The sequence below is a fragment of the Lissotriton helveticus genome, chromosome 12, assembly GCF_964261635.1.
Source record: "Lissotriton helveticus chromosome 12, aLisHel1.1, whole genome shotgun sequence".
Taxonomy (NCBI): Eukaryota; Metazoa; Chordata; class Amphibia; order Caudata; family Salamandridae; genus Lissotriton; species Lissotriton helveticus.
Genome location: NC_136073.1, coordinates 746926140 through 747059555, shown reverse-complemented (window position 1 = coordinate 747059555; position 133416 = coordinate 746926140). Strand labels below are relative to the sequence as shown.

General features: G+C 45.1%; 2 protein-coding genes and 1 long non-coding RNA gene across 3 annotated transcripts; all 3 read left to right on the top strand.

The window, feature by feature from the left end:
- Nucleotides 1–25739: 25739 nt before the first annotated feature.
- Nucleotides 25740–86426, top strand: LOC144798419 (V-type proton ATPase catalytic subunit A-like). The gene is made up of 15 exons (XM_078669290.1): nucleotides 25740–26101; nucleotides 46807–46899; nucleotides 47922–48050; nucleotides 53506–53720; nucleotides 55328–55465; nucleotides 56280–56431; nucleotides 64745–64907; nucleotides 73426–73534; nucleotides 77424–77546; nucleotides 77987–78101; nucleotides 78651–78714; nucleotides 80568–80771; nucleotides 83877–83971; nucleotides 85478–85649; nucleotides 86221–86426. The coding sequence occupies exons 2-15, from the start codon at nucleotides 46818–46820 to the stop codon at nucleotides 86311–86313; spliced, it is 1854 nt and encodes a 617-aa protein (XP_078525416.1). The 5' UTR covers nucleotides 25740–26101; nucleotides 46807–46817; the 3' UTR covers nucleotides 86314–86426.
- On the top strand, nucleotides 39073–39949 carry LOC144797640 (dehydrodolichyl diphosphate synthase complex subunit Nus1-like). Its single transcript, XM_078668342.1, is given in 1 exon segment — nucleotides 39073–39949. A coding segment is annotated over 1 exon segment (837 nt). The 5' UTR covers nucleotides 39073–39112.
- Nucleotides 86427–102138: 15712 nt separating the features above from the next.
- LOC144797649 (uncharacterized) lies at nucleotides 102139–111490 on the top strand. The gene is made up of 3 exons (XR_013603432.1): nucleotides 102139–102235; nucleotides 110703–110874; nucleotides 111412–111490. It is a non-coding gene; the product is annotated as an uncharacterized LOC144797649 (long non-coding RNA).
- The last annotated feature ends 21926 nt before the right edge of the window (nucleotides 111491–133416 follow it).

Here is a 133416-nt window from a genome sequence, read left to right as displayed (position 1 = left end):
AAGCACACGCACACACACAACCACACAACCACTAGGTTGTGCTCCTTTCGGAGCGACAGTTCACGCTTTATAAATACAGAATAACAATAACAATAACAACCACACAGACAACCACACACACACAACCACACACACACACAACCACACACACACAACCACACACACAAACACACAACCACACACACAACCACACACACAAACACACACATACACACACACAACCACACACAACCACATACACACAAGCACACCCACAACCACACAAACACACAATCACACACACAACCACAAACACAACCACACACACCACACACACAACCACACAAACAACCACACATACAACCACAAACACAACCAGACACAACCACACACACACACAACCACAATCACAAACAACCACACACACACAACCACACACACAACCACACATATAACTACACATACAACCACACATACAACCACACACACACAACCACACACAACCACACACACAACCACAACCACACACAACCACACATACAACCACACACAACCATAAAACACACACACACAACCACACACAACCACACACAAACACAACCACAATCACACACACAACCACTCACACAACCACACATACAACCACACACACATCCACACACACACAACCACACACACAACCACACATACACATACACAACCACACACAAACACAACCACACACACAACCACACACACAACCACACCCAACCATACACAACCACACACAATCACACCCAACTACACACACAACCACACCCACAACAACACCCAACCACACAACCACGCACACAAAAACAAACATAACCACACACAACCACACACACATAAACACACACAACCACACACACATAAACACACACAAACACACACAACCACACACACAACCACGCAAACACACACACAACCACACACACAACCACACACAACCACACACACACAACCACAAGCACACACACACAATCACACACACACACACACAACCACAAATACCCAACCACACACACACAACCACACACCCAACCACACACATGACCACACTAACAACCACACACACAGCCACACACAAACACACACATACACACACAACCAGACACACACACAACCAGACACACACACAACCACACACACAACCACAACTAATCACATACACACAAGCACACACACAAGCACACACACATACACAACCACAAACACAACACACACAACCACACACACAACCACAACCACACACACAACCACAGGCACAACCACACATACAACCACACACACACAACCACATACACACACACAACCAGACACACACACAACCACACACACACACAACCACAACTAATCACATACACACAAGCACACACACAACCAAACACACACACAACCACACACAACCACACACACAATCACAACCGCACACAACTACAACCACACACACAACCACAAACATAACCACACCCACACATAACCACCCACACACAGAACCACACACAACCAAACACACACACACCCACACACAACCCCACACACAACCACACATACAACCACACACACAACCACACAAACAACCACAAACATAACCACACCCACACATAACCACCCACACACAGAACCACACACAACCAAACACACACACACACACACACCCACACACAACCCCACACACAACCACTCATACAACCACACACAACCACACAAACAACCACACATACAACCACACACACACACAACCACACACACACACACAACCACACAACCACACACAACCACACACAAACACAACCACAATCACACACACAACCACTCACACAACCACACATACAACCACACACACCACCACACACACGCAACCACACATACACAACCACACACAACCACAAACACAACCACACACACAACCACACACACATAACCACACACAACCATATACAACCACACACACAACCACACACACACAACCGCACACACAACCACACCCAACTACACACACAACCACACCCACAACTACACCCACAAACACACACAACCACACACACAAAAACAAACATAACCACACACAACCACACACACATAAACACACACAACCACACACACATAAACACACACAACCACACACAACCACACAGACACACACAACCACACCCACAACCACACCCAATCACACACACACAACCACAAGCACACACACAATCACACACACAACCACACTCACAACCACACACAACCACAAACACACACAGCCACGCACACACAACCACACACCCAACCACACACACGACCACACTAGCAACCACATACACAGCTTTACACAAACACACACACAACAACACACAAAACCACAACCACACACACAACCACTGACACAACCACACATACAACCACACACACACACACACCAGACACGCACACAACCACACACACACACAACTACAACTAATCACATACACACAAGCACACACACAACCACACACACACAACCACAAACACAACACACACAACCACACACACAACCACACACACACAACCACACACAATCACAACCGCACACAACTACAACGACACACACAACCACAAACATAACCACACACACAACCACACACACACACAACCACACACAACCAAACACACACAACCCCACACACAATCACATACACCACACACACAACCACACACACAACCACACATACAACCACACACACACACAACCACACACACATACAGACAGACCCAACCACACACACACACACAACCACAATCACACACAACCTCACACACACACAACTACACACACAACCACAACCACACACACAACCACAACCACACATACAACCACACATACAACTACACACACACACAACCACACACAACCACACACACAACCACAACCACACACGCAACCACACACACACACACAACCACACCCAACCACACCCAACCACACACACAACCACACACACACACAACCACACACACAACCACACACAACTGCACACACAACCACACACAACCACACCCACAACCACACCCAGCCACACACACAACCACACGACCACAAACATAACCACACACAACCACACACACACATAAACACACACAACCACACACACAACCACAACCACACACACAACCACACACAACCACACACACACAACCACAACCACACACACAACCTCAAAGACAACACACACAACCACACACACATCTACACACACAACCACACACACACAACCACACAGACAACCACAAAGACAGCACACACAACCACACACACAACCACACAACCACACACACAAACCCACACACACAACACACACACAACCACACACACAACCACACACACAACCACACACACTCACACACACAACCACACACAACCACACAACCAGAACCACACACAACCACACATACAACCACACAACCAGAACCACACACACAACCGCACACAACCACACTCACACACAACTACACACATTCAACCACACATACAACCACACACACACAACCACACACACAAAACCACACCCAACCACACACACACAATCACACGCACACACAACCACACACACACAACCACATACAACCACACAACCACACACACAACCACAAACACAACACACACATTCACACACACACGCACAACCACCCACAACCACACACACAACCACACACACAACCACACACACAACCAACTCTAAACTATCCTTATTGGTTTGGTGGAACTTAATTTGTGATGAACATAGAATAGCTTCTGTTTCTTCTTCTTTGATATCTCAAAAGATTAAATCTGATTTATTATGGTTACCTTTTACCACTTTTTTATCCTGACACTTATCCTTGTCCTAATACTTATGACTATCTTCATGTATCCTTTCTTATTTTTCTCTTTCTGCTCTTATCCTTCCTTCCCTCTCTCTTCTTTCTCCCCTTTTATATAAAAAAAACATGTTATCTAATATATATATATTTACTATTGAAGTATTTTATTGTTCTTGTTTCTGTCTTCTTAATACTAGAATGGTATGCTACTTTCCTGATGTTATGAAGAGATTTTGTGTTTAAATGAATTTGTTAACTTTGTAATCTGCTTACTTCGGGCATCTCTTTTAACCAATGCATTGTTTTATTACATTGTCTGCATTCTCAATAAAACATATTTAACAGAAAATTCCAGTAGCCTTAATTTTTGATCCCCCTTCTAACTTATCCTTAAGTCCTAATGCTAGGGAGTCATAGATACTGGACATTTTCCCAATGAAGTTCTCAGCCAATAGTTCACACCGCTCCTTAGAAGCAAATGGACCAACATCAACTGGATTCGGTTTTAGAAAGGAGGCCACATATTATAGAATTCTTTCACGGAGTTTGATGATAGAGTAATCCTATTAGCAAATTCATTTAGCCAAGCTCTCTGAATGGCATGCTGATATTTTTTAAGGAGGCTTTATGAAACTATTTACAGGCCATGTCATAATTATTTCTCCACTTCCTTTCTTAACATTACATTGTTTTTTTGGTTGCTAAGAAAATCAGCCCATTTTTTCCCTCTGGCTCGTTTTTTTACAACTTTTTATTGGGACAACTTCACTCAGTGCTTCCTTAACCCAGTGTTTCAGTTCTACATAGGATGAGGAGACATCGTTTAGATCAGTTATAGAAGGAGCTGACTAACGTAGAGACCGTTCCCAGCTGGCTACAGCCAATTTTGACTATTGATGAGGCTTTATAGGGATACTAACCATAGGAATTAGTTCGACTTGCTTTGGAATAGAAAACTAATTAATTTAATGGTCCGTCTAAACTGTTTGGAGAGGAGACTCCACTACGATGTTCACTAGGTTGGGAAAAATTGGGTCCAAAATATGGCCCTTGTTGTGTGTGGGGATAGTGACTAACTGTGATAATTGAATCGCAGATAAATCTTGTAGTAGCCTAGATGCCTGTGAACAGGTTGATTGCTCCAGATGAATGTTAAGGTCCCCTGATAAGCTATCATTCGCTGACTGGAGACTGTAAATTGCCAATATGTCTGGGATAATCCCCCCAAATTCTGAAGCCGAGGCCGGTGGGTGGTGAATTGCGGGTAAAGGTGTGGGAAAGTTTGATAGAAAATAGCAAACTGTCACAGCCAGAAATTATACTGGGGTACATTTGCATTCTGTATTTTGTTTCGTTATAATCGCCACCCCCCATTCCAAATCCCCAAGATATCGCACCTGGTGATCTTCTATCCTGGAGGCAAAGCATTTGCAATATCAGGCTCACAGCCCTCCTAGAGGCATGTTTCTGTTAGAAAAAATACATCTGGTTGAGTACCCTCTCGCAGAATAAACATATCCTTATGCTTTTTAAGAGATCTACAGTTTCCTAGATACATATGTCATCTGTTAAAATGTTTTATTTCCTCTGAAGTCTTGCTGTTTCCCTGGCTACAACTATATCCATATTAAATGCAAAGTTTCACTAAGGGCGCTTACATAGTGGGTTGGCTGGGCTAATGGAGTGGTAACAATATGTCTTCAATGATTTATTAGGACTACTTAACTCTTCAGAAGTAAAAACAAGCATTTGCAATGCAATAGGTCTCACATCAATGAGAGTTTGAGCTATTGACATTGTAAATGACAATGCCTTTTATTTATGTGTGTTTTTAAAACAGATAAATAAAAGGCATTGTCATTTACAGGAGCAGAGACAGCAGCAGGAACTTGACACTATCAGATGGACAGCAGTGATAGCATCAGATGGAGAGGTGCAACAGTATCAGCAGTGACAGGATCAGCAGAAGGAAGGTGTGAGCATCAGAAGCACTGGGGTGACAGCATCAGATGAGAGTAATGACAGGAACAGATGGAGAACAGTGACAGCATCTGCAGAAAGACAGTGACAGCAACAGATGCACACGGGTAACCCCATCAAGGAGAGTGTGATGATGATATACAAAGGAGGGCGATGAAAGTATTAGATGAAGAGCGGTGATGACAGCAGTGACAGCAACTACAGGAGAGCAATGACAGCAGCAGGAGAGCAGTGACAGCAGCAGAGCAGTGACAGCAGTGTCAACAGGAGAGCAGTGACAACTATGTCAGCATGTGAGCAGTGACCGCAGCAGGAGAGCAGTGACATCAGCAGGAGAGCAGTGATAGCAGCAGCAAAGGAGCAGTGACAACAGTCAGCCAAGCGATCGCAATTACAGCAGCGTGAGATGAGAAGTGACAGCAGTAGCAAAGCAGTGACAGCTGCAGCAAGAGAGCAGTGACAGTGGCAGTAGAGGACCAGTGATAACCACAGTAGGAGGGCAGTGACAGCAGAAGCAGGAGAGAAGTGAGCAGCAGCAAAGCAGTGACAGCAGCATAAGGAGTGCAGTGACAGCGGCAGTCGAAGAACAGTGATAACAGCAGTAGGAGGGCAGCGCCAGCAGAGTCACAAGTAGAGCAGTGAAAGAATCAGCAGAATAGCAGTGACAGTGGAGTCAGCATGTGAGTAGTGACTGCAGCATAAGCAGGTGAGCAGGGACAGCAGCGGCAGGAGAACAGTGATAGCAGAAGGAGAGTACTGAGAGCTGCAGCAGCAGTAGAAGCATTGACAGTAGAAGGAGTGACAGCAGCAGGAGAGCAGTGACAGCAGCGTGAGGAGAGAAGAGACAGCAGCAGCAGGAGAGAATTGACAGCAGTGTGAGGACAGCAGTGACAGCAGCACAAGAGCAGTGACAATGGCAGGTGAGCATTGACAGCAGTGTGAGGACACCAGTGACAGCAGAGTCACTATGAGAGCAGTGACAGCAGTATAAGGAGAGCAGTGACAGTAGCAGCAAGAGAGCAGTGACAGCAGTGTGAGGACACCAGGGACAGCAGCAGCAGAGCAGTGACAGCAATGTGAGGACGGTAGAAAAGGGGGTGGTGATGGACAGAGCATCTGAAACAATCAAACACTCACACCCAGTCAAAAGATCTGGGTTTGATCCATCACCGTTCTTTAGCCCACTCTGCCACCCCAGTTCAGACATGGCTTTATGCAAATCAGTCTGACCCTGTGCCTCATGGGAACAGTCCAGCCCGAACTGCCAAGCCATGCCTTCCCTGGACCGGAAACAAGCTTCCGAGGACCGGTTTCTGGCATTACAGCCGTCTTCAGCCAGGCTTGCTTGAATCCAGTGGCAAAGTGAGCAAGGGACTGACGTCTGAGTGAGCATACCCTGCCACACTTATGGCGGCCAAAGCGGTACAAAAGGGGGTGGTGATGGACGGAGTGTCAGCAGAGTCACTAGGAGAGCAGTGATAGCTGTGTAAGGAGAGAATTGACAACAGTGTGTGGACACCAGTGACAGCAGCAGCAGAGCAGTGACAGCAATGTGAGGACAGCAGTAACTGCAACTGCAACAGTGGAGCAGTGACAACAGCATGAGGAGAGCAGTGACAGTAGCAGCAGGAGAGAATTGACAACAGTGTGAGGACAGCAGTGACTGCAACAGTGGAGCAGTGACAGTAGCAGCAGCAGAGCAGTGACAGCTGTGTGAGGACAGCAGTGACTGCAGCAGCAGAGCAGTGACAGTGGCAGCAGGACAGCAGTGTGAGGAGACCAGTGTCAGCAGAGTCACTAGGAGAGCAGTGACAGAAGCAGCAGGAGAGCAGTGCTAACAGCAGTAGGAGGGCAGTGACCGCAGAGTCACCATCAGAGCAGTGACAGCATCCGACAACGAGCAGTGACAGTGGAGTCAGTGTGTGAGCAGTGACAGCAGTGTGAGGAGAGCAGTTACAGCACCAGGAGAGCAGTGACAGCAGCAGAGCAGTGACAGCAGTAGAGCAGTGACAGCAGTGTGAGGAGAGAAGTGACAGCAGCAGAACAGTGACAGCAGCAGAGCAGTGACAGCATTGTGAGGAGAGCAGTGACTGCAGTAGCAGGAGAGCAGTGGCAGCATAGTCACCAGGAGAACAGTGACAGCAGCAGCAGGAGAGCAGTGGCAGCAGTGTGAGGACAGCAGTGATAGCAGTAGTGGAACAGTGACAGCAGCAAGAGGAGAGCACTGACAGCGGCAGCAAAAGACCAGTGATAACAGCATTAGGAGAGCAGTGACGGCAGAGTCACCAGTACAGCAGTGACAGCAGCAGCAGCAGGAGAGTATTTACATCAGCTGGAGAGCAGTGACAGCAGTGTGAGTAGAGCAGTGACAGCAGCAGGGGAGCAGTGACAGCAGTGTGAGTAGAGCAGTGACAGCAGCAGGGGAGCAGTGACAGCAACGGTATGAGAGCAGTGACAGCAGCAGGGGAGCAGTGACAGCAGTGTGAGTAGAGCAGTGACAGCAGCAGGGGAGCAGTGACAGCAACGGTAGGAGAGCAGTGACAGCAGTGTGAGTAGGGCAGTGATAGCAGCAGGAGAGCAGTGGCCTCAGCAAGATATCAGTGATAGCAGCAGAAAGAGAGCAGTGACAGCAACGGTAGGAGAGCAGTGACAGCAGCAGGAGAGCAGTGGCCGTAGCAAGAGATCAGTGATAGCAGCAGTAAGAGAGCAGTGACAGCAATGGTAGGAGAGCAGTGACCGCAGCAGGAGAGCAGTGGCCGTAGCAAGAGATCAGTGATAGCAGCGGTAAGAGAGCAGTGACAGCAGCAGGAGAGCAGTGATAAGTGCAGTGTGAGAGCAGTGACAGCAGCAGAGCAGTGACAGCAGTGTGAGCAAAGAAGTGACAGATGCATTAGGACAGCAGCAGCAGGAGAGCAGTGACAGCAGCCGGACAGCATTGACAACAGCGTGAGGACAGCAGTGACAGCAGCATGAGAAATGCAGTGACAGCAGTGTGAGGACAGCAGTGACAGCAGCATGAGAAATGCAGTGACAGCAGTGTGAGGTGAGCATTGACAGCGGCATGAGGATATCAGTGAGAGCGCAGCAGCGCAGTGACAGCAGCAGGAGAGCAGTGGCCGTAGCAAGAGATCAGTGATAGCAGCAGTAAGAGAGCAGTGACAGCAATGGTAGGAGAGCAGTGACCGCAGCAGGAGAGCAGTGGCCGTAGCAAGAGATCAGTGATAGCAGCGGTAAGAGAGCAGTGACAGCAGCAGGAGAGCAGTGATAAGTGCAGTGTGAGAGCAGTGACAGCAGCAGAGCAGTGACAGCAGTGTGAGCAAAGAAGTGACAGATGCATTAGGACAGCAGCAGCAGGAGAGCAGTGACAGCAGCCGGACAGCATTGACAACAGCGTGAGGACAGCAGTGACAGCAGCATGAGAAATGCAGTGACAGCAGTGTGAGGACAGCAGTGACAGCAGCATGAGAAATGCAGTGACAGCAGTGTGAGGTGAGCATTGACAGCGGCATGAGGAGAGCAGTGAGAGCGCAGCAGCGCAGTGACAGCAGAGTCAGCAGGAGAGCAGTGACAGTAGCATGAGGAGAGCAGTGATGGCAGAGTCACTAGGAGAGCAGTGACAGCAGTGTGAGGAGAGTAGTGAGAGCAGAGTCACCAGGAGAGCAGTGACAGCAGTGTGAGGGGAGCAGTGACAGTAGCAGGACAAGAGCAGTGACACTAGCTCAGCAGGAGAGGAGTGACAGCAGCAGCCAGAGAGCAGCGACAGCAGTCTGAGGAGAGCAGTGACAGTAGTGTGATCGCAGACAATGCAAACCGAGGACAAAAGCAAAATCAAGGAACATAAATACTAAGTATAAGACAGATGACTTTCACTTCTGCATGTAGCATGTTGTAAAAGACAAACAGCATGCTGGGGATCGAAGTTTGAGTGGTGCTGTGGCCCCAACATCCTGTGATCTAGGTCAAACCGCGAATGTATAACACACATGACTTTCACTTTGCGTGTTATAAAACACAAACAGCATATCACAGCACACCCAAAAACAACATTACGCAAAATTAAGAAAATATATGTACATAAACTACAAGAGAAATACGTTTTAATTAAGCAAACAAACAGCACGTTACACATCTCGGACAATAAAACATCATGTAGAATAACAATAAAATATATACAACAAATGCATTTCACTTGGTAAAATTACAACAATTTCACAAATGAAGAAATTCTAAATAACAATATTACCTCCTCTGCAGCATCACATATTGCAAAAGCAAGACACGTGTTGTGCAGCCTACAACAACTATAAATAAACCAGGGCAGTTGGTAAAACACAAACAGCACATTTTGCGTGCTTCTGCAGCTAAACAGATAACCCATTAATTAGGTAAATAGTCCTCACGAACTGGTAAAGCTGCAGAGTAACAACACAAGGAAAAGGTCCAGTCCTCATGGGAGGTTACAAATGCAGACATGGCGGTACTAAGGAAGGACTAACAAGCCTATTCATGAATCAAAAGCAAGCATTTAGAAAGGACAGTAACAGGAGCCAATTGAAAAGATGGACGGGAAATGGGCGGAGCTTCTATTCCATACCTCAATACAGCATGCCTCACAGAGTAGCGCATGCGCTGCCAAGGCTGAACCTAAAAATGCCTTTCTGATGTAAAAGGGGCAGGGTTCCTGGCCCTGGTCAGAAGCAGATGGGCGCAGACAGGCTTGCTTTTGACGTCCCCCCTGAGCATGTCCCGTCACCAGCTGCCATTGATTAGAGCTGATAGCAGGCTCGACCTCTAACCGCGGTAGTAAAAACTAAAGAAAGGCTCCGGGGACTGAATACGGCAACAGAGACAAAGAGCCAACCAATGTCCTCCCCAATTCATTCACTGCAATTGTATGCCGAAGTACAAATGCAAATTAAAAAGGATAAGCAATTCTGAAAGTCCCCAAAGCTAAAAAAGTCCATCCCAAAATGCAGAAGCTGTTCTCAGTAAGTATTCAGGCTATCCCAGGCACTCCAAATGAAAGAGTTAAAAAAAATATTAAAACCAACTAAAAAAACAAAAATACGCTCTTCTAGAGAGGAACTGAAAGATACGGCGCATTCCTGTCCCCTACCCTGGACCGGCACACAAACAAAAGCCAGACACACTTGTGTCATTTTGCAAGGGTGCCTGTGCTGAGGGGATAATTGTTTTTGTGTAGAAAGAGGAAAAAACGAGGAGAAATAAAAGCATTTCTCCTCATTGTGCCTCCTTAAGCCTCCACTGGGGGCGCATAGGATTCTGGTGCATTCCCAGGTTTGCAAACTGTTGTAAATCTAGGAATGCGTCAAGTTCCATGAATGTTGCATGGGCACACCCACAGCAACACTCATGGAACGCCCATTTCATGCAAAGTTTCGCGTGAAAGGGAAACATATTTATAAGGCAATGACTTTACATGGCCTAGACATCTGTTCTAGACGTCTGTGCCTCAAGTCTGAATCCTTGTATAAACATTTGTTATTTGTCAGTATATAGTACCACCCCTCTCTGTGGACGGTGGGGCACCCCGCAACAAGATCAATTCTGTGTATTCACTCTTAATATTTAATCAAGCAGCGCTGCCAAATACACAGTTCGTCAGTGGAGGACGCACCTCTTTGAATTTGCGGTTTGGAACGTATCATGGTCTCCTACCGGCGTGTTTTACTTATTCTTCGTTGTTCACACTTTTAAGATGTCATGTAGTTCTCTTGTTTAAATATTAAGAGTGAATACACGGAATTGAGCTTGTTGCGGGGTGCCCCACCGTCCACAGAGAGGGGTGGTACTATATACTGACAAATAATAAGTGTTTATACAATGATTCAGACTTGAGGCACGGGCGTCTAGTACTATAGAAGAATCTGGACAATACTTGTATTAATCGGTTGTAGATTTTATACTACCAGGACTACAAGGCAGTATGGTGGTATAATGGTATAAGGTAAGAACACAAAGGGACCACTTTCCGGTACCCACTGCCGCGACAACCTATTTTAATGAATTCAATGCATCAAATTCGTACTCAATTCTTTGTATTTTCACAGTTATATCCACTAATCTTCGTCTAGTTTATTCTTCAATCCATTGTACTCATCACCATGTTTACTCTTTCGCTCTTAACTTTTCCAAAAAAACGCAGAAAATTCACTGTTTCCACATGCCATAGCTATTATTGGAAACCCAATGCATTTCGGGATAGACCCTTCTTCAGGGGTTTCTAAAATACAAAAAGAACACATCGTATTTAATGCCAATGTTCTAAAAATACTCGCAGCCATCTAAATTCAACCATGTTTTCTCAAACAGTCCATTGATACATAAAAGTATACTTGTGTCACTTGTAGATCAATAGTGAATATCCCCTCCCCCTTGCTCGACGTCAGGACTGCAAGAACCCCTCATTTGTTTAATCATCCTGTCATCTGTGCATGTTACCTAATTCCGCACTTTTCTTGATCCCAATTATAATGCTGCACTGCATTGAAAAACTGTGCCATGCACTTACCCCGCATGGCACAGTTTTTCAATGCAGTGCGACATTATAATTGGGATCAAGAAAAGTGCGGAATTAGGTAACATGCACAGATGACAGGATGATTAAACAAATGAGGGGTTCTTGCACTCAATTATTATTATTATTATTGCAATTATTTATAGTTGTATGTATTCATTTTAAACCATCTGTAATTTGTAAAGCGCTCTAGCACCTTTGGGTAATGTCCCCACCATATAAATATAAATAAATAAATAGGTCACAGGCAGTCACCCTAGCAGGCAGCCTTAATGTTGTGGAAGTGGTAAGGGGTATGGTGCTTTTGGCCTGATTTTCCTGTTTTGACATTTTTTTATTATTTTCACAAATTAATCATTGAAAAGGGGCAGGGCTGCGGGGCTGTTATTGGTGATGGAGGGTGAGGATTGGCTGACTGCAGTGTTAGCATGACACTAAATACATTTTTTCATTGGATGGTGCCCAGAGGGCACATTTGGGGAGCGCAGACTTGTACCTTGAAAGCATCCTTATCTCTAGAATTTAAAAGCCATTTTGCTGGTTTGTCGTGCACGCGGGATCGATCCAGTGACTGATTTTCATGCTCACTGCAAGTGATTTAATATGCTTGCTACCCACAGATGTAAACGAGTGAGAAGTGGAAGCAGATTGTTTGTATATCAGGGACCGTATTACAGAGAGTGCCCCGGGGGTGCAACAGGCGTTTGCACCCGCTTTGCGCTCCCCGGGGCACCTTGGTATTACCGAAGGGGCTGCAGATGCCTGTGCGGCCCCTTCTGTAATACCAATAGCACCAGCACTATCTGCAGGGGGTATTCCCTCGTTTGCATGGGGTGGTGCCCCAAGCAAATGTGGGAATCCCTTTGCCTCTACACTCGCGCCGTATTACAGATGTGGGCATAGAGGCAAAGAAGCTGTCAGGCGGCACCCTGACAGTGCGCCACACTGTCAGGCGCCCCCTGAGAGCAGCCCTCTGCAGGGGATAAAGGGGTCCAATAGCACACCCACACATCCCCTTGCAGACAGGTGCAGTCAAGGACTGCAGCTGAAGACAAGGGGATCTCTAATCCCCCTTCAAAGTGCAAGTTGATTGCCGTCTGCACTGTGAAAACACAGAGAGGCTGCTTCAAAGTTTCCCCGTATTTTACTTGAATGCACTGCCCCAGATCATCATGAGTTCATGGCTGCCCTGGGGGCAGTGCATTCTATGAAATAGCATGCACTTTCTCTGTTTGCGCCTGACTCACCTGTTTTAAGGTGTGCCAGGTGCAAACAGGGAAAGGGTGCCCTAACACATAACATGTCCCCAAGTGTCAAAGCTTTGGAACTCCCTGCCCAGTTACCTCAGAGCTAATGGGAATCTGTTAAGCTTCAGGAAGCAACTGCAGGCCTACCGCTTTACCCAATCAAGAGACTCGCATCCTCAAGACTCCTGCCAACTTTGGGAATCCCGTTTCTGGGTAGCTATGCGCTTTAAAAGAAACTGTGACATAACATATGGTCACTGCAAGTGATTGAACCTAGCGTGGTTGCGGTCAAATTATAGAGCTTTGTTTCTTGAATGTAGGGTGACCAGGCATCCTGGGCAGGGCCGGACTGGCCATAGCAGGCACCGGGCATTTCCCTGGTAGGCTGCTAGGGTGGGGGCAGTTTTAGGTCCCTGGGCGGCCGATTTTGTTACCGGGGGTCGGCAATATCGGCACCCTGTAACAAAATCGGCCGAAACCGGCCCTCGCAAACTGCTCGGCTGCACTCCCCCTTACCCTAGAAGGGGGGGCTGCTGAGCAGTTTGCCAGGGCCGGTTTCTGTTCCCAGTCCAGCCCCGGTCCAGGGTTTGCCAGGATGGTCCCGGTTTTTCACCAGCTGTCCCGGCATATTTCAGGAAATTTAGCTCATGTCCCGGTTTTTAGAGAGCATTGACTGAAAACGGCGGGAGGGGCTTTTTTTATCTTTTACAAAGCATGGATAGTTAGCAGTTGTTTCAAGAAAGCAATTACATTAACAGGCAAGTCAGAAATTATGAAAGTATTCTCGAACTTCCAAAAAATAGGTGGATATAAAATAAATAAAACCAAAACAGAAATTATATTATGTAATTGCATTGTAGACACTTTATTAACTGAGTTTAGGCAGACCTACAATACCCGTCCTAAGAGATATTTAAGAATTTATATAACAGAAAAAGTGGAAGATCTCTATTTATTAAATTATATCCCACTATTGAAAAGGGTGAGTTCCCAGCTAACACGATGGAATCAACTCCCACTGTCAATAATGGGGCACGCTGCTCTAATTCAAATGTCCATTCTTCCACTCTTTAACTTCCTTTTTAGTGCAGCTCCATGTGCAATACAGGCCTCTTTTTTAAGCAGATAGATGGTATGTTGTCTTCTTTCTTAAGGGCAAACAAGATATCAAGGCTGGCACTTAGCACTTTAAACTCTCCGGTCACGGAGGGAGGACTATCTCTTCCAAATATTAGAGACTACTACTATGCGACATTTGCACATCACAGTTTTAGGTTTCTTTTTTTAGACACTCAAGAAGCAGATAATTTTTTTATGAAAAAGATCTTAAGGGAACTTAACATTATTGACCCAGCAAGAGTGACCAAGTACCCTAAGAAAATACGATATAAGACTCTACAATGGCTATTCAAACAAAAAGCTCAGCTCCTGAAATATTATGATATCCTAAGAATTAACAGCTCAACCAGACTTGTGAATATGCATGCAGGAGAAATAGGTATCTTGGACAGAAACACATTGAGATTGTGGAAAGAAAATGGATATGATAAGATTCAGGATTTCATTGAGGGGAATAGTTGTTAAACATGGGAAAAGATCGAAATGGGGCTTCAACACTCTAATACAATTTTAAAATGGTATTTTATTAGACTAAATGCTACACTGACAAAGTTAGATATGGGTAAACTATCGTATAAAACTTACATAAGTGAAGCTCCTAATGGCCCCATACAGCGGACAGTCAGTACGTGGATAAAAATCTTTAAAGAGAACAAATCGTCTCTGCTGTATGAAAAGATCAGGGATAGATGGAGGAAAAGAGAAGGCATAGAGATTAGCAAATCAACCTGGGATAAATTAAATAAATATAATGCAGTTATATTCCAAGGAGCAAATTTTAAACGAATGCAATTTTACTCGAAATGGCTGATTTATAGAACGGCCTCTTTTCTCCATAATATATACCCCCAAGTAGAAGATAAATGCTTCCGATGTGAGGAGAAGGGCAACTGGAAACACGTTATATGGGAATGTTCCAAAATACAGATTTTATGGGAGGAGATTGAGATATATCTCAGAAATACAAGAGATCCCCAAATCTCACTTAATGAATCTATCGCAGTTCTGGGGTGCTCCTCTACTGCCTCTTTACACAATGAAAGTTTATTTATTGCAGCCCTAGTAGCAAGATCCCTAATCCTGCAACTGTGGAAAACAGATAAAGCACCTACCTTTAATGCATGGAGATTAAAACTATCTAAAATACAAGGGATGGAAAAGAAATATGCATTAAGATCAGGAACAGTGAGAAAATATGAGAAGTATAGGAGTATGTTTGAATCCTAGGTCTTCTGGTGTTTCTCTGTACTTTATAAAATACAAGATCTGGATTATAACTGCCGGTGGGTCTAGGATGTTCTTAGGAATTTATGTAGTTGATTAAGCACTTTTTTCACTTTAATGAGATCAATCCAACACTTTTTTTTTCTTGCACTTGCACTTCATCCCTCCATCAAAAGGAATAGCGATCATATTACTGTGTCTGAATATTAGATCTTGTGGGGTTTCTTCTGTATTTTATCTAAATAAGATCTTGAATTTTGATGTAGCACATTGCACTTTAAGGGAATGATCTTTTTGTTCTTTGATTATAGGAACTGTGACTGCACTATGGAGTACCTCTAGTTTGCTATGTAAATACGGAGTCTTCGATAACCTCTTTGCATTTTATATAGCTGGAATTTTATATGAGACTTGTATGTATTTTATAGTTATGTCTATGAACTCTCTATAAAAAAAATTAAAAAAAAAATTAACAGGCAAGCTACTGGGTTTAAAAATTGCATTTTATGTATGTTCTAACTGCTTATTCTGTAATTCTCTGCTGGGGAGCACTGTCATTCTGTGCACTCGCTTGAAGTAAAACTGTAGTCCTTTTTCTATTTTTGAGAAATGTTCTGGGTTTTGCTTTAAAATTCTAGTCACGCTAATGTGAGGGCAGGCGCGCAACACCCATTGAACTCACCGGGCTTCAGCACCCAGCCCCACCCCCGTCGTGTGTGGCAGCCCGGGATGAGACAGAACCCGGGCACACACAGAGCCGCACCCGAACGTTTCACAGGGCTTTAAAAGACCATTTGAATGTTAATGAGGCCTCGCAGTTGTTTCACCCCTTCTAAGAGCCCCTGCAGCTCCACTCTGCCTACTGATTAAATGTTCAGCCCCCCCGAAATTTTTTCTTAGCCCCCCCCGAAATTTGACTCTAGTTGCGCCTCTGTGTGAGGGTGTTTGCCACCTTGGGAGCCCATAGTGTCCCGCTCCTTTAAACACCAAGTCGCCCACATTGCTCTTTGTTGTCATTAAATAGTACGTCCGCCATTATTTTTTACAGCTACAGCAACTACATTCTTGGGCGCTGGCCGTCTGTGCCACTGTCTACAGACTAACTCGGTACTACTCATTTTATCAATTTTAGAAGGATAAAAGGCTGAGCTCACTGAATTGACTTAGGAAATATCTGCTACGATATGTGTTCAGGGTACATTCCAATCGCAGCAGCGAATTCTTAACCCATCGAGCTATCTTTCTGGTTACGTGTACGCTTCCTGTGGCTGATTTGTGAAACATTTCAAAAAGATTTGGAGGAGCTCTTTAATCTGGGCATCATTTTGCAAATTCTTATCAAGGTATCAGGTTTGAAAAGTCAGTGATGCTTGCTTTGTCTTCCTTGGAAAGATGACTAGCTGAGGCGGCCATACCTGGATTATTTATTACTCATGGTCTGTAACCGACATAAAAACGTCTGTCGCAGCTACTGTACCCGCTGAGCTGTCTTGCTAGCTTGAAGGTGAAGAAGGTTCTAGATACGGCTCACGTGCACACGCTCTGCCACAACCTCATATAAGAGCTTTTCTATTAGATTGTTTGCAAATAGCTAGAACATATGTACAAGCAAGTGGCGGAGTGAGCCGTTAGCCGTCATGGCTTAACGCCTCACTCCGCCACTTCAAAAACGCAAGGCTGCACTATATTTACAAGAATATGGTGCAGCCTTGCGTTTCCTGCGTGCAGGGAAAGATTGTTTATGTGTAGGAAGGTGTCCCTTCCTGTACATAAACAATCTTTAAATGCCGGTTTATGACTTCTGTGTGTGCTGCTTTAACCCCTTCCCTGCTGGGCACATTCCCCCGCTGTGCTCGAGGGAAGGGGGGGGGGGCGCACAGCGTCCCCGTGTTCATGACGAGCTCAGCTCGTCATGCAGCACAGTGCTCGTGTGCTCATGACGAGCTGAGCTCGTCATGAGCACACCCGTTTCTTTGGAACGTTCGCACAGCAGGGGAATTTGCCCAGCGTGCGAGCGTTCTAAAGGTCAAGAGATGCTCAGCTCGTCATGAGCACACGTTAACTGTGGCTCATGACGAGCTGAGCTCGTCATGAGCACGGGAGGGGTTAATGTAGCACACATAGAAGTTACAAAATTTCATTTTTTTAAAAGATTATTTATGTGTAGGAAGGGACACCTTCCTACACATACAATCCAAGGCGTTTTACTTTTCCATGTGTGCTGCACAAGGCAGCACACATGGAAAAAGCAAAAACGAGGAGAAATAAATCATTTCTGCTAGTTTCGCCAAGTTAAGACTAGGGTTTCCCTGGTCTTTAATTCTGTCGCTGCCTCCTATTTACTTTGCCCTTGTAAATAGGGGCCGTGTCAAAATCAATGGGTGTGTTTTGGTGTAACGCCCACCGCAACACCCACTGCCCACCCCTTTCACGCTAAGCATAGCGTGAAAGGGGGCCTTATTTACAAGGCAGTGTTAAGCCATGTTAAGTGGCTTAACGATGCCTTGTAAATAAGGCAAAGCCCCTATCGTCACAGAACGCCAGAAAAAGTGACGTTCCTGTGGCGACAGGGGCTTGTACATATGCCCCTTAGTGATTCAATATATACTCTTTACACCAGTGTTTCTCTGTGGGTTCTAAAAACCTTGTAATCTTATTGTCAATGCTCGAAGTGTATTAAAAAAGTTTGGAAACTGTTGTGTGTTAAGGGTAAGTGAATGTGGAAACTAAAATAAAATCTTCTGTAACTTTTTTTGGTCTTTCACCTTTTGGTAACTACATCTTAAATGAAAATTAGATATAAATTATGTTAATCAAGGAGAAATGGACTATTATGATACACCTATTAGTTCAATTCAATTTATAAACTTTATTCGGTTCTTAAAAAGACACCATAAAAGCACAAATACAACGTTCACAAATTAAAACAATGTTTTTAAAAAATATTTAGTCTAAAAGATATAAATGTTTAAGATTTTATATACTTAATGGGAGGAACAGGATAATTTTAGTGAATTTAAATGTTCAATGCAATTTTTTAAGGGACAATGTCTCTGGTGGTCCTCAGTCTTGTTGCGATCCGAATGAAATTTATCGTGCAGAATAAAGTATAAGCGTCCTCTGCTTCCATTAGGAATCTCAACGCCCGTTTCGCTTGCTTAAATCTTTGCTCCTTCAAAATACCCACCAGGAACTTACGTCTTGGTATCGCGTAGAGTGGGCACAGTAGGACAAAATGAAGGGTATCCTGCGGAGATCTATGATCGCAGCCGCAGGTACCCTTCTCCTCCACTGTGCGAGTAAATCCAGATGGTACTGCAAGGATGTGATGTAGCATATTGATTCTAAATCGGGTTATGAGGTAGCGATCCTGCGCATTGTGCATGACCCTTAGATAAGGTTCCATACCTTGCTTCGGGGTAAGGTTGTTGTAAGCGAGGTTGGTAGCTTTGAGCCTCTCTTTTTCTGCCCTTGTCGATTTCAGCTGTGCGAGCAAAAGTTTTTTGATCGAGGTTTTGCACTCCGGAGTTAAAGAGTCGGGGGCAAAAAAATATTCAGAGCAACCGATCTCTGTTAGCGAATCTTTAACAAATTTCAGCCAGGGGATTGCATAGCCCTTGTCTCTTTTGAGGCAATCCTCGATAATTTGTCTAGTTAGGGCCGCCTCTGGGTTGGTCCATACCTTCACCCAAGCCAGAAGGGGTTTAATTTTAATTTTATCCTCCAGGAAGAGTTCTCCCAGCTCTTCGTGTATAATGTGGGCCGCGACACTCTGTGGGACTTTTAGTATTCTTCGTAGGAATTTATTTTCTTCCGTCTGGAGTGGCTGGATTTTTTTCCCCAAAAAGCCCCACACTTCCGCTCCATAGCTTACTTTTGCACAGCAAATGGATCTGTATAAGGTCATGATTTGTTCCGGGGACCATTTCCCTAGTCTCTTCCCGAACCCCATAATTGCTCCTACTGCGGCCGCCAGTTTGGTCGAGTGTTTCTCAATCAGGGGTTTAAACGATAAGTCGTGGTCGAATAATACCCCCAGATATGTGAAGGACTTGACCTGGTCTATTTTGTGTGTCCCGATGTTATAAGAAAAAGATCCTTTTGTAGGTTTCCCTGATGTCATGATAAAGGACTTTTCCAGGTTTGTTGCCAGGTCCAGTTTGTCCATAAATTTAACGAACCCATCGATTAATCTTTGTAGACCCAGAGGTGTTCTCGAGAGCAAAACCGCGTCATCGGCATAAAGTAGTACAGGTACTGCTCGATGACCGATTTGGGGTGAGTCAACTTTAAGTTTAAGAAGGTCCTGTTCCAATGCGTTGATATAAATGGAGAAAAGAAATGGGGCGAGGATACACCCCTGTCTTACTCCGCTATTGCAACTAAAGGAATCGGTCTTTTTTCCTTCCTGACTGTATCTCACGCATGCTGAGGTGTTACGGTGTAAATTTTGTAAGGTATCAACTAGTGAGTGGTCCACGCCTAGATCCATTAGCATGGCCCAGAGTTTTTTCCTGTTTACGCGGTCGAAAGCCGCGGAGAGGTCCATGAACCCCATATGTATCGACCCCCTCCCGGCGATGGTATATTTTGCGATCAGGAGATATAGATTTAGGCATTGGTCGGTGGTGGATCTGCCTTTCCTGAAGCCGTATTGGGTTTCAGATAGGATTTGGTGCTCCTCTGCCCAATCTTGCAATCTTGATAGGATGACCCGACCCAAGACCTTTGCTGTCACATCAATGAGTGAGATGGGTCGATAGCATTGGGGGTCGTCCCGGTTGCCTTTTTTGTAAATAGGGACTATGGTCGCCGTTGACCAGGACTGGGGGAGGCCTACCTCCGCTGCCTCATTTAACACCCTCGTAAGTAACGGGGCCCATAGCTCTGGTTTGCTTAGGAATAAGTCTGGTGGTATTCCGTCCGGGCCCGGCGCCTTGTTTTTACTTAGTCCGGTTATTCCCAATTCAACCTCCTTTAAGGTGAAATTTGGTTTAGTTGGCTGATGGACCTTCAGAAACTCCTCTTGGGGTGTATGATTTGAATGGTTGTACAGGCTGTGGAAGTGTTTCTGCCATTGCTCCGGTAAGATGGTATTCAAAATTTTTGGGGCACTTTGGTCCTGAAAACATGGGGCATTGATCACTTTCCAAAAGGCAGTAGCGTCCTTTCTCTCTGCGGCGTCCCTTAAATCTACCCAGGCCTGGTTTTGTATACTCTGTTTTCGTGCCTTCACGGCTTTTTTGTATTCGGCTCTGTTCCTTATCACCTTTATTTTGTCCCTTGGTAGGGCATGTAGGCTGTCCTTAAGGTTTTTCAGCGCCTTTGTGCATTTAGAGTCGAACCAGCGGGGATTTGAAGAGATGTTATTATTCCCTCCCTTGGTTCGAAGGGAATTATTTACTACCTGCGCGATTTCTTCAAATGCTTTCACCACCGCACCTCCAATTACGCAGGGGTCGAGACATTTGTCGATCGGTACTGAGGCGTCACATAGCAGTTTTTTATAGAAACAGTTCCCATCAATTTTGGCCCATTTGATTCTTCTACCCTGGTCTACCACTCTTTCCAATGCGACCTTTCCCTTAGCCGCTGTGAAGAGGAATCCTTCCATTTTGATGATCACCGGATTGTGATCGCTGAAGCTACTAGCCTCTATGAGGTGTGTGCTGATAAATCTTTTTAGATAGACAGAGACTAGTACAAAGTCAATATAAGAATAGCAGCCTCTGCCTTTGAATGTCGGGGTAAGTTCTCCTCTCTCATTTAAGGTGACAAGATCCATGGTGTGGGCGAGATTGTTCCTTTTCATTAATCTCTCAAGGTCCCAGCCCTCTGATGAATGGGTGAAGTGTGGGCCTTTCATGATTGTACAATTTGACCAGACATTATTGGCAGGTAACAGATTTTCACAGAGGTGACAATTAAAATCTCCCATTAAAATTAAATTCATGGGTTCTGGTGTCTTGGATAAAAAGTTTAGGCAAGTCTCAAGTTCTTTTATAGCTGCTCCCTTCTCCGTTATGGCCGGTGTGTTATACCAATTCATTAACAAGAAGGTTAGGCTTGACGAAGTAAACCTTAGTACCTGAAGGTTACGTGTGACCCATTTGGTATTGGACCAGGTACCCTCAATGTCTAGATGGACATAAATCGCAAGCCCCCCGCTCGCTCTTCCTGAGGTAGCTTTTTTTGCGGGTACGAAAAAGCTTTTATAGCCCTCCATGCTATATTCGTGCGGTTCAGTAGCCCAGGTCTCTTGGAGGCACAAGATGTGGAATTTCCTTATGTAGCTGAACCAGTCCTGAGATATGAACTTTGTCGCAAGCCCTGCGATATTCCAGGTAGCTATAAGTAGGTTATCATATGTTGTTGCCTTGAGTATCCCTCTACCTTCGCCTTTCGGTGGTCTTAGTTGTTTATCCTTAATGGGTGCGACGGCCCTGCTTAGTTGCAGGCCGGGGGTGTTGACGATTTTGTTCTCGTAGTATGTCCCCTCCCCTGTGCCCCGGGTACTGGTTGGTGGTATACTCCTGCCTTCTGTGATGTTCGCAGGGTCCATGAGATCGGATTGACTGTGGGTTGCTCCCTCTTTATCCCCTAATGATGTGAGGTTTGGCTCGTTCCTGCTTTGATTTGCTGTTGGGAAGCAAGTCATTCTCTGTCAGTCCACCCCTTCGAGAGTACTAAACCTGTTCCAATGGTTGTACTGCATCAAAGAGGAATCATAAGTAGGAAATACTGGGAATACAGGATTTGGCCTTTGCCATTGGGGGGGGCCATATTGGAAGCCCGGATGAGATGTTCTGTTCTGAATGAAATTCTGCCTGGGCCTTTGGGATGCCAGGGGATAAAAATACGATAAGTGGACCGGGTGGATTTGTGAGCGGGTATAGCTCGGGGGGACATTGCAGATGAAGTTGACTGCTGTCATGTCTCTGAAGTTCACCGTAATGATGTCTCCAGCGATGGTCTTGGTGCCTTTGCCAATCCACTCGCCCCTTCTCACTGAGAGGATTTCCCCATAGATGTTTGGGGGTAAGGGCCTGTGAGTTTGCAGCCACTGAGCGCATTTGTTTTTTAGTTCAATTTGTGATTCTCTTTGGCCCTCCTTTAATGGGGGCACTCCAGTTAGGACAACCACAAATGGTAGTGCCTCAGGTGGGAGATTAATTGTCCGAAAGCGTGTGGCTGTTTTCTTTTCGTTGTTGGTTTCCACAGTAGGAGTGGGGAGGGTCTTGGGGTCTGCCTTCGGGGTTTGGGCCTTGTTTTCTTCAAGTGTTAATGAGGAGCTAGGTAAACGTTTACTGTTACCGCTTAATGATTGATTTTTATTTTTATTTTTATTTTTACCTGCTTGTGGGGTGGAGGCGGCCTTCTGAAATTCCTTGGCTCCTTTCTGCGTGACGCTGGTGTTGTTAGCATTGTTGTTTTTGGGGGCACCATTTTGCACTAGTGGGGCCTTATCATTCGGTAAATTTGTTGTAGCGGGGGCCTTGGGGTTTGTCACGTCTCGTTCCTGCACGGGATGAGGTTTCAAGTTTATCCCCTTGTTATTGACCAATGATGTTAATCTGTCTATTTTTGCTATAAGGGGCTTTAACAGTACCGTGATGGAATGCTCTAGGTCAGATTTCAAATCCACCACCATGTTGGTTATCCAGCATGGAATTCCTGGTGTAGGTGGGGTAATGGGTGTGACCAGATTATGGTTGCTGGACTTTACATGACCTTTTTTCCTCCCTTGTTTACGGCCATCCCTGTGCAACATTTTATCCTCCGTGTGTGCGTCTGAGTCCTTTGTGGTTATTTGGTTGCTTAATTGTGCGCCAGGACTGTCCCTGCTGGTTTCAGCGACGGCCTGGGCACAGGGGAGGTCGGCGAAAGATGGTGGAGTTATAGGCCGGCTGATGTAGGTCTCCTCTACCGAGTTCTCAGTTTCTTCTGACAAGTTGAGGAGTAGTTCCTGAGTATCTTGGATAATGGTTACAGGTGGTAAAGATAATCTCCTCTCGGTGTTAGCTATGGCGTCGGAAACCGCCCCTATAGTCTGTTTAAGCATTTTATCAATGGCAGTTAAGGTCGGAAGGGATGGTGGTTGATCCGATTTAGCTTTTGTGCTCGATCTTAGAGTGGGCATCCTGGTCTTCTTTGCGGTTTTCCTCATTGCAGGGGGTGCTGTGTTAGATGGTAGTAGCCGGTTGTGAGATTTTTGGGGGGGCACTTTTTAGGGGACTGGCCCAGCCCGGCCTCTTCTGGCCCCTGAGGGCCACAGAGGGCCCGCCCTTTGCCCGGGCTTCGCTCGGCGTCCCGCTCGCGTCCCGCTGAGCGGTAGATTGTTCCAAATAAGATGGTATTGCAAGCAGGGGGCGTGTCTTCCTGGGGGCGCGCCCGTGCACACCTGTGCAGCGCAGGGACTCCTGGTCTTACGAGTCCCTGCGGCGCGCTCCCTCGCAATTTCCTCGGTGCTCCCTCCTCCTGGGACAGGCTCTTCAGTGCGACTACCCCCCCAGCCTCGACCCCACGCCACTCACCGCGCAGCAGCGCCCGCGAAGCGGGTGCTGCAAGTTGTTTTAGCGGGAGGGCGGTCAATCCCACCTGGGACACGGGGAGGCCGGGTGAAAGCAGAAGCGAGGCTCTGTGTTCAAACGGGCAGCAGCGGTCAGATCAGTTCCACGGCAACGGTCCGGTCAGGTCAGTTTGAGGAATCCCTATTAGTTAATGCCCTGCTCCAGAGAGCCACAGAATTGAATCCTGGTTGGTGCATGGAAAATAGCGACTAGTGCCTGTCTAGTGCTACAAGGTCCGAGTCTGTGACAGGAAGCACTGTGCATATGTAAGTCTTTATTTTAAACTTGCATTACACATAGTATAAGATAGGCTGCTAAAGAATGCCCAAAAAGGTTGAAGATAAAAAGTGTTTCCAAAATATTGATGGTTCTGCAGACTATATATAGTGCATTTTGTTTGTAATTGTCTTTTAAATGCATGCACTTCACAGCTTAGCTGGTAGCTCCCTTACAATATCTCTATAAAAGAATACATGTGTGTCATGAGGAAGCTTCAAGTAATTCCATTAATTGAAGCCAATCCTGGCTTCCTTCCAGGCACCCTTTACATTTGCAGATTGACCGGTTGCACACATTTACATTTCTTTCAGGCATAGCACCCTGACAATAAGGCTTGCTTAGCTGTCTGCTCCTCTCTCGGTTTCACAGCACAGGAGACTCTCTGCCTTACAATTCAGCTAAAGCATTTCAGCTGTAGGAATTTACCATCCAGAACGGTTGTCACGTACCAAAAAGTAGGGGACCTGTTTCGCTAAAATTAGAAAACTATGGGCACGTCGTTCCCCTCAGATCCCCCGACTTCGACCACTGGTTATTGTACTATAAGATGTTCAAGTAGAGTAGCGCCTACAAACCTCAGAATGCATTAGCTAGCATCCCTAAATTCGCATAACATGTCAGATGTTGACTATGCACTAGTGTGGCTTACAGTTTGAAGCAAAATAGACACAAAGAAGGGACTGCATAACAATAAGTAGGAAGAGGCCCGAGATGAAGGACAGCAGAGCCAGCCCGGAGGTGTTTACTGTACACAGAGGGCGGGCAGGAGGTTTGATGTCAGTTCTGAGTCTGCTGTTTACTGTTTCTCCTTCAGGTGACCTCTTTCTTCACCCACCACAGAGAGGTCCAGGCTGGAACTGGTTGTGTCGGCAGCCAGCCTCCTGTATCCTGAGAGTGCCGGCCCAACCACCATAAACCAAAGCAAAGGCAGGGCGAGGGGTGGGACTGCGCCACTGCACCGCGAAGGCTGAAATAGCAGTGAAGAAGGAGAGGGGCAGAGAGAGACAGAGAGAGAGAGAGAATAAGGGGAGCGAATGAGTGAGCAGAAAGAGAAGCGCACAGAGAAGGGGAGAGCAAGAGAGAAAGAGTGTGAAAGAGACGAGTGAGAGAGGGGCGACTCAGAAAACAGAGAAAGAAAGAAAGAGAGAGAGAGACTCCACTTCGAAAAGAGTGTAAGAAGAGAAATATTGGAAAGGAGACAGTGGGCAAACTACTACCTGCTAATGAGAGACAGAGGAAAGAAGAGAGAAAGAGAAGAAATATAATTAAAGGAGGGCACAGCCAAACATACCGGAGAGAGAGGGAAAAGATTTGAGGTAAGCCAATTATTTTACGTAATGTGCAAAATATGCTTTTCACGTGAAAGGGGGCATCTTATTCTGAAACCCGTTTCAATTATATAGAATAAAGAAAATGAGAGAGTTTGCATGCTTCTTGTAAGGTAAAACATTCTTCGGGACATTTCCTAGAACATTTTAGGTGATTAGCCAGACATTTGAAATATTTGTAGCAGTCATTATGCCAGTTTTCACCGATAAACGCCCTTTTAGCTTTTATTTCCAAACAAAAATAACGACACTCAACATGTAAAGAAGAAAACCGTTTCGGCCATATCGTGTGATCTTGGGCAAATCATGGTATCGAAAAGTGTTCGCCTTTCGAAGAAGTCGCATACGCCCTTTATTTCCGTTTGTTAAAGGATCATTTGTTATAATTGTGTAGAAAAGCTCCTGTTGGTGCTTTGGGAGAAGCTTAAATGCCTCGTTTTCTTTAGGATGGACGTGGAAGTGCGTAGGTGACATATTTGACCCCTCAGCGCTCTCAGGGAATCTTAAGCTCCAGTATATCTCACCTCAACATAGGGAGCAAAGTCCTTTTAGGAATCAATGCTACCCCTGACCCTACACTACAAGGAACTATTTTTTTCTCGTTATATTTGTCGTTTTTTTCTCATGTAATTTTCATTTTTACATTCCTTGTACCTTTGGCCTTCTTTGGCGCCCACTTCTCCGGAATGTGTTGAGTTAGAGTGCAAACATATGGGGGCAGATTTATGTCGGACTTGCGCCATGTTTACGCCGCCATTGCGTCACGCAACGGCGCGGAAATGTGGCGCATCCCTGCGACCTATTTACAACGTGACGCATCTAGGCAGATGCGTCACGTTGTAAAGCCCTGCGCCACATGAAACCTGCGTCAGGTTTCATGTGGGCGTTCTGTCGCAGGGTGGGCGTTCCCTCGTAGGAAAGCCCCGTAAAACTGACGCAGTGAAATCTACAAGATTTCACTGAGTCAGTTTTACGACGCTGCTGGGTCAAATCCTTACGCCTGCTTGAAGCAGGCGTAAGGAGTGACGCACCACGTTATGTATGGGTGGCCTCTGTACATTGCAGGAGTTGCGTCGCACTTGCGACGCTACTCCAGCAATGCGCCGCCCGTACACCACAAGATGCGTCACGCATCTGCCCTTCCTTGCACCATGGTGCGGCGCATCTGTGGTGCCGCAAGGAGGGAATTGCGTGACGCATCAGTTCTGGCGCATCCCTGCTAATTTGCAGAGATGCGCCAAAACTCATAAATCTGCCCCATAGTGCATCGGATCAAAAAGAATTACGTCTAGGCAGTTCCGTGGTAAATAAGAGGACAAACGTGTGCCTCTATTTTTATATAGCGCTTATTCCGACCGCTCACCCATTTCTGAATGCTCCTATTTTTTGGCCCGGGAAGCAAACGATTCACAATAAATTTCGTGGATTTCCCAGGATGACAACACTTGCCCCCCTGGCCCTGCTGCCCACAATTCTTTGTCATTATCGCACATTCCGCTTTCTCTCCCACCTCTGACTTCACTCTCTTTGTTTGCGAACCCTGCTCCATGGACTTGAGGAAACATGGGTGGAGTCCGGAGAGTCAATCTTTGCCTGACACCTGTCACCGGTGTGACCTTGGAAAGGTCACAGTGTACATTCAGTTACACAGCCTCTACATACCCACTCTGAAATAATGATCAAAGGACATAGGGCACGATTTAGAGAATTATTGGCACTCGTAATGTAGTTTTACGACCGCAAACTAGAAGCCATATTTAATTGGAGTATAAGAAAAGAAGTGCACTAGGGGGCAGATTTATGTTAACTGGCGCATCCCCAGGGATGCGCCAGTTAATGTGCGCCACAGTGCGCCACAGCTCCGCCACCCATGGTGCGCCGCATTTACAATGTGGCTCACCATGGGGCAAAAACGGCACAGATGCGTGACGCATCTGTGCCGTAAAGGCGGCGCATTGCTGGAGTTGCGTCGCAAGCGCGACGCAGCTCCAGCAAGGCTCGGGGGTGCCCTATCTGACCAATGCTGCATCAAGACCTACGCCTGCTTCAAGCAGGCGCAGGCTTTTGACGCAGCATTGGCCTGAAAGTGACTGAGTGAAATCTCATAGATTTCACTCAGCCACTTTTGCGAGGCGCACCTGCCCCGGAACGCCCACCCTGCGCCGGAACGCCCACTATCGGCGCAGGGCTTTACAACGTGACGCATCTGCCTAGATGCGTCACGTTGTATATCGTTCGTAGGGATGCGCCACGTTTACGCCGCCTTGCGTGACGCAACAGCGGCGTAAACGTGGCGCAAGGCCTTCATAAATCTGCCCCTAAATACCAGCCTTAAAACCTACCCCCAGCTCCTAGAGGAGTGCACACTACACCATGCATAAGGCACTCTCGTGCGGGTCCCCAGGGTGCCTGTAGGACTTGCCTCTAGTGGTGGGCGAGCGCACAATTTAACAGGAAGAGCCGAGTCAAGTTCTTGGCTGAGATTTACGAGCCCGTGCGCCAGCCGAGCCCTGAAAATAGTTGGCATCTAAATCATGCAATAAGCATCATGTGAAAATGTGATAGTATCATTAAAATAATAAAAAAAAAAAGTATTTCTTTCACATGCGGAAGCATTTCACCTTAATACATCCGATTATTTTTGTACAGTGCACTCCTGGAACTCACATATTGGAAGGTGCCCTGAAATGTGATAACGAAGAAAAAAGAAGCTTTATAAAATATTTGCAGAGGATCATACAATTTGGTCAAGTGGGGAAGCCAGGACTGGTCCCAGGTTTTCTGGCTTCACATTGTTCGATTCACACACCAGATGGCTACCTCTTCCTCTGCTTTTTAACATCAAAGTTTAATGCTTTGCTTTTAACTCTTGGCACATGCTGATAGAGGGTGGGCAATGCCGTCTTAACGCATGGGCACACTGGGAAGTTGCCCGGGGGGGCCCCACAAGCATAGGGGCCTCATGCTACTCTAAGCACAGACCAAAATTGAACACAAATTTTCCGATCACCCGCCTTAACATTTAAATCTCCCGCAAACTCTGTATTTTATTGAAAATTTACATTTTTATTCCTGTGAGTGGTTGTGTAGGCAGGGCCCAGTGCACGGCTATGCCCCGGGGCCTATAATGCTGTTAAGATGGCTCTGAGCGTGGGTGGCAGGCAGAAGCCACATTAGAGCGTGGATCAATTTTTGTCTCGAGGCTCAAAGAGGACTTAGGGCTGAGCTAAAGCAGGGCCTCTGTCGCGAGCCTGGCTTGAGCATTAACTGACTTGCCCACCTCCACTGCCCCCTTGTATGCTTGCTGCCAGAAACCTCAGTTCAAGCAGGAGCCAGCCAAGTCCCACCCAAAATTGAAGTAGAAAAAGATGGCATGAACCGAGAAGCACAGGGCACAGGCTTCAGGGCGCTTTTGATCCTTATCATAGAGCATGACCAGAACTATAGGTATGACGTTTTTCAGGTCCATACAGTGACCAACTCAGACAGAACAGGTTTTTTTTTAACATTGTATTCTGAGACTTACAGTCATGATTTTATAATGGGACAAACAGGAGGGACGTTTAAAGGATTTTGGGGGCTTTGGGCCAAATGTATTTTGGGGGCCCCTTTTCAGAACAGCTTTGATTTTATGATACAGTTTCAGCTCTTTCATGCCCTCTTTGGTCAAATTCTAAATGTGTGTACACCTGATATACAGGGATAGTAATGTGTGTTTTCAGTATTGTAACACAGCAGCAGCTCACCGATATTGTTGCAAATAATCTGTCACACCCTCCCATTTCTCATATGTGAGGTCCTGTATTGATCTAAAAGAAACTTTTTATATGGATGTTGCATGAAACATGAACACATTTTTTCTGCAAAATGTCTGTAATAGACTCTCACACATTTAAAAATACACAATAGAAAAATGTTTTTTACAACAATCTGTTTAACAATTATTTTAAAGGTCATCAGGGCAAGACTCTCTGCAGAACAGAGCTGGCTCTATCAGGGGCCCCCTGAAAAGGCTGGGGCCCTGGGCCACAGCCCACTTTGCCCATGCCTTAAAACGTCTCTGCAAACAGGCCCACAAGCTGGGTTAGACAGGGGAACCAAGAGAAGCCTTAGCAAAATGGCTCAGACTGGCACCGCTCCGTTCATCTCTCTGGGCAATCTCTCTCTTTCCATCCATCTGTTCTCTCACTCACCTTGTCTCCTTTCCCTCTCCTTTCTCCCTCTCTGACTGTGTTCTCTCTACCCTCCCGCCATCCCTCTCTTTTTCAAAACCGCCCCCATGCCTGCTGTGATTTAACTCTGGGAGCTGCGGAAAGTGACAGAGGCACCAAGAGGTGTTGTGTTCTTTCAAAACCGGCCTCCAAGGGCTCCTGCCCACTGGGGAAAAGTGCAGTGGAATAAAAGGCCTGCATGACCTTGACTACAAGTCCCAGGATGCACAGCAAAAACCGCGGATGGGATGAGCTACTTATCCATAGACTTGGGAAACATGAGAGCTCTGCAGAAGTGTTCAAACAAGTTTAGTAGCCTTAACGGGGAACCCTGGTGAAAGGTGAATGAACGGTATGAAGGGATGAGGATTTCGCTTCACCTAACTGGGCTCGGACTGCATGGTTTATTAACTATCCTATCCATCCTTGATGAAAAAAACCACAGCCAGCAGGTCTTCTCCATCTGTGCGCCCAGGCCCTGTAACAGCATTCCCACTGTCCTCAGAAGCGTACCAGCCCCCCTGAGAATCAGGAAGGAGCTGCAAATACATACATTTGAGGAATATTACACCCCAACGGACTATGGGTCTGCTGCATACTACTTGCTACATTGCACCTGTTCTCAGGTCTTTCACATGTTCAATGCTTCATTGTTTCCCATGTGGGTTTGCCCTGTACAAATATAATTGCAAACATATGCATATACCTGTTTGCATATAACAAGTCCCGTAATCGTATAAGAAAACCCAATTTGTTCACCACCATCCACCTTCATCAACCACCTAACAGTTTGTTTCTAAAGGCACAGTCTCCATCATGGGCACTTTGATCTTGTGCAAGATAATACAACTGACATATCACTGGGAATAGAATTCACAGGAAAGCTTCAAAATAAGTAAAGTAAAGTAAAGTAAATTGATACTTGTATAGCGCACTACTCACCCGCAAGGGTCTCAAGGCGCTTGTACGAATACCGCTGTGGAACCCATCCTGGCTTTCCCTGTGAGGTGTCCACTCCTGGGCACCCCCAAGGCGGAGGCCAGGCATCCTTAGCGTTGTGGGGGCCGTTGTGGAGATTAAGCAAGCTATTGCCCAGAGTTGCACTCCATGATTGGAATAGGCACCGAGGCGAGAATTATCAGGTCCGTGGAATTTTTGAGCCCAAGACCCGCCGAGGCGGGGAATTGAACCCTGGTCCCGGGCTAGACCTCTGCATCAGGGTCTGCCGCTCTAACCATTGATCGGTATAAGTATAGGGGTCCCAGACCAAACACAAGAATATTTTCAATATTCGCAATACAGTAAACATACACCATAACTCAAAAATTAAATTAAATAAGTTCAGTGTTTTTATTTTCACTGTACTCCTTTACCATTCAATGGTTGGATGCATATCACAGCATTTAATTTATACAATTCTTTATGCCCACACAGGAAGGGGAAGGGGGATACACAGTAAAAATGACACGTTGTAAGGCCCTAATTGTGGATTACTCATATATACATAAATTCATGAATACAAAAATTAGATGATAGTGGTCCCCACAAAGAAGGCCAAACCAAAAAACAAGCACAAATCAAAGCATTGTCATAATGAACATATTCCTAAAAAGCTGTATTCATCACGCTCATTATAGGAATTGTATAAATTAAATGCTGTGATATGCATCCAACCATTGAATGGTAAAGGAGTACAGTGAAAATAAAAAAACACTGAACTTATTTAATTTAATTTTTGAGTTATGGTGTATGTTTACTGTATTGCGAATATTGAAAATATTCTTGTGTTTGGTCTGGGACCCCTATACTTATACCGATTATCCACCCAGGTCCCACTGACTATATGGGTTTGACCCTAATATTTATAACAACACGCTCTAACCATTGAGCCACACTTCTCCACATCACAACTAAGGTAACTGTTTCCAAAGGCTGATGTGTGTTTTGTGACTGCTTGTGTCAGTGGCAGCTTTGCATTCAAGGAATTTTAAGCCTACACTCGAAAACGAAACTACGAGTTCCAGAATGCAATAGGCGGTTGTCAACAAGGTGCGCTTGAGATAAGGTAGTATTTGCGTCCACGTAGCAGCTACAAACACACTCGCATAAGCCAGGTCCTTGGTCGACAGGAATTCCTGGATCCACTCCACATATTTTGCACGGAGGGTTGTCATTTTGCATTATGTGCTGTTTAACCATCTCTACATCCTCCTCTCCACAACTCCACATGCTTGGCTGGGGCAGTCTATCTAGTTCGCTCTGGCTAAGTATATAGAGAACATTCTCTGATCACTGATTTCAATCTCTGAACGCTGGGTGGCGCTCTGGCCATGTTATTCGCTAAATAAACCAAGTTATGAGTTTCACCACTATTTTTAGCAGTCGGTCGTGACAAGAGCTTAATTTGAGTCGGTGGATGGAGGGTGGCACACCAGCACTCTGCTTTTTGGGGACAGGGACATATTTTTCCATCATTAGACTTGTTAGACTTTTTGACCCAGAGCAAGAGAGAAAAAGGCAGAAAAGGTGTAAAAAGAGTTAGAGAATGACGGAAAACAGTGACAAATCGAGACAACGGGGATGAAAAAGAACTTGGAAGAGCCAGATGCACGGGCAGGGAATGTTTGGTAGTGGATCAAAGCGGCTACAAGGCTAGACAGGTTTTGGGATTTGGCCACTCCAATATTCAGGAGCGTCGGCTGTGGACTTCTGAGAAAAAGGGTGGGGCCATCAACACTTAATATCTCACACGTTAAGCACAGCCAGCCAGCCTTGCCTTTTAGTCAACAACACTTTACATTTTGCAGCCTTACCAATAATTACAACTTGAAGCACAACAAGTATTGACAAAGCAAATGGTTCTGGCCAGGGCTTTAAGTGGGATGAATAAACTGGGGGGTCTCTCCAAGGTGCATGGCCGTGGTAATTAAGGGTGTGGCTTAAAAATACCTAAGCCAAAAATCTCTGCTTAGCATAGCGTGCCGCCCAATTGGTATTTTGCTGTTTCTGTCACTACATCCACAATTATGATACAAGTAACATCATACCTACAACAAGTCAGTACTATTGGCTTTGTCAATTTTAGTTAGTTGCATAAGATAAATAAGCAGCAACTATGGCTTGTATATAATATTGAAAAGCTTCCACTTAGAGTCCTGGTGACACCATGGCAAGGTTACTGCTCCTAAGTTTAAAAAAGAGAAGGGAAATCCAGAGAGAAAATCACTCTCTTTAAAGGATTTCCCTTTCCCTACAACTCTCACCTGGCATGACGCCATGCCCTAAGGTCTCCACTAGTGAGAAGTGAGCAGTGTGAGCACGTGTACATTGATGTGCCTGCGTCGCAGTACCGAAAAAAACAGGCCGCCTGTGCCAGGGCACAAAACAGAGCCTGACAGAGACCCGTTTCGAGGCCCCCTTTAAAAAACTGCCGATGCTCAGACAAGGTGAGACCCGGCCCACTTAAAGCCCTGGTTCTGGCATTGGATGCCAGTATATTGCCTTTTCCAATGAGTTTTTAGAACGTTTTAGGAAACCTTTATTACAGAATATATGAAAAAAGCTAAGACGTCGCTGTCTTCTCCGGTCCCCGTGCCCCTGTGACCTGTTGGTGGAGAGAGCTGGGCGACCATTCTGTGGCGGAGTGAGCCCACCACTGCCCTTTGTTGGCCGACCGCTGGATGTCTGCAGGAGGCCTCTGGTCCTGCTGTCCTGTACCCCCCCATCCTCTTGCCGAAGAAGATGGGGTTCCAAGTTGGAACCAAGCTGCGGGGGCACTCCGACACTTCCTCTCTGCTCGCCTGCACGTCGGTGATCTGTCGGGAACGGTCGAGAGCAGCCATATTAACAAGCATTTACAATGCAATGGTTTCGCCTTTTGAAAAGTTTGAGCTATTGGCATTGTAAATGACAACATTTGTATTTATGTGTTGGTTTTGAAAATAAATGGCATTGTCATTTACAATGCCAATAGCTTAATCTCTTGCAAATGGGGCAGGGCCATGACGAAGTTGTTGCTTTTGAGTAACTACACTGATTTTCAAGAAAATGATATAATGTTACACTTAATTACATAAAATAGGGACCCGCTATTTAACGCTTTATTTTTAGCCCAAAATGATTCCAGCGCAGTACACAATTGTCAAAATAGCTGCTGACGCTCTGGTTGTTCTCATTGTTTTTACGCACTCTCGCTATAATGGTGTTGCGAACTGCAGGGTAATAATTATGTGATCTGGTGTAATTTTGGGAATTTCATACCAATTCCTGAAATGACAATGCTGTTGTTAAAATGTCGGCCGGGCCTAGTTGTTACCAATGGTCAAAATTAAGTCCAGCCTTCCCATTACTCGCTCTTTAGGTCTGCTCGGAGAATTCACTAGTCGCCATCTTGTAAATGCTGGTTGACGTGGGGCAGGAGAGCAGAGTGCCGACCCATGTGTCAAGAGTCACAGTGGCCGCACACATGCAGCCTGCAAACGTCGCTGTCTGGAAAAATGGTTGTCATTGAAATGGGTATCCCGCTAACTACGATCTGGCTAGCGCCTAGAGGCATTCAGCTGAACAGGCGCTCGATAAGTAAGTTGCCAGAAGTGCTCCGTGGCGTGCACCCCCAAGCACAGTTTACGAGACTGTTGTTCCAAATGTTTTGTGGCAGGCCGGTTGTGCGGTTTGAGTTACACCCGCATTAGCGTCCCGGGGTTTCCAGGCTCCAGTGTCTGCAGGAGAGGCGGGTACTGGACCTCATAGTTACCTGTTGCTCTTGTCTAACTTTAAATTACTTGAGGGATTCCCCCTGCAAAATAAGAACTTTCTAAATAGTGCTCCACACCGCTCTCCTGCCGCTTCTAAGCACTGTAAATAGCAGGTGTTCCGGTCACCCCATGTAACAGGCTCAGTTTGCCGACCTCAGAAGGATGAGAGGCATACCTGGGAAGTGATCCTGTGTCTAGCATGCTACGTAGAAGTTTCTGCGGCGCGGGCATTAACCCATTGAGCTCTCTGCATCTTGAAGAGCTTGAGGCCTGCACAGGACCAGGGCACACGTCCCCTCAGGCCGCACCAAGGGCTGCTCTGACAACAACTCTGCACTAATCCGATTAGTATCAGCACTTTAAAACCACAGGCACTCGGGGGAGAGGTGGGGGCGGCGGAGGAGGGGAGAGAGAGGGAAAATAAAGAGCGGGAAGGGGAGTGATAGAGAAGGAGGGAAGGAAGGGCGGAGAGAGGTTAATAAAGAGCTAGGAGACATTGTAAAACAAGCGGTGCAGCACTAGGGAGCCTAGAGGAATCCAACCAAATGCTGCCCACAATAACAAACGTGCCATGAAGCTTGATATTATGGTGAAAGCACTCCTAAAGCACTCCTAAAAAAACCCAGCTAGACCCAGCAGACATGGCAAACTACCGGCCAATCTCACTCCTCCCTGGCATTAGCAAGGTAGCCGAGAAATTGGTCAACGGACAATTGTCTCAGTTTCTCGAGGTAAATAACATCTTACGGCAATCCCAAACTGGGTTTCGCCCGGGTCATGGCACTGATACCGCCCTTCTGGCCGTTATCGAGGAGGCAAGGCGCATTTTGGATTCAGGAGGGTCAGTGGCGGTGATCCTCCTGGACCTTAGTGCAGCCTTCGACACAGTCAACCATCGTGTCCTCCTCCAACGGCTGGCGGCAGCAGGGCTCACCGGGATGGCGCTCAGGTGGATAGAGTCCTTCCTTGCCGGACGCACGTTCCAGGTATGGGACAGCAATCACCACTCCTCCTTCCTCCCCCTCACGAACGGGGTCCCCCAGGGATCTTCTCTGAGCCCTACGCTTTTTAATGCTTATATGGCCCCCCTTGAAGACGTGGTGACACCCTTCGGCATCAAAATAGTGAGTTACGCGGATGACACACAGCTGGTCGTCTCCCTATCCCAACTAGACGACCACCCAGACAACTTGGCAAACTGCCTTACGGAAATCTATCGATGGATGTGTGAATCATCACTCAAATTAAACGGGTCGAAGACCGAGGTGATGCTCATGGGAAAGCAATGGGTGACCATCCCCCCATCAGCCTGGCCAGACGTGTTCGGGGAAATTCCCACCCCGAAAAAAGAAATTAAAACCCTAGGAGTCTGGCTAGAACCCGAGCTCTCAATGAAAACACAAGCGGCCAAAACTGCAGGAACCTGTTTTGGCCTTATGCGCACCACCCGCAAGATTCTTCCCCTACTCCCGCCCGCCTCCAGGAAACTCTTGGTCCAAGGGCTAATACTGTCACGGTTGGACTACAGTAACATGGTTTACCTGGGAGCCCCAGAGGCCACCTTGGCTAAAATGCAACGAACACAGAACGCTGCAGCCCGACTACTCATGAACCTTCCCTCCAGAGTGTCAGCTAAACCCGCTATCAAAGCCCTGCACTGGCTCCCGGTCCGCCAAAGGGTGGAATTCAAAGCCATGTGCACGGCCTACAAACTGATTAATGGAGCTGGCCCTCCTATTCTCAGCGACCTGGTAACCCCTTATATAGCTCCCAGATCCCTGCGGTCCGAGAATGAACACCTAGCCAACATCCCCAAATTTAAAAAGACACGCACTGGAGGCCGACGCTTCTCAGTGAAAGCTTCCACCGGATGGAACTCACTCCCCCGTACCCTCAGACTGGAACCCAGCTATCTCACTTTCAGAAAAAAACTGAAAACACTTCTATTCCCGAAATAACGTCCCCCCCTTCGTCTTCTTTCTCCTCCATCTCATCTGGATTTCATAATCATTATAGCGCGGGGATGCCTTCGGGTCACCAGGCGCTCTACAAGTCGCTAAAAATAAATAAATAAAATAAATAAAATATTGGATGTTTCATATAAGCGTCTATAGCCTGCCCTCAGGCAATCTAGGTCTCTTGACCACTGCAGAGCACATGTGGATAGGTGGAAAGGCAACAAACCCACCCCCGCCATTGTACAGGGGATATCAGAGGCCAGGCCCTTGGCCACAGGCTTCACCAAGGGGCGGTTTCTCACAGGCAGGAGCCAACCCGCTCCAGAGAGCGAAACAGAGCCACCCCCTTGTACCACTTAAGTTGGAGGGCAGGTAAAATAATGAGATGATACTAACACAAAATATGCCACGCCAGGCCATATATTTTTCCATTTCTTGCTGCATAATTTAGCCAACCCTGTCCTATAATTTGGCCCTCCTCTGCCGTTCTCTGGAATTCTAGTGTCCCTGCTCATGTTTCAGTGTTCGATTTGTTTGGATCATTGAAGCCTGTGCTGCTAATTGTAATAAGTATCTCTGCTATGAATTGGTGAGTTTCTTTATAAAAAAAGATTTTGCCGTCAAAATGCAGCAAGGTTTAGGGGAATAAAAGGCGAGCCACTTTTATTCAAACAATTTGTTTGCATCTCTGGGGTCGTTCGGTAGAATCCAGGGACATAGTTTAGGTTTTCTGCTGGATGGAAAAGCATTTTTTTTCAGTGGCACATAGACCTGGCAGAGCAAGCACTGCCTTGACTTGGTCTTCAGATGGTTTGCCTCAAGCTTTTAATGACTCTTATCAAGCATGTGCAGGCGCGAGCCTGGGGGGGGGAGGAGGTCACTGCAAACGTCCCCGGCTCCTGAGGAGGAAGCGCCAACTCCATCCTGGCTCATTAATGCCACGGACCTGATTACGGCGGGAGATCCCCGAATTTACGCGAAAACCCGGCTTTCTTTTGGCTGTTTCCCGCCTCTCTTTCAGGAGAAATCAACGAGGCAAACACATTATCTCGATTTTTTTTTAATTCTCAATCCTTCCTCTTTTAGAATGATGTGTGTCAGGCTTAATATTCTATTGTTGTTTTTTTTTTCTTTTTGCAGTTTTCTATAGCGCGAACTCGCCACGACGGTATCACAGCGATGATACACACATGAGCACCATTTGCATTACAGACGGACACTTCATTTAAGACACGGGTGATTAAGTGAGTTGCTCAAAATCACAGGCTGCTTGAGTCTCCCGCTAGACTCAAACCTGGTTCCGCAGCTTCAAAGTCGGCAACTCTTGCCGTTAAGCCACATGTTCTCCCGAATGTCGGCCGGTAAACATTACCAAATCCAAGAGGCGGAAGGAGAGGCCGGGAAGCACCACGCAGAGTAGACGCAGAAGGAGCAGGCTGGCAGACGAGAGGATCAAACAGAAAACTGACAGCCGCGTGTCAGAAAAGAGAGAGGGCAGGCAGACAAAGAGTGCATTAATGGACATATGGACGGTGGGAATTAGGACTGACTGTCAAAGACTCACTGAGAGCGTGGGGGAGGGGAGACTGGGGAAAGAAGCGTGCCAAGTGGGACTGATTGACGGGGAACACCCTCCAGCGATCAATACAGATCAGACTACGCATAAGGATATACCACAGAGGAGGGGAGATGAGTATTGACTAACGAGAGACGACATAAAAAATAGTTCACAGCTGTGGATGAGAACGCGAGCTAGGATTTCACTGCTTTGAAAACACACACCTGGAGTTGTGCTCCTGTGAGACTCTGTGACGGTGTCAAACAGGGGCGGCTGGAGACATTTGAAAGTGGTAGGGCGCAAATACTGCACTGTGGCGATAGAACGAGCCCGAACCACTTATGAGGGGTTCCGGGGGTCTCCTCCGAGAACATTTTGAAAACAAGTCAGGTCAGATCAATGCCAACTGCGGCGTTGGCATTGATCAGCTGACGCTTCCTTCCGTGACCTGGGAGCCCGTGCGAGGATTGTGGGCGGTCTCGGGCAATGCTGCCCTAAAGGATACCTACGCTCTTGCCATGGCGGCGCTGGCGGCTCTCCTCGCGCTGGGCTGGCAGCTGCTGCACGTGCTGCTGCAGGCCTGGCGCGCGCTCTGCAGCCGGGGCTGGGCGCGAGGGCTCGTGCGGGTGGCGACTTCCCTGCTTGTGCCGGGTGCGCTGGGATTTCGGCCGCTTCATGGGGATGGCGGCAGGGCTGTGCCCGGCAGGAGACGGGGACCCAAGGCGCTACGATTCGAGAACGGGCACAAGCTGCCAGATAAGCTGCCGCTTCACGTGGGGCTTTTGGTAGCGGAAGAGGAGCAGAGTTTCCCGGACATGGCAAGCTTGGTGCTGTGGTGCGTGGCCGTGGGCATCTCTTACGTGAGCGTCTACGACAGCCAAGGAATATTCAAGCGGAACAACGCCAGGTTGATGGATGAAATTTTGAAACAACAGCAGGAGCTCCTTGGCCTCGACTGTTCTAAGTATTCTGTGGAGTTTGCCAATAACAGTAACAACAAAGCAGTGCAAGCACTAAAGTCGCGAACAACGGTAAAGATGCTATCCTCCGATGACGGAAAGGGAGATATTGTGTGAGCTGCTCAAAACTTTTGCCAATTGGTATCCCAGCAACAGAGAAGACCGACAGATATGGATGTAGATGTATTAGACAATTTACTACAAAGTAATAAAGGTTTTCCTGACCCTGATTTAATATTGAAGTTTGGTTCTGTGGACAGCACATTGGGGTTCTTACCTTGGCACCTCAGATTGACTGAGATCATTTCTTTGCCTTCGCATCTAAGCATCAGCTATGATGACTTCAACTCTGCCCTGCGTTGCTATGCCGGCTGTGAACAGCGTTTGGGGAAGTAACAGCCATCAGAGAGACTCTAACCCTGGCTGCCATGGACAGGACACTATGTTTCTGATGTTTACACATTTGTTCCATGCGAGCCCGATGCTATGGCCATTATAATTTATCAAAAAACGAAATAAAAAGTCTTACCTTCCTTCCAAAAAAAAAAGAAAATAAAGAAAACAAGTCAGGTCCCGGGCCGGCAGCCAATCACAGCGCGGCCCGGGAAATGACGTCACGGGGGTGTCCCTGGCCGGCAGCCAATCACAGCGCGGCCCGGGACACACGGCAACAAGGGGCGGGACTTAAAAAAGAGTCAGAAACGCCCACGATTCGCGTTCTGACCGGGCAAAAGTGATTCACAACGATGTCTTCCAATGGCTAGCCTCCATTTATGGAGCTAGCCAATGGAAGACAGAGGTGGGACAAAGCCCCATACTGTAGGATCATAAGATTTCGCCCTGGGCGGAGCACTGCTTCGCAGTGCTACGGCCAGGGCGAAACCTAAAAAGAATGAGGCAACCATGATGTTCCCACCCCTGCACTCCTCAGCTATGAGTCTTCTGTGGCGCTGAACTGGCCTGGGCACTGTAAACCATTCTCAAGTTTCCAGGAGCGTTGAGGCAACTGGGACCACAAGCATGGAGGACATCTGGCTATCACCACTTGGGAATCCCTCCCGGGCCAAGATCACCGCCCATGAGTGCAACAACGCCCTGTAGGACAGGCTGAAATCAAGAACCCCAGAAACGGCAAGAAGATCACGCTGTGTAAATATGTAATATATATGTGTCCAAACCGCATCGCTTCAACTTTCCTTACAATGTAACCTTGAGTGAATTTTCAATTTGTATATATGTAACTCTAACCGCTAGTATCTGTAGTAGACTTACATACTTACTAACATTCATATGTAAATTTAGAGTCTATTTGCATCTTTTATTTAAATCATGTACTCTGAAGTCCTCTGTAATGTAACTGGTTCTATTTTAAAGCGCTCCGACACCTTCGGGTAAAGTTCACGCTATATAGAAACGTATAAATAAATAAAGATGCCCACATGTGCATTCAATGAGGTGCGCATGCACAGGGGCCATCACTGAATATTTTTGCAATGAAGGTTTACAAAAACGTTCATAGTTGTCTGCTCCGACATACGCCTTTGCGTGCATGGAACCTAGGGGCATATTATCAAGGACAGGCGATACAGTATCGCCGCTTTTATCGGCAGGAAACTGCCGATAAAGCGGCGATAATGGCCTTGATAATATGCTCTATGAATTCCAATCGAAGCCCATGTTAGATGTGTTTACATCTAACATGGGCTTCGATTGGAATTCATAGAGCATATTATCAAGGCCATTATCGCCGCTTTATCGGCAGTTTCCTGCCGATAAAAGCAGCGATAATGTATCACCTGTCCTTGATAATATGCCCCCTAATTCTTAAATGGGTACCGGTTGCAGTGCGCACAGGATGTGGCGCAGTACAAGTTGACGGGAACTGGGGAAATGGGCCCTCACACATGAAAAATATTTTTTTTCTTCAAAAAGCGGTTTAGTCAACCAGTCACTGTCAGTGGAATGGATGACTTTCTCGGTGGGTGACAACATTGTGCTTGGGCACGACCACGTTGTAATAGCACTGCGATGTGATGACAGCATTTTAAACAATGGTTCCCGTGGCGGGTGGAAGCGAAATGTGACTGACTCTACATAAGATCCAGGGATTAAGAAGACCATCGCAAGTATATTATGTGTATATTTTTTGTAGAATCAAAAGGTCTGGGTTAACGTCAAGCATAAAAGCATTCCTGTTTTAATATCAAAAATTGGCCAATAAGACATTGGGAAAAATGAGAACTGTCTCACTGTTTTTACTTTTTTAAAACACATTTAAAATTTTGGATATTCAAATTCTCTTTAAATCTTCAAAGTGAGAGTTTACTGATCTTTCTCTCTGTTTTCTATTTAAGTTACTTTACCATGTCTGAGTACCACACACTGTGAGAATTGAAGCATTTCTAGGCACTTTGCTTTTAGGTTGTACAATGAGTTCAGTCATAAATATAACTTTGCAAGTAAATTAATTTTTTAAGGATTCCTATCAAGCATAAATGTGTTTACTAATGTGGGTTTTTCTGGCACGAGTGCAATAGAAAATCCCACTGGTGTGTTCAGGAATGGACCACCCCACATATGTGTGAGTTATGTATGTGAAGGGTTTTCTCCAAAGTGTAAAATGTTTTCAGAGTTGAAAAGAAGAAGACGAACACTGCACAGCGTTGTGGCAAGACATTCCCATTAAAGAGCCTTGAACCCTGTGGTTGGTGTAGCTTTCCAGGCATATTAGCGGAAAATGTGGGCAATAGGAAAAAATGTAATAATTAATTCAGCAGAAGACTAAATCTCTGCCTTTATTCTTATATATTTTTTCTTGTATCAGGTCCATTTTGAACTGACTTGAGCATATCAATAGACATTATTTTGTTATTCTTTGATTTCTGGGCTATATTCCAAATGTGTTCATTAGGGTGAATTAAAGTCCCAAGAATCCGGGTGACTTGTTTTTTAAAGCTATTCGACCTTCATCTGGAGAATAAAAGGTAGATGCTGAAATATACATCTGCTCTTTGGCAGCCCACTGCCATTTAGCGCATTTCCCTACCAAAAAGTGAAAATCTTTTAATATCATGGAAGCGAAGTCCAGCCACTAACTAGTTAAGGTCAGCAGTCTTCCCTTAACACCCCTAACTTGGATCCATACCCTTAATGACACCGAGTGAGAGAAGCAAGTAAGAAGGACCCCTCCTAGAAAGGTTCACTTCACCCTGATAACCAACCTTTCTCCCACCCTTCTATTCCTTTTACACTTCCATCCATCCTTTCACCCACCCTTCTATTCCTTTTACACTTTCATCCATCCTAACTCCCACCCTACTATCAATCTATTCCTTCTACACTTCCATCCACCGTTTCTGCCATCCTTCTATTCCTTTTACACTTCTATCCATCCTTTTCCCACCCTTCTATTCCTTTTACACGTCCATCCATCCTTTCTCCCACCCGTCTATTCCTTTTACTCTTCATCCATCCTTTCTCCCAACCTTCTATTACTTTTACACTTCTATCCATCCTTTCTCACACCCTTGTATTCCTTTTACACTTCCATCCACCCTTTATCCCACCCTACTATCCATCTATTATTTTTACACTACCATCCATCCTTCATCCCACCCTACTATCCATCTATTCCTTTTACACTACCATCCATCCTTTATCCCACCCTGCTATCCATCTATTATTTTTACACTTCCATCCACCCTTTCTCCCACCCTTCTATTCCTTTTACACTTCCATCCATCCTTTCGCCCATCCTTCTATTCCTTTTACACTTCTATCCATCCTTTCTCCCACCCTTGTATTCCTTTTACACTTCCATCCACCCTTTCACCCACCCTACTATCCATCTATTCCTTTTACATTTCCATCCATTCTTTCTCCCACCCTACTATCCATCTATTCCTTTTACTTGTCCATCCATCCTTTCTCCCACCCTTCTATTCCTTTTACACTTCTATCCATCCTTTCTCCCATCCTTGTATTCCTTTTAAACTTCCATCCACCCTTTCACCCACCCTAGTAACCATCTATTCCTTTTACACTTCCATCCATCCTAATTCCCACCCTACTATCAATCTATTCCTTCTACACTTCCATTCATCATTTCTCCCACCAGTCTATTCCTTTTACTCTTCCATCCATCCTTTCTCCCACCCTTCTATTTCTTTTACACTTCCATCTATTCTTTCTCCCATCCTACTATCCATATATTCCTTTTACACTACCATCCATCCTTTATCCCACCCTACTATCCATCTATTCTTTTTACACTTCCATCCACCCTTTCTCCCACCCTTCTATTACTTTTACACTTTCATCCATCCTTTCGCACACCCTTCTATTCCTTTTACACTTCTATCCATCTTTTCTCCCACCCCTGTATTCCTTTTACACTTCCATCCACCCTTTCACCCACCCTACTATCCATCTATTCCTTTTACACTTCCATCCATCCTTTCTCCCACCCTACTATCCATCTATTCCTTTTACTCGTCCATCTATTCTTTCTCCCACCCTTCTATTCCTTTTACACTTCCATCCATCCTTTCACCCACTCCTCTATTACTTTTACACTTTCATCCACCCTTTCTCCCACCCTACTATCCATCTATTTATTTTACTTGTCCATCCATTCTTTCTCCCACCATTCTATTCCTTTTACACTTCCATCCATCCATTCTCTCACCCTTCTATTCCCTTCTATTCCTTTTACACTTCTATCCATCCTTTCTACCACCCTTCTATTCCTTTTACACTTCCATCCATCCTTTCTCCCACCCTTCTATTCCTTTTACTCGTCCATCTATTCTTTCTCCCACCCTTCTATTACTTTTACACTTCCATCCATCCTTTCTCCCACTTTTCCATACACACATGCTAATCCTGCGGCCCCCTCTTGGATTTTTGGCCTGCCTCCTGACCTGCTGCCAGTTTGGGGCCACTGCCAGTGCTGGATTGCCTTGTGGCCCTGCAACACGGGCCAGATCCCTGGACCACTCACCCCTCCCCCCCCCCCCCACATGGCACCAGGGTTCTGAATGTTGCCGGGAGCCGCGGAATCCACACCGCTTGCGGTTGAATGCACACACAACCCACCGGCTGCCGTGCAGCGCCTCACGGCCAACGCGTGACCACTCCAACAGCGTCAACATGGCCTTCACCACCTGGCGCACTCTCACCCCCACCGTGACGGCTGACTGCAAGCTCTCCAAGATGGTGACGCGCCTGCGGCTGGCCTCCAGCTTCATCTCCCACCTTCACTCCTGGACTTCTTGACTTTTGCTTTGTCCTGACCGACACTTTGTTGCTGTTTTCGGACAGTTTCTCTGGACTCTAGCCCTCCTCCCATTCCCCCGTCCTTTTACCCTTTTCCCCGTGGATGATCCTCAAATGTTCCCTCCCTTTTCTGCTTCCCCTTCTCTCCATACCCTTCCACCCCTCCCACCCTCCCTTTGTGCTGTGACTGCATCCACACTTATGGAACTCTGCTCTTTGACTTATTGTAATAACTCTAATCAATGGTATTTGCTTTAGACCTTGCACCGTATACCATTCCTATGGGACTCTTAGAGTTTTTCCAGTCATATCCCCTCCCTATGCATATAGAGATAACTCTAATCACTAGTATATGCAGTAGACCTTTGTATTCTCTACCATTCCTATGTGACCATTAGAGTATATCCGGTCTTATCCCTTCCTATGTATATAGAGATAACTCTAATGACTAGTCTCCTATGTGACTTTTAGAGTATATCCATGTGTATCCCTTCCCTATGTATATAGAGATAACTGTAATCACTGGAACATGCAGTAGTCTGCTATGCTCTCTTCCATTCCTATGTGACTTTTAGAGTATATCCAGTCATACCCCTTCCCTTTGTATATAGAGATAACTCTAATCACTAGTTTATGCAGGAGTCCGCTTTGCTCTCTACCATTCCTTTGTGACTCTTAGAGTATATCCATGTGTATCCCCTCCCTAAGTAGACAGAGATATCACTAGTATATGCCTAGAGTTTATCCATTTGTATCTCCTCCTTGTGTGACCTTATCTCTTGTACATTTGCAATTTTTTCTGTTTGTACCTTTTTATAACGCATGTAATCCTAAGTCCGTATGTTTTCAATTGGTTCTTATGAAAGTCAAAAATTTTGCAAATTTGTTCTTCCGATTGTAACCTTCAGTCCTTATGGTTGTAACTGGGTCCTATGTAAAGCGCTCTGACACCTTCGGGTAAAGTTCGCGCTATATAAAATTGCATAAATAAATAAATAAATATAAATCTATTCATCCATCTTTTTTTCTACCCTTTTATACATCAGTTGACCATCAGTCCATCCATCCACCCTTTCAAGTTTCCATCCACCATTCTTCCTTTAATCAATTTTCTCACCATTCCACCAATCTATTGATCATTATTCCTTTGATCTGTTCAGCCTCGCTCCAATCACTGTTCCTTTCACAATTCCTTGTTCATGGTTGCTTTCTTTCACTCTTCCTTCCATTCTTATCTCCTAAGCTTATAAGGCCATCTGGTCTGGTGGCCACCTTCAATTTAGCTAGTAAAATGGGGGAGAGAGAGAGTGTGACGGGGGCGGGCTGTCCTTCATGATGCCAACGTTCTTGAGGTCACACAGCATCAAACAGTATATTCAGATCTATTCCTGTTGACAAATACATTTTTGGACTCTGGGTCGATATGGCCAGCATGTAGATTGCATCAATTTAGAGATTCACTGTGGATATGAACTCAATGTGCCTTCATTGTTGGGTAACAATGAATTACAATACATGTCTAAATGCCTAAACTGTCTTTCACAATGAACTGTATCATGTGAAAATATATTTTAGGCAAAACCACTGTTTGACATCATGTTCTTGCAGTCTTTGAAATGAAGGGGCATATTAGCAAGAACCTCGTTAAAATTATCGCAGTTTTAGCGGCAGGAAACTGCTGCTAAAGTGGCGATAATGGGCTTGCTAATAAGTGTTATAGAATTCCAATAGAAGCCCAGGTTAGATGTGCAGGACATCTAACCTGAGCTTCTATTGGAATTCTGTAACGCATATTAGCAAGCCCATTATAGCCGTTTTAGCGGCAGTTCCTGCTGCTAAAACGGCGATAATTTTAACGAGCTTCTTGCTAATATGCCCCTAAGTTCTTCAGATAAAATTTTTTGGGTGGTTGGAAAATTTAATAGTGTTGAAAATAAGAGTGTCAATTCTAGTCAGGTTTTTCAATTTCTTTAAAGGTACAGCAATTATGGATTTCTCCAAACTCCCCAAGATTGAACATGAAGAGAAAGAAAGTATGATGGGATATGTCCATGGGGTTTCCGGTCCAGGTAAGTTAAATAAAAACAGCTTGCATTAGCAAAGTTGCATGTGAACAGATTCATGAATTAACATTCAACATTCATTTGGAGGCCCTCCAAGAGCACATATGGTCATCCTCTGGGAATAGCCCTTGATGATTGACTTCAAAGCCAGGAAGCAAGGAAAAAACTCATATATTGACAAGTTCTCATAGTAGAATACGGACTTGCAATGGTAAATGCTGTTCTGCTGGTGAAAAATGCTGCATTTCACTTCAATAAAGATTTCTCCCAGATCACCCCCCCCCCTTATCCAGGCCAACTCCTGCATTTGACACAAGTACATTGTACTATGTTTCCTCAAACTCTCGATGACAATTCTTCTTTTAGTATGCTTATATTGTTTTTGAACTGATCTATACATTTTATTTAAGTTGGGTATGAAAATTCTCCCCCCCCCCGAAAAAATGTGCAGTTTAAACATTAAAGGTCTCCTTCCTTACCTTTATAGAGGGGTTTAAACCCAGAATCAATGCACAAGCAAATTCTTTGGGTGCCCGCTTTGCCGCTTTTCCTAATATCATGACGCTGATTCAGAACTTTTGCTAAAGGGTGACATGAAAGTGATGCACACAATATTTCACTGGGAATGCATCCTTTGTCCTGCACATTATAGAGGATTGGTTTCCCAAACTGTTTGCTCATGATGTTATTGGCAATGACAGGTTTTATGTAATTAAATTAAGTGGCCAATTATCAGAATCATGTTTTGTGCAATTGAACTAGATCAGGAATATTACATCTTCAACCCCTCTAAGTCAATAGCTCCAACTTTCATGTAATAACAAACATTTATTTAATAACCAAAGGCCTTGTACAGACCTCTTTTTGTATTGTGTAAACAACATTGTGTTACCCTAACTCCAGTCAGTGTACGAGTGTAGGGCACTGCCAATTTCCAAGAGACGGGTCACTTATTGACTTAAAGATGGGACGTCGTTGGCTATGAGATTGGTGTGGCTCCCAAATAATAACCTTGCGTCTCTTCTTAGTGGTGATTGCGTGTGAAATGGCGGGAGCAGCCATGTATGAACTGGTGCGCGTCGGCCACTCGGAGTTGGTGGGGGAGATCATCCGACTGGAGGCCGATCTGGCCACCATCCAAGTCTACGAAGAAACCTGTATCCTTCAGCGGAGTTATCCAATTTCCCTCTACTGGCCAGGTTATACTGTTCATCACGCTCCACGCCTGAAGAAACACGATACGGCTAACTTTTACAAGGTGTTGGTAGAATGGGTTGCATGAATATCTCAAAGGTTTTTTTTTTTACCATGGTGTGGTCCTTCATATTTCAGAATTGTTGAATCAGCTGTGCTGCTGGTCAGTCCTGCCTGATAGCTCCTGATTTGTGAAAGAAAAGCCGCAGATTCGCAAAGGGATATTATGTGACATGGAGTGGTCTGAGAGACCTTATGCATCTTACCAACAGTTTCCATTTCCAGTTCCGTCTTACCAGCAGTTTTCATTTTCTTTGCTCCTATTACACAAACAAAGATACTTACGCCTTTTTGTGTTGTGTTAGCAGTGTTTTTTCGTGGTCAGCAGGGCATTTTGTGTACTATTTTCCAACTGAGCATTTTCGACCCAATTCACAAATATTTTGCTATGATTTACTTTGGTAGTACCTCTGTCTTGCTGCTAAATTCCTTGAGTAAGCTAGGACTGCTGGATTACTCGTGGGATTTAGAAGTTGAGCTACATTGGAAATGTGCTCACACAGTGTGACTATCCACCAAGTAAGCTTACAGAAAACTCGAAACCTCTCCGAGAGAACATAGAAAATGGGTGACAACGTCTGGTCCCTGAACATTAAATTTACTTACCAAGAAAATAAAGAATAAACAAGACCCAGCATCAACCCTATTTTTCACCGCAAACACCAATCCACAACTCTACACATCTAACGCTCCACTGACAGCAACGACCGACAACAGCACATACAATACACAGACAACAAATAAACTGGAAGTTCACAGACAACACACATGCTATCAAACAAGCAAAATTGACGAGGCTACAAAATCCGGGACAATTACCTATTCTTAAAATGCCAAATTCAATATACTTCAGAGTCCCTAAACCTGGTATGTGCTCTATTCACCAGAAACCCTGTTCCCCTCTCAGTATCTCTTCCAGCACTTACCTACTTTTCTGAGACCAACCACAACATGACCACATCTTTAGTAGATGGAAAATCCTCATCACCCATCAACATCCCTTCTTTGCAACACTTCATCCATTGCACCTGACTATAACCATTGCATCTGTGATACAAAGTTAAATGTCATCTATTACATTTATATGAACCAAATGTAACAAAATTACAGTTCGGAGAACCTAGAGTGGCCATCATGCTGTTTGCCTCTTTTGACATTGACCCCTTCACTTGCACGCACCCAGAACATTAATTCCTTTATCTTCAAGAATTTTAGTTACATGGCTTCCACTCTTTGGCTTTCAAAATGGAGGCCTGCTTCGGCTGTTAAAGAAGGTTTAGATTTAAGATCAGACCTCAGACATTTTTTTAGCAAACAGTTTTGTACCTGGGCCTTCAAAGAAGCCCACATTACTATGGTATTTGATTTTCATTTATAGAGTAACTATGTTGTGTACTGTGAGTATGGATTCATTTTATTTTATATCTTTCAAAAGATAATTTCCAATAAATTGCATCTAATAAAGAAGAGATTTTTTCCGGATCACTTCTCACAAACGTTTTCAGGGTTTCAAAATTACACAGCTTGAGGCTACTGATTAAATTATAGTTATGATGTGAATGGAGTATCTTAGAACTAAAGATATAATCAAAATTGGGAGAGGCCACATTGTGTTTTCCTGTCCACAGGTCCAGTCAACAGGACGAGACCATTCAGGATCTTCCAGTCTAGAACTGTGCTGTCCTCTTTTTTCGGCGAGCTGTGGCTTTCATCCCAGAGAGCGTCAGTAAGATATTGACTATATCTGTAGTTCAATAGGAACGCCTCAGCATTGCTCTTTTTCCTTCATTCAGTCATGATCTTGAACTTGTTGATAGTAAAGTCAGACTTAATTCAAGGGAAATTTTTGGGATCAGGATCAGAAATGCGTGAGGGTCAAATGGTGTATTTGCTAATATTACTGCAACTTCAGCTTGAATTAAAATAGCAAATTGAAACATAAAAAAATTAAATAGCACAAGGTAGTTAAGGAGGAGCTGAGAACTCTTGAGGCTTCTAAATAATGTTAGATACCATCACGTTCCCAAGTGCTTGTTTGCAATAAAACACTTAAAGAAAACAAATGTGTCTGTCTGTAGCCCAACTGGTGCTCGTGTAAAGCGCTCTGATACCTTTGGGTCTAGTACTAGCTATATATAAAATACAAAAAAGTAGATAGCATTATTGTAACCCCCTCTATTTAACCATTTCCAGCGTGGGACTGTCAACACTTTGGATGCGGCACAGCGCAGCGATTCGTTTGATATTCCGAATTGGGTAACTGCATCCGGACACAAACTACTTTGGTTGCCTGTTTAGAAAACAATCCTATTTAAGTCCACGTGTATGGTCCATCAAGCAATCTACAACAGAGGAGCCTTCAAACAATCGATGACCATAAACTGGTGACGCCTATGTTTAAGAGCTTACGTTTCGGAGGCAGAGCTCTTGGCTGTACGGTGGGGAAATCCTGGAACCCAATACTGAAAAACCTTAAAAGAGATCTCATGACACCTCCATTTCAGAAAGGCATGTAAACCTAAACCCTGTTTTGTGCTTGATCATGATTTTGAGTTGGTGTCATGCAGTGATCTTCTAACCTCTCAGCATCAGGATGCCGTGAAGGAATCACTAACAATACATAAGACTTTCTGCATAAAGTGATGATGAAGTTCAAATTATATAATATGCAATCCCTGATCATCTATCTAGAGGATATATTATATATATTTTTTACTGTCAAGTTCTTTTGACATGTGGTATAGTAGGAGCCAAAACAAAACTTTGCTGTGCAACTCTCCTCACCCTATCCTTTTCCGTTCCTTTTGTCCTTCCCAGATATTACAAAACCTGTAAGGCTCATTACGAGTAGCACAGAGCGATATCTCCAATGGCGATACTGTTTCGGATAACTAAAACTTTTCTGTGGCTCCAAGGCTGGAATTATTGAGTTTGTAATCTCAGGTCCCAATAATTCGAGGGCCAGAGACACCGTGCCCGGACTCCTTAGCTGATTTACGGTGTTGCTGCTGACCCCTCCACAACCCTTCCTTATACTTACATCAGCATTGCGAAGCAGAATAAGCTCCTCCCAACTAAATTTAAAGAACATTGCCCTCACGCTGTCCCCCACTCCCCGTCCACCTCCCAATGCAAAGAAAAATGCCCACTTACACCTACCACCTGCTTTGAGCAACGTTGGGCCTATTTTCCAGTGGAATGGGGAAATTATGTAGAATTGGACATAGTATGCATGTTATTCCCCATAAATAATTTTTAATCATCATTAACTTCGGGATATTGGCTGGAATTATAAATTACAGCCCTGATATCTCACCAGGGTTAACTGGGAACTTGTAATTCGGTCCAAAGAAGTTTTAATCACAAATGTGTCTTGATAATCATGTTGAAGGGGATAATAAAATAATTCAGCCCACTCTAGGCAAAGGACTTTGAAAGAAACATTGCTAGAGTTTTCTCATGTACCTGGTGGGCCGGCTTTCAAACAAGTCAAGCAAGCAGCAGGTGACAGAGGTCCTTGCATCATGCTTATTGTAAATGTCCTATGGGGATGATCCCAATCTCTAGGGACCACGGGCAATGGAATTTGAGGGTTCAGTGCCACTCTTTGGTGCTTAGATCAGCTTCATAAGTCAGGAGAATTGCAGGTTTAATATAAAGCAGCCTTCATTGGTCTTATGACTTGCCACATCCGGTGGATGCATGGTGGATTTATGCATGCCCCAGTGTATGTAGTTAGGTTGTGGTGATAAGTCAGGAAGACAGGAAGCGGACTGAAGAAACTCCAACAGTGGGCAACAAGGAGATCCTGGGGCGTAAAAAGCATACCTCTATGATGTGTGTAAGAGCAAAGAGGGGTCCTATTGTTTACCCTTTTCTTAATTTTGTTTTCCATTTGGAAATAATGGCTTACATAACAATAACTCACTGTAAGAATTGAATGACATGGGAGACTTTTTTTTAACCAAAAATCAATTATTTAGTTTACACATCAGGAACAACCTGCAATTCACCGTGTCCCACTAGGTAAATTCCCTATCCATTCTCTTCCTCGATGAATTGATTGAGAATGGCCATTTCCATCTCAACTTGTATCCTGAAACTGTTTGACAGAATTCCCAAATGTAAAGAAATGTAAGGAGACAACCACAATCCTCATAGGACACAGTTTTAATCTCTATACATCCGTTCTTTCCTATACTCCATCCCTCCCATGTTGGACTCTAAGAGTTTCCACCACTCCCATGCTATATCACTTTGTGTGTTCATTAGGGATGGCCATAATTAGTAAAAGCATGCAAGATTGCATAGAATTAGGCGAGGAGCGTAGCCTGGCATTTAGCTCTATTTTCTTAGCGCAAAATGTACCCTTGTGTCCAAAATGGACCCCGGATGACGTTTGCACTAAGAAAATAGTTAAATGCAACAGAACATGAACAGCAGCAGCTCACCCTCTACGTTTGTGGTTCTTGTGCTCCCACTGAAGGATTTTTGTGCCAAATTACTCATAATTATGCGAATATGCATAATCACGTAATTTTGGGAAATTTCAAGTCAAAAGAAAATTATCAAAATTACTCTGGTTACTCTGGTGTAATTAAAATTTCGCCACGGCCATGTTATCATGAAGCCCAAATACTAAAACATAATTTTTGGCATAACCACATCATTAGGAAACAAGCTGAAGACCCCTGATGTAACAATATACAGTGTAATAAATATTTCTGATAGGTAATGTCTTCATTTTCTAGAGCAGCGGCGCAAGGTATTAAAATACATTTCACGTAACCTGGTGGCATAGCCTTAGTTTTTTGTGGTGCAACTTCTTCTATGGAGCATGAAAAAATGGCTCAAAAGCTGATCATGATACCTTTGTAACAATTATCTTGCTCCATTGTTACACAGTAAAGGAGTTTTTGTACATTATCAAGGTTTTTATTTCGACCTACAATAATATGGAATCAAGGGCCATATTATCAAGGAAGCTGCGGTAGTTTATCGCCGCTTTACCGGCAGGAAACTGCCGATAGAGCGGCGATAATGGCCTTGATAATATGCGATTCGAATTTCAATCGAAGCCCAGGTTAGATGTTCACACATCTAACCTGGGCATCGATTGAAATTCAAATCGCATATTATCAGGCCCATTATCGCCGCTTTATCGGCAGTTTCTTGCCGGTAAAGCGGTGATAAACTACCGCAGCTTCCTTGATAATATGGCCCCTAGAATATTGTCAACCACTGTATCGACAAGGTATACGTATAGTATAAGTTTGCTATTCATAACTCCAAATCTCTTATCAGTTTTTACGCTTTGCAAAATTCTGGGCACTGTTTTTCTGAGCTAAATTCCTTCAGCTGGTGTTTCTGTGGGAGATCCTGTGCTCAGGACTGGAAAACCCCTCTCAGTAGAGCTAGGTCCTGGCATTATGGGTAACATCTTTGATGGTATCCAGCGACCACTAAAAGACATCGCGGATCTGACCAAGAGTATCTACATCCCTAGAGGTGTCAACGTGCACGCGCTGTCCCGGGACCTCAAGTGGGACTTTGTTCCTGATAAGAACATCCGGGTAAGTCTGTATGGAATATACACAGGTGAGGTAGAGAATGTTGGATGGTAGAAGAAAGTGGTAGAGTATTGGTGAGAAAGAAGGCCGGTCAGAAAATGTAAAATAGAGTTTAAAAAAAGATATGTTAATTCTGGGCCTCATTCACAAAGGTAAACTTACACTTTTGTCTAAGTTTACTCTTTGGTATTCACAAACTATGGGCCTCATTTATGAAAAGTGACGCATCGCTGCGAGAAAACAGCGATGCGTCACTTTTCATTGCACCCTTCTTGCGACCCCAATGATGCGTCATATTTACAATATGACGCATCATTGTGCAAGGACTTACAGATACGTCAGTATTTCTGACGTTTCTGTAAGCGCAAAAGTCACGCATTGCTGGAGTGTGTCACAAAAGTGACGCAACTCCAGCAATGCGTCCTTTGACATGGGAAAGGGCTTGCGTCAGTCTTACGCCTGCTGTGAGGCAGGCGCAAGATTTTGATGCAACAGCGTCCTAAAAGTGACGCAGTGAAATCTCATAGATTTCACTGCGTTACTATTACGAGGCTTTTTGCGGGGGAAGGCCCCCCCTGCATACATTATACCTGACGCAGGTATAATGTAGCGCAGGGGTTTACAAAGTGACGCATCTGCTTAGATGCGTCACTTTGTAAATAGTGCACAACAGGAGGCATGTTTTACGCCGCCGATGCGTCACAAAAGTGACGCATCGGAAGCGCAAAACTGATGCAAGGCCTCATAAATGAGGCCCCTATGAGTTTAATTTTACTAAGAGTCATTTTACGACTGTGAAAGCTCCAAAGTCGGGGCAGGGAATCCCACACATAAAAAGATATGACCGGCCTATCTTTCTGTGTGCGGAGTCTCCACCACGAGTGCGGAGTCTCTGCAATCGTAAATGTGCTATTAGTAAAATTAAACTTGTAGTTCGTGAATACCCAAAAAAAAAGAGTAAACACACAAAAGTATAAGTTTACCTTTGTCAATCACATCCCTCGGTGTTCAGCATTAAGATTAAAGTAGTTCATAAGTGTGCCTTAAATATAATTTCCAAGAATATTGCCCCATCGGAGCTAATAATACAAAACATCCTTTGATGTTAGTCCAAGAAGCCTGATTCGAATATATAATTACTCACTCCAGAAATTTGTGATTTGTGGTTTCCCAGAATTCAATTATATGACTCCTGCGAATGAAGCAATTTACAGCCTAAAATGAGGTTGGCTGTGTCAGTACTCGTGCATGGGTCGGACTGGACCAGAAAATAGTCCCAGACACCAAAATAAAAGTGGTCCCGTTGAGTTAATTAAATAGCTAAAAAAAGTGTCCTATGTGTACAAATTGGATTACTTGAACTTGTAAAGACACACTCCATAAGTGGTTTGAAAGGTATGGAAGACTGCATGGATTTGAGCTTGCTGCAAGCAATTTTTGTTTTCATATCAGGGAAATAATCAGTAAAAACAGGCCCAACAGACCCTTAAACAGCAAGAAAACAGCCCATCGGGCACTGCCTGATTGCCCGATAGGCCCCCCGACCTTGACTCATGCATGGTTATTCACTATACTGAAATCAGTCTTTTCTTCTCATTTTCCTTCTATAGGCTGGGAGTCATATCACTGGAGGAGACATCTATGGCATTGTTGCGGAGAACTCTCTCATAAACCACAAGATTATGGTGCCCCCTCGGACCCGCGGAACCGTCACATATATTGCACCACCAGGGAACTATGACATCTCAGTACGTTTTTAATGATATATTTCTATAAATATATATTTTTTTATTTTGGCACTTTCTAATTGAATTACATTATTTAAAATTCTAAGACCACCCTTACAAGTTCCCTGGATTTAGCTGCTGGGATACCGGCGAACTCGTATCTCAAAAACTGTCCAGTATCCTTACACCTAAATCCAAGGGTTTTGACTTATTTCTGCCAGTATGGAGAATAACACAGGGGCCTGGCTTAACGTGTTCAATTTCACATGTTTTGCCCCATCTTTGTAAATAACGAGCATACATCCAAGCCTATTTACCACCTGATTAGACCATTTTAACTTAGCGGTGTGAGTGGTAGGCTTTTGGGTGGGTGAGGCTAAGTGGATGACGGATGAGCTGGAAGGGCATTTCCTGCTTCCCTGTTGAGTAGAAGCGGGGCAGGGTGACAGTGAAAAATAGCAGCAGTCAGTAACCTCAGCACTGGACAAGACTCCAGTTCGGTGTCTCAGTACTCGGGATTCTGAGAATTGTCCGGATTCTGAGAATGGTCTGGAGTACTACAATTAGCCACTCATTATGATGGGCCAACTGGGGTGAAACCTCTAATTGATAAAACAATTTGGATCCATAGTTGTCCTAACTTGACCTGCTGCTACCTCAAACAAGATCTCGCAGAAACACAGTACGTACAACAGCTCAGTTATATAGTTCATAATCTTGTGTGCCATGTAGTTGAAGGACTTTAGAGTTGCCGCCACATTGGACACGCTTTTGGTGTCTGAGTATATTGTCAATGGAGACCATATCTTCATTGCTCTCTTTTTTTTTTATCCAGGATGTGGTCTTGGAGTTAGACTTTGAGGGGGTGAAGGAGAAGCTCACCATGGTCCAGGTGTGGCCGGTCCGACAAATTCGCCCGACAGCAGAGAAACTTCCAGCCAATTACCCATTGCTTACTGGACAGAGGGTTGTTGATGCTTTATTTCCGTAAGTCTCCCGGATTTTTACGTATTTTTTTTGTTTTCTTACAGAATCTCTCCATTAGGTTTTTACTATAGATAGTTTGGAGAAAAAATAGCAAGTTGGTTGTTACACCCAAATATTGCATCCGCTACTTCGACTTAGTCCCAACTTCATAACTTATGCATATTTCCTTAGATGTGGTTTTAAGAATAGTAAATGTATACTTAAGTTGATGTAGTGGATACATTATTGTCGAAGGACTGTATTAGCGACCTAGATGTGATTTTTTGCAACCAGGGCCTTACCCTACTTTAAAGTTGTCAAATAGTTTCGTTTTAAGATTAAGGGCCTGATTTAACCTTTGGTGGATGGGCTACGCTGTCACAAACGTGATGCCTATCCCGTCCACCATTTTACAAGTGCCCCTGGATATAATGCAGTTGTAATACGGCAGAAAGAATATCTGTCATGCCATCTGCCAAACTCTAATAGACCATCTGTCTGTAGACAAAAAGATCTAAATGACGGAAGAGTCAACTGGGGGAATGCATCTTGCTAGCAGACCAACTACTAATAAAAGATCTTCACCCACACATTTAACAGAGCGTTTTGGCAGACCTGTGGTTTTTCATCAGCTGATTTCTGAAGGTATCATCCTTCGTCTGCCAGAAGATACACAGTTTCTATGAGGATAGCGGAAGAATCTAAGTATAATGTATATATCGTTCATACAAAAATCTGTGGACATTTGATATGTAGCGGCTAGAACAAACCTTCCTTGGGCACAGCTCAGGAATGTGGAATCAAAAAAGCAAAGAACAAAGTTCCAAAGGGTCTAAAAAGCGCTAATTAAATTATGGAAATATCATAGATGCACCAAGGAATGAGCATCACGCCAAGACAAAGGGCACACATGGAATAGCAACACTTTTGAAATCTAAGACACTTTTTAAACTTTTTTGTATTGTATGATGTCTATCTTGACCGGATTGCCTCAATAGTGTGATCGAATGAACCCCCTTTTTAAAACAACCACTGGCAAAGGCAATTTGTCTGGAATTGGCAAGTCTGCATTTTCTTTCATTTAATATTTGCAAACATACGCAATAAATATTAAAAGTGTAAAAGTAATAAAAAGTAAAAAATTCTGTCGTCTAAAGGTGATATGCATAGGTTTGCAAACAAAATACATCTTTGCTCAAATTTTTTTTTTAAATGTATTTTTATTGCGAAAATAGAAAGTAGGCACAGAATACAATAATATCCAGATCGCGCATGCGAATAAAAAAACATCATGCAATTACCAGGATAGCACACAGCCAAAGAGGGCCCACATCCCGGAGGCTGGGCGGCGTAGAATCAAGCAGGTAAGGAGGATAAAAAAGAAGCATTCGCGCCATCAGGATCCAGAATTATCAATACATTCGCCAATTTTCACAGGTATACGGTCATCGCGTATAGCATTACAACAACAATCAGAAACCCCCAAAAAACAAAGAAAAGAACAACAAAAAGGCATCAACAGTACAATGTCAAGAAAGTGAGACATGCATGTGGGGCCCAGCTAAGGCATGGACATTATAAACCAATCCGGACCTATGGGGATCGCAGCTAATATACAAACAGAGAGATTAAGGAAACCCGGCGTGGGTACAATGGGCTCCTACACCAAATCTAGACTCCCTATTCCGGGTGCCCCCTCAGCACAATCAGACTCCGAATCAGTGGGAGTAAACAATTCAGCGCTGGTGGCGTCCGACTCATCGTCTGCCAGCCCCTCCATGCACAACACCCTCCAGGCAAGCAGATCATCCCGCAGTTTCTCATCCCTGCGAGTACGCTGCATGTACGTCTCCTCAGCCAGGGCCCACTCTCTCGCATCTCTCAGCCAAAGGGAAAGTTCGGGTGCCCTCTGCCCCATCCAAGTGATGGCCACGCGCCTCCTTGCCAGGACCAACAAGAGTTGCCGAAATTTATAAGACAGCTTCTTCTTCCTGGGCTTGGGCACCAGCGCCAGGAGACAATGGAGCGGGTCCAAAAGGAGCTTGATATGCGTGGCCCGAGCAATGCGGGGCACCACCTCCCTCCAAAAGTCCTGAACCGGAGGGCAGACCCATGCCAAATGCAGAAAGCCCGCTCTCTGCGCGCCACATCTCGGGCAATTGTGACGTCTATCCGCCGAGATGCGATGCAAAGAGACTGGAGTCAGATAGGTGCGGTGGGTAAAGGTAAAATGTATGAGTTTAAAGCGCGCATTACAGGAGACCTTGTGGGTCAAGAGCCCGACCCGCTTCCGCTGGTCCGGCTCTATTGCCACCCCCAGGTCTGTCTCCCAAGCCGCCCACGCCGGCACCGACGGGGGGGTCGAGTCACGGCGCATGGCCGAATAGAGAAGGGAAATCAAACGTCCGCCACGTCCACATGACAATATGATGTCAAGAGTGTGCGTGAGCGGAGGGGCCTCCGGATACTCGGGCCATGTAGTTTTGGCCACGTCTTGAAGACTCCGATAGTGAAGGTATTGCCCCCTTCCCAATTCAAATGACTCCCTGGCTCGCTCAAAGGATAAGAAGGAGTCGTCTGGGTAGAGATCCGCTAGCGTCTCACACCCACCAGAGCGCCACCCCCGGTAGGACATAGACTCTTCCAACCGGAGCACTGGGGCCAAGATCCAAACCGGAAGGTCTCTATGAAACGGCGCTTGTCTCAACACTCTTTCAACAAACCGCTGCCAAACGGCAGCCGTGTGGCGCACCACATACGGAAGGGTGTCATCCGCGCCGCGGCCCTGCATCAATGCCTCGCGTAGGACCCTCTTGGTGACCGTACCAGCCAACAATTACAACTCCCAGTTGCTCTCCTCCGCAAACCACCTCGCCGCTGGTAGGAGTTGCGCCGCGAAGTAATATAGTTCGAATCTCGGGGCCTCAAGTCCTCCCTCCTCCCAGCAGCGCACTACCGTACGTAGAGCCACTCTGCTGTGCCCACCCGCCCAGAGCAGGGAGGAGAGGAGCGAGTCCAAAGTGCAAAACACCCGGGGAGGCAAAGGACATAGGGAGTTCTGTAAGACATACAGAATCCTAGGAAGCATCACCATCTTGGCAACCGCCAGTCGTCCCATGAGAGAGAGAGGAAGCGTGTTCCAGAGGTGACAGATTTACGGAGGGCTACGAGCACCCTATAAATGTTATGAAGCAGCAGTTCTTCATCGGATGTGGCCACTTGTATACCAAGATAGCGGAACGCCTCCCGCTCACAACGGAAGCCCATGTAAGACCTATCCAAACCCGGATCTGGGACGCAGCCCGTCAACGGGAAGACCAGGGATTTTTTGAGATTAATCCGCAACCCAGAGGCCGCCCCAAAGCGATCCAGGATCCGCATCAAGTCAGGGAGGGCCTCAGAGGGGGAGGTAAGATAAAAGAGTGCATCATCTGCGTACAGAGATATCACATTAGAATTGTCACCCACGGCTATCCCCCAACGCAGTAATTCAGCGCGGGCAGAGACGGCAAGGGGCTCAATCGCAAGCGCGAGAAGGAGCGGGTAGAGGGGACAGCCCTGCCGGGTACCCCTCCCCAGTAGCAATTCCTCCGAACGGGCCGATCCCAACCGCACCCTTGCTCGGGGCGCGCTATAAAGTACTCGGATCCAGACACAAAATACAGGGCCAAACCCAGTCCGCTGGAGCACCTGCAGCAAGTATCCCCAGTGCACCGTGTCAAAAGCCTTAGCTAAATCGATCGACACCAACACATGAGGGCCCTCTCGTCCCCTTACCTCGTGCAGGATATGGTTCAGTCGGCGCAAATTCATCGCCGTATTACGACCCGGGATAAATCCGCACTGGTCGGTGTGTATCAGTCGGGTCATATGTGGAGCAAGGCGGGCGGCCAATAACTTGGTGAGGATTTTCGCGTCCGTATTAATCAAGGTAATAGGGCGGTACGCCGCGGGATCAGCACTATCACCTCCCGGCTTCAAAATCATGCACATTTCTCCCTGGTTCATAGTGGGCGGAAGAGCGCCCTTTAGCAGCGCTTCACCATAGACCTGCAACAAAAGGGGAGCCAGGACATGTCCGAAGGAATGGTAGAACTCCGCCGGGTAACCGTCACCACCGGGGGCCTTGGCACGGGGGAGGGCGGCTATCGCCGCTGTAACCTCACCCAGTGTAAGTGTCGCATCTAGTTCTTTCGCCGCCGCTTCCGGCAAGGCCCGGAGGTCCAGGTCCTCAAAATACGAGCGATAGGTATCCTCCGTAACCAGTGGGTCTACCGCATATACCGTCTGAAGATGGCTGCGGAGGACCTCGAGGATATCAGATTCCGCGTGAACCATAGCACCAGACGAGTCGCGCAAGGCAACTATTCTCTCCGGTGAAAACTCACGGCGAAGTATCCAAGCCAGCAGGCGGCCAGATTTATCGCCCTCACGGTGGAGACGCTGCTGGTACTGGCCCAGAGTAAATTTGTCAAGCCGGGAGAGGATGTCGTGGATTGACACCAGGGCGTCCTCCTCCGCCCGTATATCCAACATCTCCGGATCAGAGCGGGACTGGGTGCGCCTAAGCTCAGCTTCCGCATCTTGCAACTCGGACAGTAATTGTTTCCTGACCCCATACGTGAGGCCCATACAAGCGACGCGCACAACCGCCTTCAGTGCATCCCACTTAGCAGAATAGGGCAGCTCGTCACTCCCCCAGTTCAGGTCCACATAGTCCGACAGTGAAGTCGCCACATGGTCCTTGCCCACCTGGTCCTGAAGGAGGTCAGCAGGCATTCTCCACGTGCGAGGGCGTGTAACTCGATCAGGCCACTGCGCCACGCACGTCACAGGAGCATGGTCCGATAAATACCGGGCCTGATGGGTAACCGTCAAGGTGAGAGATGGAGTGAGGTTAGCTGCAAGTACGGGGTCCAATCTGCTATGGGTGCCGTGTGTCGGGGTGTAGCATGTATAGAGCTTCTGAGTGGGATGACAAGCCCGCCACACATCCAGCGCCCCAAGATTGTGCATCACGTCCCGCAAACACGCTTGCTCAAATTAATTCAGAATTAAAATAACGTAGTAAAAGCAGAAATAAAAGTAGAGTTTGTCCTACAAGCCCTGGCACTTATGTGAACAACTATTTAGGTGTATGTGGCACTCACAATGAGGCGAACCAGTGGCTAAAGAGGACATATGTGTATTATTACTAGGGATTTTTGGGGGGGAAACGTGAGGAGACAGCTAAAATTAACACTAAGCCAGACCAGTAAAAGGTGGGAGGGTATGTATTTTTAGGCAATTTAGCTACCCAGAGCAGTTAAATCGAAGTTAGATAATTCATTTATACCTTTCGAAAGTAAGAAACATCTAGGCCTATAGAGTGTTCAGTAACATTGTTTGCTACAAAGTGGTTTTGTAAATGAGTGGTAAAAATGTCTTCCAAAGAAGCAGTAACTGGACAAATTTCCAATTCACTAACCTATCCATGCTTCCAAAGTCAGGGGGCGTCGTGACGTACTGATATATCAGTGGTTGGACATTACTCCTGCAAATGTTGTAGAAAAGGTAAGGGCTCTGATGCAAACAAGGGAAATGGCACATCATCTCTGGTTGGGTAGTAAAGGATGGCCAGCATTTGGTGCTGTTTTCCCTCAGACTCATGCGCCCTGTTCCACTGCATCTGCTGCACTAAAGATATTTGCAGCTCGTGCCCGAGGACAATTACAGTTCATGGAAGAAATAATATATTTCCTCTGACAACATTAGACACGAATGTTCATATGAAAAAAATCATAGGGGCAGATGTATCAAACGAATTTTTTTGTCGCAAACGCTGCGATTCGGTAAAAAGCAGCGTTTGCGACAAAAAAATCAGAAAATGCTATGTATCATCTAAAACGCATCGCAATATTAAGGAATCGCAAATTTTGCAATTCCTTAATATTGTGTAAGCATTTAAGGAATCGCAAATTGCGATTCCTTAAATGCTATGTAAGAACCAATCAAGTTTTGCGAATTTACACTAAGAAATCACAAATGACCACCAACTTGTAGTTGGTGGTAATTTGCGAATTCTTTTACAAATGCACTTTTTGGCATTTGTAAAGGTGCCATATGGCGCTCATACATGCGCTTAAGGCATGTATGTGAGCCACATGCGCACACATGTAAATTTCAGGGGTGCAGCAGGGTGTCCTTAAGACACCCTTGCACCCTTAAAATTATTCTCAATTTGCGATTAGCAAATTGCGAATCACAAATTGAGAATAACTTCCCATTCCTTCCTATGGGCCTCCAGGCCCATAGAAATTAATGGAAAATCATTCCTTAATTGCGATTAGCAATTTGCTAATCGCAATTAAGGAATTTGAAGAAATCGCTAAAAAATAGCGAATTTTTAAATACATCCCATTTTGCAATTCTCAAATAGCGATTCTCAAAAAATCGCTATTTGAGATTCGCAAATAGGTATTTTGATACATCTGCCCCTATGACAACTAAATTACATTTTAAGAGATGTTTGGCTGTAAAACACGAAAGAATGGCCGAATTCTTAATTGTGTTATCAGTGCGATGTTTTGTTTGCACTGTGAGATAATTTGGCCATTCACTTAAAATAAATAATCCTCTAGAGCGCATCCCAATCAATTGGTGTTAAAAAATAATACATCACACTTTTTAAATTTCACTTTGCAGTGTTGTAAATGTTATCAATAAGGACATGCTCATGTGTTCTGATCTAGAATTTCCATAGAGTGTGTTGTAAGAAACCATTGTGGAATGTGAAATGAAAAGCACGAATCATACAAGGTAATACAAAAGCATGACTGGCAACGTTATTTAACAGATTTGATAAATAACACCATTTACAAGTTTTCCTATTGAAATGGGGAATAACACGTGGGTTGTGATGGTTGCCACACCAGAATTTGCATGTCCATGAATTTACTGGGCATTTTTCCACAGGTATTTTTTGACCCGCTGATATTAGTCGGATACAATTCTGACTTTTGTGGGTGGCACGGGTGTCGGAATCTTATGAGGTTCAACTAATTGAGGCCTAATTTCTTAAATACGCCGTACTATTTATGTCCCGTCACTAACCGTTGCAGCAGCAGTTGTAAGGCCCTTGACGAAGGTAGAAACCCTTATAGTGGGTTTCTGAATCTACCCTCGTGGCAAGTAAGAGGGCAACCCATAGTGTGAGTGGCATGCTTTATCTTTGGGTCTGCTGCATTTGCTACGACTTAACGTGGGTCGGACTGGCTGTAGCGGGCACCGGGCGTTTCCCCGGTGGGCCACTAGGGTGAGCAGTAGCACCCCGTGGGCCGGCCAAGCTGTTTGCCATGGTCGGTTTCGGTTCCCAGTCCGGCCCTTGACTTAATCTCTTGTCATTGGCTCTGCTGCCCTTCATATAGGATTGTAATATATAACAATACCAATAGCACATGCACACCATATAGGAGAGGTAAGGTCGGGAAACCACAAAAGCACTGGTAGTATTATAAGGGTGTCTATATGCACCAGTGTCCTCTCTTTGATGTCACCATAATACACATCAATCGTCCTATGAATTTATTGATTCAGCTACATATATTTTTCATTACAGGTATCGATGAATTACTATTCTATATTACCATTGAGGGGTTCTGTTCATATGGTAATAACTAGACTGTAGGGCACTAGGCCTTTTAAACAGCTCTACACATATATGCCAGTTTAATTTCCTATGTACAAATGTGTTTTTTGTAGGCTTATCATTGCTTTTAAATCCCTACTTCATGGATATTATATCATACTCATGAATTATATCTGCCGACTTAGAGAAGTGTGGCTCAATGGTTAGAGCGGCAGACCCTGATGCGGAGGTCTAACCCGGGACCAGAGTTCAATTCTCTGCCTCGGCGGGTCTTGGTCTCAAAATTCCAAGGACTTGAAAATTCTCGCCTCGGTGCTTATTCCAATCATGGAGTCCCACTCTGCAACTCTGGGCAATAGCTTGCTTAATCTCCACAACGGCCCCCACAACGCTAAGGATGCCTGGCCTCCACCTAGGGGGTGCCCAGGAGTGGACACCTCACAGGGAAAGCCAGGATGGGTTCCACAGCGGTATTCGTACAAGCGCCTTGAGACCCTTGCAGGTGAGTAGTGCGCTATACAAGTATCAATTTACATTACATTTACACTCATTGCTGTGATGTTATTCTGTTTTTGGGTTGGGCTCCACTGTCGTTTGTGTTGTTTCAATGGTCCTATATGTTATGTGCCACTGCTCTGTATATGTGTGTTTTGAAGAGTTCAACACCCCCACATATGGGGGAATTGAACCGCTGCTCCTATTTCTAGGTGTGTTCAAGGCGGGACCACAGCTATCCCTGGCGCCTTCGGATGTGGAAAGACGGTCATCTCGCAGGCACTGTCCAAGTTCTCGAACAGTGACATCATTGTCTATGTCGGCTGCGGGGAGCGTGGTAACGAAATGTCAGAGGTGCTGAGGGATTTCCCTGAGGTGAGCTCATAACAGTAAAGGTAAATGTCTTCTTTAGGCATGGCACTTACCAGATCTGGTGGAGGTATCAGATCCCAACGTAAAATAGCATTTTGCTTTTTGACGCTGCCTTTCTCATAGCACCAATAAACTTTTTGCAATCCATCACCCTCTTGTGGCCATTTGTGGTGGTGTCATAAGGCAGCTCCCTCCAATGACCTTAGTATAGCACCAACCCTGTGATTACCAATAGAGCATGTTCCGAGAGTTTAGAGAAATTAAGATTTTGTGATGTGGTTCAAGAAACCGATATAAAAATACCTAGAAGCATTTTGAATAATTGTTAAATCCCCTTTGAAGTTGGGACATTGATTTAATTGCGTTCAGCTGTCTTTAGTAATCTATATTTGTTGCCGCCAGAGAAGAGCTGCCAAATTACTTTAATTGTGGATTAGAAGTCGAATCATTTAAGGTGAGCTAGGGAGGGGAGCGCTACTTTATTACATGGTCTCTGAAACAGTTCTGACTCCTTCGATGTAAAGTTGCGGAACGGAAACTATGTCAGTTCCTCTTTCTAAAAAATGAATGTATACAATATTAACTTCCTGCACCCAACTGCTGAAATGATGTAGTAATAGTATTTTTATTTAAAAGCACTACACATCACACTTCTGCTGTTTCTAAGCAATGTAAATAAGACGTGTTACTATTGCCAAATTAAATGGTTCTTAACTTACTGAATTCAGAAGAATGGGGTGCTCAGTCTGGCATGCTGGAAATCGATCTAATGCCCCTAGACCAGGGGCGGCTCCTCCACTAGGGTGGAGGAGCGTCGCCCCACTGCTTTCTCGCAGTGCGAGAAGCTGAAACATAAAGCGGTAATAACTTTCCGTTATTACCATTTTGTGTTAGGTTGCGGGCGGGTTCGGGGCTGCTCTGCGAGCAGGCAGGGGAGGAGTGGTGTGCCCACTTCTGAGGGTGCAATGACTGTTTGGTCGGCTGTCTAGGGCCGCTCAAACGAGTTATGCGCACTCTGATCTTCTCCATGCAGGCTGAGAACATGGCCTCCCCGTAAGCCCCTGGCTGGGCAGCATCCCCACCAATCACAGCATTGTGATTGACTTAGGGGACGGTCCAGAAGGAGCCTGACTGCCTGCATCCTGTTCCTGCAGGAGGCAGGAGAGCAGGAGCCGGAGCCGAGAAGACACAAGACCTGGCCGGCAGAATGGCAAGTCTATTTTTTGTTGTTAAATCAACCCCCCCTTCCCCGCGCAACCGCACCACCCCACCACCCGTGAGACGTGCTGGCCGCGACTGCCCTAGATCAGGAGTCTCCAGCCTTTTCCTTCACTTGTGCTACTTATATTCAATGAAAATCATCCCGAGCCACTCTTATTATTAGTGTTGTAATAGTGACCATGTCAGACAATAATATGTTAGTGGCGACCCCATGCATGATTACCATCAATTTGGAATGCCTCTACATGGGTAATACCCAGCCGCCATAGCTGCAATGCATCAGGCACCAAGGTAATATTACATCACTTTTTACTCAAATATAAACTTTAATTATATTTTGGAAATCCATTTTTCTCTAAACATTAGCTTATGAGTTTTGAAAACTCTCACATTTTCATACATAAACTGATTCAACCAAACAAAAGCTTCTAATTTAGTTTGCTGTGCTGCACACTGGAGGGCTATTTGCAGGTAGCTCCAGAGCTACCTGTAGCTCATGAGCTGTTCGTTGGAGAAGCCTGCCCTAGATCAACACATTGCTTGTCATCAAGAATGTTACTCACTGAGCAATCATATCAGTGGATTGGAAAAGACCATGCTGATGTCTAATCCATTCACATCCATTGCACTGGTCTCTCCCTAATCAGCCCGTTATTACACATTTGACTGTACGATGCAGCCCATAAAACCCACAAGGGAATACCGCACAGTAGTGGTATTATCCGAGGTGGTTTTTGCGAACAATGCAGAAGTCCCATAGGCATATGGGAATAACATGAAGAATTGCTCTAATCAACTGGTTTTAGCCCTTGTGTAACTTTTCATACTGGTCTATCTGTGCACATTCGTCCAGGCAACATCTAGAAGGATTTGCACAAGCAGGAACCAATGGTGGCAATGCTATATATGAACTAGTCAAAACGTGAAATCAGATGCAAAACAGTTTGCACCTGACTTCAAGTTTGCGCAGCACTCATAATTAAGTCTCCTGCAAACCAAGTAATTGAGCATTCTTAAAGTATATCTTTTCAGATAGTCTTTGATGCTACAGCAAATCACACAGGTCCAGATTTACGAAGCATTTTTTCAGTCACAAATGGCTCGATTTGCAGAATTGGGCTTTTTGCTATAGCAGTAAGGCTTTTTTATGTACAAAGGCCAAACTGTGATTCTACAGAATCGCAATTTGAGTTCATGATTTAGTATTTGAAAGGGGTAAATCGCAGTTGTATTTACTAGTGTTTTGCAATTGAATTCCAGTCACAAAATATTAATATTTTACCAACAATTCAAAATTGGTGGTAACCCATTCGCAAATGGAAAGGGCCCCCGGTAGTACCCCTTCCCCTTTGAGAATGTTAAAAAAATATTTTTAAGAGCAGGCACTGGTCCCATTGATCACTGACTACTCTTAAAAATGAAAGTTAAACGTTTTCCTTTTTAAATTTTTTTTATTAAATGCATCTTATTTTCCTTTAAGGAAAACAGGCTGCATTAAAAAAAAGATTGCTTTATTAAACAAGCATTGGCATAGCCAATAGGTCTCGCCTTTGGGACCTTATAAGTGTTTAACCATGCAACAGTTAATGTTGGTGCACCAGGGATATTGTGCTGCTGCATAACTAAATACTTATAAGGTCCCAAAAGCGAGACCTATTGGCTATGCCAATGCTTGTTTTTCTAGGCATGGATGCCAACAGCAACAGTCATCATTTCACCTATTTTTTAGTTAGCAATCTTTATTTAAAAAGGAAGTAATGTAACCCATCGATTGGTGAGTCTATAACATGCCTCAGTGTCAAGCTTTTAAATTTGCTGATGGCAGGAAGCACTAGAATGGGTGCGTCGGGCAAAAGTGAAACTGTGAACACCACATTTGTTTAATTGACAATGTTCATGCCTGGTCAGTACTCTGGTAAGCAGTAACGTAACCGGTGCCAGTAGAACGTATTCCGTGAAAACACGGCATAAAAACCTCAACGAAGCTCACTTGGGACAAAACAGATAAAAGAGGGACAATGTAAGCAGGGGAAGGGGCAGAACGAGAGTGGAGGGGAGAGAATGAGCGAAGGACGGGACAGAAAGAGATAACACTATGCCTATAAACAGATGAAAGTCGCAGTGCGCCTGGCTTAGGATGGGGCAGAAAAGAAACGAGGGTAAAATGAACGTGGAATGGAGGAGGACGAGAGTCCGTGCAAGAAACAGGCAGGCAAAGGGAGGTGGGGGAAGTATGAACAAGAGATGGAAGAGGAAGAGGAGACTCTGAGCAGAGGGCGCAACAGAAATTAAGGACATGGTAGAGTATATGCATTGGATGGGAATAAAGAAAGGTGATGATGGGGCACAAGAAGGAATAGAAAGGGGAGGTGAAGTGTATGTGCATGGGGCAGAGCGGGGAGGGAGGGGATGATCAATGGACGGGAGAGAAAAAGAACGAAACGGGAGACGTGAGCTGGGGCAGTGAGAGGAAGGCGAGGTGTAGTATGAGCCAGGAAGAGGCAGAAGGGGGAGTAGGAAAAGTGTGAACAAGAGATGGGACAGAAAGAGGGCGAAGGATGAGAGCTTGAGTATGGGACGGGCTTAGAGAGAGGGAAGGAGGGACATTTTTGCAGAGTAGTATCGATGGATGGGTAGACAGATAAAAGGCGGAGAGTATGAGGAAGGGATGGGACAGGAAGGGAAAGATACAGAGTGTGTGCAAGGGATTGACAGAAAGAGAAAGGGGTTGTGAGTAAGGAATTGGGCAGAAACAGATAACGGGAGGAGCGCATCAGCTTCAAATGAGGCAGGACGAGACCGGGGAATAGAGTATGAGGAAGTGATGGGACAGCATCAGATAAAAGGAGAAGCGTAGGACAAGGGGTGCAAAAGAGGAAAGCAGACCCCTGCGTCTAAAGCAGGGTCGGAACTGCAAGAGATTCGAGAGGGGGGATGAGCAAGGGATGGGATAGAAAGGCAGGCGGGGCTGTGAGCAACGGATTGGGCAGAAAGAGAGCGGGGGTATGAGCAACGGATGGGACAGGAAGATAGCTGGGGTGAGACCAACGGATGGGGCAGAAAGAGGGTGGGGTAAGAGCAACAGATGGGGCGGAAAGCGAGGTAGAGGGGGCAGTATGAGCAGTGGATCGGGCAGAAAGAGAGGCAGAGGGTGCAGTATGAGCAGTGGATGGGGCGGAAAGAGAGGCAGAGGGGGCAGTATGAGAAGTTTATGGGGCAGAACGAGAGGCCGAGGGGGCAGTATGAGCAGTGGATGGGGCAGGAAGAGAGGCAGAGGGGGCAGTATGAGCAGTGGATGGGGCAAAACGAGAGGCGGAAGGGGAAATATTAACAATGAATGGGGCAAAAAGAGAGGCGGGGATGTATGAGCAACGAATGGGGCAGAGAGCGAGGCAGAGTGGAGTATGAGGAAAGGAAAGGGTAGAAAGAGAGGAGGGGGAATATTAGCAAAGGATGGGCAGAAAAACAGAGGGGGAGTATGAACAACGGATGGGGCAGAAAGAGACTGAGTATGAACTTCGAGTGGGCAGAAAGAGAGGCAGAAGAGGTAAAAGGAACGGATGGGGCAGAACGAGAGGCATGGGGAGAGTGGGCAACTGATGAGGCAGAAGGAGGCAGAGGGGGTAGTTTGAGAATCGGGTGGGGCAGAGGGAGATGCAGAGGGGGCAGTGTGAGTAACGGATGGGAGGAAGAGGCGTGGGTGAGTAACGAATGGGAGAGAAAGAGAAGCAGCGAACATGAAGCACCTGAGCATGCGAGGCCGAAATAAAGTGCAACAGTCTGTGGAAATATTTATAAGATGCCCAAGAGGAATTATTATTGAAGGATGGGGGTAGGGACAACAAGCTCTTTGCATTGCTGTGGGGAGGGGGGAATGGGGGAGGAGAAATGCGACGACATGGCCTGCCAGCCGTGAAAGTGAAAGCACGGCCGGCCGGCCGTGAAAGCCTTTGATGCCGCAGGGGGTGGAGCGGCACCAAGCTGGGGAACAGATGGCTGACGATTTGATGCTGTGCACGCGCATTTTAGGTCAATGCGCTTGCGCATTGACCTAAAAGCACACGGGCACAGCATCAAATCGCCAGTTAGTTAAAGTCTGGTTAAAGCCCTATAGTCTCGCTTCCGCTCAATGCGCATGCGCATTGACAGGTCGCGAGACCTAAAAAGCAGTCACAAAAATGGTGGTCTGCTGACCCAAGCTGGCCACCATCCCTGGGATGCCTTTCTTTCCTAATGTGTCAAAAACTGCAACCTACTTCATTAATATTCATGAGGTAAGTCGATTTGCGGCCCTCTATAAATTTGTACTTTAAAAATAAAAGTTATATATATTAGGTAGAGGGATTTAGGAGAAAATTGCAATTTGGAAATTGCTATTCTCAGTGTTAGTACATCTGGACTACAGTGTGCAATTTAGAAAAGAAAAAATAGCGGAAGAGAGAAACTTTTTTCATAGAAGTCTACCACCTGTACAACTGAATGCTGAGGCTGCCAAATACCAAGGCTGCCTAGTCTCAGCTTCTCGTCCTGCCTGTTTCATCCAGCACCCCCACACTCACTCCTGCAGCCCCTTTTTTCATTCCTCCTGTCTGCCTTTTATCATTGTTTTCCTATATATTGCATCTGTCTTCTTTCTCCCTTGCTGCCTTTCTCTCTTTTGCTCTATGTCATATTCCATTGATATATACTAGGTACTAGTGTCTACTGCCCACAACCACCATCATACATTTAGCGCTGACAACAAATTGAGGGCTTGTGGCACTTGGTGAAAGTAAGATCACATTTTTAGGTTTTTCTCTGGCTCCTGAAGGGATGTATGTACTATTCAGTAATTTACAGAGCACTTTGCATATATATCAATCTTCTTTCTTCTAAGTAGTTTAATATCAAGAGACAGGAGCCACCTCACTGAGTCTCAGCCAGGTGCGATTACAATCAACAACCCCCAACTGCTCAAGTTGGAATCCTGATCATGTCATACAAACGTTGTTACGTCACAGCAGTCTCAGCCCCACTGAGTCTCAGCCATGCACGATTACAATCAACAACCCCCAACCGCTCAAGTTGGAATCCTGACCTTGACATACGAACGTTGCTACTTTTTAGCAGTCTCAGCCTCGCTGTGTCTCAGCCAGGCGATTACAATCAACAACCCCCAACCGCTCAAGTTGGAATCCTAACCATGTCATACGAATGTTGTCACGTCACAACAGTCTCAGCCTCGCTGAGTCTCAGCCTAGGCGCCATTGCAATCAACAACCCCTAACCGCTTAAGTTGGAATCCTAACCATGTCATACGAACGTTGTTACGTCACAGCAGTCTCAGCCTCGCTGAGTGTCAGCCTAGGTGCCATTGCAATAAACAACCCCCAAACGCTTAAGTTGGAATCCTGACTATGTCAGACGAACGTTGCTATGTCACAGCAGTCTCAGCCTCGCTGAGTCTCAGCCAGGTGTTATTACAATGAACAACCCCCAACCACTCAAGTTGGAATCCTGACCATGTCATACGAACGTTGTTACATCACAGCAGTCTCAGCCTCGCTGAGTGTCAGCCTAGGCGCCATTGTAATCAACAGCCCCCAACCGCTTAAGTTGGAATCCTGACCATGTCATACGAACGTTGTTATGTCACAGCAGTCTCAGCCTCGCTGAGTCTCAGCCAGGTGCGATTACAATCAACAATCCCCAACCGCTCAAGTCGGAATCCTGACCTTGTCATACAAACGTTGTTACATCACAGCAGTCTCAACCTCGCTGAGTCTCAGCCAGGTGCGATTACAATCAACAACCCCCAGCCGCTCAAGTTGGAATCCTGATCATGTCATACAAACGTTGTTATGTCACAGCAGTCTCAGCCTCGCTGAGTGTCAGTCTAGGCGCCATTGCAATAAACAACCCCCAACCGCTTAAGTTGGAATCCTGACTATGTCAGATCAACGTTGCTAAGTCACAGCAGTCTCAGCCTCGCTGAGTCTCAGCCAGGTGCGATTACAATCAACAACCCCCAACCGCTCAAGTTGGAATCCTGACCATGTCATACGAACGTTGTTACGTCACAGCAGTCTCAGCCTCGCTGAGTGTCAGCCTAGGTGCCATTGCAATCAACAACCCCCAACCGCTTAAGTTGGAATCCTGACCATGTCATACGAACGTTGTTATGTCACAGCAGTCTCAGCCTCGCTGAGTCTCAGCCAGGTGCGATTACAATCAACAATCCCCAACCCCTCAAGTTGGAATCCTGACCATGTCATACGAACATTGTTACGTCACAGCAGTCTCAGCCTCGCTGAGTCTCAGCCAGGCGCGATTACAATCAAAGACCCCCAGCCGCTCAAGTTGGAATCTTAACCATGTCATACGAACGTTGTTATGTCACAGCCTCACTGAGACTGCCTAATAATACTATGACAGTAACATTGCAGTTGCCTGCTACTTAAGTGCTTGGATAGATGGTGATTTATCCTTGTCTCATTTGCAAATAATATTAATAAAATGAATGGTTCCGTTAAAGGGCTTCTTATATTAAAAAATGTTATTAATGAAAACTGTGTATGTTTTTTCAGTTTAATTTCATTTATCGCAAGCATATGAGGACCAGAATTAGGTGCCGGCATGATTACTTTTCCAATTTTATTTTTGTGGCATATTTTTGCAATAAAACCTAACTACCACACCAGCTTGCCAGTGCCCGATACAATGGATTTGACAATGTTTGCTTTAATATATTAAATTGGATGTCTGTGCCTCCTGGTATTGTCGAATAACATGCGGTAGGGCCTCTCTTGATGTTTGTGACCCAGGCATCCCAAAACATTCCCACAAGCCTGCCCAGAATGGACTTCCTTTAGGGATCACCCGAGGTCACAGTTGCGCCCTTAGCTTGCAACCCCTGGCACTGCCTGTGTGACCTTTGGCCTAGGGGGCGACAAAATCACTGCCAGGAGCACAATGCCAGCTCGGCCTTCATTCTTTGTTTTCTCTCATTTTTTTATTGGACTTATAGTGAATAATGTAACATTATTCACTGTTAGCATAATAATAATGGAGAACAATTATCTGCAATATGATCTTCCCTGGCAGCTGATGTAAGCAAAAAATGTTTTCAATTTATGTTGCATTCGTGCTTGCCAGTGAGTGTGTTTACATGAGAGAGAGTGTGTGACGGTCAAAGGGAGTGTGAAGTAACTTCCGCTTCTCCTGGCATTTTGGTGAATTGACGGCCATGCTGCCCAGGTGACATACTGACCACAAGGTGAAGTCTGACTAACTAAATAACACTGTTGCATGTTATTGGCAGCTGACCATGGAGGTGAATGGGAAAACTGAGACCATCATGAAGAGAACCACTCTGGTGGCAAACACGTCCAACATGCCAGTAGCCGCCCGCGAAGCGTCCATCTATACCGGTAAGCGCGGTCACACTCTCCCTTAAGGGAACAAACCCATTAGACGGCAGTGGGGAACAACCCCTTCTTGCCCTTGGGTCTAAAACTCTTCCTTCATATTTTTGAGAAATGTTAACACACTTCCCATTCGTTCCTAGTAAAACATGGATATTTTAAGGTATACACCCGTTACAACGCATCTTTTACTCCGCACTACCATTACAACGCGACTTTTACTCCGCATACCATTACAACGCATTGCGCTAGGGGGCGCTCTAGGATAGGGAATAAGTATAATTTACTATCCAACACCTTCCCTAGGGTCCACGGGGACTGGAGTTAGAATAGTAAATTATACTTACCACTATCCAGCACCCCAAAGCGCTATGCGTTGTAATGGTATGCGTTGTAAAAGTCGCGTTGTAACGGTATGCGGAGTAAAAGTATGCGGAGTAACATGGTACATCCATTTTAAGGTGTACTGTCGGGCTCTCTGTTTGTGAACATATCCAAGGAACAACAAAACAAACTAGAAATAAAGTAAGCACTTTACAATACACCTCACAATAATATAGGATCAGAAAACACATAACAGCTACCCATTTCACAAAATGTTATGCACTGTCTAAAGCCAGAATATCCTAAACAGCATGTAAGAAAAGTCACTGGGAATAAACTAGCACTCTGCCTGGAAACCTGTCAGAAAACAATACCTGTGTTTACTAATAGTGCTTAACAATGACCTACTGCTGTATCTAAGCGCTGTAAATAACAAATGTTATTTTTTCTCATTTTAATAATGCTCAAATTACCGACCTCTGGAGGTGGAAAGGATGAGTTAGCCTGCTGGAATTAAAATGTGTGACTTTTATCTCAAGCGGGCAGTCACCGAGGCATCTATAAATCTGAATTGGGCCATAATTTTGCATTTCTACCTGCATTAAACAGCGCTAGTTAGAATTACCGCTGGTGTTAAAATTACCACTCTTTTACCATCTACATTGATGCTGCTGACAACTGTCTAATATCTAAACAGATACTTTAAAGAGAAGCATTTTTTCCTTTTCTGAAAAAGACCATCGGTCCTACATGACATAACATTTCTCTGAGTTTTGGTGGCTAGACCTAATCTCCACTTCAGGTAACAATAGCTGTTTTTTATTATTAAACATTTTATAACAGCGGTACGTATGTGATTTTATCGTATGGTAATCTCCACTATCTATGGGTGGGATATATTTCTGTAATCGGTAACTTGAGGAGCTGCTTCTTGGCAGTGGTACTGGTTTCACTCCCAGTGGTATTTTACCACCGGTAGTACATTGGCAGAAACATGTTTTAATACTAGACTGAATTCTACCTCCAGCAGCAATGACCAGTAGCCAGCGGTGGCATTGAATCAGGTTTCCCATAGGGATGCCCGCGCCATTTGCCTATGTCAGAATGATCTGAGATGGTAATGAGACAGGTATCTAGTTAGGTGACCAGATTTTAAAAACTAAAAACTGGGACATTTAACAAACATAGAAGTAGGACTACAATTCAGCATCGATTGTGGAGTACACAATGACTTACCTGACACAGCCCAGCAACGTAGAAAAACACAGACAATGAGATGGTCTCCTACACACAGCATCATCAATGTTAATTAACTACATTGCTTTCAGGTAGGGGTTGTTTAATCATTCTTTTCTGGAACATATGAAAACCTACCTCCTTCTGTGTTCAGTTGGCCCTCTCTGAAAACCACGACATGTGCTAACTTTCCTGAAACTTCAAAGGGAAAATGTTGAAGAATCAGGACTTTCCTTGTACGTTCAGGACACCTAGTGACCCTCTTATATATGTGCTTGGTATCTTGAGAAGAGACCATGGGCCATATGTATCATAGTTCCGTTTTGCGAATTCCAAATAGCGATTTTTAAGGAATCGCTATTTAGAATTCGCAAAACGGTATGTATGAACAAAATCGCTTTATTATTATAGCGATTCCTTACCATTCCTAATTTGCGATTAGCAAATTGATAATCGCAAATTACCCATTCATTTCTATGGGCCAGGAGGCCCATAGGAATGAAGGGGCAATTTGCGATTAGCAAATTGCTAATCGCAAATTAGGAATTTTTTCAAGGGTGCAGGGGTGTCTCAAGAACACCCTGCTGCACCCCTGAAAATGACATTTGGGGGCATATGGCGCACATACATGCCCTAAGGACATGTATGAGCGTCATATGGCACCTTTGTTTTTTTTTAAAAAAGCTTTTTTACAAGAATTCGCAACTTACCACCAACTAGAAGTTGGTGGTAATTTGCGAATCCTTATGGGCATTTTTTGAATATTTTTTATTTGATACATTGCATTTAAGGAATCGCAAAATTTGCGATTCCTTAAGTGCAATCGCAAAATAAGGAATAGCAAATTTTGCGATTCCTTATTTTGCATCAAACATGTTACATACATACCATTTTGCTAATTAGTATTCGCAAAGGCCGAAATTCGCAGAATTTCGGCCTTTGCGAATGCTAATTAGCTTGATACATATGGCCCCATGCCACGAATAAAAATGCCCCTCAAATATTGCTTAAGAAAGTGGCTAAAGGTAGAAATAAACATTGATGTTTAAAAGTCCTGAAGGAAGCCCCACTCTAGTTCTGGTGAGAACATCAAATACCCATGTACTTAAAACCTTTTCCCACAAGTCCAGCACCTGGACATGCTGCAAAAGGCACATGTTGATCTAACCTCTCTCAACCTCGACCTTGCAATAGGACCCATCCAAACTGCACCATTAGTTTCAGAAAATGTGTGGACTTAACATAACATATGTATTTGTAAAGCGCACGTTCAACCTAGGGTATCGAATGACAGAGGGGGCAGTATGTAGATTTCCTGTTCAGGGCTGCCAGGCTTTCATGGTAATCCCAAACAGAAAATAAATAACTTCATAATATTTGCCCTGTATAGAGTTGATGGTTTGAGATACTTTGACTGACGGTCCAATGTCATTCCGGCCATCAGGAGAAGACTTCCTCCCTTTGAGCCACTAGGGGCTCTCCTGTCTGAAACATGAATGTTTACCTGACTGTAAATAGTGGGTGCGATCTGGTATACGGTATTCAGCCATGGGTGTAGAAACTATGCCAAAAAATAAATAAATATGGAGTATGTATTTTAGAACAATATACAATTATTAAATCTATTCATTAAGCCCAAGAGAAGATAACTAAACCATAAAAAGTGATATTACAAATAAGGATGGGCGGAACTCGCGGAGATACCTGAAAACTATCCAAGATTTTGGGTGTTCCGCAAACGGGTTGAATCGACACGTCGTGCTGATTTTTAGCACCAGAGCTTGTTCCATGCTACAAAATCAGCATGAATGGCAACATGGGCCCGCCATATGGTGCTGCTTCTTTGCTGCCGCTCAAGTACATTTTTTATTTGAGTGGCAGTTTACTCACCACGGATAGTCGCAATTGCACTCGTTGCAGAAATCTCTCCGGGTGTTGCCCTAGTGCCTGCAAATCATGCTAGTGGAACAATTCTCGCTCGCATTTGTCAGCTTACTGTTGGCGAGCCGCATGTGAGAAGAAACTCTGCCATGTCACAATTTATAGAGATTGGCCATAACTCTGAATTTCAAGCATAATGTTATGCAGAGTGGGCAAAACTCTGCGAACTCCTCTAGTGGACCAGAAATTATCGCCTACCCCTAATTACAAACATGGCATTTTCATCAACAAAGACAAACTTAATATATAATTAAAATAAAATGATGACCCATGTATGTCCTTTCTACTATTCATTAGTTAGGATTAACCATTGGAATCTGCTCGCTTGATCTTCTTACATATATCCATAGGCAAGCTGTATTTAACCTTTGTCCATTTCTCTCTTTGCTTGAAGGAATTACCCTCTCTGAGTATTTCCGAGACATGGGATACAACGTCAGTATGATGGCTGACTCCACCTCCAGATGGGCTGAGGCCCTCAGAGAAATCTCTGGACGCTTGGCTGAAATGCCAGCAGGTAATTTCTTCCACCAGCCCCATAAACTTAGTTCAATTATATAACTCATAATAATAAATGTTTTCTTTGCTGTACATCTAGTTTGCTATCAAATTCTCCAAGCCGACAGCACTCAAACACATCTGCAATTTTACAAGAGGTCATTTCGGTAAAGAGCTTGACCAGGAATTTATTGATATAAATAAACTCTAGACTCTGTGCTTAATCTTCCAGAGAGATTTCCTATTGCACCTTATTCTTCCAGTGGCTCCAATCCTCTTTTTTCATTGGTAACATTCTACATATAAGGAACTTCATTCAGAGCTTCCCAGCAATAGTCACTCCATTTTGGTACAGCATTACAATTTAAGATGCACCACACAGCTCCATACAACCTCTTAAACTTCAGAATGAAGACATAATTTCTGTCTTTAACCAGAGCATTTCATCCTTTTCTTTAGACAGCGGCTATCCTGCCTACCTTGGTGCCCGGTTGGCATCTTTTTATGAACGTGCAGGTCGAGTGCAATGTCTTGGTAGCCCCACACGCGAAGGGAGTGTCAGCATCGTTGGGGCGTAAGTTTCCTATCGGTGTATTTCATCATTTCCCATTTACATGTTAGAGTATATTATCTTTTTAAATTCCATTCAATATTGAAGTCAAGTTCTAATGGCCTATAAAATGTATATATTACTTTACAGTTTAAATAAGTAAGTCACATACATTTTAGTAATTAAATTACCGCATTATTTAAACATTTGTAATATCATACTATAACTATATCAACCCACACAAGATTTATACATATTTGAATGAAGCAGTACATGTATGTTATTCTAAAACATCTTTGCATTCATTTTACTAAATACCCTGTTCTTTTAATTGCTGAACTTTCAAATTCTTACATGTTCATTAAAGGAGATTGAACCGAGTGCAAAGACCTAAGCTGGATGGATATTTTTGGATGGAATTTTTCTGATAGTGCGGCAAAACAATATGTGGTTTTCATTAATCAAATAAGCAATATGGAAAATCGTGTTAACCAATGAACCCAAATGTTGGGTATAGTTGGTGAAATCTCTAATATAAATCTATGCATTTGATGTATTTTCTGTTTTTCTTAGTGTGTCTCCTCCTGGAGGTGACTTCTCTGACCCTGTGACCTCTGCGACCCTAGGTATTGTTCAGGTAAGTTATTCTGTGTTCCTGAATCTGAAACAGCAAGGCATGCCAACATGATGCCGACACAATGTAATATTTTGCTTCTCTAATACGATAAGATGCTTCAACTGAGGTGTTCTTTCTAAAATGAAATTGACAGCCAACATTTTAAGCAATGGCACTGGAATTAAGTGTCCTGAAGAAACATACTGTGCAACATGTTGACTATTAAATAGCAACAAAGGGCAAATTATATGGCATAATGGGACACAATTTGTCGCAATATTATTTTGCCATTTTATCATTTTAACCACTGTCTGAACAAAAATTTGACTTCATAACTAACAGTTTAGCACATGAATGCGGCAATCATCACCCGAAGGTTGACCAGTAAATCTTCACAAAGAGTCTGCCCCTGCGCGACACCATATGCTGCACTTTTGTTAGTAACTTTTGATCCATTTGAGCTTGAATTCTGGAACTTAAGCAACAGGTGCTTGATCATGGAGCCAATTTAACTATCAGTGTTTATTAATACCACCAGCATTAAAATTCAAGAAGATCAAAGTACCCCCTGTTGATTACATCACCCATAGACGATTCTGCTGAATTATCACAGATGAAAAAATGCCCACCTCTCATAAATTCTTTACCAAGTTCTTTACTGCTACCTCAAATAAGACCATCACAAATTATTATAACTTAAGTTCTGAGAAGGCCATAAACACTTTTAAATCAGACCAGCTTCCTTCACCTGAGCTATATAGTATGTGTGTTCTAGTTTCAAGAATGCATTTGTTCAATAATTTGAGTACAAATGTTTTAATTAACTAAGCACTTAAAAATACACTTGAAACGACTGTGTAAGGTCCCTGCAGACTCACATAGATAACCAGTATCCTTATTACCCATTGGTGTTTAAGCATTGTGCCAGGGGTAACATGGAACATCAACACTATAAAAACACCAGCTTTGAGTGGTAACATCAGCTGAGTGGTCATTTAACACCATGGGTATTTAATCTAGGATTGATTCCAAAATACGCCTTCCTCACATGTTCCTTTTCCTGCCCAGAAAATGAGTCTGGGACTCCTGCATGTGCACATAAATAGCTATAAGTAAGCATAGGTGAGATGATAAAGGAAAATATCACTGTTATGTATGAAAATAATACAATAAATAATAACCTCCCCAATCCATCACTTTGTCACATCATTTTCTGGCTTAACCAACACTTTCCGAGTGCTCTCCTTTCTCCCATAATGGAGATAGCTGATTGCCTGGAGCAGAACAGAACCCAAGACAGTGCCCTTCCTCAGGGTTTGTGGTTAAAGAAGTAATCCGCAGCTTCTTTACCAGAATCGTGTGAGTCAGTCTGTCATTCTAGCGCACTCATTTACCATCACTCTAGCTCAGGTCGTATTTATTGGTATGCATTCCACTTGCTGCTTTCCACTCTTAGCCCTTCTCAACATTGTAACATAGTCACACAACATATCCTAAAGAACATCAGGCCTGAATCTATGAACATTGTCAGTGTGGTACATTTAGTATTTCTTCCTTGATCATTTTGGTGTTGTAAATGCCCAATAGGACACAAGTGCACATTCCTCATTTTCATAAAAGAGGGTATGAGTTATATATAAAGGTGTACTTCATATCTGAAAATTATGCTATCAATGGGTGGCCGGTCAACAAGGTAGGTTTGCAGACAGATGATGGTGTAAACTTACACCATCGCCCATTGATTAGGCCAGGTACGTAAGCTCCTGAAAGTGAATCTACATATACATAGACTATTAACTCACCTAGCAACATCCTGCATGATAGAGCACTGTAATTTATAATGCCTAAAGCCATTCATGCACTGTTCCACTCAGGTGTTCTGGGGACTGGATAAGAAACTGGCCCAGAGGAAGCACTTCCCTTCAGTAAACTGGCTCATCAGCTACAGCAAGTACTTACGTGCACTGGATGAATTCTACGAGAAGAACTACCCTGAGCTGGTGCCACTGAGAACAAAGGCCAAGGAGATCCTCCAGGAGGAGGAGGATCTTGCGGAAATTGTCCAGCTAGTGGGAAAGGTAAGGACCCGCAAATGACTGAGTGTCTGATGTCTTCGACCATGCGATCCGCTACTAGCTCAGATTAAGATGTGCATCACACGACTATTGTAAAGCAAGGTTGGTTACTTTTTTAATGTAAAATTAAATTAAAAGTTGATTTTTTGAGTTTAGTTTAGCTTGGATAGCTCAATATATCATAATTATTGACATATCAGTGAATACTCTTTACATGAACACATTTTCTTTATAAAGCTGTCTAACACTATATTAAGTTCATTAATCTCAAACTACAAATGCATCCACTGCATAGCCCATCTCCACTCTGTTAAAGTAAGTATAGATGTATTGTTCTTCAATCCTCATCTGCATATGCGGCACTCACCTAGCGTTATTGTGATTAGGTCGATGCTGCAGTTGCACTATTTATGTGATTAAATATAGCACATTCCATATAGTAACCACTGACCCTTTCTATGTTTATTACCCTGCTATATACTCTTTTTCTCATTAAATGTGATAACTGAACATTTTAAGTGGTGGTCTTGAAGTCAGGACTGTTTGGAAGACTGAAGGCTACCCTATGCAGATCAATTTCTTGGGATTTCTATCCCAGGCCTCCATTGGCTCAGTGAATCTTTCTACTCCTTTTTCAAGTAATCACCGTTGGCAAGTGGAATACTAGATCTGTTTTGTGGTGCTTCAGAGAACATGTCAACGTTTGCTTCCCTTCTACTGGGAAGGAGAGAACTGTCTACCCTGTGAGTGGTTTAGAAGAAGGACTACTCAGAGCCGATGGAAAGTTGGGCAAAACCCACAGAGAGTGGCATTTTTTTCCCAATAAGTAGGCCTTAAAATGCAACTGATTGTGAGTATAGAGAAGGACATGACCCAAGGTATTGATCTCAGTCTAGGCCATTAAATACAGACAAATTGTGCATTTACTTTCATACTAAAGTAGAATTTATTTTGACACCAGACACCAGAAATGCTCTATTTTGCAATGTTTCCAAAGCATATAAAGTACACAGAATCAAACAATAGACACCCTTTTTCAAAAATCTAGTACATGAATAAAACCATGTAAAAAAACTATAAGATACAAACCAAACCATCAGCACAATCAAAGAGCATTAAAAAGTGTGTGATACCATCCACATTTATAATAGGTCTTATTTCATCAGGCCACTAGACTCTCAAGGTGGGGTTCCTCGTAAATGTAAACTTGATAAAGTGCAAAGTGCCCTCAGAAATTAATAAAATCAATTTCATCAACCATGGTTTAATTTGTATCGCATTGGGTTTGATCTGGTTTTATTCATGTATTAGATTTTTTTAAACTGTGTTTATTGTGGTATTCTGTGCACTTTATATGCTTTGGAAAGACTGCGAAATAAATAATTTCTGGTGTTATACATTTATTTTCCCATATCAAATCAAACAAAGGCTAGGCCGTGAAATAAGAGGCAAAGACTACCAAAGCATGGTACTTGGTTTTTGGACAACTGTAATTGTGTATTTTTTTATTGACAACTGGAGTTGGGAGCACTTTTTTGGATAGCTCAAAATCAGGGCTTAGTGCATGTGAGTGCCTTGTTAGTATTTGCCTCAAAGCAGTGGCAAGGTATCTGCCCATTCCATATTCCTAGGAATAAAGTATCACCGCAGGGAGAGAGGGATGAAAAACCCACGTGTGAACTTCTTGGAAGTGCTCGTTTGCATTTAGGAGAGTTCAAGGGCGTGTGAAGAGGTGCCCGGCATCAACCTTTGCTCCTAATTACCCTCTCCTTGGTAACAGTGAGTAGAAATAACACAAATAGTGAGGATTGAAATGAGCTATATATCAAAGTGTGGCCTGAAATGAGAGAACATATAATGACTTAATATGAAAGTGCCCCTGGGCACAACAAGTATGTGCCTCAACTTGTTTGCCCTCCCATGGCACTTTTGGTATTACAGAAAGGGCCGCGGATGCTTGTACATTCCGCGCTGTAGGATAGATTGTTGCTGGTGCTAAATGTGCACCAGTGTAATATCAGGGGCTTGTTACTTCATTTTCATGTGGGTGATGTGGTCCCATGCAAATGAGGGAATCCTTTACTTTAGTGCCGGCATCATATTACAGATGCTGACACAGAGGCAAAGAGGAGGCAATGCATAGAGGTGGCACAGGTGACGCCCCTCCCCCATTTGTCACCCATTGGAAGGGGGAAAAAGGAGAACCTGTATTTCCCAGACACCCTCATGCAGTCACTCACTACACTCGTCTGCATGGGGGTCTCTTCTTTTCTTTGAAAGGGAGGCTGGTTGCGACCTGCATACTGAAAGGTGGACCGATTTCTTCAATCTTTCTGTTCATTTTCCAACAATGCTCCGCCCCTATTACCGGGCTGCGGCCGTCTATTCGGTAAGCGCGCCCTACCCTCCGATACCATTCGGGATTCATCACTAAGCCTCTGGGATTCCTCATTAAGCATTCAAATTCTTCATGCTCATAATTTTTTGTGCTGATGATGATCTCAAATCAGTGTGATCGAAACTCCGTCGACCCCTATACAACAAAAAACTCAGTTTACATTTTAAATTGCAATCAGGAGTTTCTGTCTTTGTTGTCAATGCAATATATATATTTTAAATGTCACCTTCACTCGCCACATCACTCTTGTTGTCACTTTTTTTGTGAGCACTTGAACTATATTTCTACAAAAAACGTTACTATATTGTTTATACATAAATATTCTACTATGCTAAAGCCCATCTGTGTCCCTGCCTAGTATTGCTCCCTCGGGTACTAATTGCCTGCATATGCCTAATGCTACAGGCATATTGATTAACACTGCCTTAACTCAACAGCTCTCGCTACTTTAGGACCTGTTCGGCCCTCCATGAACTACTGTTTTCCTACTATACCACAGTCCCTATTACAGGCATGGGTTCACGCCAGTACTGAGAACAATGTACTTGCTGGCATAGAATGTTGTGTCCCGGTCTGACTTTGTTGGGTTCCTAACGCTTCAGTCTATAACCGGATGGCGGTGTATTCCATTTGCCACTGTACAAGGATCCTTTCAAGTCCCAGATGGTTGAACTAACAGGTACATATTTGTTGTCTCTCCCTCTACATAGGGCTCCTTAGCCGAAGCTGATAAAATCACCCTAGAGGTTGCCAAGCTGCTTAAGGATGACTTTCTCCAGCAAAACGGCTACTCGGCGTATGACAGGTAATGGTCCACTTTGTTTCAGTGAAAGAGTATTCTTTTATCTGGCTTTGGCCTGGAATTTAGACTGCTTCCTATTTGCATTCACCTCCAAATATCAGCTCTGCATAAACCCTGCCAATGTGTAAATGATCAACATTAAAGTTCCAAAGTTTGAAGATCACCATAGAAAGCACAGATGCAAACAAGGTCGTAACAAACTTTTTTAGATGTTCTTCCAAGATGGAAGCTACCGATGCAAAGCTTACATCTGATAAGACGTCTCAATGGTGGACCCAGTTGTATTGCCAATCTGGGTTTTCCATTTCAAACCTCAGTCCTTTCACCTAGTCACCAGTTGTATCTTCCAATTAGAAGCCTGATATCCAAACCCTAATCTTTCCAAGAATAAACTTAGAATCCTATTGATTGAGAACTTCCTGCAGCATTGGTTTTACTACTGTTTTTAATAGAGATTATACAGCTAAAGCTTAGGCAGCGAACCATTAAATTGCTGAAATTGAATAGCATTCTCTGAAGGCAAGTTTGCCCCTTAAGTCAAAATATTTGAAGCTTCCATGGGCTCATTACTGTCAACTTTGAACTCATTTCCCAGTGCAGTACACAACTACCTCGAAAACGAATGCGATATTTTCAGTGCAGCAGGCCACAATGCCAACAGCTAGTTTGTTTATATTTTCTTTCCAAGCTTTATAATCCTCAGGTTCTTCAAAAACAGTCTGCATGTGTCACCCTTAAATAGCCTTTTATGCTTAAAGGAATCAGCTCCCCTTGCTAAACGTTTATACGTTAGATTCAGATATGCAATTTGCTGCTAAAATTTCCTAGAAAGGAGGCGGTTGGTTTATTACTAGATTCCTGTCCTGCCTGTACTAAAGGTAAAGAAACTGAAGAACATGTTTGTTTTTCTGCCCAGGATATCAACAGATACATAGGAGGTGGATAAGACCACTTTGCCTTGATTTAGGAGCAAGCAGCATCAGATTGCGTATAAAATTCTAAAAGCGGACGCATCAGGGCCGATAGTTTTTGCTGTTAGCCGCTTTTTATTTGCCTTCTGGATAATCCGACAGAAGCTTTTATCATAGCTTGCACTGTCAGATTGACTGTCTCATGTTGTACATGTATTCTATGTATTGTGAACTGCAAGAGCGCTCCCTCCCTTATAATGCATTTGCACGCAGTATGGCTCACAGTAGGAAGCCTGCACTACAGTTGTTTTTTTAATGTATTTGGATGTATGCTTGGCTGACCAATTCAATAGCCCTCTTTTTTAATTGTCATATGGAAATATATTTGTTATTATATGTTTAGATTGTAAATAGGCAAAAGTTTTTACTTTTTGTACACTTTGATGGTTTTTGAACAAATAAACGAACAAAGTTATTTGATGATGATGATGAATCAGTCACAGACTTACAATCCACGCCTTAACGCTGTCTATTCTTGGACACATCTTCTATCTGCATTGCATCATCAGATTCTGCTCTCTGATACCTTTGGTTCTAGGTTCTGCCCTTTCTACAAGACTGTTGGAATGCTGCAAAACATGATGGCATTTTACGACATGGCGCGGCATGCAGTGGAGGCCACAGCCCAAGCTGAGAACAAGATCACTTGGGGGCTGATCAGGGAGCAAATGGGAGACACCCTCTACAAGCTCAGCTCAATGAAATTCAAGGTAGGACTCAGGTTCCATTTCCACCGTCAAAGCAGCCCTACGGCTTAGTACAAATTCCTTTGTTGATGGGCTACAAATTTATAATAATGGCCTCTAAACTTGATGCCAATAATATGGCATTTTGTTTCTTCAATTAGATGTAATATTCCATGATTCTTATTACCTGATGCGCAAAGATTAAAGTGGAAGATTCTGGGGATGAAATATTCGATTATGTTGGTATCCTCCCAAACAACAGGAATTCCATTTTTTTTTACTGTGGAATGGGTAATGACATTCATATCTAGGATTTCTGGGTCCCTTTCTGCAGGTCATCTCTGATTCTGAAGACCTTTCCATTCAGACTTGCCACCTTCTCTAAATTGGTGGTCATTGGGCCATGGTGGGTGATGCGTGGAGCCGGGAAGGTCGGGATGGTGTGGCCAGAGGCAGGATAGGCTCCGCTGTGACTGCCGTGGAGCTAGAGCAGCTTTGCCTATCACAGTCCTGCTTTTAGGATTGTTGGCATGGACCATGTACATTGCAGTAATCAGAAGATGCTCTGCCTATAAAGTATCTTCCTTTTTTGCAGGATCCAGTGAAAGATGGAGAGGCCAAAATCAAAGCAGATTATGCCCAACTTCACGAGGAGATGCAAAATGGATTCCGAAGTCTAGAAGACTAAAAAAAGATGAAGTCGAATTAGAGCTGCTTCTTGTCCTCTCACTTATCTTTGCTTTTATGAAAAAGTCCTTTATTTAAATGTTATGTAAAAGAATAAATCCCACATTTTCTGTATATCACGTGTTGAATGAATGTACATTAAATGTACCAGAAGTTGTGTTATTTCTTCTCAGCTCGAGATGGTCAATCAATGCTCTGGTATGTGAAAAAGAGCCAGATTCTCGGCATAGAGCAGATTGTGTGGATGAGCTGCCGTGGAAAAATGTTGAGCGTTGAACTTACAATTTGCACACATAAACTACATTTTATCTAGGCTCAGTAGGATAAGGGTGCTTGCCATTGCCAAATTATTCTGGGAAGCTGTTCATGACCTATCAGAAGACGATTTGCTTTCCAGTTTTTAAGGTGAATTTTGTCTGGGAGTTTTGGTCTTCCAGGCTGGAAAGGATGTTACAGATTTCGGTTGCCTATGATGATGATGACTTGTATAGCTGAAGGGAAGTGGTGATGAGGGGTGTATTTGCATAATTTGTTGTGGATAAATGTGTTTCTTGAAGGTGATTCTTTGCCTCACCAGAAGCTGGTCGAGGAACTTGAAGATCTGCTCCATGTATTGACAGGCGCTAGAGTGCCTGGACCCAAGATGGCTACACCCAAGTGAGACTTGTTGTGGTGGGGACAAAGTACAGCACCATCCAGCAGTACATAGCTCATAGAGAGTGGCAGAGATCAGCAGCCATGCCTAGATGAAGCTGTGCACTGCCTGAGCTGCTGTGGAGTCCACAGCAAGAAAGCTTGGCCAGATATCTTGATCCTGGGCTGCAACCGCAGATCCTAGAAAATGGCGGTCCCCGGGGCCTGATCGTGTTACGGAAGCTGCGAGGCAATGCTGATGTGTTGCCACTCACACTGGTAGTCCCTCGGAGATGCCAAGCTGAAAAGGGCCGGCTTGGGGTGGTGCATCAGCAGTGCAGTTGTGATTGTGAGGTCACTTTGTGTTTCATTTTGACACCCCAGGCCTGGCCTGTCCATGGCGAGACCCTGAGCACTTAGCCCCATCCAGTGGCCAAGAGCGACTGCAGGTCCGATAGCACCCTGAGGTGCTGCAGAGAAGGACAGCCCTGTAATTAGCCCACAGGAGGGAGGTGCCTACAGCAGGCTGACGCTACCCACACCATGCTGGCCCGGGGGCGGCAGAGCCTATAGGTATCCCTGGAACCTGCATTGCTGACATATGCCGGACTCCCCCCACAGCAGTGGTGAACCGACAACACCCAAGCAATACTTACTGGTGAGAAGGCCCTCGACAGACATATGTTCCTCTAGTCTGGATTCCCCTAGCAAAGGAACCTCACCACCCTGAAATACTACTGGTAAAGCCAGTGGTATTGAGGACCCACCAGATCCTCAACAGCAAAAATGGGTAAAGGAGACCATAAGCTAAGCAAGATAAACTATCATTTGAAGCAAAAAGAAGCAACGCCAATCCACTGGAAGAACTAGGCACCTCCATAGTGGCTGGGCACTGTAAAAAGACCAAGAAATCAAGTTGCTCCTGCTACATATGCAAAAAAGTCTCTCCTCCATAGATGGCAAATTAGAAACACTCACGGCCAGAATGGACAAGATCACTGTCCAGTTGGGCAAGCAGGAAAGTCAGATCTTGGATGACGAGACCAGGACATTGACACTATTGGATGACATGGCTGACTCCTGTAATAACTCCCTGACATGGCAATGGTCCTAAAAAGTAATTCAGGGCAAGGACGAAGACCTTGAGTCCAAGTTCTGACGGGACAATCTCCAGCTAATAGGCCTGCTGGAATCTACCAACAATGGTACCATGGTAGACTACACTGAGACTCTCTTTAGGTTGCTTTTTGGTACTGAACATCTTTCTTCCCTGTTCGCAGTGGAGCGAGCGCCTCACTCTCCGAGACTGCACACTGCACCTGGTGCTCCCCCTTGACCCATAATTGCAAGACACCTCAATTTCGAGATTCTGGACAACATATTGAGGTTTTCAAGGGAGAAACAAGACCTAAAATTCATGAAGGAAGCACTCTCTCTACAGTCCCAGCCTCACCCTGGCCGTCCAGACAGCGAGTCAGGAATATCTACTATTAAATCGCAAACTACAGTGTGCAGCCATCCCCTATGCCATGCTTTACCTGCGTAACTAAAGATAACGCACCGCAAAAAGTCACACGTATTTCAAGACCAGCGCAGTCTATCCCCGTTTATCGTGTGTCATCTCCGAATCCAGCACAAAACCCAGAGAACAGACGAGATGATATGTAAAGCGACACTAACTGGATGCAAGAAAAGCTCTCCTATGGATCATTAACATTGTGCGACCTGATTAGCCGCACAGACTGATATGAGACAGACCGCAGGGGCCCCCGCTCTGCAGAACATATAAAATAATTCACAAAATGCACGGCACATCACTGATCGGCCAAAGAGGACCTCTTGCATCAGACATTGTGGATTACAAATTGCTACACTTGCCCACTCCCCAAACACCTCACACATGAGATTTCCCCCCACTGGTAAGCTCTCATGTAATTGTGATTATTGTTTTACATGTCTATATTTTTGCTTGTGCTACTTTGGCTACTTAGGCGCGGGATGGGAGGGTGGAGTTGGACGGGGATCACTAGCTGGTTGGGACAGCTAGTGTGGGAGGAGGGTGGAGGATCATTAGAACTCACAACTCCACAGGCAGGAACTGCCATTTCACAAACAGCACGGACAAATAAAACACATGGACACCCAAAGTGGTCAGCAGCGGCTCCTCCGTTATGGCAGAGGAGCGTCACGCCTACTGCTGAAAGCCAGCAGAGGAAAAGGACAAAAATTAAATAATAATAAAACATTTAATTATCTTTTTATTTTTAGCCCTGCTGGCTGCGAGCCGAGGGAGGGGCGTGGCCTCCCATACTGACGCTGCAGCACCAGGGAGGAGGGGGGAGTGGTGGACACTGCCAACTGCATATGACGGTTTGGCCGGCCTCAGGTGGAGCCTTTCTCCACCTGAAGGTTGTTGTACAGCTAGGTGGAGAATCAAACAGAGCCTCCCAGTACATGTCTGATTGTCAAACTGAGGCGTTCAGGCCAATCCCAGTGCTGCTCACATGCAGGGCCGGACTGGCCTTAGCGGGCACTGGGCATTTCCCCGGTGGGCTTCCAGGGTTGGGGGCAGGTTTTGGGCCCCTGTGGCCCGATTTTGTTACAGGGCCGTTTTTGCAGTATAGCTGCTATATCTGCCACTGTAACTAAATTGGCCGAAACCAGCTGTGGCAAACAGCTTGGCCGCACCCCCAACCCTCCTGGGGATCTGACCGAGCACTTGCCAGGGCCGGTTTTGGTTCACAGTCCGGCCCTGCTCACATGCTGGAAATAGAATTCCCAGCTTGTGAGAAGTGCTGGGATTGGGAGCTGGGAGCCTGCACACTGTGCAGCAGGCTCTTGACAAGGACGCCAGGATTGGGAGCAAGGCGGCAGCCATCAGAGCAGGTACATTTTATTTTCTTTATACATCTGTTTTTGTTTATTTTGTGTTCCCCCCACCCCACCACTTAGCATTACAAGTGTCTGCTACTGAGAGTGCGGTGAGGTAGTGTGGAGCACTTGCGAGCTACGGTCCGACTCCCCCTCAAATCTGACTCTTCTGGGAGGAGCTACGCGCGGATCCAAGATGGACGCGTGAGCACAGGGTTCCCGAGACCCCTTCCGCCACCCTCATCTATCCTGAAGCAAATCCTGATTTGGACGACGGGTATTTCTTGCTGATGCCCTGCTGATACCAAAAACGTTTTCTACAACCCGATTTGGCCGCCGGGAACGGGACTTGCTGCACCTCGTGACTCGTCAAAAATCCTTTTCACCATTGTCAAAGACTTCATTAACCCCCCCGCTAGGGCCACACAGAGCTCTGCCAGTCAGGCCCTATGCGATGGACTCTCTGATTATTTCCTCGAAAAAATAAACAACCTCTGTGTCTCATTCCCTAATGGGATATCTCCCCACCCCCCCTACACTAGCCCCTCAACATCCTCGTCCTTATTATCCTTCAATAAATTGACCATTGATATTGCTATCTGGCTACTCACCCAATGCAAATCGTGTGCCCCCTCCGACCCTGTCCCTGCTAAACTTATGGGTGATCTGGCTCCTTCACTAGCCAGCTCCTTCCTCTCCATCTGGAATTCCTCCCTCCACCACGGCTTCTTCCCAACCGCTTGGAAGGAGGCTCTGGTGGTTCCCATCCTGAAAAAGCCCGATGCCGACCCCACAATTTTCGCCAATTACCGCCCCATCTCCCTTCTCCCCAAACCCGCTAAAGTCCTGGAAAAAGCCGTGCAGCTGCAACTTACGGAGTATTTGGAGAACAACTCTCTGCTGCACGACTCACAATCTGGATTTCGAGCGGGATTCAGCACTGAGACGGCTCTGTTGGAGGTGTCGGAGACTATCCGTGAGTGTGTGGACAGGGGCGAGGAGGCCATGCTTGTCCTCCTTGACCTGTCCGCCGCTTTTGATACGATCTCCCACCCCATCCTCCTTGACCGACTCAAACAGACAGGCATTGGCGGCACCGCTATCAGCTGGATCGAGTCCTTCCTTACTGGAAGAAGTCAGAGGGTCTTGCTGAGGCCGTTCAAATCTGAGGATAAACCCTTGTTATGTGGTGTGCCACAGGGCTCTGCCCTCAGCCCTCTATTTTTCAACATCTATCTCGCCCCACTGGCCGCTGTTGTGGAGTCCTGCGGGGTCAGAGTGGTCTCTTATGCTGATGATACTCAGCTGATGTTTTCCTTCAGAGACCACTCGGACTCCACGTTCGCCAACTTCCGCCAGTGTCTTGACAGCATCAGTGTCTGGATGACCAACAACCATCTAAGACTTAATGCGGATAAGACAGAGGTGCTGTTTTTTAACCAGAAAAATCCCATCCCCCCCTCACGGTGGTGGCCCTCGGCACTGGATCCCGCTCCCTCCCCCGTCCACTCTGCTCGCAACCTGGGATTTCAGTTTGACGACTCCCTCTCATGCAAAGCTCAAGTTAACAAAGTCACATCTGCCTGCTTCTTGAAGCTGCGCATGATCAAAAAGTACTCCCCTATCTCCCCCTGGACTCCCGCCGAACAGTAACCCAGGCTCTCATTACGTCTCACCTGGACTACGCTAACAGCCTTTACGCTGGAGCTCCTCAGTATCTGATAGACCGGCTTCAGATTGTCCAGAACGCGGCTGCCAGACTGATTGGAAACATCCCCTACCGTCAGTCAGTCACCGCCTATCGTAAAGAGCTTCACTGGCTTCCCATTGCCAGCCGCATCCAGTTCAAGATCCTTACCCTTGCCTATCGAGCTATCAACGACCTTGGACCCAACTACCTTAAAAAGCGAGTGTCGATATCTCACTCCATCAGATCCCTGAGATCCAACAACCTCCGCCTCCTGATCTCCCCCCGGTTTAGACTCGCTAGAATGGGCGGCAGAGGGTTCAGTGTTATCTCTGCCAAGCTGTGGAACGGTCTTCCTATCGATCTCAGATTCTGCCCTTCTGAATCCATCTTTCGGGCCAGACTTAAAACCTGGCTATTTTCCGGACTTTGATCCTCACACTGCTGATTTCCTCCCCTCTCTTCTCCCTCTGAGGCTCAGGTTCTAGCGCCGGGACACCCCTCCGGGGGTAGCTGTGCGCTCTACAAACTACATAAATAAATAATAAATAAATAAATAATCTGAGGCCTATATAGGTGGCCAACCGGGGGCTTGAGTTCCCGAGATACCCAGGTGGCAATTGAACAACAACGGCTGGAGAGATACTTCCGCTGCCCCTGTGGTACTTTCGGTTCGATTTTGGTCATTGTTGATGCCAACTCGTTGCTGATCTCTACTGCTGCCCTGGTCTGGTCGTCAATTCTACTTTGGCCGTCGATCCTCGCCCTTTCGACTCTACAGGCCTGCCATAGAGGGAATCATTTTGGCCAGATCCCTAAGGTCCTGTCGGAGCTCGTCGCCCATCATGGCGGGCAGGGCGGACGCTGAGAGGCGCCACACCAGAGGCCCGAACCGTGGAGGGGCTGCCCAAGCTCAGACTATAGATCGCTTTACTCGCCCGAAGGGATCCCCAGGTGGAACGAACAAGGCCCTTGGGGAGACTGGTGACGATACTCCTGCGACTCAAGAGCCGACTTTAAAGGATGTCATGGGCGCCATTGCCGGTATCCAGACCGCGATGGGCCAGCAGTATGAAACTCTAGCTACTAAGTTAGACACGGTGGCAATCGAGGTCAATCTTATCAGGACGGATTTGGGGAAAACCAATGAGCGGGTCAAGTCCCTGGACATCAAGACGGCAAGCCTGACTACGGATGTCTCGGATCTCCAGACCGAGGTCCGTAATCTCCGAACGTCGAGAGACTTGTTCGCCCATCGACTGGATGATTTCGAGAGCCGGGCCAGGCGCAACAACGTTCGCATCGTAGGTGTCCCGGAGAATTCTACGGCCGTGCCTACGGACCTTTTGGTGGAAGACCTTATCCGGAACAACTTGGCTCCAAAAGGCCTCAGTAATCTTTTTGCGGTTGAGCGTGCTCACAAGATTCCGGGTGGGAAGCCCAAGCTTGGTGCCGCTCCAAGGCCCATAATAGCCAGGATTTTTAATTTCCGGGACAGAGACGCTATCCTGCAGGCCTCCTGTGTTAATGGCCCCACTAAGTTTGAAAATGTGTCGGTCAGCTTCTATCCGGACTTTACGCAGGCGGTACAGAAGCAACGTATGGGCTTCACGGGGGTGAAAAGACGTCTTAGGGACATGGGACTGAAATACGCCATGCTTTTTCCGGCCCGCCTGAGGATTGAACATAATGAACGTGCGTTCTTTTTCGATCGCCCCGAGGTGGCCAGTGACTGGCTGGACAACCTGCCGACGCAACACACCAGCCCGGAGACTTCGAGGGGAGCCGAGGGCGGCTTGGAAGAACAGGAGTAGTGAGTCTGTGCCGACGAGCCAATTTCTGGACGCTTTGCAGTGGCTCTGTGATAGCAATGTTTGTACGTTGTAGATACCCCGGGGTGGGGGGATTCGGGACTCTTCCTCCTCAGGGGACTTTTTTCTCTCTCTTCTTGTAGATTAGTTTAATGGGGCGACAGGCACACTGCAAGTTGGGGTGGCTTTTTGGTCTACCGCAGGGGTGCAGGGTGGGGGGTTGTGTGTTGAGGGTTCCTTGGGGGGTGGTGGGGGGTCTTTTCTTGTTTGTTTGTTTCGAGGCTACGATTTGGTTGGTATTTTATCCTTTGTACCTGTTTCATGGAGGGGGGACTGTTTTTTCATTTCTGGGATGGGGGGTAGGGGGCTGAGAGTGCTGAGCTGGAACGTTAATGGTCTCGGGGATAGGATTAAACGGGGGATAGTGTTGCAGTATTTGAGGCGATACTCCCCGGATATCGTTTTACTACAGGAAACGCATCTTGTGGGTAATACGTGCCACGCACTGAATAGACAAGGCTACCGCTTGGTGGCCCACTCTGGATTCACTACTGGATCGAGGGGGCGGGCATCCTGGTTAGAAACTCCCTCCCGCTCGAAATAGATGACAGGGTGCTGGACGATAGGGGTCGCTATGCCGCTGTTGTGGGTCGATGGGAGGGGAAGACGATCTCCATTTTGTCTGTGTATGTTCCCCCTGGTCTACAGTCCACCACGTTTTCTGATTTGGGTGGGGTGGTCCTCGGGCTCCCCGATGGCTTGTTGGTAGTGGGTGGCGATTTTAATTCGGTCATCAGTGGAGAGGAGGATCGTAGCCCTCGTAGGACCCTCCCCACGTCGCAGTTGTGGCTGGGGAATTTTCTGGACACATTGGGATTAGCTGATTGTTGGAGGCAACTTCACCCTGGCCAGCTCCAATACACCTTTTATTCAGGGGCTCATGGTAGTCTTTCGAGACTCGACTACATCCTTTTACCAGCGACGCAGATGGTCTCTGTAAGGGAAATTAGGCATTTGGCTAGAGGGATTTCGGATCACTCCCCACTCTGGCTCACTATTGACGTGCGGCTAGAGTCCGGGGGTCGGGTTGCTCCGATTAATCCGTGGCATCTTCGTAACCCCTACATTATTGCGGAAGTGGTTACGCACATTGATTACTACTTTGCTGAGAATGAGGGGTGAGTATCCTCCCCTGTCTTATTGTGGGAGGCATATAAAACTGTTATCCGGGGTCAGACTCTCTCTTTGATTGCTAGCGAGAGGAGGCGCAGAACTATGGAAGTGGTGCGATTGGAAAACGATATTACTGAGTTGGAGGAGCGGATGGAGTCTGGAACTACGCCTGATGGTTTGCACTCCTTGGCGCTTAAACAGTCTGAATACAGAGCTCTGGTGACGGATGCGGCTATGGCGATGAGTCATGAGCAGCAGGGGCGTCTGTATGATGTGGGTGACAAGGCGGGGAAATTGATTGCTTGGCTTGACAAAAGGGAAAGATTGAATCGGGTGGTGCCTGTTATTGAGAGAGTGGATGGTGTGCGAGTGGTGGACCCGGTCGAGATAGTGGAGGTCTTTGCCCAGCACTTTCAGAAGGTTTACGCGCCGGTCTCGGACAGACCAGAGGAGGACTCACACCTGTTGCTCCGCGATATAGCGTTGCCTAGACTGTCGGACTCGGACCAGGAGCTTATGGAGGCGGATTTTTCCACCGATGAAGTATCGCTCGCTATCCGTGCGCTTCGTTCGGGTAAGGCTTCGGGCCCGAACGGTATACCAGTTGAGCTGTATAAGCTGAGCCCAGACAAAATGGCGCCATATCTTCGTCGGATGTTTTTGGCATCGCGAGATATTGGGATTCTTCCACGGGATCAGAGACTGGCGTCCATTGTGGTTATTCACAAGGATGGCAAGCCTCTTGACCACTGTTCGTCATATCGGCCGATCTCGCTTTTGAATGTGGAGCCCAAGGTCCTTGCTAAGATCTTGGTGAGCCGACTGGTTACGGTGATCGGTGATTTGGTACACCCTGATCAGTCCGGGTTTATCCCCCACCGCAATACCGCACTCAATCTTCGACGTCTTCATGGTGTCCTGGCAAGGGCGGGGTCTCTTGAGGAGCCGGCCATCTTGGCCTCCCTTGACGCCTCGATGGCCTTCGACACGGTGGAATGGCCTTATCTGTGGGCTGCCCTTGCTAAGTTTGGCTTTGGTGCTAAGTTTATCGGGTGGGTTAGACTTTTGCATGAGCAACCACTGGCTCAGGTGGTGGTCAATGGAAGGGCCTCGGATCCTTTTGTCCTTGGGCGCGGCACGAGGCAGGGCTGCCCTCTGTCGCCTCTCCTTTTTGCACTTGCTCTTGAACCCCTTGCCGCGTGGCTCCGTTGGGAGCCCTCGCTCCGGGGCATACGGTGGTCCCCTACCTTCGAGGATCGGGTGTCGCTCTATGACGATGACATACTGTTGTACCTTACTTCTCCCCGTAAGTCATTGGGTGTTCTGTTTGACGTCCTGAATTCTTTTGGAAAGAACTCTGGTTTGGTTATCAACTGGGTTAAATCCTGTATTTACCCACTTACAGGTGGACAGCCTGCTTTGCCACGCGTTTGCCCTATACCTGTCTCCAGTGTTGGCTTCAAGTACTTGGGGATTTACATTTCAATGGACCCCAAAGTACGCTATGAGCGGAATTTACTACCTCCGCTTGCCCGGCTTCGGTCGGATGTGGCGGCGTGGTGTGGACTGCCTCTGTCCCCTTTGGGAAGAGCGGTCTTGTTTAAAATGATGTCTCTTCCCTGGTTCCTCTACGCCATCCAAAACGCGCTTGATCTGGTTCCGGCCGGCTATTTTTGTGAAATCGAGGGCCTCCAGAGGAAACTGGTTTGGGGCGGGCGGCCTCGCATAGCATTGGCAAAACTGACTTTGCCCTGGGATGACGGCGGTATAGCTTTGCCTGATGTCAAACGCTATTATTGGGCGTCTCAGTTGAGTGCTATCAATCATGCTGTGTATGGTCCCGTTCCGAATCCCGCTTATGAGATGGACAGGTGGCAACTGCCGGGGGGCGATTATAATAGAGCGCTCTATTCCAGGACCGCCAGGAGGAATTTGACGGGCCCCACTGCGGTGGCGGTACGTGTATGGGATAGTGCAACATCGGCCACGGGCTGGACGGATAAATTGACTAGAGCAACTCCCCTGTATGCAGCTGAGAGATTGGGTGGCCTGTGGTCCTCGAGGGGTTTCGATAGATGGGATCTTATAGGTATCAGCAAAGTGAGTGATCTTTGGGCCACTGACAGAGTCAAATCGTTTGACGAGCTGCAACGGGAGTATAAGCTGAGTGATAGGGAGTATTTCCGATATCTTCAGGTCCGCCACGCTCTTGATTCGGTCTTCCCTGCTGGTACTACGATCCCTGAGTCTTCTCCCCTGGAGGATAGAGTGCTGGATGGGCACGTCCCTGACAGCACTATCTCCCTCATATATAAAAAACGTATTAATGCCCGTTCGGACCTTCTTATACAGCTAAGAGATACATGGATTGGTGATGGTCTGGAGATAGACGATGAAGACTGGCAGGCTGCAATATCCTCCCCTAAAGAAGTTGCGATTCCGGCGCGTCTCCGACTGGTGCAGCTGAAGATTCTGCATCGTATCTATGTCACGGGTCCACGGTTGATGCATATGGGTTATTCTGAGGATGGGTCATGTCGGCCTTTTTTGTGTTTTCTTCTTGTTGTAAAAGAAAAAAAGAAAAAAAAAATCTGACTCTTCTGACCAGGAGAGTCTGGTGACTTAACACCCCCCAAAAAGATTAGAAAGGTACATACCTAGACAGGCAGCACATAGATATCACTCTCTTCCAAGAGACACACATAGCGAACCTGGGCAGACTCCGCTTTGCAGCTTAATGTGTACCCATAAAGCACTTGCGATCTACTCCTCCTACTCCCTCGACACAGCCCTGTTGGTCAGACGTGGCTTCCTGTTCGAGCTACTCCATGAGCTCAATGACCTCCAAGATAGATATAACTTGCTTTAAGCCATAATATGTGAATTACAGAAAATGTTTCTTAGTACATATGGGCCAAACACCAACGAAACAGACTTTCTGGGACAAGGCTGGCTAAACTGCGCTTTGGTAACCCCCACCGACCATATTGTAGGGAGGCGACTTTAAATTGGGTCTTTGCAAAAAAGTTGACTGCTCAAACCCCAATCATTGCAAACACACACACCACAAATCCGTAACTGTGTTGACAACCATCATAGCTAATGGAGGAGTAATTGACATATGATGACGCCTAAGACATCAAGACGCTAGGGAAGGAATACACATATCTACAGCACATGCATCTTGGGCACAACTGGACCACTAGCTGGGCACAAGTGAGGTATGTCTAGGGTGAAACAGGTGGAACACCTTCCCCGTACGCTGTCGGATTATGCCCTAGTTAGACTTTTTCTGGGTTTACCAAACCTGGTACATCGGGCATTCGCCTGGTGCGTCTGCCTGATGGGACTCCTGGACAATGCCTTTAAAGAGGAAATTCTTGTGAACCACCGCTCCATCCTATATGCCTAATGAGTGCATAACACCAGCTGCGGATATCTGACCTCGTTCGGTCACATTACCTAGGCAAGGCTCAAAGACCCAAGAAGACAATTCTTAGATTCACCCCTAACCTTGGACAAGATCACTGCTGTGATCTCAGACCTCCCAAACTGCAAGGCTGCTTGCAGTGATAGATTCCCAGTGGAATTCTATATAGTTTACCCACCAATCCTCGCGGCCAGTCTTTTGAGAGTTTACAAAGAGGCACAAGAGAAGGGTATCCTTCTCCCTTCCATCCACCACACTTATAACATTATTAAAGCCCAGCAAACCTGCCAAAAAATTTGATTCCTACCATCGCTTGCCTATAACAAATATAGATGCTTAGATTTTAGCTAAGTCTTGGCAAATAAACCGATGCTCCTGCTTCTAAACCTTGTCCATTCCAGGCAAGGTTGATCCCTAGCAGGTCCACCACTCAAAGCCTGAATACTCTATTCCCCCTTATGATTCAGCTAAACCCGCACCTAAAGACTGTGGCCGTCTTTCAGAATGCCACAAATGTGTTTGATTCCCTGGAGTGGTCCTTCCTGCTTGCTGTTCTTAAGAGAATGGGCTTTCCATACAGATACATCCTCTGGATAAAGTTACTATATACACCGAAATAACTAGAGTGTAGCTGAACGGCCTCATCTCTAATCCGATACCACTGAGCACGGGCACTCGACTTGACTGCCTCTCGCCCCACTCCTCTATGTCATTGCCTCTGAACCCCTGGCATGTCTGGTGGGCTAACTGCATGGATGACAAGACCTAAATTTCACCCCCTGTAAGATTCTCATAGCATTATATGCAGGCAATATCACCCAACCCACAATCTAAGTCCAGTTATCAGGGAGTGCACAATATTTAACGCGCTCTTTGACATTGCTATAAACTGGAATAAATTAATGATCTTTCTGCTGGAATTTCCTATTTCTTGGTGCATGATGACAGTGAAATATCTGGGAGTCTGGGTCTGTTTATTCACAAATACTACTATGGGTGAATTCCACAGGGCAGTCAAGTCTAAAAAAGAGGAGCAGGTTGAGAGATGGCGATGCCTACCTCTCGCTCTGATGGGGCGACTGTCACTAATGAAAATGGTCATTCTGCCTCAACTATTGTACCTCTTCTATAATATCCCTATTAACCTGAACAAACAATTATTTTAAATATCATGCCCCTGTAAGAATTGTGGTGTATTATATGGTGTGGTTTTGTGATCTCGCTGTATAATATACTCACTAAACCATCTTGGGTCCAGTGAGTCTCATTTTTAAAAGCTCTAGCTCAACCCAGGGTAGCTGTGGTTTCGAACAACAAGGCTCAAACAAAGGAACTAGTGGAAAGCATCTAGATGCACCAAACAACAGAATAAGAAAGTCACACCACACGAAGGAATTCCAAAACCAGTTTAAAAAATTGGTTATATTTTTACGAATCTTTAGACACAAAGATAAGCAAATGTCACCAGAGGATTATGGAGATATACATTTTTTAGTAAAATGTAAATCTCTGTTTTTTAGCCCAAAGCACAAACAAACACTGGTAAATGTAAAGCTTGAAAACTTTCAAAAAGTTTTAACTACATGCGCGCTGCGGGTTTTCCCGCTGTGCGCTGACATTTGCGAAAACCCCGTGTATCATGACGAGCTCAGCTCGTCATGAGCGCACGGCAGGCGTAACTCATGACGAGCTGAGCTCGTCATGAGAGTCGAAGGGGTTAAAGAGTTGTGTTTGACTATTCCGGGTTGGACTAGCAACCAATTCTGACAGGGAGAAGGGCAGGGGGTGGGAGGCAATATGGAGTATTTGGACAGTTACATGGTCACCAAACCAATCTCAAGTCCAGGTCCACTCTTTATGCAAGGACCGCCTTAGACTTCCATAGAGTGGTCCTGATGCTGAGGAGACAGGATACTTAGGATCCTGTAGGATGCTCTGGGTGCTGTGCGAAAGACGGGCGGTCTTCCTCAGGTTATTCCTCGGTCCGCGATTGAGGTGGGGAAACTTTGGCCACAGGGGTCGATGTTCCTTGAAATCCTCTTTGATCCAACAGAAGTCCATTTGCAACTGGGCTACTGATCTCCAGTCACAACAGGTCAAGCAGTTTCCTGTTGTGAGGGCTAGTGTCTGTTGTTGGTAACCAATCTTCACTTTGACAACTCTTCTGGGTCTGACAGCCTCAGTGCAACTTTGAGCACTGATGATTGGTCTTCTTGGCTGCATATTGGTGAAAGTGGCTAATGACTTAGCAGAACAGGCTCCTTCTGCTGTTATGGCCCTGGTCTCGGGTCAGTCAGCTGCTGACTTTTGAAATTCACCTTTTTTGTCTGGGGCTCTAGAGTGACTTTTCTACGAGCCAAATGCCACAGGCAAGGTCCTCTCTTTTCTAGCTCAAGGAGCTACAGGTGCAGTCCAGTGGTTGGTGCAGCCTCTCTTACCAGATCCAAGGGTCAGCAGGACAGTCCTTCTTTAGACCTCTCTCCAGTCCAGATGTGATCTGAGGTTCTGGGTTCCATATTTATGCACAGGGAGTGCCTCTCAGTGGATGAAGGGGTCACTAGCCAATGGGCTACCAGGTCCCCTCCCACCTTTTGACGACTTCCGACTATATCTGACATGCTAGCTATCACAGAGTGTACTGTTCTGCTCACTCCCAATATAGCTGAATGTGTTGCTTGGTCTGGGAAGCTTGATAGCCCACCCTAGAGGTGTGGCTACCTGTTGGATACATGCCAACCGAAATATTGGTTTGACCATTGCCATCCCCTCTCTGTTCCCACCTCCAGCCCTTCTACCTGAACAAAGAAGCAGCACCTTGCCCATCAAAGGCAGCTTCTCCATTGAAGCTCGCCTTTTAGACCAACTCCCTATATGATTTCCCTCTCCTTGGTAACAGTGAGTAGAAATAACACAAATAGTGAGGATTGAAATGAGCTATATATCAAAGTGTGGCCTGTAATGAAAGAACATATAATGACTTAACATGAAAGTGCCCCTGGGCAGAACAAGCATGTGCCTCAACTTGTTTGCCCTCCCATGGCACTTTTGGTATTACAGAAAGGGCCGCGGATGCTTGTAGATTCCGCGCTGTAGGATAGATTGTTGCTGGTGCTAAATGTGCACCAGTGTAATATCAGGGGCTTGTTACTTCATTTTCATGTGGGTGGTGTGGTCCCATGCAAATGAGGGAATCCTTTACTTTAGTGCCGGCATCATATTACAGATGCTGGCGCAGAGGCAAAGAGGAGGCAATGCATAGAGGTGGCACAGGTGGCGCCCCTCCCCCATTTGTCACCCATTGGAAGGGGGAAAAAGGAGAACCTGTATTTCCCAGACACCCTCATGCAGTCACCCACTACACTCATCTGCATGGGGGTCTCTGCTTTACTTTGAAAGGGAGGCTGGTTGCGACCTGCATACTGAAAGGTGGACCGATTTCTTCAATCTTTCTGTTCATTTTCCAACAATGCTCTGTCCCTATTACTGGGCCGCGGCCGTCTATTCGGTAAGCGCGCCCTCCCCTCCAATACCACTCGGGATTCATCACTAAGCCTCCGGGATTCCGCATTAAGCATTCAAATTCTTCATGCTCACACTTTTTTGTGCTGATGATGATCTCAAATCAGTGTGATCAAAACACCGTCGACCCCTATAAAACAAAAAACTCAGTTTACTGTTTAAATTAGAATCAGGAGTTTCTGTCTTTGTTGTCAATGCAATATATATATATATTTTAAATGTCACCTTCACTCGCCACATCACTCCTGTTGTCACTTTTTTGTGAGCACTTGAACTATATTTCTACAAAAAACGTTACTATATTGTTTATAAATAATTATTCTACTATGCGAAAGCCCATCTGTGTCCCTGCCTAGTATTGCTCCCTCGGGTACTAATTGCCTGCATATGCCTAATGCTACAGGCATATTGATTAACACTGCCTTAGCTCAAGAGCTCTCGCTACTTTGGGACCTGTTCGGCCCTCCATGAACTACTGTTTTCCTACTTTACCACTGTCCCTATTACAGGCATGGGTTCACGCCTGTACTGAGAACAATGTACTTGCTGGCATACAATGTTGTGTCCCGGCCTGACTTTGTTGGGTTCCTAACGCTTCAGTCTATAAGCAGATGGTGGTGTATTCCATGTGCCACTGTACATGGATCTTTTCAAGTATCAGATGGTTGAACTAACAGGTGCATATTGTCTATCCCTCTACATAGGGCTCCTTAGCCAAAGCTGATAAAATCACCCTAGAGGTTGCCAAGCTGCTTAAGGATGACTTTCACCAGCAAAACGGCTACTCGGCGTACGACAGGTAATGGTCCACTTTGTGTCAGTGAAAGAGTATTCTGTTGTCTGGCTTTGGCCTGGAATTTAGACTGCTCTCTAGTTGCATTCACCTCCAAATATCAGCTCTGCATAGAACCTGCCAATGTGTGAATGATCAACATTAAAGTTCCAAAGTTTGAAGATCACCATAGAAAGCAAAGATGCGAACAAGGCCAAAACAAACTTTTTTAGATGTCCTTCCAAGATGGAAGCTACCAATGCAAAGCTTACATCTGATAAGACGTCTCCACGGTGGACCCAGTTGTATTGCCAATCAGGGTTTTCTATTTCAAACCTCAGTCCTTTCACCTAGTCACCACTTTTACCTTCCAATTAGAAGCCTGATATCCAAACCTTAATCTTTCCAAGAATAAACTTAGAATCCTATTGATTGAGAACTTCCTGCATCATTGGTTTTACTACTGTTTTTAATAGAGATTGTACAGCTAAAGCTTAGGCAGGGAACCATTAAATTGCTGAAATTGAATAGCATTCTCTTAAGGAAAGTTTACCACTTAAGTCAAAATGTTTGAAGCTTCCATGGGCCCATTACTGTCAACTTTGAACTCATTTCCCAGTGCAGTACACAACTACCTCGAAAACGAATGCAATATTTTCAGTGCAGCAGGCCACAATGCCAACAGCTAGTTTGTTTATATTTTCTTTCCAAGCTATATAATCCTCAGGTTCTTCAAAAACAGTCTGCATGTGTCACCCTTAAATAGCCTTTTATGCTTAAAGGAATCAGCCCCACCCTTGCTAAACATTTATACGTTAGATTCAGATACGTAATTTGCTGCTAAAATTTCCTGGAAAGGAGGCGGTTGGTTTATTACTAGATTCCTGTCCTGCCTGTACTAAAGTTAAAGAAACTGAAGAACATGTTTTGTTTTTCTGTCCAGGATACCAACAGATACGTAGGAGGTGGATAAGATCACTTTGCCTCAATTTAGTAGCAAGGCAGCATCAGATTGCGTATAGAATTCTAAAAGCGGACGTATCAGGGCCGATAGGTTTTGCTGTTAGCCGCTTTTTATTTGCATTCTGGATAATCCGACAGAAGCTTTTATCATAGCTTGCACTGTAAGATTAACTGTCTCATGTTGTACATGTATTGTATGTATTGTGAATTGCAGGAATGCTCCCTCCCTTATAATGCATTTGCACGCAGTATGGCTCACAGTGGGAAGCCTGCACTACAGTTGTTTTTTTTAATGTATTCTGATGTATGCTTGGCTGACCAATTCAATAGCCCTCTTTTTTTATGTTTGAAAGCTTTATTGAAGAATAATGATAAGAAATAACAATATGACATCAACCAGAAAATAAAACGTGTAACAAAGTATTTCTGAAGTTAAAACAATGCTAATGTCATAAGCAAGAAATAAAAACATTTGATGGGATTTTAAAGGGAAAGGAAAGGGGGAGGGAAGGGATGAGAGATAAAGTTATAACAGAATAATGCAATAGAAAATGCTATAGAAAATAACGGCAAAAAGAGAAATGGTACAATCAATAAAACAAAGTATACATTATGTGAAAACATTATAAAATAAAGAAGTCGTAAACAATATTAAATAAAACAAGAAGGAGAGAGTAAGGTCCTTCAAGGAGGTTTAACATTTTCTGAAGTGAGATGGTTAGATTTCTTCTGGGCTAATTGGTCCAGATATGTGGTAAGGGGTAGCCAATAAAGGTCTACATTGCAAGATAGTTTACAGGAAGAGGCAAATGCAACATCAAGTCTGTGAAAATGACATAAAGAGTTCCACCAACAACGTATGGAAACACTCTTAAGGGACTTCCAGTTAGAGGCTATGTGTTGAAAAGCAAGAGCAAGCATGAGGTCGAAGAGACCATGTGAGTTAGGGGGAGATCTAAAGATTCCGAAAGACTGCCTAGAAAAAGCAGAGCAATTGAGTGTGGAGTGAAAAGTGTAAAAATGCAAGAAATGTAAGACCAGACTTGTTTCCAGAAAGCAGATACAGGAGAACAGAAAAAGAAGAGATGTAGAAGATCAGCATCAGAAGCACCGCAAGTCCAGCAAGTAGAATCAGAAGAGGAGGAAAAACGAGATAGAGAAAGAGGGGAAAGGTAAAGCCTATGATAGAGAAAAAATAAAGATTGAGTAAGAGAAGCAGAACGAGAAACTTTCAAAATTTTTGACCAGAGTTTATCCCAGAGATCAATGGACCAGGTACAATCCAGATCTTTGTCCTAGGAAAGTTCCAATTTGGATTTGGCACGATCAGGGTTAGAAGAAGAAAAGAATCTATGAATAAGAGAAGCTTTAGGAAGAGTAGAAAGTATCACCAGGAGGTGAGAAAGGGGGTTTAATGAAGGCGATGAAGGGAGAGAATAATAACGATCAAGTATTATTTCCATAAGAATAGTATATTTTTGTAGAAAAGAGCGAGGACAGTGGAACTGAAGTTGAAATTGGGGAAAAGAACGAGGGGACACACCATCAAAGAGATGTAAAAATGTAAATGTATTGTGACTTATATAGCGCACGTATCACCCGAAGGTATCAAGGCGCTTGCTTAGGGAACCCGTCCTGGTATTCCCCTGTGAGATACCCCGGCAGGGTATCCACAAGGTGAAAGCCAGGCATCCCGCCGCGAGGGGCCGTAGTGGAGATTAAGCAAGCTATTGCCCAGAGTCGCAGAGTGTGACCCCATGAGTCGAGTAGGCACCAGAGCGAGAATTGTCGAGTCCGTGGAATTTTTGAGCCCGAGACCCGCCGAGGCGGGGAATCGAACCCTGGTCCACGGCCGATCTCAGCTTCCGGGTCTGCCGCCTCTAACCACTGAGCCACGCTTCTCCACTATGATGACTAACCCATATGATACCCTTCGATCTCCAGGATGACCAGTAAATAGGTCTATTATATAAAAGAATAAGTGAATTATACCAAATGAGTGAATGTAGAAAAGAATCACGCGAAGTGGAGGACGGAAGGACCAAAGGTTTAAGAAGAGAAGAGGTGTGTTGAAACAAAGGAAAAAAAGTAAAAGGAGAATTAGTGGAGAAGTGTAAGACCCTCTGAGGGGAAAAGGGTAATAATAAAGTTTGTTCAATATGGAGCCAAAGAGGAGATAGAGGGGAATGTTCTGACGAGAGCCAATGGGACGCTTGACGCAGGGAGAAGGATTTGTGATATAGACGGAAGTCTGCAAAATTAACACCACCATTCGATTTAGCTTTACGAAGAGCTAGAAGAGAGATTCTAGATTTTTTATTTCTCCACGAAATTTGGAGAGAGAAGAATCAAAACGTTTGAAATAAAAGGCAGGAATATGCACAGGTAACATGGAAAAGATGTAGATGAGAATAGGGGCAATAATCATTTTAATAGAGTCAAGACGACCCCACCAGGAAAGGAAGAGGGGATTCCAGGAGGAAAACAATTGATCAATGCGAGAGAGAACCCCGGACATATTTAATTTAATGGAAGATGAAATAGAATTGGAGAACCAAATACCAAGATATTTTATCTTTGTGCTATTCCAAGTAAAACCAGTTGGGGAAAAGAGATGGGGGAGACAAAATTTGGTCAAAGGAAGAATTTCTGTCTTATCAGAGTTGATATTATAACCTGAGACAAGGGAAAATGCTTCAAATTCAGACAGTAAAGTGGGGATAGATAATTCTGGATTTGAAATAAATAAAAGGATATCGTCTGCATATGCAGAAAGTTTTAATTGAGAATCACCATGGGGGAAACCAAAAATCTAAGAATTATTACGAATGGAGGATAAAAATGGTTCAAGGGCTAAGACAAAAAGAAGTGGGGAAAGAGGGCAACCTTGACGTACACCTCTTTGAAGGGTAAAGGATGAGGAAAGTTGACCATTAACAAGAACTGAAGCTTTGGGTGAAGAATATAACAAAGAAATGAGGGAAATAAATTTGGGACCAAAGCCGTGCCATCTTAGGGAGGCGAATAAAAAAGACCAATCTACTCTATCGAAGGCCTTTTCGGCATCTACAGAAATAGCAGCTAAAGGGATAGAGAGAGATGAGGCCTTATTCAAAACATTTAAGAAAAGTCGAGAGTTATCTGAGGTGAGTTTACCTTTAACAAAGCCACATTGTTCTTTCCCTCTAAGCTGAGGCATAAATGGATCTAGACGTAAAGCAATCAATTTAGCAAAGAGTTTATAATCAACATTAACTAACGTAATCTGGCGGTAATTTTTACAAAATTTGAGATAACGACCCTCTTTTGGGATAAGACAAATGGTGGCATCCTGAAATGATCCTTCCGCTTTGCCAGAAGAACAAAAGGCTTGAAAGAGTGAGAGAAGTTTTGGCAATAAAAGATCAGAGAAATGTAGATAAAATTCAACTGGGAAACCATCGGGGCCAGGCGTTTTACCTTTAGTAAGGGAAGATAAAGCTATAGAAAGTTCTTGCAATGAAAGATCAAGATCAAGGTCTGGAAAATTGAAGTGAGAAGTAGAGGGCTTGGGTAACTTGTCAAAATAGGATTGAATGAGACAGGGAGTTGGCGGAGATTCTGGGGTATATAGTTGTTGGTAAAACAGTTGGAATTGATTAAGTATGTCTTTATCAGAATGAAGGAGAATGTTGTCAGAAGAATAAATGGATTCAATAGAGGTGCGCGCTTTACGAGACTTAAGATAGTTAGCTAGGAGTTTTCCAGATTTGTTACGACCTCCATAATAACGTGCACTACTGCGAAGAAGGATTGAAGACGCATTGTCAGTGATGAGTTTGTTGAAGGCAATTTTGGCACGCAAAAGTTTTGGTGACATACATTTATCCGAGGAAGTGTAGAATCGATGCTCCAATTTCTTAATATGTGCTAAGGAGAGTTTACGTTTTTGAAGAAATTATTTCTTTTTCCTAGCGACAAAATCGATAATAAAGCCTCTTGCAGTAACTTTAAAGGAGTCCCAGAGGATATGAGGAGGAGTATTAGGGTCAGAGTTAAATTGAAAAAATTCATTAGTAAAAGAGCGAAAAGAAGAAGAAAAAGTAGGGTCAGTGAGAACAGCAGAATTAAAACGCCAACGAGAAGATTTAGGATGAGGAGGAAGTAAGTCAAGGTCTGTAACAATGGGAGCATGATCTGAGATAATAATGGGTTAAATTGAAGAAGACAATAAAGTTTGAGATAAAGATGGAGAGAGAAAGATTTAGTCTAGGCGAGAGAAGGAAGCATGAGGAGGAGAGAAAAAGGAATAGTCCAAAGTATCTGGGTGTGTAAGTCGCCAAGAGTCAGAAAGACGTGTTTGTAAGATGGTGTCCAAAAATTGTTTATGAGGTTTGTGAGGGATAAACCGGACAGAGGATTTGCGGTCAAGAAATGGATCTATAACCTGATTGCAATCTCCACCTAAAAGGAACAAATCATCTTTGTGCTGAATACATTTGCTTGTAATTAAGGGCCAGAAAGAACAGTCAGGCTGAGTGGGACCATATATATTAAAAACAGTTAAAGGAATTGAATTAATTAATAGTTTAGCCAAAATCCATCTACCATTAGCATCTTTCTCTTCTAACAAAACTTAACATGACAGCTTTTTAAGAATTAGAATAGCAACTCAATTTTTTTTATTATCAGAGGGAGAAAATAAAACTGTACCAACCCAGTTCCTTTTTAATTTAAGAGATTCAAGTTCAGAAAAGTGAGTTTCTTGAAGAAGGACAATATCAGGGGTGTAAGAAGATAAGTGAGAAAGTACTCTCTGCCGTTTAATGGGACTAATAAAACCTTTTACATTCCAAGATACAACTCTAAATTGAAAAACAAAATAAGAGTAAAAACATCAAAAAGTGCAAAAAGGTATGCCAACATCATAGAGCAGAGAAAAGGAAAAAGTAAGAAGAGAAAAGCAGAGCAATAAAAAACATCGAATAAAAGGGAGGTATGAAGAAGGGGAAGAGGAAAGGAAGTTACAAAAATAAAAAAAGGGAGAGAAAAGAAGAGACAGTACATATCCAAAAGGATGACTGCAAAAAACATACCTGAGGAAGAGACACAAAAAGGAGGTGGGGTAAGGCGTCACTTAACAAGATGGAACGTTCGAAGAGTAGGAATCCAACTGCTCCAGGACATCAAGGACTACAGGAGGGGAGCCACAAAAAGGAGGGAAGAGGTCATCTGGATCTATGGGAGGGAACAAAGAGTGATGAGATCAAATAGGAAAACATAAGGAACACTTTGTAAAATATGTAACAAACCAATACAGATAACAACAAATACGAAAATGTAGAAGATAAATTGAATACAAAACGTCAACAGGAATGCTGTAAAAAGACAACAAAGGGAAACTTATGAAGAAACAACAAGAGAACAAACAGATATTAATAATGATCTATTTAGCCACTGGAAGAAGAGGAGGTATTCATTCTGCTATTGGATTGAAGAAGGATGAAATTTCTGAGTTCACCAGGATCTTGAAAAGTCCAAGTCCGGTTCTGATGAGTGACCTTGAATATGCATGGATGAAACAAACCATATCGAGCTCCAAGAGAGCGTAAAAATGGGCGAAGAGACAGAAATTCTTTCCTCCGTGAAGCAGTGACATTTGAAACATCTTGAGAGAGGAATACACGTTGGCCTTGCCAGGAAACTTGCCTTTTGGATCTAGCTGTGGAGAGAACTGAGAGCAGATCAGTAAATTTCAAAAAGATAATGATGACTCCACGAGGTTTCGTTGAAGCAGCTGAGCGAGGGCCAAGTCTGTGAGCTCTTTGGATACTAAGAGAAGTAGAAGGCACCATGTCTAAGAGCTTTGGTAGGAAGGAAGTGAAAAAGGTCACCGGGTCATCACCTTCCAAAGATTCTGGCAGACCATATATACGAAGGTTATTCCTTCTATTCCTGTTTTCCAAGTCCTCAGTGTGTTGCTGAAGAGAGATAACTGATTTCTCTAAAGAGGAGATACGTTGGGAGTTGGTTTGTATCTCCGAAACCTGTTGTTCAACAGAAGAAATCCCGATATCCATCGTCGACCACTTTTCTTTCAAAAGTTGCATGTCTTTATTAGTCTCTTCAATGAATGGACGTAATGCGCGTATCTCCTCCAGAATTAATTCCATAGAGATAGGGGATGAGGGTTTATCAGGAGAAGGAGGATCCTGCTTCAGGCGTTTAGATGAAGAAGAAGGAGGAGAAGATTTATTGGATGTAGCTTGCGTAGTAGTAGAACGATGAGGTGCTGCCCCAGCCATAGTTGTCGCAGCGGTGGACGTGCGTAGAGATGAAGAAGGAGCACTTTGGAGACTTGTAGAAGGTACAAAAATAAATTTAGGTGTGCACAGCTTAACCATAGGAGATTTAAAAAATCCCAATACGATGTAGAGCAATAAATTGAAGGCAGAATCCTGAATCCTAAGCGAGGGTTCCAGAAATTGTGGGAGGGAAAAAATATGTGCGCAAATGTTACCAAGCTGGAGACACCATATACGTGCAACCTCAAATTGACATCCAGGAAGAGAAAGACAAATCTACAGGAGAAAGTCAAAATGTGCGGATATAAGACATAGGTATAAAAATTTCATTCAGACTGAAAAATATAACGAAGTGCAGATCCGAAGAAGTATGATGAAAAACATCCAATCCACTGTGGTAGGTGTCAAAGAGAAAAACTGCCAAGGAGGTCTTCAATGAAACCAACAGTGAACATCAGCAGTGATGTTAAAGGACACAAGAAATGTTCACAAAGTTAGAAAGCATTCCTGAGGACATTCATTAATAATGAGGAAGAAGCAGAAATACCTCTAAGATGGCGGCGATGTGAGGTATTCATGAAGAGTACACTTGAGGGTAAATGTTGTTTCTTCGGGAAGAAAAAGAAACTGCTTCTTCAATTTGTTAAGTTTCATCACAATTCCTGATAAAAAACAGTAAAATCAGGAAAGCAACAACGTGTGGCAAGCGCAATTGGCAGCATAACGCTGGTGAGGACGGACGTGTTGAAAATGGCGGCGGCCGTCCCCGTTCTGAGGGAAACCAACCGCGGCAGTTAAAGGAGGTTGAGAAACGCTCGCTGTCAATGAAAAAGGGCTCACCAGGTGCTCCGCGTAATCCGATTGAAGATGCGGGTGTCCGGCATCGAGAAAATTAGCGGAAAACGCATGGGAGCAGGAGAGACGTGTCCCGATGTAGCGGAGGACCCTCTCTAGGCGGCCATCTTCGTCGGCGCCGTAACCACGCCCCCCCAATAACCCTCTTTTTTAATTGTCATGTGGAAATATATTTGTTATTATATTTTTAGACTGTAAATAGACAAATGTTTTTACTTTTTGTACACTTTGAGGGTTTTTGAACAAATAACCGAATAAAGTTATTTGATGATAATGATGATGATGAATCAGTCACAGACTTTCAATCCACACCTTAACGCTGTCTATTATTAGACACATCTACTATTTGCATTGCATGATCAAATTCTGCTCTCTGATACCTTTGGTTCTAGGTTCTGCCCTTTCTACAAGACTGTTGGAATGCTACAAAACATGATGGCATTTTACGACATGGCGCGGCATGCAGTGGAGGCCACAGCCCAAGCTGAGAACAAGATCACTTGGGGGCTGATCAGGGAGCAAATGGGAGACACCCTCTACAAGCTCAGCTCCATGAAATTCAAGGTAGGACTCAGGTTCAATTTCCACCATCAAAGCATCCCTACGGCTTAGTACAAATTCCTTTGTTGATGGTCTACAATTTTATAATAATGGCCTCTAAACTTGATGTCAATATTATGGCATTTGGTTTCTTCAGTTAGATAGAATATTCCATGTTTCTTATTACCTGTTGTTTAAAGATTAAAGTGGGAGATTCTGGTGTGAAATAATTATGTTGATATCCTCCCAAACAACAGGAATTCCAAATTTTTGTCTCTGGAATGGGTAATGACATTAAAATCTAGGATTTCTGGGTCCCTTTCTGCAGGTCATCTCTGATTCTGAAGACCTTTCCATTCAGAATTGCCACCTTCTTTAAACAGGTGGTCATTGGGCCATAGTGAGTGATGCGTGGAGCCGGGAAGGTTGGGATGCTGGGATGCCGTGGAGCTAGAGCAGCTTTGCCTATCACAGTCCTGCTTTTAGGATTGTTGGCATGGACCATGTACATTGCAGTAATCAGAAGATGCTCTACCTATAAAGTATCTTCCTTTTTTGCAGGACCCAGTGAAAGATGGAGAGGCCAAAATCAAAGCAGATTATGCCCAACTTCACGAGGAGATGCAAAATGGATTCTGAATTCTAGAAGACTAAAAAAAATGAAGTCTAATTAGAGCTGCTTCTTGTCCTCTCACTTATCTGTGCGTTTATGAAAAAGTCCTTTATTTAAATGTTATGTAAAAGAGTAAATCCCACATTTTCTGTATATCACGTGTTGAATGAATGTACGTTAAATGTACCAGAAGTTGTGCTCTTTTTCTCCAGCTCAAGATGGTCAATCAATGCTCTGGTATGTGAAAAAGAGCCAGTCTCTCGGCATAGAGCAGATAGTGTGGATTAGCTGCCATGGAAAAATGTTGAGCTTTGAACTTACAATTTGCACAAATAAACTACATTTTATCTAGGCTCAGTAAGATAAGGGTGCTTGCCATTGCCAAATTATTCTGGGAAGATGTTCATGACCTATCAGAAGACGATTTGCTTTCCAGTTTTCAGGGTGAATTTGGTCTGGGAGTTTTGGTCCTCTATGCTGGATAGGATGTTACAGATTTTGGTTGCCTATGATGGTGATGGCTTGTATAGCTGAAGGGAAGTGGTAGTGAGGGTGTATTTGCAAAATTTGTTGTGGATGAATGTGTTTCTTGAAGGCGATTCTTTACCTGACGAGAAGCTGGCCGAAGATCTTGAAGATCTGCTCCATGTTTTGACAGAGCAGTGGCGCTATAGTGCCTGGTCCCAAGATGACTACACCCAGGTGAGGTTTCTTGTGGCGGGGACAAAGTACAACACCATCCAGAAGCACACAGCTCATAGAGAGTGTCGGAGATCAGCAGCCCTGCCTAGATGAAGCTATGCGCTGCCTGAGCTGCTGTGGAGTCCACTGCAAGAAAGCATGGCCCGATATCTTGATCCTGGGCTGCAACCACAGATCCTAGAAAATGGTAGACCCCGCGGCCTGATCAAGTTACGGAGGCCGCGATGCAATGCGGATGAGTTGCCGTTCACACTGGTTGTCCCTCAGAGATGGCAAGCTGAAAAGGGCCGGCTGGGCGGTGTGGATCAGCAGTTCAACTGTGATTGTGAGTCCACGTTATGTTTCATTTTGACACCTTGGACCTGCCTATCCATGCCGAGACCCTGAGCACTTAGCCCCATCCAGTGGCCAAGAGGGACTGCAGTTCCGATAGCACCCTGCGCTGCAGAGAGGGACAGCCCTGTAATTGGCCCACAGGAGGGAGGTGCATATAGCAGGCTGAGGCTACGCACACCATGCTGGCCTGGGGTGGAAGAGCCTATAGCTATCCCTGGAACGTGTATTGCTGACATATGCCTGACTCCCCCACTGCAGGTGTGAACCGACTACACCCAAGCAATACTTACTGGTGAGATGGTCCTCGGCAGACAGAGGTTTCTCTAGTCTGGATTCCCCTCGCAAAGGAACCTCACCACCATGAAATACTACTGGTAAAGCCAGTGGTATTGAGGCCCCACCGGATCCTCAACAGAAAACATTTGTAAAGGAGACCAAAAGCAAGCTAAACTATCATTTGAAGCAAAAAGAATCAAAGCCGATCCACTGAAAGATCTAGGCACCTCCCAAGTGACTGATGCAATGTGAAAGACCAAGAAAACAAGTTGCTCCTCTAACGTGCAAAAAAGTCTCTCCTCCATAGATGGCAAATTAGAAACACTCACGGCCAGAATGGACAAGATCACTGTCCAGTTGGACAAGAAGGAAAGTCAGATCTTGGATGATGAGACCAGGATATTGACACTATAGGACGACACGCTGACCACGGTAATAAACTCACTGACATGGCAATGGTCCTAAAAAGTATTCCGGGCAGGAACGAAGACCTTGAGTCCACGTTCCGACGGAACAATCTCCCGCTAATAGGCCTGCCGGAATCTACCAACAATGGTAAAATGGTAGACAACACTAAGACTCTCTTTAGGTTGCTTTTTGGTACTAAACATCTCTCTTCCTTGTTCGCAGTTGAGCGAGCGCATCACTCTCTGGGACCGCACACTGCACCTGGTGCTCCCCCTTGACCCATAATTGCAAGACACCTCAATTTCGAGAAACTGGACAACATATTGAGGTTTTCAAGGGAGAAGCAAGACCTAAAATACATGAAGGAAGCACTCTCTCTATAGTCCCAGCCTCACCCTGGCCGTTCAGACAGTGAGTCAGGAATATCTACTATTACATCGCAAACTACAGTGTTCAGCCATCCCCTATACCATGCTTTACCTGCGTAACTAACGATAACGCACCACAACAAGTCACATGTATTTCAAGACCAGCATGGTCTATCCCCGTTTATCAAGTGTGTCATCTCCGAATCCAGCACAAAACCCAGAGAACAGATGAGATGATATGTAAAGCGACACTAACTGGATGCGAGAAAAGCTCTCAGATGGATCATTAACATCGTGCGATCTGATAAGCCGCACAGACTGATATGAGACAGGGGCCCCAGCTCTGTAGAACATATAAAATAATTCACAAAATGCACAGCACATCACTGATAGGCCAAAGAGGACCTCTTGCATCAGACATTGTGGATTGCAAATTGCAACACTTGCCCACTCCCCAAACGCCTCACACATGAGGTTTTTCCCCACTGGTAAGCTCTCTTGTAATTGTGATTAATGTTTTACATGTCTATTTTTTTGCTTGTGCTACTTTGGCTACTTTGGCTACTCTGGCGCGAGATGAGAGGGTGGAGTGAGATGGGGATCACTAGCTGGTTGGGACAGCTAGTGTGGGAGGAGGGTGGGGGATCATTAGAACTCACAACTCCACATGCAGGAACAAAAATAAAATAATAATAAAACATTTAATTATCTTTTGATTTTCAGCCCCGCAGGCTGGGAGCCGAGGGAGGGGTGTGGCCTCCCATACTGACACTGCATCACCAGGGAGGAGGGGGGAGTGGTGGACACTGCCAAGTGCACATGACGGTTTGGCCGGCCTCAGGTGGAGGCTTTCTCCACCTGAGGTGTGTTGTACAGCTAGGTAAAGAATCAAACAGAGCCTCCCAGTCCATGTCTGAGTGTCAAACTGAGGCATTTAGGCCAATCCCAGCGCTGCTCACATGAAGGGCCGGACTGGCCGGTGCGGGCACCGTGCATTTCCCCAGTGGGCCGCCAGGGTTGGGGGCCGGTTTTGGGCCCCTGTGGGCCAATTTTATTACAGGGCCATTTTTGCAGCATAGGTGCTATATCGGCCACTGTAACGAAATTGGCCGAAACCGGCTGTGGCAAACAGCTTGGCCAGACCCCCAACCCCCCGGGGGGTCCGGCCGAGCACTTGCCAGGGCCGCTTTTGGTTTACAGTACCCCCCTGCTCACATGCTGGAAATGGTATTCCCAGCTTGTGAGCAGTGCTGGGATTGGGAGCTGGGAGCCTGCGCACTATGCAGCAGGCTCCTGACAAGGACACCAGGATCGGGAGCAAGGAGGCAGCCTTCAGAGCAGGTACATTTTCTTTTCTTTATTTATACATCTGTTTTTGTTTATTTTGTGTTCCCCCACCCCACCACTTAGCATTACAAGTGTCTGCTACTGAGAGTGGTGTGAGATAGTGTAGAGCCCTTGCGAGCTACGGTCCGACTCTCCTTCAAGTCTGACTCTTCTGACCTGGAAAGTCTGGCGACGTAACACCCCCCAAAAAGATTAGAAAGGTACGTACCTAGACAGGCAGCACATAGGTATCACTCTCCTCCAAGAGACACACATAGCGAACCTGGACAGACCCTGCTTTGCAGCGAAATGGTGTACCCACAAGGCACTTGCGATCTACTCCTGTTGGTCAGACGTGGCTTCCTGTTGCAGCTACTCCATGAGCTCAATGACCTCCAAGGTAGATATAGCTTGCTTTAAGCCATATTATGTGAATGGCACATAATGTTTCTTAGTACATATGGCAAAATAACTGTGAGAGGGCTGGCTAAACTGTGCTTTGGTAACCCCCCTCAACCATATTGTAGGTTGACGACTTTAAATTGGGTCTTTGCAAAAAAGTTGACTGTTCAAACCCCAATCATTGCATACACACACATCACAAATCCGTAACTGTGTTGACCACCATCATAGCTAATGGAGGAGTAATTGATATATGGCGCATAAGACATCAAGACACTAGGGAAGGAATACACATATCTACAGCACATAAATCTTGGGCACAATGGACTACTGGCTGGGCACGAGTGAGGTATGTCTAGGGTGAAACAGGTGGAACACCTTCCCCGTACGCTGTCGGATTATGCCCCAGTTAGACTTTTTCTGGATTTACCAAACCTGGTACATCGGGCATTCACCTGGTGCGTATGCCTGATGGGACTACTGGACAATGCCTTTAAAGAGGAAATCATTGTGAACTACCGCTCCATCCTATATGCCTCGCGTATGCATAACCCCAGCTGCGAATATCTGACCTTGTTCGGTCACATTACCTAGGCAATGCTCAGAGACCCAAGAAGACAATTCTTATGATGCACCCCTAACCTTGGACAAGATCACTGCTGTGATCTCAGACCTCCCAAACTGCAAGGCTGCTGGCAGTGATGGATTCCCAGTGGAATTCTATATAGTTTACCCACCAATCCTCACTGACAGACTTTTGAGAGTTTACAAAGAGGCACAAGAGAAGGGTATCCTTCTCCCTTCCATCCACCACATATATAACATTATTAAAGCCCAGAAAACCTGCCGAAAAATGTGATTCCTACCGTCGCTTGCCTGTAACAAATGTAGATGCTTAGATTTTAGCTAAGTCTTGGCAAATAAACCGATGCTCCTGCTTCTGAACCTTGTCCATTCCAGGCAAGGTTTATCCCTAGCAGGTCCACCACTCATAGCCTGAATACTCTATTCCCCGTTATGATTCATCTAACCCCGCAACTAAAGACTGTGGACCTCTTTCAGAATGCCACAAAGGTGTTTGATTCCCTGGAGTGGCCCTTCCTGCTTGCTGTTCTTGAGAGAATGGGCTTTCCACACAAGTACATCCTATGGATAAAGTTACTATATACACCGCAATAACTAGAGTGTAGTTGAACGGCCTCATCTCTAATCCCATAACACTGAGCACGGGCACACGACTTGACTGCCTCTCTCCCCACTACTCTATGTCATTGCCTCTGAACCCCTGGCATGTCTGGTGAGATAACTGCATGCACGACAATACCTAAAGTTCACCCCTATAAGATTCCCATAGCATTATATGCAGACAATATCACCCAACCCACAATCTAAGCCCAGTTATCAAGGAGTTCACGATTTTTTACGCTCTCTCTGATACTGCTATAAACTGGAAGAAAATAATGATCCTTCTGCTGGAATTTCTTATTTCTTGGTGCATGACGACAGTGAAATATCTAGGTGTCTGGGTCAGTTTATACACAAATGCAACCATAGCTGAATTCTACAGGGCAGTTATGTCTAAAAAAGAAGACCAGGTTGAGGGATGGCGATCCCTACCACTCTCTCTGATGGGGCGACTGTCACTAATGAAAAGGGCCATTCTGCCTCAACTATTGTACCTCTTCTATAATATCCCCATTCACCTGAACAAACAACTCTTTAAAATATTATGCCCCTGTAAGAATTGTGGTGTATTATATGGTGTGGTTTTGTGATCTCACTGTACAATACACTCATTAAACCATCTTGGGTCCAGTGAGGCTCATTTTTATGGTTTAAATCTTTTATTAATTTTCAAACAGGAGAAGGAACAAGATCCCCAGCTCCCTAGGGACAATGTAATAAAGACAACAAATGTCGCAAATAATAGCATTACCAAAGTAATATGAGCAGAGCGGGTCTGCGGGAGGAAACAATAAGAGAGGGCGGGAAAAAACAGAACAAACAATTAAGAACCAACATTACATTATTTATAAAAGCTCTAACTCAACTCTGGGTAGCTGTGGTTTCAAACAGCAAGGCTCAAACAAAGGAACTAGTGGAAAGCATCTAGATGCACCAAACAACAGAATAAGAAAGTCACACAACACAAAGGAATTCCAAAACCAATTTTAAAAATTGGTTATATTTTTATGAATTTTTAGACATAAGGATAAGAAAATTTCACCAGAGGCTTATGGAGATATACATTTTTTAGTAAAATGTAAATCTCTGTTTTTCAGCCCAAAACACAAACAAGCACTGGTAAATGTAAAGCTTGAAAACTTTCAAAACCTTTTAAAGAGTATATGATTTCCTGCTTCGGGGAGGTAACAGCTCACTCTGTGGAAGCCTCTATTGTTCCTGTGCTGAAGGTCCTTCATACTCCATCCCTGGAGGGTAGAAGGCTGTCTGGTGGCTAGCATCTGAAAATGGCCTTTGGAATTAGTGGGGCAACAGAGTGGCAATATCTTAAAAGTTGCCTTTCCTTAAAAGTTCACATGTGCATACATATGGCTGAATGCATCCCTGTATGAGGCACTCCTTAAGGTTCAAAAAGACTCCACTGAAGGTTGGTTTGTGTGTTCAGAGTTTATATATGGTAAACAATTTCATTCATTGTATTCAATATTTCAATTCACTCGATATAATGATTGACATCTCATTCATCATAGAATTGCTTTCAACTCCAATGCATTTCGGGCCGAGGTGCCCTTTATCAAGGAGTACTCTGGGGAACAAAGAAGATATAATGAATAGTGTGAAAAGATGAAGATGTACAATGGTGTTATCAAAACCTCATGTGCAGGTGATGAATTACATGTCATGCGTTGCCGTGCAATGTTAGTCTTCACTTGTGCTCAACTATCGAACCAATAATTTAAGGTCCCATGTACATTGTATCCAGGGCTCTTCAAAATCATAAAAAACGTGTGTAAATACAGCGAAAAAAAGAAAAAAAACGTGCGTAATTAAATAAGCGTGTTCCAACGCCAAGGAACCCGCGGAGTGCAGTAAAGTTAAGGAAGTGACTGACACGGGTGCCGCTAAACCGTATAATAGATGCATGCAAACAAGATTTGCCAAAAAGGCACTTACAATCATTCAGTCGGTGTGTAGTCAACGCTACAAAAAAAGGTGACAAAATATTAGATTCCCTGTTAACATGGCTACAGCCTCAGGTAGCGTCTCCCGAAACGAAATGTTAGGCATGACTTACATTGGCGGGTGAATGAAGTTAACGCCGTGCGGAGTCCAAGGAACTCGATTCCGGTCCTTCGACCAAAAAACGCGGAAGTGCAATATAAACGATTAAGGTGGGCGGGTTAGTACCGTGACTAAGGAAGACATAAAAATAAACGATGGACTCGCGTGCGTGGCCATCTTGGAAGGGTGAACAAAGTAAAGAGTGATAAATGATTTAAAAAGTGACAGAAACATGTTTGGTACACATATACAACAAAGGACATGAATGCGCAAAGGATGCAGGAACTAATACATGGATATAGGAGCGCAAATAATAGTACATAAGGTATAATGTATCTTCAAATGCACACTACATGAAGCGCGAGCTACAGCAAAGTACTAGTGTCAGTCAGCCACAAACATGGTTCAGAAAGAAGACATAGTCACAAATAACAACTAAATTCTGTTCTGTCATTTAACCCGAAGGCTTTCATGCTTTGTAAACGGTAAATCCATGTCATTTCCCTTTGCAGCAAATATTTACGATTGTCTCTGCCTTCCACTTTGTTGATGAGTTCCAAAACCATAAATTTGAATTGAGCAACAGTATGTCTTAGTTCATTAAAATGGACTGCTACGGCAGAGTTTTCATTTTTGGTTCTTATGCTTGATTTGTGCTCATTTATCCGCACCTTGATTTTTCTCTCAGTCTTTCCCACATAGATTTTACCACATGGACATTTCAAGGAATAAATCAAATTTGTGGAATCGCAGGTTGCATTCACGTGAAGTTTAATGTTATTACCTTTCATGGGATGAGTAATTGAATTGCCTTTAATGATATTATTGCAATTGTTGCAATTCATGCATGGGCGTGTTCCTTTGCAATTTGTAATTGTAACACGAGGTTTTTCCAATATTTCTTTGATATTGTGACTTCTTGTGTAGGCGAATATAGGTGGTTTTTTGAACATGTCTTTGAAGTCAGGCTCCATTTCTAAAATCGACCAATGTTTTAGGATGATTTTCTTGTAAGCAGGACTCATGGTTGAGAATTTAGACACCAGAACCATTCTATCATCTGGTTGTTTCGTAGTTTTCATTAAAGCTTCTGATCTACTGGTAGATAAGGCTTTTGTTTTAGCATTCTCTAGTGTAGGTTTAGGGTAACCTCTTTCTATAAATCTTTCACTCATTTCATTCATGCGTAATTCGGCAAGTTGGTCGTCAGAAGTTATTCATCTGACTCGCAGCATTTGTGAAAATGGTAAATGCTCTTTGAGTGCTCCCTGATGGAAGCGAGTCCATCGTTTATTTTTATGTCTTTCTTAGTCACGGTACTAACCCGCCCACCTTAATCGTTTATATTGCACTTCCGCGTTTTTTGGTCGAAGGACCGGAACCGAGTTCCTTGGACTCCGCACGGCGTTAACTTCATTCACCCGCCAATGTAAGTCATGCCTAACATTTCGTTTCGGGAGATGCTACCTGAAGCTGTAGCCATGTTAACAGGGAATCTAATATTTTGTCACCTTTTTTCGTAGCGTTGACTACACACCGACTGAATGATTGTAAGTGCCTTTTTGGCAAATCTTGTTTGCATGCATCTATTATACGGTTTAGAGGCACCCGTGTCAGTCACTTCCTTAACTTTACTGCACTCCGCGGGTTCCTTGGCGTTGGAACACGCGTATTTAATTACGCTAGTTTTTTTCCTTTTTTTCCACTGTATTTACACACGTTTTTTGCGATTTTGAAGAGCCCTGGATACAATGTACATGGGACCTTAAATTATTGGTTCGATAGTTGAGCACAAGTGAAGACTAACATTGCACGGCAACGCATGACATGTAATTCATCACCTGCACATGAGATTTGATAACACCACTGTACATCTTCATCTTTTCACACTATTCATTATATCTTCTTTGTTCCCCAGAGTACTCCTTGATAAAGGGCACCTCGGCCCGAAATGCATTGGAGTTGAAAGCAATTCTATGATGAATGAGATGTCAATCATTATATCGAGTGAATTGAAATATTGAATACAATGAATGAAATTGTTTACCATATATAAACTCTGAACACACAAACCAACCTTCAGTGGAGTCTTTTTGAACCTTAAGGAGTGCCTCATACAGGGATGCATTCAGCCATATGTATGCACATGTAAACTATATTTGTTAGCGTTTGGATGGACACGCTACCTGTGAGAGCAACCTACCTTACCAAACTCGCAATCAAACAATCATTTGAACCTTTGTGCTGTGCATCTTCGCCTCTCTTGCTTTCCTTAAAAGTGACATTAAATCTGACTTGGGCATCAAGTCAGGTTTGATGCCATGATTAATTTGATACCTTGAAGTAACAACTATAGTAGTCCATTCAGAAGTTACCAGGACTGAGATATTAGTCTGTCACTCTGTGTTTGCCAATGGGGCTACTAGCCTCTCTACAGTTAAAATGACAATATAGGGGTTTGCCGTTAAGAAACATGAAAAAGCATGTCTTACTTTATAATGTACAGCACTCTCACTAGGGCTTGTTAGGCCTCCCTTAGGGGTGACATTTATATCATTATGGGTGGTTTGGGCTTTGCCATAGGTTTAAATGGTGAAGCCGAATGAGCAGTTTTAAAACTCCTCTTCCAGTCTACAGTGGCACGCTGGGAGCCATGTTGTCCTTCATCATACTCATTGTGGGAAAATCAATGCTGCAGCCCTGGTTGGACACTTTAATTTACATGCCCTGGGTACCCCTGGTACCACAGACTAGGGACTAGGGACGTATAAGTAATTTAATTTATGTCAATTTATGTCAATATGTCCATTTCAACATATACTCTGTAAAGGGTTAGAACACTGGGACTGAGGTCTGGTTACAGGGCTTCAGCGTTCACTCAGATTTGAGCATCAGTCCAAATCTTTGTGGGTGGTCATGCAAAAAGAAGCATTTCCTTACAGGTCCCATAAAATATCATTGGCATGGGCAGGTAAGCAGTCAAGGAATAAACGGGAGGTACTACCCTCCGCACACGGTGGCGACAGATTTTGAGCTCTACTACGCGTGTGCCCAGGCTCAATATGCCCACTATTGGAGGCACCCCTCACCCCATATGGGACATGCAGTGGTTGGACACAAGGCTGCACAGCTCCAGCATCTGGCACTAATGACTGACCAGCAGCCAGTGTGCGGATGCCAGGATTAGCTTCCTAATAGCCTTCACCTACCTACACTGCACCCCAACACAACTGACCCATTTCCTCAGGCACCCCCAAACGTGCAGTGCACTGGACGGTTGCTCACAAGCTCCTCCATCAAGCACCTAGTGACTGTCCTATATGGTACAGTGCAAGCTTAGGCCCCTGAGATTGCTTGTCCAGCTAAGCTCGGTTGGGAGGAAGACATTGGAGGCCCTGTCACTGATAAGGATGGAGATACAGCTGCAAACAAACTGGCAAGCTATCACCCAATGGCAGGTTATGCGAAATACATTTCATACCTCTATCGCTCACATCATTTTTCTGGAACCCTCCCAAACTTGGCTTTCCTGGGTTACACTGGAGACGTTCCTAGTAGTGCACAAGGATTTGTTACTATAGCATTGCTATTAGCTAAGAGGAGGTTGGTATGCACCTGGGGCTACGTTAAACCCTCCTCCACCAGGCAGTGACTGCTAGATATGGGAACTGTCAGGTCCAGCTAGAACATCCTATTCTCCATTACCACATGCTTGCAGACCAATGACCTATGGGCCCCCTACTACACTTACTTGCTGGACGCTGGGGGATTAAGGTTGCCTTATGGGGAGGAGGGCACAAATGGGACACAAACAGAATAGAGCCAGACCACTGTGGCATGAATGCCATGCAGGGGTATAAAACCGCCCCACTGGGCTTTAAATGGGATTTAACTTACAAGCACTCATGCTACTGTGTTGAAAGAATTCATTGCGACTCAAAAGAATCATTGTAACCTGCATGTGCCATTTTAGTGCATATTATGCAATGTTATGTTGCCTGTTGTGTGCTGACTGACCCTTAAATTAAAAAAATGCAGTGGCAAAATGTTTACCCATGCAGTCTCATCACATAATTGTTGATTTTTTTATCAATTCGATATTCCTGCAGAGTCTAGTTTTTTAAAGTTACCTTTCGATATTTGGTCGATATTCTGTCCATGATATTCTTGTACCACAATATTCTGGGAGTCGATATTCTGGGAGTCGATAGTCAGTCGTACCATCACGAGGCAGAGGACACATTGTAAGTGTGGTGGAAAAGAGAGACTATTTCCTGCCTGGATATCATCACCGCAGGCTCATCCATGTCTCGAGCCTTCATTCTTCTTTCAGTGTACTTTTGCACAATAGCTTCATTCTTTCAATGAGGATGATTTGGTCTGTGATTACCACAGGTTCTCACTCTTGTGAATCCCTCCAAGGGCAGGATGGAGGCACAAGGGGGATCTGGTGCACCTGACAATCCTTGTCTATCAAAAGTAGCATCTCAGCACACAAGTGACATGAGGTGTCCAAACTAAGGGTGTGCTTTAAGGGGGACACCGGGTGAATGATGTCACAATCGTTTTTTCAACCCAATAAAACGTTATCAAACAAAGACACAGTGGCGGCTCGCACAGGTAAAAGTGGTGAGGTAAGGCAAGGCAGGGGCGGGAAGGGGTGGAGGAATTTGCCAGACGACAGGATAAGTAATATTAAAAAAATAAATTAATAAAATCCCTTACTTAGAGCTCGCCGCATGGCTGACGCGGCGATATGGCGAGCGCAAAGTAAGTGGTTTTATTTATTTAATATTACTTCTCCCGTCGACCGCTGTCTGTATAACTCCACCACCCCCATCCTGCACGCCTCACCACCCCATAGCACTTACCTGTGCGAGCCGCTACTGCAAAGACATTCCAAAACCCTTATTATTGGTGATCGTTGATGATGTCATTGGGGACAATGACCCGTTTTTTTCTGCTACTTTATTTTTATGTTCGAATTTATTGTAGAAATATTGTAATAAGAACTGAGTGGCCAGCGAACACAGTTCTGCATCCTGGTACTTGCAGATTTGATCCACCATTTTAAATGCATGACTAGAAGTACTAGAATGCAAAGTGATGTGAACTAAAATCCTGTGGCCTTGGAAGAAAAATACACACCCTTCGCTAAGGTCAGTATTTGCGGTATTTTCTGCAATTAATAACTTTGGGTGTATTTGAAGCGATTTCATCTGGTGCATGCTTCAAAAAATGAACAATAACGTGCTTTGTTTTGGGGTTATTCAGTTTGAGTCATGCATTAATATTAAAGAACCTGCACACTCAATACATCTCTAGAGTAAGGCAGAAAATAGAGACCAATCAGGAGGTGGTTTACGTGCTGTACTCAACTCATACTCCTGGGTAGATTTTGTGATGGGGCCAAGATAGTTCATGGGACCATTAATGGAACCAGCTCTTAAGTTTGCGGTTACATACATCACCACACCTTATGGGGTGCTTACCTCTTCTCCGCGATGCCGGTGGGTAACAGAAAACTATGTGTGCCCTTAAAAAAAAGGACTTGGTTGATGGGGTTGCACACTGACTTGAAAATATGGCCTGGTTCTCCCCAAATGCATGATGGTACATGTAGTCACAAACAATCTTTATTTACTGTAGACAAGTAGTAGCTTGTAGCCCATTAATTCTTAATCCTTGATACGTGTTTCAAATTTCCATATTCATCAGAAGGTTTGGTCCTGGTAGGGTGACATGTCTTGCTGATGTTTGATATGGGTGGATATCACGCCCACTTTGTCAAGGTTTGCATGTCTGGGCAGCAGAGTTTTGGTCCTCTTGAGCTGGCTCAGTAAACGTGAGCGACTGGATGTGCCCGCTCCAGCTAGGCGTGCAAAAAGGGTTTAGGGGCTATCAGGAATTGATAAAAATCTTGTGATTAACATGCAACAGGTTGAGATCTGTGGCGCTGGAGACATAAGGGCAGTGGTAATTTTGAGCCGATGGTTGCAGGTGTGACCCACCGGTACTCATTTTTAGGGACCAGCATTCCTTTTTTTCTCAACAGATTTTGATCCAGAGCAAGAGAGAGAAAAACACAAAGGGAGGAAAGAAGGAGGGAGAGAAAGATGTATAGACAGTAACAAAGGGAAAATGTAGGATTGAAAAAGATCCTGCAAGAGTGAAATGAACGGGCAGGGAGTTTCTGGTAGTGCATAAAGATGGCATAAGGTGAAATGAAGACTACACAGCCTTGGTATTCTGCACCACGACCTTTGATAGCAACAGCTGTGGTCTTGAGAGCACAACTTTAGGCCCAGGCAAGTATTCTTTTACAAATTAAGCACTGCCTATGGGTGCTTGTTATCCAGAGTGGTGCTATTTTTTCCCTTATTAAGTAAATTTGGGACCACCACTAGTTCATGGCCAAGAGCTACAGCATTACCTCACCTCGTGGAAGCACCAGAATAGATCATTGTATAGCAATATTTATGAATCAACATTACTCATTAACTAAGACAGACAGTCTTGTTCATCTTCACAGTGGTTTAGAATGGGTGACCGGATACCGCCATACCCTGGCCGGTGTGAAAAAAAAATCAGATAAATGTGTTCCTCAGCCGCAGAGCCTTGTCTATGCTGGTGGGTGAGCAAACCATGTGGTTCTTCCCAGGGCTCTCTGATGTCCTTTCTCTGCAGGTAGACGGGGGGCTGCGTTTTGCAACAAAGGCTGTTCTTATCCAGGGTGGTGTATTACAGGTCCGCGCAAGGGCTAAAATGTCAATTTGTCGTTTGTTGATTGTGTCTATACTATGTGGGACATTGTTTACTTGGCTCAGCTTTGAGACATTGTCGTGTGGGTTCTCTGAAATCGATTCTATAACAATTTGGTTGACTGAATTTAATAAAGGTCTTAACTTAGAATTGTCTTTCTGTTTTCTGATTTATTCAAGCAAGTTACACTTTCTTGCAGAGATTGTATCATCTTTATAAATGAGTTCTTTGTGAACCCTGTTTTTTGCTGATTATTTGTATTCTTGGGGGACTCCCCACCTGCCCAAGTTCACAGGAGTAAAGCCATTTTACGAGAGCCTTCCTCGGGGACCTGAACTTCTACCTCGAGAACAACAATGACCGCAAGTCCGCCACCCTGATCGACAACCTCGCCAACCTCGGACTCAGACAACTCATCACCACACCCACCCACTCCGCCGGCCACATGCTTGACCCCATCTTCTCTGCAAGCTCCCACGTCTCCTTCAACCACACCACCGAACTCCACTGGACCGACCATCGCTGCATCAACTTCACCTTCCGGAAACCTACCACGCACCACCGCACCCAACAGATCTCTTGCCGCTATTGCACCAAAGTCACCGAAGACCAGTTAACCAAAACCCTCACCGGGAGCCCACCCGCCGACCCCACCCACCCTGACTCCGCTGCCTGCAACCTCAGACAATGGATAGACGACTGCGCCAACACCCTCGCCCCGATCAAGAAACCCTCCGAAAGACACACCAGCAAGAAAGCCAGCTGGTTCACTCAAGACCTCCAGGCCTCCAAGCAAACCTGCCTCAAGCTAAACAAGAAATGGCACCGTGAACAGACACCGGACAGCTACGCAGCCCATAAGAATGCCTCCCGCAGACACCATCATCTCATCAGATCCGCCAAAAGGGCCTCCTTCAAAGATCGCCTAGACAACAATACACACAACAGCATAGAGTTCTTCAACATCACCACCTTCTTCCATCGCAAGATTGCAGACATCCACGACAGCTTGAATGCCATGACCATCGCGACAACCACTGAGAACTCCGTTCCCACGGCCACCATCAGCACCGACCCCCTGCTCTCCTGGACCAACATAAACAACGAGGACACCATCAAAATCATGAACACCATCCACTCCGGATCTCCATCAGACCCATGCCCACACCACATCTTCAACAAAGGCAGCACCACCATCGCACCCCAGCTCTGGAAAGCCATCAACATCTCCTTTGAGACAGCAACCTAACCCAAGAGCTGGAAGCATGCCGAGATCAACGCCTTACTCAAAAAACCCAAGGATGACCACAAGGACCTCAAGAACTTCCGGCCCATCTCCCTGATCCCGTTCCCGGCAAAGGTCGTTGAGAAGACTTTCAACAGACAACTCACCCGCTACCTCGAGGAGAACAGCATCCTGGACCCGTCCCAGTCCGGATTCCGCAGCAACCACAGCACCAAAACTGCCCTCATCACCGATGACATCAGGACCCTGCTGGACAACAGAGAAACCTCATCCCCCTGGACCTGTCAGCCGCCTTCGACACTGTCTGCCACCGCACCCTACGCACATGCCGCCATGACGCTGGAATCCAAGACAAGGCTCCGGACTGGACCACCTCCTTCCTCTCTGGCAGAACCCATAGTGTCCGCCTCCCCCCTTCCCGCTCCAAAGCCACCGAGATCATCTGCGGCTTGCCCCAGGCTCATCCCTCAGCCCGACTTTTTTCAACATCTATATGGCACCGCTTGCCCACGTCGCCCGACTGCACGACCTTAACATCATCTCTTATGCCGACGACACCCCGCTGATCCTCCCCCACACTGCCAAAACCAACCTCCACGAAGAAATGAAAGCTGTCGCCGAGTGGATGAAGAACAGCCGACTGAAGCTAAACTCGGACAAGACGGAAGTCCTCATCCTCGGCTGTACCCCCTCAGCCTGGGACGACTCCTGATGGCCGACCGCCCTGGGAGCAGCATCAGCACCCACCAACCACACACGCAACCTGGGGTTCATCCTCGACTCTACTCGCTCTATGCCAAAGCAGGTCAACGCCGCCTCGTCATCCTGCTTCAACACCCTCCGCATGCTCCGCAAGATCTACAGGTGGATCTCCACCGACACAAGAAGAACGGTCACCCAGGTCCTCGTCAGCAGCAGGTTAGACTACAGAAATGCCCTCTACGCAGGAGCCTCAGCCAAACTCCTGAAACGACTTCAACGCATCCAAAATACCTCAGCATGCCTGATCCCCGATATCCCTCGCTGCAGCCACATCACACCCCACTTGAGAGACCTTCACTGGCTTTCCGTCAACAAAAGGATAACTTCAAGATCCTCACCCATGCACACAAGGCAGTCTACAACACCGGACCCGCATACCTCAACAGTCGACTCAGCTTCTACACTCCCAATCGCCAGCTCCGCTCTGCCGACCTCGCCCTCGCACAGTCCCCCGCATCCGAAGAGTGACCACCGGCAGCAGATCATTCTCCCACCTCGCCACCAAGACATGGAACACCCTCCCCATCCTTCTACGGCAGACCCAGGACCTGCTTACCTTCAGAAGACTCCTCAAGACCTGGCTATTCGAGCAGTAGCAGCCTCCAACACCCCCCCCACACTCCCCCCCACACACACACAGCGCCTTGAGACCCTCATGGGTAAGTAGTGCGCTTTAAAAATGCTCTGATTGATTGATTGATTGGCGCTCGAATACTATGGAGGAGCTGGAATGCATATTATGAGTGGAACCTTTCAGGGTGAGAAGGCGCCCGTCAGCACTGGGGGCCGTAGAAGTATCTTAAAAATGCACCTAGACTCCCAAGAGAGGATTTGTCATCCTACAGACTTAAAGATATGAGGCGACTCCATGCTTTGGGGCAGCAAAGCTATCTGCCCGCCCCTCAACTTCCTGTTTACATGCTTCCTGTTTCTGGTGTCACTGTCAGGTCAAAGGCCAGGAGTTTCCAACTTCTCCTAAACCCTTGTCCTTTCCATGCCTCTTCCCAACACCTCTCCCTCTGGGTTTCTGGTTTGTTTCCCGATTGTAAACCTTACCCCCTCCGGGGCCGAAAGGTCAGCTAATCCCAGGGCACTGTAATATCTGCCAGCTTGCTTATTCCACACACAAAGGGCGCTTGAAAAGGCCTCCCCGGCACCGTGCTTGTGCATCAGCACATCAGCTGGGCCCGCCGGGAGCCAGGGGCTGCGAGAGGTTTCCACGGGGCGCTGCCGCATTGCAACCTTTGTCACCCGGAGGACAATGGCGGGGAGAAGGGAGGGCGGGGACCACGCTATAAAAGCCTCGAGGCGCCCCGAGCTCGGCCATTCTCTCGCGCCCTGAAACGGATGCAGAACCCAAAGGAATATTGACAGCTGTCAGTCACCTCTCGCGTGCTCCATCCCCTCACCATGGACTGTTGAACGCTGTAGGTAAGTGGCCCCGCTGGTACTGTTTTTTAACACCTGTGACTGAACTACAAACGAAAAAGAGAGACATTCTTAAAACTATCATGGCCTTCAGGATTAAACAAAATTAGATCAAATGGTAAATGAAAAGGCCAGGTGCAATAGATGATGCATCTGTAGAACGTTTGACTGTTCTGACAGTGCTGGCCAGTCTTCTTGCTTAGAAACAGGGCACTGACTGGCAATGAAGGCCTGCTTATCACTTCCAATGATGTATTAATTAATTCTCGACCGAGCAAACGCAATGTAACAATTTCTACTGTTTCTTAATATTTCTAATGCACTTATGATTTCCACCACAATGCCTGTCCTCAGATATATTACTGTATACTTGTATTTTTTTTATAATTATTCAATAACAAGTACATTTCTTGATATTGGCTGAGGGTACTTTATTACTTATCTGTGTGATTCCTTGAATGGACCGCCCAAAGTTATAATTGGTATTTTTCTTGTAAATGGGTACCTGAACCATTGGTGCGTTTATATTGTTTATTACCCCAGGTTTGGGTTACAGGGCTGCCCCTGTTTTTGCAACCATCATTTCTGTAAACAGGCCTGTAAATCTTGTCCTTATCTTGTTTGCTATGAATTCAAAGACCAAGGTCACATGTCAGGCTCTGTCTTCTGAGGGAGCTTGGTGTTTACTTTGTTTCTCTGACTTCTGAGTGAGAAGATTTATGTGACAATCCTGCTGGACACATTTGGGATAGAAGAGTTTTATTTTCTAGCACACAACATTTAGATGAACTGAGCAAGTATTTCAGAATATGTCAGGACACAAATGAAGCACATTATTTGTTAATTCTGAAGTTAGCTGGAAACAAAAACTTTGAAATGATCAAAACAAATCATTACACTAGGTGATTACATTCTCACACATTATTGTTTGTGCGCTGTGTAGGTTTACTAGTAGAACTGTATGTCTGTGCAAATGTGTAATGGTCATTTCAATTGGAAATATGTTGTCTGTAATGACAGGGTGCTACCACACCATGCATACTCAACTCTACGCCACACCACTCTACCCTGCATCACTTTATGTCTTTGCACTCTATTCTGCACCTCTCCACTTTACACCACTCCACACCACTACCCTGTGCCACTGCACTGTACTCCATGCTGCACCACTCCACCCTACGCCACTGCACTCTACGCCATTTCATTCTACACCTCTGTAATCTGCAGAACCCTACTCTATGCCAATGCACTCTGTGCCACTCTACTCTACACCACTGCAATGTACACCACTCCAGTCTAGGCCACCCCAATCTACTCTGCACAGTTCCACTTTACGTCACTCTACAACACTGCACTTTACGCCATAGCAGTCTATGCCAATAGACTCTATGCCAATGCACTCTATGCCACTCTACTCTACACCACTGCAATGTACAACACTCCAGTCTAGGCCACCCCAATCTACTTTACACAGTTCCACTTTACGTCACTCTACAACACTGCACTTTACGCCATGGCAGTCTATGCCAATAGACTCTATGCCAATGCACTTTGCTCTGTAACACTCAACACTATGCACCTGCACTCTACGCCAGTCCGCTGTACACCACTCTAATCTACTCTGCACCACTGCACTCGATGCCACTGCATTCTACACCACTTGACTCTACGTCACTCTACTCTCCGCCACTGCACTCTACCCTGCACCACTCCACTCTACGCCACTTCACTCTATTCTGAAACAGTCTACTCTATGCCACTGCACTGTACACCACTCTACTCCACTCTTCACCTCTCCAATCTATGCCACTGCACTCCATGCCACTCTGCTCTAAAGCACTACACTCTTCACAATACACTCTTCACAACTGATCTCTACATCACAGCACTCTATGCCACTGTACTCTACTCAGTCTCACTGTATTCTACACCACTGCTACTTTATGCTACTCTACAACACTACTCTGCAACACTGCACTCTCTGCCACTCCACTCTGTATACCTCCACTGTACGCCACTCCATTCGGCTCCACTCTATCCACTGCACTCTCTGCCACTCTACACCACTGCATTCTACACCACAGTATTCTACTCCATTTCACTCTATAACACTCTACTCTGCACCACTCCTCTCTGAACCACTGCACTTTACTATGCACCACTGTAATCTAAGCCACTGCATTCTGCAGCGCTGCATTGTATGCCACTGAATTCTATGCTGCACCACTCTATGCTACTGTTCTCGACATCAGTATACTCTACAACACTCTACGCCAATGCACTTACATCAGTCCACTCTACTGTACACCACTTTATGGCACTGCACTGTACTGTACTCTACAGTATTCTACTATGTGCCACTTCACTCTACTCTGCACCACTATACTCAATGCGATTGCACTCTATGCCACTCTACTTAACACCACTCTGCACCACTGCACTCTACGGCGCTCTACTCTGCAGCACGGTACTCTACACCAATGCACTCTACGCCACTCTACTCAGCATCAGACCACCCTATGCCACTGTACTCCATGCCACTTCACTCTACTCTGCACCACTGTACTCAATGCGATTGCACTCTATGCCACTCTACTCAACACCACTCTGCACCACTGCACTCTACAGCACTCTAATTTGCAACACGGCACTCTACGCCACTCTACTTTGTATCAGTCCACTCTAGGCCACTCCAATCTATGAAACTGCACTCTATGGCCCTATGGGGCATATTATCAAGGGCCTTATCGCCGCTTTAGCTGGACTTTTTCCCGCTAAAGCGGCGATAATTTTATCGCCCTATTAGCAAGCTGTCGCTAACAGCAGTTAGCGACAGTTTGTAGGCGATAGTGAGCGGTTTGGGGCCCGCTTTGCATGTCAGCGATATTTATCGCTAATGACATGCAAAGTGGGCGTACCCAACCTGTTAGCAGTCGCTAACATCGCTATCGCCTATTATCAACGCAGGCGTAGCGGAATTATTTTTTGCGCTAAGCACCAATATCGCTGAAAACTAACGCCTGCTCAGACCATTTCTTAACCTGTATATCCAATGGGAGTTGAATATTCAGGTTAAGACCCTATTGGCGTTCATGCCTGAATATCGCTCTATATTCACGCATTAAGCCGCCATCGCCGAATATTTTATCGCATTTGAGATAAACGTTGCTAATAGCACGTTATCTCTGCGATAAAATCCGGCGATGCACCGCAATAGAAAAAATTTCTCCAAGCTTATTTAGAGTTAAATATCGCTAGTTGTTGATAATATGCCCCTATATTCTATATTCTTCACCACTTTTTGCCACTCTATTGTTCACCGCTCTATTACACTGCATTCTGTTCCACCGCTTCTATGCTGCTCTACTCAGCACCACTGCACTCTATGGCACTACATACTACAATGCAACACTCTAATCTATGCCACAGCATTCTACCACAATGTATTGTGGTTTGCTGAATTCTATGATACTGCACTCTACACCACTACACTGTGCTACACTCAATGCTGATGCACTCTACATCAGTCCACTCTACCCTATGTCACCCCACTGTACGTCACTGTATGTGACTCCACTCTATGTCAGTCTAATACACAACACACTCGGCCACTTCACTCAACATGCATTCTACTCCACACTTCGCCATTCCACTTTACACCATTCCATGCCACTCTCCTCTATGTCACTAACTTTTAGCCATGCTGAACAGCTGCTACGCTGGTGTACAACATGGCTACAAAACATTGGCAAAGCCGAAAGGTCTAGCGTAGGCAAGACCTATTGGCTTTGCCAATGCTTGTTAAACATCTGCTGTATTAAGTGAATTTTTTTCTAGCAGGCAAATATCTCGTGGTAATGTCATTTAGGACGTTTGCTAACGGCATAATAGGGTATTTTTTCACCTCTACTTCTCCAGATCTGTAATTCTGCCAGGTTTTAAGGTTATCCTACCCATCTGTTAATGGAGTTAGAAATCAGGCGAAGTATGCAAAACAAAGGCGGACTGAAGGATGGAGTGAAGACTGAAGCGGGTTTAAGACTGAATCTCAGATACTGATGTGAGGATGGGCATGAAGGTCCAGGTGTACTTTACAGCATCCACATTTGCTGCACTGCTTGCATGAAAAGGACAACACAGTACATACAGATCCAAATCTACTAAGACTAGCCTGATGCTGCTATGGTCTCCTGTGCAGGTGTACATAGGGGCTGCCTACAGTGACACAGCCTCACAGAGCCATAGCACACACACAAAAGTGTGCTGTCCAGGGAAGGGTTTGTACTGGAGGCAAACCCTTCCAGCATCAATTCCTAGGCACAGACAACTACAGGTGGGTCAGGCACATTGGACATGTGATGTGCACTGCAGCACACAAGCAATCCGTCAGTTTCTGGTGGAAATCAAGACATTTTCCCTTGTTTCCACCTCCTTGCACTAGTTTCTGACATACATTTTGGTGAGGTTACTTGAGCAGGTTGTGCTTTGAGTCAAAGCCTATGGGTGTTTCCGGTGTTCTGCCCCCAGAAATGCCCCACTTAACGGCCAATTTAGCTACTGTACTAAAGAGTTCTTTTGAAGACGATTTCGCTGAAACCTCAAAGATTCAATTAAAAAAAAAACATATAAACGAACCTTCTCGGGGATGGCGCCTAGGATTTGGAATACTCTTCCCCCTGAAACCCGATTGA

Coding starts and splice junctions, on each gene's coding strand:
- LOC144798419 (XM_078669290.1), top strand. CDS start 46,818: ATGGATTTCTCCAAACTCCCCAAGATTGAACATGAAGAGAAAGAAAGT. Junction 56,432..64,744: donor GTTGTTGATGCTTTATTTCC/GTAAGTCTCCCG, acceptor TCCTATTTCTAG/GTGTGTTCAAGGCGGGACCA. Junction 64,908..73,425: donor TGCTGAGGGATTTCCCTGAG/GTGAGCTCATAA, acceptor TGTTATTGGCAG/CTGACCATGGAGGTGAATGG.